We start from the raw sequence: 144,179 nt of genomic DNA on the forward strand, positions 1-144,179 counted from the left end.
TGTTCACCACAAATTTTCCTCAGGAGTCATGTAAGACAGACAAACCCTTCTAAGTCCCAAAGCCTGCTTCTCAAGAACCATGTTGAATTTATCATCCTGAGTTTAGAAACTAAGATTTCCTGTGCAAAGCAGAGATGACAATTCTAAATTCATCCTTGAAATCACTGAAAGACAGTTTCACTGGTAGGTGTCATGGGTACATTGAGCTGAGCATTGAGCATTTTGGCTTTGCTTGCATTTAAAACTGAAACAAAATAAAACAAAATATCAGAAGTTTCATTAGGCATTGTAGCTGAGTGGAAGCTTCTCCAACCCTGCCTAAAGCCCTGCGTTCTGTTCCCAGCGCCACATAACAAAAACAAAAAATGTTTTGAGGAGAAAATCAGAAAAGCTATTCAATTATTCCTCAGAAAATCGAATTCCATGGTGATTGGGAATGTAGCTTAGTGGTAGAATCTATGCTTCAGGTTGAATGCTCCAGAACTAGAGAAAAAGTAGATCTACTCTAACATACTAACCTCAAAAATGGGATTGAAGACGTTCAGAATTTCCCGTTTTCTCTCCTATCATAATTCACTTAGTGAGCAACACCAGCACTGAACTTCACGATGATACACAATCTCTCCCTCAGGTTTTCCTTGCTGATAATATGCTTAGACAGCAATTACAGGCCTGAATTATCTCCCTACGATAGAACTGGCGAACCAGTATTAAAAAGACATGTCAAATTGGCTAATGGGTTGTTTGGTTCTTCCATTAGCAGCACCTGGAGAATGGGAATTCTGCTTTTACAACCCATTTCCAGTATATAATCGCTCTGAAAGTGCGTGTTGCTGTGTGGTGAGACCCGAGGACCCTGCTTTGATGAAATCCGACGGGTCTGAGGCTGCTGGGCACACGGCCCCTGACTCCACGCCTCCCGGCTCGGGCGTCGGACTCGGCAGGCTAACGAAAGCAACTGATCTGCACCCCGAGTGTGGTCCACTCGGCTCGGGACACCGGGTCCGACCCCGATCCGGTCTCCAGAGGGCCCGCTCCCCACCCCCCACCCCCGGCCACGCCGCGCACCCCACGGCGCCCGGTGCGGCTGCAGCCACCTACAGCATTAGCGCCCAGCACCCGGCTTCCCGCCGCCAAACCCACCGCCTCTCCCCGAACCCAGCCACTCTCGTGTCTCGAGGCTCAACCTTGCCTTCGATCTCTGGATAGAAGAAAACACTGCACTAAGGACGAATCCTGTTCACAATCTCTAGACACCAATCCCCCACGGCAGGGGAGTGTGAGGGGCTGGAGGGGGGCTTAATTACTGATGGCAAGAGTTTAGTGGTCATGCATAGATACAGACCCCAGAACTTGAAGGCTGGGAAACAGGTGGAAAGTGGCTGGGCGCTCCTTCCACGGAGCTGCTCCTTCCACGGAGCTGCTCCTTCCACGGAGCTGCTCCTTCCACGGAGCTGCTCCTTCCACGGAGCTGCTCCTTCCACGGAGCTGCTCCTTCCACGGAGCTGCTCCTTCCACGGAGCTGCTCCTCCAGCCTCCTGTTTCTAACTTGCATCCTCTGTAATAAACCTATAATCTTGTAAGTAAACTGTTTTCTGATTACTCCAAGCTATTTTAGTAAACCATAGAACCTGAGGGGTAGTCATGGAAACCTCTGATTTATAACCCGGTCACATGCACAGGTAACCACTGTGGCTGGCGTCTGAGGAGGGGGGTTGGGAATGTTGCAGTCTTGAGGGACGAAGCCCAGAATCTGTAGAGATCTGTACTTCCCAGGTCGGCAGGGCAAGAATTCAGTTAATTTTTGTACGACAACCAATGTCTAAAGAGAACTGGAAAACTCTTGGTTATAGAAAAAAAAAATCCCTAATCTGGTGTAAGGAGTGAAACAGAATATTCTGAATATAAAGAGAAAAGTGGCTTTTCCTATAGTAACTAAATCCCTATAATGAAGTTAGCAATGTTTTCTCCTGTAGAGGCTAGAGCCATTCTCTTTTCCAAATTGAAATTTAAAAATCAAAGAGCACGTCCTTTCTTTTGAAATTCAGCAGCGAAAACCTGAATGGACCCCTGCTAGCCTTACAGAGAGAAAGAGGGGAAAAAAGGCCTCTGATGCTTGGTCACCTTGGCAACGATTGTTTTAAGCTTTTTTTTTTTTTTGGAATTTTGAGGAAGAAGCCTTGTCTGGCTCAAACCGGTTGAAACCGCACAGCCCCCTCCCCTTACCCAGGAGCAGCAGAAAATGTCTAATGGGCAGGAGCGTCCTTTTGACGTCAGAGGACCCAAAACCCACCCTCAGGTCATGCTAATGCAGCCATTTTCTGAACAGGCGACCTATGAAGAGCCCTGAAGTTTGACTACGCACACACAGACCACCGCGGGCACAGACCGCCAATTACTTCAGCTTTCCTTCCCTCCAATCGCCTTTCCCCACACCTCAGACCACCGATTAGACCCTATCTCCAGGAGGCGGGTTTAGTCCTGAGGCTCCCCTCCCCTGCCTGCCCACTCTTGAATTAAACCCTTTTACAGAAACTGTCCCCTCAGACATGGGCTTTCTCTAAACAGACAGCAAAGACTAGCCTAGTTCCCATCATACTGGCAGGGTCTGACAAAGCAATCAATCTATCACTATAGTTTTTAATCTATTTCCACTTCCCTCCAAATTCCTAATTTCTTCCATTTGCAGTGTTCTTGTATTTGGTTTTCTTATTTGGAGATATAACTACACCCTTTCCCCCCATAAAACCAGTATAGATATCAAATCAAATACAGTGGTTATCGGTATTCTGCACACTTCATGAACTGGAGATAAAGCATATGAATATAGCATTCTGTATTTGTTGTAAAAAGTATACAAGTGCCTAGTGCAGGCCCTGGCTGACAGCAAGACCAGAGAAGGTTTGACATTATTCTTATGGCCATAATCAGTTCTTTCATTAGTGTGTATTATGGAATAATTCAGTTGACTAGCACATGACTTGTTAAAATGTCCAATTCCAGCTAATTTAATGATCAATGGCTCTGATCAAATTAGTTGTGGCTAATTTGTCCACATGGCTTTTTGTCTTTCTGCTGTACTCAGGTGTATACCAGAGCTATACCACTGAGCCACATCCCTGACCAATTTGTGGTTTGAGTTGGTTTTGTAGGTACTGAGCCCAGGGACTTTCATGTGTTAGTTATAAAATTCACCAGGCAACACCCCCCAACCCATTGTGGTTATTATTGATAGCATTTTGTACTGACTCTTAATCCTAAAAGAAAATGTACATCATCTGAAATACAGTGCAGTGAGCAAGGTAAGGGTGTTTCAGTGTTACAGGAAAGCTACACTATGATGCTTCTTTCTCATCGAAGTAGGATAATGTCCTGACAAAAGGGTCTGTTTTGCACCATGTGATTGCATATGGGAGTTCACTTGATATCAGTACAACATAGCTGAGCTTCTCATCCACCCTTTGTAAACCAGCTGCCTTTCAGAACTGATCAATTATCTGCTGCTACAAGAAAGAGATTCTGTCTAGGCAATCTCTTAGGTTTGATGAATATATTATGTACTGATTGCTTGAAAAAAATTTGAAAAGCAAGAAATGGTCATTTTGTAAGAAATTGCTAACAAGCACACAATCAGTGTGAGCAGATTTCACTTAGGATACCCAGAGAATAGTCTCCAGTCCTTTTTTAAATAAAGCTTTTAAGTTGAAAAAAAAATATGTATTATATAATTTTATTGAAAAAGAAGAAGGGTGTTTGGACGACAGAGTCTCTGTATCTCAAACTGGCCTTCCAGTCACTACACAACGGAGGATGATCCTGAATTCCAGCTCCCCTGCCACTGCCTTCTGAGGACTGGGATTACAGGTGTGCTGAGGACTGAACCTCTCTGCATGTACTACACAATCACGCTATCAGTAAACTCCATCCTCAGTCTCCAGGTGAACATTCTAGGATTTCTAATAAAAAGTTAAAATGGTACATATTCCCTACAATTATTATTTTCTTCCTGGATGTTGGAAAATACAATTGTGAAAAAATCTGAAAGTTGTATATAGCATTTGGTATATTACATTTTTTCCCTTCAAGACAAGCAGTTTTAAATTCATGCAAAATTGACTCTTTGATAGTTAAATTCCCCAAAGCAAAAGGCAAGAGAAGTAACCCCATATCAATAGGTGAAATGATATTTCGAAAGTGAGCTTAGTAAAGTAAACAAAAAATTTAGACCTGGGTTGTTTTTAATGTATTCTAAAACTGACCAAACTCCTTTGTTAGCGAATATAAGGAATTATAATTAATCAGTCATCTGGTATGTGGGGGAGGGGGGCTAATAATGAAAAATCACTTCAAAGGCAAACGATTTTTTTTTCTTTTCTGTTTTTCAAGACAAAGTTTCTCTGTCCTGAAACTCTCTTTGTAGACCAGGCTGGCCGAAGAGATCCACCTGCCTCTGCCTCCCAAGTGCTGGGATTAAGGACATGCACCACCACCACTGGCTGGAGTTTGTTTTATTAATTGTATTTAAAATTGCTGGGCGGCAGTGACATATGTCTTTAATCCCAGCACTCCGGAAGCAGAGGTAGGTGGATCTCTGTGAGTTCAAGGCCAGCCTGGTCTATAGGTTCTTCCTGATTTGCACCACCCAGGCCTCAGTCTACACCAGGGCAGCTCTGCACTCTCCACTCAGAGACTGGTGCTCACACACTGAATGCCCATTTGATAAGTGTCTGTCTCTCTCACACTGTACTTCTGCTTCCCTTTATTCTCCCTGAGCCTAGCACAGTGCCTGACCTAGGACAGCTCAATGATCCCTACTGAACCATCAAAAGACTACTGGGTGGGTTTTGAGAAAAGGCATTCATGCCATGGGCATCTGGGCATAGCTGAGAAGATGAGAACAGGTTGAGGAGGGAACTGGGGTGTGTAGTTCTCAGCAAATCCATTTGTTTCTGCATTCAGTTCCTCCTTTTAAAGGGGTTAAAAGGATGTTGGGTACTTGGCAAAGCTAGCCTCCCTCCTGAGAAGTTTTCATCTGTTCAACCACTCCATTCGACTTTTGACTGGCAATAGCTCCCATTTACAGGGAAAGAGGTAACACACACACACACACACACACACACACACACACACACACACACACTCACACAACACACATACACACAAACTAATATCAAGAGTTATCAAGCCGGGTGGTGGTGGTGCACGCCTTTAATCCCAGCACTTGGGAGGCAGAGCCAGGCGGATCTCTGTGAGTTTGAGGCCAGCCTGGTCTATAGAGTGAGTTCCAGGAGAGGCTCCAAAGCTACACAGAGAAACCCTGTCTCAAAAAACCAAAAAAAAAAAAAAAAAAAAAAAAAAAAATAGAGTTATCAGCTTCCCTGCAAACCAGTATGGTTATCCAAACCAGTTCCCCTAACCCCATGCCAAAGGAGGCAGCTTGCAAGCACCAAGCAAGCCTAATTCCATCCCTAACTACACGTAAGGAAGGAAGTACCAACCTTGCCTAATTGCCACAGCAGCATTTAACACATTGGGTAATACCTAGTGTTTCCTAAGTACTTGTTAAGTATGATACAGTGCTAAGCAACTTAACTGCACTTTCACAGTTAATTCTCACAACAATCATCAGAGGTATCTCTAATCAGTTAAGAGAGGAAGGGCAACTGGCATCTTTTAATTTGGTCTGATTATGTAAATTATTTGTAATGGAGGGGCTATACTCAACTCATTTAGTTATTATATCAAATGATTGATTGGCTCAATCATTAGTGATTTTTTGTTTTTGCATTGAAGCATGCGACAGTAGCACTCAGGAGTGTAATTCTGGAAGGCATTTCAAGTGCGCATGAGAGCAGCATTGCTTTTGCGTGGTATCTACTTGCTGTATCTGTTGTGAGCTAAACTTCATGAAATAAATTAGCTGTTTCATCCTGCTTGGAATTCGGTCACCTAGGAATTTCCTTTTTCTGTTTTCGGAGTATTAACCTAAACTAACCCACTTGTGAGCCCAAGAAGAAAGTTAGTACACAGAGCAAAGGATCTTTAGTTTGGTTACATTAGCTTAGCTTTGGGTCCCGCTGTATCTCTGGCGGGGTTAAATTCTGAAATGCTTAGCAAACCAGATAGCTCAGCGGTCAAAAGAACTTATATCCAGAGGGCCCAAGTTTGGTTCCCAGCACCCCCATCAAGTGGCTTATAACTGCCTATAACTCTAACTTCCAGGAGACCCAATGCCTCTGACCTCTAGCCACCACGGGCACCTACAAATGCATGCACACACATATACATAATGAAGAAGAAGAGGAAGAGGAAGAAGAAGAAGAAGAAGAAGAAGAAGAAGAAGAAGAAGAAGAAGAAGAAGAAGAAGAAGAAGAAGAAGAAGAAGGGAAGGGGAAGGGGAAGGGGAAGGGGAAAGGGAAGAGGAAGAGGAAGAAGAAGAAGAAGTATATCTTTAAATTCTGAAAACTCTGAAATGCAGGGGCTGGATTGATGGCTCAGTAGTTAAGAGTGCTAAGAGAACCCAGATTTTGTTTCCAGCACCCACCTGGCAGCTCACAACCAGATCCAACGCCTTCTTCTGGCTCCACAGGCTTGGGGCATGCACACGAAGTCATGTAAACACACACATACACATAAAATAAAAAGTAATAGTAAAAAATTATGGAATGATCTGCAGAAGAGACATACTGAAAGCACAAGCTTGGAGAATTTGTTAGAAAATCTTGCTGCTGGCCTGCTGTAGAGGCTAGAAGAGGGCATGAGATCTGCTGGAACTGGGGTTACTGACAGTTGTGAACCACCATGTGGATGCTGGCAATGGAACTTAGGTCCTTTAGAAGAACAACCTGTGTTCTTAACATCTGATCCATCTCCCCACCCCTACAAAATCCACATTTAACTTAAATCCAGAGGACGCAAGTTTGGTTCCCAGCACCCCCATCAGGTGGCTCATAACTGCCTATAACTCTAACTCCCATTGCCTGCATGTGGTACATAGACATACACAGTGGTAAAAACGCCCATATTCATTTTAAAAAATAAGTAATCTTTTAATGTAGATTTTGTAGGCAAAAGCTAACGGGAGTGTTGCTGAGAACAGCACTGTGAGAAATGTAAACTTTTGTTGCACCCTAAAAACTAACCTGCCTCATGTCTGGAGTTTCAACTCGGGATTCATAGTGGTGTCCTCGATTGTTTGGAACTGCCCACTTGGTGCAGCTAATAAACGCATCACACCTTCTTATTTGGGAACCGAGATTACAGATGCCTTCTACTGACACTGTATTGTGATTCTATAACAGCCTCTCCAAAACATCCTGTTGAGAGCTCCAGGGCTTAAAAGGACAGTACTTAGATTGCATTCACTAACCACGGTGGAGTTACTGCGTCTTAGAAATCAGTGAGCCTTGAGCTGGGCGGTGGTGGCGCACGCCTTTAATCCCAGCACTCGGGAGGCAGAGGCAGGTGGATCTCTGTGAGTTCAAGGCCAGCTTGATCTACAGAATGAGATCCAGGACAGCCAGGACTACACACAGAGAAACCCTGTCTCAAAAAACAAAACAAAACAAAACAAAACAAACAAACAAAAAAAAAAAAATCAGTGAGCCTGAAAACCTCTTGCTTACTACTAATTTACTCCAGCACCATTATGTCTGATTTCAGGTAAGTGTGTGAATATATATGAATACACAGGCCTATATTAAAAAACTAAAAGCAAGCCGGGTGGTGGTGGCACACGCCTTTAATCCCAGCACTCAGGAGGCAGAGCCATGCAGATCTCTGAGTTTGAGGCCAGCCTGGTCTACATAGCAAGATCCAGGACAGGCACCAAAACTACACAGAGAAACTCTGTCTCAGGGGAGGGGCACAAAAAACTAAAAACAGCCTGGTGACTCCCAGGGGTGGTGGATCACACTTTAGTCCTAGGACTGAGAGGCAGAGGCAGGTGAACCTCTGAGTTCAAGGCCATGAAAGGCTTCATAGTGAGACTTTGTTTCAAAACATTGAAACATCAATATCATCAATACATTGTTTTGTCTGGAATGAAATAACAAATATCTAACATGGATAAGAAACTTCTGCAAAAATCCAAGTAACTATTTTAGGCTCTACAGATTACATACAGTTTTTATGACATGTTCTGGTTTTCACAAACTATACACACTGTGGTAGTATGAATGTAATTGGCCCTCATTAGCTCATAGGGAATGGCACTATTAGGAAGTGTGGCTTTGTTGGAGGAAGTGTGTCACTGTGGGGGCGGGCTCTGAGGTTTCCTATGCTCAGGATACCACCGAGTATGACAGTCAACTTCCTGTTGCCTGCAAAGTGTAGGACTCTCAGCTCCTTCTCCAGCACCATGTCTGCCTGCACTCCACCATGTCCCACCATGATAATAATAGACTGAACCTCTGAAACTGCAAGCCAACCCCAATTAAATATTTCCCTTATAAGAGTTGCTGTGGTCTTGGTGTCTCTTATGGTGTCTCTTCACAGCAATGAAAACCCTAAGACAGACAGACAGACACACACACACACACACACACACACACACACACACACACCTGGCCAATCTAAGGGTTGAACACATACAAGCACCCAGAAAACCGCTGGCTTTCACTGCCTTCAATTTTACTCTACACATTTCTTTTTTGTGGTATGTTTGTAAAGGTAGGGATTGCTTAAAAAAAAGAAAGAAAGAAAGAAAGAAAGAAAGAAAGAAAGAAAGAAAGAAAGAAAGAAAGAAAGAAAGAAAGAAAGAAAAGAAAAGGAAAAAAAAGAATAAGAGAGGTTTATATAGCCCTGGCTAGCCTAGTATTCACTCTGTAGTCCAGGCTGGTCTTAAACTTTTGGACATGCAGTAATCCTCCTGTCTGTGTCTTCTGGGTGTTGGGACTTGCCACCTCTCACTCTTGACGTCATGCATTACTTTTGTAATTTGAAAATAGTAAAAGTTAGTAATGATGTTTTGACAAAAGTTACTCTAAGACCTACAGCAAACACTAACCATCCCAATCTCTTCTTGGTCTACCCTCTTTATTAGAGAGGAAGAAAGAGGACAAGTTTAGAACCTTACAGGTTACAGCTCCCTTACACTCAGAACATGATGGTTCCTCAGAGCAGATGACGAGGTAGAAGCCCTCTTTCCCTTCTCATTCCCTTCTTCCATGTTTCAGCTTTTAAAATGGGCACAGAATTGCCAGGGGGGGTGGTGGCGCACACCTTTAATCCCAGCACTCAGGAGGCAGAGCCAGGCGGATCTCTGTGAGTTCAAGGCCAGCCTGGGCTACAGAGCGAGCTCCAAGACAGGCACCAAAACTACACAGAGAAACCCTGTCTCATAAAACCAAAAAAAAAAGGGGGGGGGCGCAGAAACCAGGCATGGTGGCTCACACCTGTAACCCTAACATGCAGGAGCCAAACAGGAGGACCACCACGAGTTCAAGGCCAGTCTGGACTACAGTGTGAAACTCTATTTAAAAAAAAATAAACAAACAAACAAACAAACAAACAAATAAATAAATAAATAAGAAAGATGATGACAGTTACAGGAGTTCTATGTAGAGGCACCAGCAACGCTCAGGCACTTGCTCTTCAGCCAGGAGGTAAGGCAGGCTGCGACAGCTGTGCATGGTTTGGGAGCTGACGGCAGTGGAGGCCAGCTTCTCCTCCCGATGGCTCCCTGACAGAAGCGGTGGTGGGGTGACCAAAGCTAACAACTGTTGTGGCAGCTTCCCAAGTCAGCAAATGGCCTCTCCTGAAAATAGAACGTGCCACAGCTTCCTCGGGGTCCTGATCCTACAGCACAGCTCTCGGGTTCACTTTTGGGCACTCAGCCTAGTATCTGTTCCTTCAGTCCCCAAGTGACCACAGCTTCTCTCCGCAAGCCAGCTTAAGTCAACTCATTCTCTCTAGGTGGATAGATCACTGTGAAGTTAAAGACAGAATTCCAAGTCACAAACAGTCTTTCTAGTCCTGCCAGCAACAGGTGAACTAAGAGCCACATTTCTAGGGGGAGAAATAGGCTAACGAGATGGAGTCCTCCTAGGTCAGGGTCCGAGGCTTCTTTTCAGTCGGCCTAGAATTTGAACCCAGCCCAAGTGAATACAAATCTGGTAAACTATATATGCCAGCCTGGTCACTCAGACCTGCGGGATGCCTCTGGAGGTAGTGTCGCACTTCTTCAAATACATAATGGATTTTAATCCTTAGGTGGAAGTCATAGACCCCACTGAGAACCTGATAAGACTACAAATCTTTTTTTTTTTTTCAGAAAAAGTTCACACCCTACCCAGGCTCAGTGGTGCATACCTATAAACCCCACACTTGGGAGGCTGGGCAGGAGGGCAGTGAATTCCAGGCCAGCCTGGGGTACATAGTGAGCGTGGAATAGTCTAAGCTAGACCATAAAGTAAAGCTCTGTATCTGAAAGTCAACCAAATAGAAAAGAAAAATCCCACATGCTGTTATAGGGGACTGATATAATCAAGTTAAGAGCATACTCTGTAAAACACGGGTGGAGATCAGTGGTACTGCACTTGTGTGTCCAAGACCCCCAGTTCAGTCCCAGGGAGTTAGGGAACATATTTAATAAGCATTATTATTCTTCGTGTCACTGAATCTTAAGGCTCTGGGGTCTAATGATCATAAAGCATCTATCAAGTTTTGTGTTTCCAAAGAACTGAGTCCCATGATTACCCTAATGGGCTTTCCTCTCAAAGTCACTTCTTCCCCAGTCCTCAGCCTTCAAGGTGTCAAGAAACACATTTTCACTGTGCTGGTCCCCTTTTGTGTAACAGAACCCTCAGCCTCACACAGGGTCTGCCTGCATGCTTTTGTTTTTAGGGGGAAATGCCCTTCCTGCCATACAGTAGTGAATGTGGGTAGTAATTACAGACATAGCAAAATGCATGGTATCATTAAGACCACATAGCCTAGAGGCTAAAGATCGTCAAGGCAGATGTCACCTAAAAGGGTGACCTGGGTTTCATTCTCATTCCTGGTGTGGGGAATACAACCTCCCTCAGTTCTTCTCAAATGCTGTTGATTATCTCTGCTCAGAGCCTCCATCATATCCGTGAAGCAAATTTCTTTTTGCTTAACAGCAGTTATACCTAGTGCCAGAGCCTCAGAAGGGAGCGCATGGTGGCTTTCTGGTTTTTCTCTGTAAGTCACTCTGTCCAGCCCACACTCCAACTACATCCAAGGGGGAAATATGCCTCTGGAGACAGACATACTGAAAAACAAGGACAGTCCAGTCACTTCTGCATTCCAAGAGCTCCTAAGCACCATAGGGGCACAATTCACATCAAAGGACGGGGAATTTCTTCACCACTGCCACCAGCAAAAAGGTACTGGTGAGGGGACAGGAAAAGAAAGATACAGAATTTCAACAGAATTTCAACACCGCTTCTTTGTTTTGCTACACGGTGCTGCAGAGTAAACAGCCCATTGTTTTTCATAGATGTTAATGAGACCTCAACTGTGTAGGGAAAGCCCTGTTTGCTGCACTGTTAAGGCACGGACTGTTGAAATTAGCTGCCACACAGGAGAAGCAGAGATTAGGTGTCGTGGTTTAGGTGTATTTGAAAAGCAGCCCCTGGGGAACAGTGCGTGCAGGCAGGTAGTATGAGAGGCAAAGGCGTTGCCAGGAAACCAAAGCAGGGGGTGGGTGAAGTAAGAGAGAGGGAGAGAAGTTCCTAAACGACGACGTGCTGGTGAGGGGATTGCTGCTGGGAGGACGGACAGCTTGGTCCTGCTGGGGACCATCTGACAAGCGGCTAGAACCTGCTACGGAATATCCCACTGGGAGACTGGGAAGCTAGGACGTTTAGCTGCCTATCTGTGATCATAGTTTGATAAATGGCGCCCGCCGGGACATTAAGCCCTTATGAAAGCACTAGGCCGGGGGCAAGGATGGTCACTGTCCCTGGTCACTAGCCACCCGAGTGGCAGGTGACCTAAGAATGGGAGTCTGTTTTGTGTGAGACAGACAGAAAGACTCTTTGGGGGAGGTTAAGCAATACTGGTGGTAGGAGACCACTTCTGGGCTCTAAACATTCGTTCAAATCTGCCACATATCAGCTCCTTACATCTTTGGAAGATGGCGGCAAAATAATGCTAGAGAAGTGCCTTCATCCCAGATCCCGGTCACTGAAAAACCGAGGCGCCAGGAGCTGAGGAGGAGCAGGAGTCAAGAGGTGACATGACAGGGATGCAGCATCCACGATTCCGAGCCCCCTGCTTATCTCACAGAGGGGAATGATGGAACAACTCCATTTTAACTTGTTTACCGCAGCCCTCCTCCTCCTCCTCAGTGCGGCAGGAAGAGCGAGCTGAATAACACGGACCATCATTGTGTCCCCTGCATCTCGTCCACTCTTGTCCGATAACTGCCATCTCACGGCCTTCAGCCTGTGAGCTACAACTCTTACGAATCGCTTTAAAATGGTTCCTTCCCACCACACAGATATTTGTGTATCTTTATATATTGCTGCTCTGTTTACAACAGTAAGGACTCAGCCCAGACATCCATCAACAGACAAATAGATAATAAAAGCGTAGTACATATACACAGGGCAATTTTATTCAGCCATAAAGAAAAATGAAACTATGAAATATACAGGAAAATGTATGGAGTTGGAAAATGTTAATTAAGTGAGGTAACACTGGCTCAGAAAGATAAATGCCACACATCTTTTCTCATATGAGAATCTTAGCTTCTAATTATTATATATGTGTATTTATGTGGGAGTGAGTGTGGGTAAAGGTCAGAAAGCTAGAAAGGGCCCCATGAGAGGGGGAAAGGCTTTAATTGAGCGGGGGAGGGAGGATGATAGCATAAAGGTGATATGAAAGTAGAAAGGAAAATATGGGGGCAGAAAGGAACAAGTAGAAGGACAGGGAGATGGGAAAGGCAAAGAAACAGACTCAAACTAAACATTATGAAAATGTCAAAAGGAGGAGGCTGGAGCGATGGCTCACCAGCTAAGCATCTGCTGCTTTTGCAAAGACCTGGATTCAGTTCCCAGGTCCTACATGATGGCTCACCGCCATTGCTAACTCCAGTTCCTGGGCAGCTGATGGTTTCTTCTGACCCCTGTGAACACTAGGCAAGCATATGTCGCACCTATTTACAGGCAAACAAAACACCCATACACAGAAAATAAAATAACAAAAGGAAACTTACTGCTCTGCATGTCAGTTTTAAAAGTGAATAGCAAACATATTTTTAAAGCTAAAATAATAGAGCTAGGCAGTGGTGGTGCATGCTGTTAGTCCCAATACTCAGGAGGCAGAGGCAGACAGATCTCTGTGAGTTTGAGACCAGCTGGGCTACAGAGTGAGTTCCAGGACAGCCAGGGCTACACAGAGAAACCCTGTCTTGAAAAACCGATAGATAGATAGATAGATAGATAGATAGATAGATAGATAGATGGATGGATGGATGGATGGATGGATGGATGGATGGATGGATGGATGGATGGATGGACGGACGGACAGACAGATAAAATGCGGACGGACAGACAGATAAAATGACTGGGGATGTAGCTCAATTGGTAGAATGCCCTGAGTTCACTCCTACACTGAATTCCCTGCACTGAATAAACCAGGCATAGAGGTATACTCCTATAATCTCTGCCGGTGCAGAAAGTAGATATAGGAAGATCAGAAGTTCAGGGCCATCCCTGGCCACATAGTGAGCTTGAGGCCAGCCAAGGTGATATGAGACCCTGTCTAAAATATATGTATATAAAATAATAAAAATAGTGAAGTTCGGGAGAAAAAACAAAGACGATTTCTTTCCCACAGGCTCCTATTGGAAAAGTCCAGCCCCCTGCACACACCAGCCTTCCAGATCATATTCAAGCAATCTCGAATCCCAGGTTGGACCAAACTGAGACCATTAGGCAAGGATCTTTACTAGAACCTGCTAGAAGGGTGGGCAGCCAATTTCTGCCTCGGTGAGATAGACCACAACCTCTGCGGTAGCGGCGGCGGCGCAGGGTCCAGAAAGCTTTGTTTCTCCATCCATAGGAATGCAACTATAAGACAAAGCTGGTTCTAAGAAGCATTAGCCAGTTTAGGCACTGGACAAATTAATTACATTCCTGCACAGTAGGGCTCCTCAGAGAGAGCAGGGAGAGCAGCTAAGGGAAGCTGAGGGGCCAAACACTCCCAAGTTTCAGACAGAGAAAAAAAGTTCCAGATCCTGCCTGAAGATGGGGAAGGAGTTCTTAAATTTTATCAAGCTGGCGACTGGAGCTTCCAGGCATGACTTGGGTCAAAGTCGCCAGCCAGTCACTCTCCTCCACTGCATCCTGAGTGTTTAAAAGTTCCACATGCCTCATCCTGCACGCACTGGCACCTCGGCTCCTCTCCTGCTCTGATTTTAGGGCTTGTTGACCAGGCTTCCTACCTGAGGGATAAATCACTGTGACTGGAAGGGAAGAGGTGGGTATCACGATGATGCCAAAAGGGATCTGCTTTTAACTTTCGTTCCTGTGACAACGTGAGTGAAAATCCCAGAAACCAAAATGGAGAACTCGTCCTGGCTCCTGACTCACAAATCTGTGGGACACAGGGGGCGTCACTCCAGGCCATGAGCTTCCCTCTGGGCCCGGAGGAAAAGGTGCTGCCACTAATAGCCTGCTGACTGAAAGCTACTTTAAGAATCCACTATTTTCTTCCTGTATTAAAGTGATTCCTAAATCACACAGGCTAAACTCCGCCTGCAGTAACAAACTATCCCTACATGTCAATGGCCAAAAGCAGCCATAATTCACCCTCCCGCACTGAATAGCCACCTTACCCTGACTAGACGCTCCAGTTCATTTTACTCATTCCGGGGCCCGGAAGGAGGAGGCAGATAGTCTCAGAAATGCTGTCTGTCTTCCCAGGCAGAAGGAAAGACTATGGTGCATTTGAATGAATTCTGAATTTTCTTTTTTAAAGGCAGGTGGAGTAGAGGTATCTCTTTCCCCTCTCTATAGGATCACTTTTCATTAAAAAAGAAAGGAAAGGGAAAAAAAGGCCAGCAAGCTAAGTTTTCTCAACCCTTCCACTTACTTCTAATTTTTTATTTATTTACTTAACTATTTGGGGGGTATATGGGTTTGCGTATGGCTACGTGTATATGGCCACAGGTATAGAGGGCAGAGGACAGTTTGTGGGAGTGGTTCTCTCCTTCTATGATGTGGGTTCTGGGGACTGAACTCAGGTTGTCAGGCTTGGCAGCACAGCATCTTTATTCACGGAGCCATCTTGCCTGGAGTGCCCTCCAGTTACTGTGAGGACTATCCTCCAGCCTTTCAAAGTTCGTACTGTTTTCCTGGTGTCCTCCATTCCCTCTGGCTAAGCAAGGTGCAGATGAGCTCACAGAGACTGAAGCAGCAAGCACAGGGCCCACACGGGTCTGCACCAGGTCCTCTGAGTGTATATTACAGCTGTTAGCTTAGTGTTTTCATGGGACTCCTGATTGTGAGAATGAGTGGGTCTCTGACTCTTGTGCCTGCTCGTGTGTGTGTGTGTGTGTGTGTGTGTGTGTGTGTGTGTGTGTGTGTTTCCTTCCTGTTGGGTTGCCTTGTTCATCTTCTATATGAAAGTTTTTGCTTCATCTTATTATATTTTGTCATCTTTGGTTGTTATTTCTTAGAAGCCTGTTCTTTCTAATGAGAGACAGAAAGGGAGTGGGTCTGGAAAGGAGGGAAAGAGAGGAGAAACATGGAGGAACAGAGGGAGGGAAAACTATAATCAGGATACATTGTATGAGAAAAGAATTTTTTTTTTTTTGTTTTTTTGTTTTTTTGTTTTTGTTTTACGAGATAGGTTTCTCTGTGTAACAATCTTGGCTGTCCTGGAACTCTCTGTAGACCCGCCTGCCTCTGCCTCCAAGGTGCTGGGATTGAAGGCGTGCACCACCACGCCCAGCTCTTTTGTTTTTTAATAGTCTCCTGCTCATACCACAGATGTGTTAAGGGAATCATTATTCCTGTGGAAGGTTCCACATTTTAGACATGGCTAATCGCTTTCTCACAATATGGTGTAGCTTCTCCTTCATCCCCTGCATCCCATGGAAAATGTCAGACACATGATCAGACTTGCTTCAACTTATTTAGGGAAAAATGCTTCGAAACTGATGCTGTCCACTTCTGAGTCTATGACATCCAGAAGCACAGGACATGATAATAAGATTGGTGAGTGGGTAACAACCTGACTACGAATTCCCCCTAAACCTTTAATGTAGATGACCAACATCCATAAGACACACTGCCCACCTGGCTCCATTATGTCCTCAGGGTTGCACACACTCACTATCTAACTGTATCATCTTATTAGGCAGATTTTTTATGTAAAGCAATTATTTGGCCATCTTGTAACATCGAGTGTACATAAACTCCAAGAAAAAAAATTACTTAGTTCTTTCCTTATTTTCAGGGTAATCAGAGTAAATGAATAACGACGCCCTAATAGCTTCTAAATGGTGACAATGAGTTTGTCCTTAACTACTACCATGAACTCACAGATTTTTAATATACTTATAAGTGCAGTCATTGTTTGTCTTGACTCCTGACCAGAATGCCTCTTCCAAGACTAGAGAGTGGCTCTTCAGGACACAGGATGGTGTCTCTCATTTCCCCCTTTTCCCTTCTCACTTTTGTTGTTACTATGTTTTAGGTTTGTTTTTTTTTTTTAATTTTTATTTGTTGTGTGTTTGTTTTTGAGACAGAGTCACATAATATCTAGTCCTGGCTGGCCAGGAACTCAATACACAATCAGGCTGAGCTGGAACTCCCAACAATCCTCCTGCATCGGCTTCCTAAAAGCAGGGATACAGTCACAAGCCTCCACCGCTGGCAAGCTCTGGGGGTCTGGGCATTACGGACGCTCACCACTACTGGCTCTCGCTGCTTCCCAGTGCCTTGCACAGCTAAACTGGAAGATACATTTTTAAGAGAGAAAAGTAATTCTGAGTTCATTTTGTTTTTCCAATTTAAATTTAAGATTACAATGTGTTGGCTTAACTTCCTTGATTTTTATACATTATCTTTTTGCTCTTACATGGAATGTAATATCTTCATTCACATTCATACTGATGTGAACTTAGATTTCATTTTAGTTTTCAATAGAGTTATAATAAGTTTCCAAACAAGAATGCTGATAGTCCTGCTAACAGTAACTACTGGCTGCAGTTCTAAATTTCTTCACAATTCTTTTGTCCCATGGGATATGTAGGCAAAATACTGTATTTTAAAGTCTCTGAAAGTAATTGTTTTTTCTCTGTATGGGAAGGCTACCAACATGGTATATTGTTAGGCTCATCAGCTTCAATTTGTTTTCAGTTTTTAAAGGTTGCTCTTTCATTTGATTCATTCTGTTCTTTTAGTAACGTAAAACAACTATGGTAACAAAAACAAAAGTTATATACTAAGGTACATACAGAAAAGTCTGCCTCTCACCTCTCTTTTTCTTTTCTAGCCTGTATCCTTTTGTTACCTATGGACAGAATTTTTTTGAAACAGGGCCACATATCTCCCGGGATATCCTTCAACTCCCTATATAGCTGAAGATGGCCTTGAACCCCTCCCACATCCAGCTGTTCTAATTCCTTGCTCAGTATGTATATGTTGCCTGCACATGCATGCGTGTGTGTATAGAGGTCAGAGGATAACCTTGGGTGTCATCCTCAGAAACATTAACCACATCCTTTGAGACAAGGTCTCTCATTAACCTGGAGCTCACCAGTCCGGTTAGATTGGTGGCCAGTAAGCCCCCAGGGAGTCCTGTCTCCACATTCTTTCTCTGAGATCATAAGTGCACACCACCATATCCAGCTTTTTTCCCCCAAATACTGGGTTCTGGGGGTCAAACTGAGGCAAGTACTTTACCAATTAAGCCACCCCTCTTAATTCATTCTTATGTAAGTATCCACACACACAGAGAGAATCATCTTTGTTTTGAGACAGGATTTCACTGTGTATTTCTGGCTGACATGGAACTCACTTTGTAGCCGATACTGGCCTTAAACTCATGGAACTTGCCTGTTTCTGTCTCCAGAGTTCTGGTATTAAAGAGGTATGCCACCACAATTCTTTTTTGTTGTTGTTTGTTTGTTTGTTTTTTTGTTTTGTTTTTTTTTTGTTTTTGTTTTTGCTTTGAGAGTCTATAATCTAGTCTGGCTTTGAATTTAAGGAAATCCTCCTGCCTTAACCTCCCAATTATTGGCGTTGTGTGACAACAAGTATACATAGTTTTTTGTTGTTGTTTTTGTTTGTTTGTTTTCAAGTGTCTAAACTCCCTCACACAGAGGAGCCTCATGGGTTTTTTTTCCAGGGCTTCTGGCATGTTGGGAAAGCATCAAATAAGAAAGCTAGATGCGCCGGGCAGTGGTGGTACGTGTCTTTAATCCCAACACTCGAGAGGTAGAGGCAGGAGGATCTCTGTGAGTTTGAGGCCAGCCTGGTCTACAGAGTGAGATCCAGGACAGGCACCAAAACTACACAGAGAAACCCTGTCTCAAAATACCAAAAAAAAAAAAAAAAAGAAAGAAAAGAAAAAAAAGAAAGCTAGATTCCCAGCCTGTATGTTCATTCTGATTAAAAAACTAACATAACACAGTTCTGAATCCTCTTTTTTTTTTTCTAAAATATATCTCGGTGAGTCCTATACATCAGTGCATAGAGATATTCTTTATTCCTTTGTTGTCTGCAAAGACTCCACTGTATAGGTACATCAGAACCTCCTGATGTACATGCGTCTCTTACAGAATAGAATCCAATTACCATGGTTTTTCTTTTACACAGAAATTATACTTTTAGAATATAGTCACCAATAACACATGACAATGACATGATATACCCAGTACTGGCTGTCATTCCAGTTAAATTGGAGCAAGGATTGGATAAGCAGGGCAGACTTGGGGAAAGAAGTAATCACTCTGCTGCGTGTGTTTTCCACATCAATGAGATCACTGAGGCTACACATCAAGACACAGTAACAGCAGCACTCTCAGGCTGTGCCAGTGATATTCAGAGGCTCATCTCCTCAGTCAAAAGAAAACTAACTTAAAATGAGACAAGTACACACTGCTGGAGAACCACCTCTTCCCTTGTAATGTTCTTTAAGGACTTAACTAAAAATAATACGATGATAAAACCGTTTAGCTTTAGCTGCTGGGTGACCCCAGGTTCACTGTGGTCCTGTGTCCATCTAAAAACTTCAGTTATCCATCATTTCCTGGTTAAGGGGATAGTCCTTGCAGATGTTTCCACCATCCAAAACACTTCACACAGAGCTACTGAGTTCACGCCTACTCTTGTGATGCACTGGCTGTACTCCCCCCGTCCCCAACACCTCCTGGGAGATGGGGAACCAAGCTCTGAACAGCAGGCATGGGTGCACTTTACTGATTGGACATCATGCCTCAGCGAGCACTGGATGAGGCAGAAAGTAGTTCCGAGCTTGGGTACAGAGCACACGTATATGATTGCCTTCAGTTCCAGAAATAGAATCAAGAGATTGCAAATTATTACCTGTCACTCTACTTAAGTAGAAGGCCACTTGTGAGCTTCTAGCTTTGTGACATCCACCGGCTTTCCTTTAGGCCTGGGCTTCTCCATCACTCTCCAGCTGACATCCTCCTGAGTAACAGATTCATCAAACAAGCTCATTTTGATGACTATAAAAGTGATTGTCCCTGCTTTCTAGCCCAAGAACAAACAATAGTTTCTCTACCTTGCTTCCCTTTGGAATTGCCCTGTAATGTCAGAGTATGAACTAAGTCATCGTGATGTGCCAGGGCCTAGATTAGGCAAACCAACTTAGGTGCTTTCTTTTCACTCCATCCTTATAACGACTCTATAAGGTAGAATTTTTGGTTTTTCGTTCTTTCAAAAACAAGCCCAAGTTACCTCACCCAATGAGACTCTGTTGCCATGACATCCTGAATGATGAAGTGTTAGCTATTTTCAAGGAACTTAAAGAAGTGCAGTGTATCGAGTTTCCCTTTGGTCGGAAAACACAGAACAACAAACTCAAAATAAGAATGACCTAAGCACATGGGAGCTATATCTCTCAACAGACAAGGAGTTCCCAGCAGGAAAGTTGCTGGCGCTGCACTCCGCTGCCTCAAGAATTTCAGGGCTGAGCTTAGGTATGATGATATATGCCTATAAATCTCAGCACATGGGAGGTTGAGGAGGGCAGTAGTGAGTTCAAGGTCAGCCTATGCTATATAGTGAGAGACTTTGTCTCAACCACAAAGAATTTCAAGGTTGGGTACTTAGGATTCTGTATATTTTAAAACAATTTATCACCAACCTCACTTGTCCTTCTCATACAGCTTTCTTATCCATCTTTTTTTTTTTTTTGGTTTTTCGAGACAGGGTTTCTCTGTATAGCTTTGGAGCCTGTCCTGGAACTCACTCTGTAGCCCAGGCTGGCCTCGAACTCACAGAGATCCTCCTGCCTCTACCTCCCGAGTGCTGGGATTAAAGGCGTGCGCCACCAACGCCCGGCAACTTTGTGGCCATTTTGAGCTTCCACGGAAGCTATGAAATGTGGTCTTCTCTAGGTACATTTTAGCACTAAATAAAATCGTGAGACTTAATGGTAAGAAGGTGAAATAGATTTCTGTAGCAGAAAATGTAGTCCCTGGCACAAGATGAATAGGTGTAACAGCACCTTATCAATAGGAGGAATAACGAGGTGCAGAGGGGGTGACATGGGAAAGCAGTAACTGCAGCGTGGACACTGACGGGCCCTTACTCTTGGCATGCTTTATAGGCACGGAGAAAATCTCACAGCACGACTGTTGTCTCGCTAATATCATTACCACCATTCTGAGACAAAACAAACACAACCAAACGAAACAAGGCTTAAAATCAGGCAGAAGATTCGTGCCTGTCATCCTTGCTACAGGAGTACAAGGTAATCCTCAGTTCCACAGAGAGCTCAGGTCTGGGGTACATGTACCCTGCAACAACAACAACAAGCAGAATCGGAACCGGAGTTGAAGACTTTCAGAAATATGCTTCAAGTCACTCAACCACTGCACAAAGAAGAAGCCTAGATTAGAACCTGGGTCACTGAAAGCCCAGGTGTGCAGGCCCTCCACGAGGCTTCCTCTGGGCTCTGATCACTATCACAAAGGGGAAAGTTGAGCGCCTATTCTGGAGAGGAGAGGCCTCGCCTGGAATGTGGCTGGCGCCTTCTCCAGGGCTGTGCCCTTTATCACAGAGCAGCATGACAAGAAATCTGACTCTGCCTTCTCTCCCAGGGAGCAGTTTTTTACATTTCTGGCCAAGTGTACCCTACTCTTTGCATCTGTCATCTTTACATGCACCATGCCATAATTAGAGTACCCTCCCAGGTAAATTTCCAATAGTGGTTTACAATTCAATTTCTAACTTTTAAAACTTAAAAATTTGAATTGTGTTTACTTATTATTTGGGAGGAGAAACTCTAAAAGCCCATAAGCAATTAACTTTACCCTCTTCCAAATCCTATCTATGTGAATAATCACTAGCGATCTTCTCTTTTTAAAAGCTTTTAAACTAAGATACAAAAATGCACATATTTATAAGACACTGTATGCCATTTCAATACATATATACACTGGGTGATGTTTAAATTGAGTTATAAACATGTCTATATCCTCAAACATTTATCATTTCCTTATGGCAAAAAATATTCCAAATCCTTTCTTCTGGCTTTTTCCAAGTTATATACCTATCAACATTTTGTATAGTCCTGTTCTTTGACAAGAGCCTGCCAGAACCTATTTACTCCTACGTAACCCTAACTTAGCGCCAACTTTGTCTTTCCCCATGCCTCCCTGCCTGAAGCTCTCCCAAACTCCTGTAGCCGCCATTGTATGCTCAGTTTCTACAAGGCACTTTTTGAGACTCCACACACACCTGAGATGACTCAGTGCTTGAACGTCTGTGTCTGGCTTATCTCACTTAACACATCCACCTCTGGCTCCATCAGGACTGTCACAAAAGATGAGATTTCATCTTCCCGTATGGCTGAAGGGGATCAATTATGTGCACGTAGCACAGTTCCTTTATCTATTTATCAGTGGGTGGACACATCAGTTGTTTGCATTGCTTGTCTAGGGAATGCTGCTCCAACAGAAAAATGCACATGTCTCTTTGGCAGATGTCCCTTTCTCCTTGGATGTGTAGCCAGTGTAGGATTGTTGGATTGTATGGCAATTCCATTTTTAATCTTTAAAAGAACCTCCACATAGTTTTCAATGACTGTACTAACTTTACATTCCCACCAATGGTATATACGAAGTTCCTCCCTTTTCTTCATGTTCTACTAGCATCTGTCTTTTTGGAAGTTGTGTGTTCGTGGTGTGTGTGTGTGTGTGTGTGTGTGTGTGTGTGTGTGTGTGTTGAGACAGGGACTTAATGTGTACACTAAAGCACTCCTCCTACTAAGTAACTCTACTGGGTAATTCATGCTGAAGCAAGGTAGTATCTCATTGTGGCTCTGATTAGTATTTCCTGATGAGTATTACTGCAACTTTCTGATAGATAGAATGGCAGGAAAGGAAATCAAACATCAAGTCTGCTTTTTTTTTTTATTACCCTCTAAATGCTATAAATTTGCCTGCATCATTGAGGGCTCTCGGCCTCCAGCTGAAGCTATCAACTTGAAATTCTGCTGCTAACCTCTAGAGAATTCAAAGGAAGTTTTTGTCTCTCCATTTCCATGCACTGTATAAGTCAACAAAATTTCTTCTCACTGTGCTCTCTGGATCTCATAAAACTTAAATGGAGAGCATTAAATAGCTCAATGGCAGGGTAACACCAAATCACATTTTAAAAAAATATAGTCTTATTGTACTCAATGTCTTGTTACTGTAATTACAGTACTGCAGATACACTGGATAACACATCCTATCATTATTTCATTTTATGGAAAAGCTTTCTAAAGTTGTTTGTTGACAGATGATACCAGATTCTGTTTCCATTTTGCCTAAATTGTAGCCTGTGCTAGGATTTTGTATTTTACTGTAATATTTCTTAAAATGTGCTTATCTTTCACGATCCAGCTTGATAGTGCTTTATTTCTGTAGAAGATGGACCAGTAATTGCTTAGAAAGTGGTTTGACAGCATGAAACTTCTGTGTTATAGGGTGGCAATGAATTTGCCACTTTTAAAAACGTCTTGAACAGCATCAGTAGAGCATAGTATTATGTAGTCATTAAAAAGCCTATTCTTTTTTTTCGCTAAAACACAACTCCCATTGAAAAGCATATTTTTGAATAATATGTAATGACACTGAAAAATGTTCATGGTGTAAGTGCAATTGGTAGATGTACTCCACAGTCACCTTAATCTCACACAGGCATTTTAAAAAATAACAATATACAAGAATGGCAAGACTGAGTTTTCTAAGATGGAGTTAGAGTTAAGGATGATTTTATCTTTATTTTATGGGTTTTTTTAATCTAAGTATTCTATGATAAGCATGCAACTTTTCTGTAGATTTTTTTAATTATGTGTATGTGAGTGGTGGGGGAGGGCATATCCATATGAGTGCAGGTGTCCATAGACAGCAGAGGTGACAAACGGCCCTGAAGCTGGAGTTACAGGTGGTTGTGAGCTGCTCAGTGTCGGCGGTGCTGGGAACTGGACTTTGGGCCTCTGCAAGAGCAGGACATGCTCTTAACCACTATGCCATCTCTCTGGCCTTAGCATACAACTTTTAAAACTGAGTCAGGAAATTAAGGCAGGAAATGCTAATTTTGAGAAGCCATCCTGGCCTACCAGAAAGCTGGCTCTCACTGCACAGAACTGATGATAGGGATTTGATCCCCAGAACCTATAGGGAAGGAGGGAACCAACTCTCAATTCTTATAAGTTGTCCTGTGACCTCAACACACCGCTGTGGCATGATATGTGCTCTGTCTCCCTCTACCTCCCCTTCTCCCCCTACCCACTAATAAAGATAATAAAGTTTGTTGTTTTTTTTTTTTTTTAAATCACAAAAGCTCTTCTTACTGTTTTCAGGTCTGCAAAGTGAAAGAGTTCCACATAGCTATTTCCCAACAACCTGACTACTGAATTGCTGAACTATACATTAAAAAGGCCTGAAGACAGCTGGGCATGAGGGTTGGCACACGCAGCTCCAGCACTCTGGAGGTAGGAGGGGGGCCTGAGTTCAGCTGCAAAGCAAGTTCCAGTCTAGCCTGAACTACAAAGTTAGACCCCATCCCCACAAAAAGAAAGAAAAAGTTTGGCGCTGTTTTGTTTAGCACAATGTTCTGTTAGATTTTGGAGTGCAAGGATCAAACCTGGGACCACATTTGTGCCAGGGAAGCATTCTATAATTCATACAGATTCCCAGCCTTCCACAATGTTGAGAGAGAGAGATTGAGAGAGAGAACACACACACATAATAGTGAAATAATCTTTCTGTATACTGTGAAGACGTGTCTTTGCCAAGGTGCCTTCTAATTGGTTTAATAAACAGCTAAATGTCCAATAGCTAGGTAGGAGGTATAGGCAGGGTGTCTGGGGAGAAAGGAAGAGGAGGATCTAGGCGCAGAGGAGAAGAAGCAGGATGGGCAGTACAAAGATAAGGTAAGAAGCCATGAGGCCAAACATAGTTTAATAGAAATGGGTTAATTTAAGTTATAAGAGCTAGTGGGACAAGCCAATGCTAAGGCTGAGCTTTCATAATTAATAATAAGCCTCCGTGTGGTTATTTAGGAGCTGGCTGGTGTGGCAGAGAAAGACCTGTGTGTGTGTATACACACACACACACACACACACACACACACACACACACACACACACACATATATATGTAACAGGGTTGCTCTGTGTATCCCTGGCTGTCCTGAAACTCACTCTGTAGACCATGCTGGCCTCAAACTCATGGAGACCCACCTACTTCTACTTCCTAAGTGCTGAGATTAAAGGCGTACACCATCACCACCCATCGAGAGAACACATTTAATCAAAATCATTACAGAGAGCTCCAGCACAATAAAATAAGGCCAACAGACCTGAGCATATCTTGCTGAGATCATAAAGGATATCAGAATATACCATTCAAATGCTACTTGTGCAGAGATTATTATTATATATAAACAAACACAGGGCAAAAAGTTTCCCTTTGTAAAGGTATTTCATGCTGCTCCCTTTTGCAGACAGGGTGAGGCAGAGCCTCTATGTAGTTCTGGGTGTCCTGGAGCTAGGCTGGCCTTGAACTCAGAGAGTTCTGATTGCCTCTGCCTCCTGGGTGCTGGATGAACCACTCTTTTTTTTTTTTGGGGGGGGGGTGTTTTTTCAAGACAGGGTTTCTCTGAGTAGCCCTGGCTGTCTTGGAATTTGCTCTGTAGACCAGGCTGGCCTCGAAACCAAGTGCTAGGATTAAAGACAGGTGTGTGCTATCATGCCTGGTTAACTTATTTTTATGAGACAGTGTCTCACAATGCAGTACTGGCTGGCCTCAACCTTTTGATCCTCCAGCTCTTCACGATGCTTATATGATGCATGGCAATGGTGGCTCACACCTTTAATCCCAACACTCAGGAGGTAGAGGCAGGAGAATCTCTGAGTTCGAGGCCAGCGTGGTCTGCAAAGCAAGTTCCAGGACAGCTGGGGCTACATAGAGAAATCTTGTCTCAAAAAAAAAAAAGTTTATATGTATCAATTTTTTCCCTTTCTTAATACTGCTGCAGGTTGAATCCATACCCTTGGCCATGATAGGTAGTCTCCTCTATCATTGAATTCATTCACCCTACTTTCCAATTAATGATTTGCCCACAAATACCTTGGTTACAGAATCGCAGTAATATTTTATGCAAATAATTTCCTGGAAATCAATAACTGGATTTTAAGAAAACTGAAATATCTGCAGAAGGTACAATTTAGGCAACTACTGAATCATAGAATTGCTATTATTACTGCATTATTTTGTTTTGTTTTAATTCAGTGCTGGCACTTGGCCACTAGGGTTGTTGTTTTTTTTTTTTAATTTTAAAAATTACATTTATTTATGTATTGTGTATGAGTGTGCCACAGCACTGGTACAGAGATTGGAGGACGATTCTCGGGCTGCTGCTCTCCTTCGTGGGTCCCAGGGACTGGAATCTGGTTTGGCAGCAGGCACCTTAACCACAGAGCCTGCTGCTGGTCATATTTACGTCTTGATTCAGGCTTTAATTTTCACACTTAGAAATTGAGAGAAAACCCTCTGGAGGCAGAGGCAGGTGGATCTCTGTGAGTTCGAGGCCAGCCTGGTCTACAAAGCAAGTTCCAGGTCAGCCGAGGCTACACAGAGAAACCCTGACTCGAAAAAAACAAACAAACAAACAAACCCCCACCCCAAAAAAATTTAGAAAAAATAAAATGTTCATCTATGGATCAAAATTTACAATTACCAAAGAAAAATTAGTAGACCCTGCACCCCTGGCCCTTCTTACTATTTTAAGTTTTAAAACAACAAAAAAAACCAGGGCTAGAGAGACGACTTAGTCGGGAAAGCACTTACTGCCCAGGTACAAACAAGGACCTCAGTTTGGAACCCTGTCACCCAGTAAACAGCCAGAAACAGCAGCAAGTATCTATAATCCCAGTGACAAGGGGAACTGATTAAAACCGGTCAGGCAGCACAGGGACCCCCAAATTCCAATTCTGAAAAAGTCTTTCCAGAAGGCCAAGAGGCCGAAGGAAAGTTCTGGTCCCTTTGTTCTCTACGTGAGGCTCTGCTTTGAGGCTGTGAGGGAGAATGGGGAGGCACTGGACATATAGGGGAGGGCCAGCTGGACAGAACAGCCCATCCCTTCCTGACACCTCACTCACCCATTACTGCCTTAAATCCTTTAGAAAGCAGGATGGTTTCCCATTCCCAGGGACCTGCTCCTGCTACAGTGAGCTCTGCTTCCTCTTAATCTTCCCCCATGAACCTATAATGAAACACTCTGACTCCTGAGCTAAAGCCCACCCGAGGTGAGAGAAAGGCCTCCTCCATCAAACTTGAAGACACCTCACATTTCCACACCAGCACAGGAAAGACAGAAATAATCCCTGAAGCCAGCTGAATCTGTGAGCCCCAGCTTCAGGGAGAGACCTGATTTTAAAATAAAATGGAGGCTGGACATGGTGGTACACGCCTTTCAGCCCAGTGGTTGGTAGACAGAGGTCAGCGAATCTCTGTGAGTTCAAGGTCAGCCTGGACTACAGAGTGAACTCAAAAAAAAAAAAAAAAAAAAAAAAAAACCAAAAAAAACAAACCAAAATTAATAAATAAATGGAAGCTGAGAAGATAGCTCAGTTGACCAAGCATTTGCTGTGCAAGGAGTTTTTTATCCACATAAAAGCCAGGTAAGATGGGGCCCATCTGTGCTCTCCATGTACCAGAGGCAGAGAATGCTAATTTCTGGAAAAAAGGCAAACTCTGGATCGAGCTGGAGACGTTGCCTCTGAATATAAAGCGGAAAGCAAACAAGGAAACATCTGGCATCAGCCCTGGGCCTCCACATGCACTCACACACGCACCCCTACGTGCAAACACGCAAAACACACAGGCACACACACCACACACATTCGCAGAATACATCAGATGAACTCCATGGCGGCTGGGAAGAGCGGCACGCACTCGTGAGCACTTAGGGGGGGCTGAAGGAGAAGGATCACTGCAGACTCAAAGCCAGCCTGAGCTAGACAGACTCTGCCGGCAAAACCCTGTCTCAAAATAAATACATAAATATAATTAAGGCTCCTAGTAATCACATCAATTGTGTAGAATTTAAACAATAAAAGAACTGTTGACATGTGATGGAGAACAGAAGGACTGCCGTGGGTCCAGTCGCTGCTTGGAGTACAGTGAATCCCTTGCATCTGGGTGGACTGCTGCCGATTTACCTCTTTGACTGTTCTACAGTTAAGCTCCTTAGAGCCGACTTGTTAATTTCATCCTCCTTTTCGATGCGTTCAAGTTTTACGAGGGTAACAAGGGGATGTGCTTTTCTAATGTTTTCTCCGCCAAGGTGGGCCTCCGACTCCCCGTCATCTTGCCTCAAAAGCTGAAATAACAAGGCTTGTTTGCGTTACACTCAGCTCAATTTTGTCACGCTGAAGAAATTCAACAGGAAGAGATTTCTGGAAGGATGTAGGGTGGGGACTGCAAATTGCTGCTGTGTGAGACCCATAGGAGTGAAGCATGCGGACCCCGAGGCAGTGTTTTGCCTAGAGTGAGAGCAGCCACAATTTAGCCACCTCTTACTGCATCCTCACAGGGACGCTGTCCCAGTGTACCCAGACAAGCTAATTCATTTCATGAGGAATCAATAATCTAAGTGGCTGTTTAAGCTGTCTTGATTTTTTTAATGTTGGAAGTAAATTCCAATTGTAAAAACCGTACAGTGTAAACAAAATGCACCCACAGCTGTGGTGTGTCCCCAGGCTGCCAATTTTCCCAATGAGAAATGTTAAACCAGCTAAAGCAGTTAAAGCAGAGACTGAGAAAATGTGCTTCATTCGCGTCCTTTTCCTCTCCTAAAATGTGCTGTTTTGGAAAAACCCAAATACGCTGACATCATATTTATAATTACGAGAGTTTAATGAGAAAAGTAGCATCATTCAAGTAGGTAGTTGGGAGGGGACTGACCTTTTGAATCAAGGCCAAGGATACGGTCACCTAACCGGAGTACAACAGATTTATTTAGCCACAGGCAGAGCACATTTTCTTTCCCGGGGTAGTTAAGTCAGAAGGTTTGCCTCCCTTGCTTACAAAGGGAGGAAATACTTCCTCTACTCAGGACAGCTGCAATCAGTTCTCCCAGACAAATCATTAAACCTGAAGGATCCTGAGCCCAGAGCCCAGGAGAGAAGGCTACCCGCTTCCAGTCTCCCAGCCTCCCCACCACTTCAGCACCCACACCTTTCAAGGTAAGTGTTTGTTTGCGCGCCCCCTCCACCCCCGCACGCCCGAACCCCAGCTTCACCCTCCCTCCCTCCCTACCACTCCTAGGCAAGTGAGTCAGACAGACAGTAGGTAAGAAAAATCAATTTAAATCCTTTTATCTAGATCTCATTTGAATTGGCATTTGGCTTATTGTGAAGGCTTATTCAAATTAGAGGCAGAATAGAAGCTGCTCCCCACATTTCCGCAGGGAATTAAAGCCTTGTGTATCTTAGAGAAAAAGATGTAGCTGTCTTCTACCACCCCCCCCCCCCCCCCCGCTCTGCCCCCATCCTCCAGGCTCAGTTCCTCTAGGGAATAATAAAAATTAAAAGCAAGACTTTAGACAAGGCTTTGTCCTAGGTGGCCTTTAAGAATTCTTGGTTTAAGCGGAATAAAAATGCCCCTCTGAGGCAGGGCTGCTAGACTTCTGGATGAAGACCCCGAAGGCTGCTGCCTCTGTGCCTGTGAATCCATTTCCAACCGTGGAAAGTTCTGCAAGCTTCCAGGCTCACTGTGCAATCAGATAAAGATCCCAGACCTCATCCTGTCCCTGCCTGCTGAGAAGCAGCAGGCCCAAGGAGGGTCCTTACTCAGGAGGTAGTTAGCACCCGAGATAACAGGTGTTTAATTTAAATGTGAGTCCCTCGTTCACTATCAACCTCTTTGTGAGGAATTGTCCCTTTGTATCTCTTTCCAGCCCTTATGTTCTGGACTGTTTTTCTTTTTTCTTTTTTTTTTTCCTCGAGCAACAACAGCAAGATTAGGTTTAAGCATTAACAAAAATTAACATGACCACCACTTACATTCTACCAAAAGTCTATTCCTGAAACTATTATCAGAATACTTAGGTGTTTAGAACAAGTTTGCCATTTTAACACCAGGCAAGAAAAGGAAAGAGTAATTACATCCTTGATCATATAAAAAGGGTGGGAAACCAAGTTGCTAACCCCAATGAGGGGACGGACGGGATAGCCACTTCAGATCACTGAATTCGATTACTACAAATACATATTTTAAAAAGTAAGCCGGGCGGTGGTGGCGCACGCCTTTAATCCCAGCACTCGGGAGGCAGAGCCAGGCGGATCTCTGTGAGTTCGAGGCCAGCCTGGGCTACCAAGTGAGTTCCAGGAAAGGCGCAAAGCTACACAGAGAAACCCTGTCTCGAAAAACCAAAAAAAAAAAAAAGTATAATATATTCTAATTATAAAAAAGTTATTTTTATGATGTGAGAGGGCCTCATGACCAAAAAACAATGAGAGAGAAGCGCTATGATGTCCCTGGGCCAAGCTGTCCCTAAAGGAATTCAGGAGTACACAAACTCCCCCAAGAAGTTCCTTTACTATCGCGCTAAACACGTTGGGAAAGAAGTCAAACTGTCCCCGAGACCCTTCTGTCTGGTAGAAGTCACCACCACCCCTTCCTCCTACTCTATCAGTTCTCCAAACATCTCTTCCCGTAAGGAGATACAGATCCTGACCGGAAGTCTTTTCAAGAGTGCTCTGGAGTCAGGGGGTTTGGGAACAAAGGGCAAGCCCTGGCACTGTGGAAAGCAGCTCTCTTTCTCTTCGCGAACATTTAGTTATTGGTTTGGTGTGTGTGTGTGTGTGTGTGTGTGTGTGTGTGTGTGTGCGCGCGCGCGCGCGCGCGTGTGTCTATGGAGGTGTACATGTGGAAGTCACAGGACAGCTCTGCTGAGTCCGTTCCGTCCTTCCACCCCTTGGTTCAGGGGCTCAAACTCAGGTCCTCAGCTTGGAGACAAGTGTCCTTAGCCACTTGCTGAGCCGTCTCAATGGGCCCAAAGAGGTTCTCTTAACAGATCTCCACTCCAACCAGGGTCCCAGTCTGGAGGATGTCCTCTGCATGATCACTACTCAAGGGTGAAAGGTCTCTAGCACCTTTAAGCAGGTCCAGAGGCGGATATTTTTACAGAACTCATCAACTGCAAGTCATGCCTTCTTAGACTATCAAGGGGGAAGAGGGTCTTCAAAGCAGAACATACCGGCACACACTTGTAGTCCCATCTACTTGAGAGACCAACAAGACAAGGCCAGCCCAGGTAGTGTACTGCAACACAACGTGAGCGGCTCTCTCCAAACACACAAAAAACTATAGCGCTCACTAAAGATGGATTTTGTTTTGTTTTGTTCTGTTATTTTTTTTTTAAACCATGGCAATTTAAATCACTGTATCTTGGACTAATTTAAAAGCTAAACAAGCGTATCTCAACACTTTTGTTTCAGGTGGTAGCTAATATACAAAGACAAGATGTACATCCCCGGGTTTCAGAGTATGCTGCGTTTAAATTATGCTGGACACGTAGCACAATCCTTAGCCAGTGTCTTTTCTCTGGTTGCATTTTCCAGTCTTTGCTACGGACGCTTCCTGCTCTGTCACAAAACAGAGCTATGTTAAGTAACTGAAACTTCTGGAAATTCTCCTCGAGAGTGCCTTTTATGGATGAAACTGAGCTTTGGTGTGGTTACAGAACACAGACACGGGAAGACACACGGAGTAGCCCAGAGCACTAACAATTATCCCCTCAGCAAGCACATGAATGCTTTAAGACTGAAGAGAAATATGCCAGGATCGTTGTGCATGCTCATCGCTGTACAGTCAGGGGACTCCCTGAGGGCAGGTCAAAAAAACGCACGTCCTCCAGGTCCTAGAGGGCTCCAGGATCTAGGGCAAAGGGAGAGGCTACCAAGTAACTTTACTCATCACCTAACTCCCCTCATGACACTGACATCTTGTGGTTTTTCTAGGGTTGGTTTTAAACAACAAATACAAAATCATGTGATTCTGTCCTTTTGTTTGTTTGTTTGGTTGGTTTTGAGATAGGGTCTCACTATGTAGCTGTGGCTGGCCTGGAACTTGGTATGTGGACCAAGCTGCCCTTGAACGCATATATATCCACCTGTCTCTGCCTGACTGCCATGCCCTGCTGTGACCATGTTTTAGTTTTTCAAGACACAGTTTCTCTACGCAGCCCTAGTTGTCCTGGAACTCGATCCTAGACCAGGCTGGCCTCGAACTCACAGAGATCCGCCTGCCTCTTGTCTCCTGAGTGCTGGGATTAAAGCCGTGCGCCACCACCGCCAGGCTCTCTGTGACCATCTTTAAAGTTGATTTTTTTTTTTTTTTTTTTTTTTTTTTGGTTTTTCAAGACAGGGTTTCTCTGTGTAGCTTTGTGCCTTTTCTAGAACTCACTTGGTAGCCCAGGCTGGCCTCGAACTCACAGAGATCCGCCTGCCTCTGCCTCCCGAGTGCTGGGATTAAAGGTGTGCGCCACCACTGCCCGGCTAAAGTTGATTTTTTATCACCTAATTATAGTCAGTTTCAAATATCATACAGTCAGGCTCATGGAGCATACAAAAGTCAAGGTAGTTCTTCACAGGGAAGCTAACAGCAGCCAAGCTTGCTTACTTTCAATCTCCACACCACTCATCCCTTGAACTTCCAAACTGAGGCCCGCCTCACACAAACATACATCCGACCAGAACACAGACAGTGTGTGTGACAAGGGAGCAAAATCAACTTTTTAATTTCCTTGGAGAGAATGAAGTTCTCTCACTCCACCTGTCAAAGAAAGTTTAAACTACACCAATAGGATTTCATCTCTTCACTAACAGGACAAACTGACACCCAGTTTAAAAAAAAAAAAAAAATCCTCAGTCTGGTGAGACTGGTGGGTAAAGAAAGGCATTTGACAACCTGAGTTCAGTCCCCAGTACCCATATGGCAGAAGGAGAGAACTGACTCCTGCAAATTGTCCTCTGGCCTCCACACACACACCAAGAAGTCAATGTAAGTTAAAAAAAAAAATCTCTCCTCATCAACCTGTAGGTTCTTGGTGCATTGAACAACACTCCTTTCACATTTTCTGGCTTTCATTCCATGGCTGCCGCTGTAACGTGACTTTTCTTAAGCAAAACTGCAGCATCCCCAGATAAGGGAGAGGGAGCTTCATGTCACCTTGTCTCCTGTCAGCGGCAGGGCAGCAAGGAACAGTGATTCCCAATTAAACAACCAAGGGAAGCCAGGCAGTGCTACCAAAGCCAGCTGGGGTTAGGACCAAAGCCACCCCTGGGTTCACCGTCACCGCTTACTTTCTCATGGCAAGGAGGTCTTTTTCCCCATTGTACTAGGTTTCTAGCTTCTCCCAGAGATGCCCTCCACGCATCCCCCACCCCCAGTTGTCTCTCTGTACCCTCTCATGGATCTTTCTTTCTTTCCTTTTTTTTTTTTTTTTTTTTTTTGGTTTTTTGAGACAGGGTTTCTCTGTGTAGCTTTGTGCCTTTCCTGGAACTCACTTGGTAGCTCAGGCTGGCCTCAAACTCACAGAGATCCGCCTGCCTCTGCCTCCTGAGTGCTGGGATTAAAGGCATGTGCCACCACCGCCCGGCGGATCTTTCTTTTAGAAGAAGAAAAAAAAAAAAAAAACTCACTTGGGGCTGGAAAAATGGAAGGTGGTTAAGAGCACCCACTGGATGTTCTTCCAGAGGACCAGGGTTTGATTCCCAGCATCCACATGGGGGCTCACAACTACCTGGAACAAGGTTCTAGGGAATCCCGTCCCCTCTTCTAGCATCTGCAGGGCACTGTATGCATGTGGTGCACAGATATACATGCAGACAAATGGCAATGCTCATAAAATAAAAATAAATCTTAAAAAAAGAAAGAAAAGAAAAAAAAAACCTCACTCAAAACCCAGTATTCTTTGCATAGTGTCATTTCAAAAGTCAAAGAGGTATGAGGCGGCTAGAGGCTAGAAAGAACAGGCAGCAGAAGCTGGGAAAACCTCGTCCATTTCAGTCTGGACCTGGAGGTTACATTCAGACACCACAGCCTCCGGACCCCTCATAGAACATTAACAGATAATCTCTCTCGATGTTTGCTTTCCTCAAACAGACAGGAATGCAACCAGCCTGCAGAAAATTTATTCACAAGGCAGCTTTTACACCAGCTGGCTGGTGAGGGACACTCCTCAGAGTTCAGAGTTCCAGTCTTTTTAGTGTTTGGGGATAATTTTCTCAGCTTTCTTGTAGTTAATGACAGCTCAATTGTGGATTTTTAAGTTGTGGTAAACCCAGAATGCCATGCACTGTTGTGAAAAGTTCACTGCGGAGAAAGTAGAAGTGGAACTCTGAACTGAAAACAAGTTGTTTTGTTTTGTTTTGTTTTGTTTTGTTTTTTAAGATTAAAGGGAGGAAAAAACTTTCCTGCATTGATTTGATGTATCTGTCACACACTACTGCTCATCCCTTCTGAAGATAAACAGTTCAGTTTATAAACAAACAAACAAACAAAAAACAAAAAAGCTTTTTAGATAAATAAAAACATCTCACACCAGCCTAACAGTAGTGGCGCAGGCTTTTAATGCCAGCACTGGGAGGCAGAGGCAGGGGGATCTCTGCGTGTGAGGCCAGCGTGGTCTACAGAGTGAATTTCAGGACAGCCTCCAAAGCTACACAGAGAAACCCTGTCTCAAAACAAAAACAAAACAAAAAAATCCTCACTCTAAATTTAGCCAGACTCAAAGTCTATATGACTCAGTGATGTTCTACACAGTGAAAACAGGCACTCAGAACAGAAGCTGTGAGTCTTCGCATGGATTTTACACATTTATCTATCTATTTATTTGTTTATTTATTTATTTACTAGTTTTTTCAGGGTTTCTCTGTGTAGACCAGAGTGGCTAGAACTTGTTTTTGTAGACCAGACTGGCCTTGAACTAAGAGATCTACCTACCTCTACCTCCTGAGTGCTGGGTTTAAAGGCATATATCCACCACTGCCCAGCTAAGGGCTTACTTTACACTTAAAAAAAAAAAAAAAAAAAAAAAAAAAGATTTATTTATATATGTATACAGCATGTATCACTGCAGGCCAGAAGAGGGCACCAGCTCTCACTATAGATGGTTGTGAGCCACCATGTGGTTTCTGGGAATTGAACTCAGAACCTCTGAAAGAGCAGCCAGTGCTCTTAACCTCTGAGCCATCTCTCCAGCCCCCTACTTTACATTTTTATAATGAAATATATTTTATGTACTTATAGACCACTAAAGCCAAAACATTCCATGGCAGAGTTAGAACTAGAAATAAATTGGCTTTACATCCCCTTTCATGACTCAGGTCCGTTACCTGGATTTAGCCCTTCCTCCTCCCCAAATATTTAGCTCTTTCTTGTTCACTTTTGGTCCTTTGGTTCTCTAAGAACACAGCTCGGAAGTCTGGAGAACAGTTTGTCCCGTCTGGTTCTGCTTGCCCGGGTCTTCTCTTGGAATGCTAGGTACTATATACCATTATTTACCGCTTATGCCCTGCCACGCTGCACGCGGCCCGGATGCAGGTTTTTGCACGCGGCACAGCCCGCGGCAGTCGAGCGGCGCGTGCAAAGGTCATGTTCCACCCCAGCAAGGCAAGCGAGGCAAGCAAGGCAAGCGATCCCACCTCGGCAGTGACCAAATCCCGGGCCCATACTAAATGGTGAACAGCTGGATTAACATGGCAGTCCGACCCCAACCACCCCACTCTCCACAGTTACCAGAGGCAGGCCGCGGCTGCTGTCATCGTCTCCTGGACACGGGAGGCTGAGCCTCGCTCGGGGTGCAGTAGGGAGCGATCCGAAGGCCTCCACTGTGGTTCCGGGTCTAGAGAAACCAAACAAGGTAGAATGCAAGTTAACGAAATTAGGATTAGACTCCATCTCTTTTTTTGCCCTCATTCTTCCACCAAGACTTTTAAAAAATTGTAGTTAAAAGTCAATGAATGCCAAGCCTGACCAGTGTTTGATCCCTGAAGAACAGGGCCGAAGAGTACTGGAAAGATGTCTGACTTCCACCCAGCTTGCCAAGCATGCACGCGCATGCGCGAAGACGCGCGAACAAATTTTTGCTCTTTCTGTCCTTCCCAAGGACAGAGAGTTCTTCACTTAGACCAACCTCTATACTTGATTTCGTGATGATTACGGGTGATGGTTACAAGCCCTTGGTTCTCATGACAAATACCTATTTGTCAACTCCATTAATTATTTTTCTGTTGATGTTATTTTTTGTTTGTTTGTTTTTCGAGACAGGGTTTCTCTGTGTAGCTTTGCGCCTTTCCTGGAACTCACTCTGTATCCCAGGCTGGCCTCGAACTCACAGAGATCCCCCTGGCTCTGCCTCCCGAGTGCTGGGATTAAGAGTGTCTCCTTAAGTAGTCCTCGTCGTCATCGTCGTCCTGAAATTCCAGCTTGGTTTCAAACAGAGATCAGCCTACCTTTGCCTCCTCAGTGTTGGGATTAAAAGTCTGCACCACCACACCTGACCAAAGGCCACAATTCTTCACATTTTTGGCTTTGTTTTGTTTGTTTTGTTTTTTTTTTTTGTTTTTTTTTTTGTTTTTTGTGGTTTTTGTGGTTTTTTTGTTTTTGTCTTCTTTTGTTTTTTCGAGACAGGGTTTTTCTGTATAGCCCTGGCTGTCCCAGAACCTGGTCTGTAGACCAGGCTGGCCTCGAACTCATGGATTTACCTGCACCACCCCCACCCAGCCACAATCCTTAACATACTGCATTGAACATTTTTATTCAATTAATTTAATCTTTAAAAATTTTTCATTTGTTTATTAACTTATCTTGAGGGAGGTCTCACTGTGTGTGTAGTACTGAGTGTGGGGATTAAAGGCACCATTCTTGGTTTGTGCCCTGAAAAGGTAAACCATGTAGCTATGATTCTTCTTCAAACAACAGTAACTTTCCAAAGTAAAAGTTGAAGAAAGATATTTTTTTTAGGAAGATATCAAGCATTAGTACCTTCAAATGTCAGTAAAGCTGTTGACTTACAATTTAATGCCATCAACATGACATGCTAGACTTTCGTTTGTTCACAGTACATTACCATAAGCCTATTAGGAAAATTGGACGCCCACAACCTAAGATGTGACAGAGCACAAGAACTGTGACAGCAGGAGCCAAGAGCAAGGAAGCAACCCTCCTAAAAAACAGTATGGAAGTACAATTTTAAATGTTCAAAACATTTTAATTGCAGGACTCTGAGTACAAATTGCCATTTAAGAATGTCATTCTTTTGTAAATATAAATTCTTTCCAATTTGATTTTGAAGTCACCTGACACACACACACACCCACACCCACCCACCCACCCACCCACACACACACACACACACACACACACACTTTATAAGCTTTAATTTAGATTTAGATTTTGAATCCACTTGAAGCCACAGTTCTTAGATTCGGTCTCTAGCTTCTAGCAAGAAATGGGGAATGGCAAAAGAGCTAATACACTCGCCAGACACACACACCTTGCTTGGCTCTGTTGGTGTTCAAACCCAGAGCTGTGTGCCTACTAGGATCTTCTGAGGGCTGTGACATCTCAGTCCCACCCTTTTATTTTATTTTATTTTATTTTGGTCTCTGAATAAAATCTTGAGAATGGCTTGTCTTTCTAGGTGGTTGACATTTCTTGCCCTCTCTTTGAATAGTTACCTGCTATACTTAAAGTGAGAGCAAAAAATTTCTGCTGTCTACAACAGCCTCCGTTTTGAGTTCCTATTGTCCCGTTCTCAGCCAGCTGCCTCTCTCTGTAAAGTGCCTTCATTAGTGTCCGGGATGCAGAGAGCTGCAGAAGCTGAGAAGGCAGCTTCAGCCCTCTTTCTGTGGTGATTGCTTGGTTTTCTGCTGTGGGGTTATTCTCATGCTGGTTAAGGGGATAGTCTTGGGCTAAGCGGTAGGTAGCCTGACTAGTAAGTACACATGAGGCCTGGGTTTAATCCCCATTGTTGAAAAGAAAGTGGGGGAAATGAGTATTCATTTGATGAGCAGAGTGGATCAAACCTATACTCCAGACACTCAGGAGGCAGAGGAAAGAGGGATGGCGAGAGTCTGAGACTAGCCCGGGGAACATAGCAAGACCTCGACTAGTCCCAATATGCCTGCCTGCTCTGTGGTCACAGAGGACAAGGTTTCCTTGTGTCCCTGCTATGAGAATGCATTTCCTGCAAACCCTCAACCCTCAGCTTCACTGTGGACAGGATTAAAACTTGGAAATCAAATGTAGGTTCGCTGGCTTTCCTGGCGTGAGCTGTAAAGCCTCTGTTGCTTTCTTTTGTAAGTCGAGGGCCCCTCTGGGGTCCAGTGGAAGGTTCTTGTGCATCCTTTGGGAGGATTTACTTTGATAATGGCAAGAGTGACACTTGGGGGTGGACAGGGCAGGCAACACGCAGCTGAGGCACTGGGAAGATATAAAGGCAGTGACAGAACTTCAGCCTAAGAGCTGCCTCCCCCACTGTGGGGCACCGGGGAGGTCAAGGGTGGGGGAGGGCTGCTCCCTCACCGGCACATCCTGCTGGCTGCATATCTTTCTCTGATTCGGTTATTCAGGGAGAGGCCCCAGCTCTGCCCTGGCAGGCCTCCTAGGGAGGTGGTCATGGATGTTTCAGTGTGCCTTTCTCTGGACACTGCTGTAGCTTGGCCTAAATGGTAAAGTGTCCATCCAACCTGTGACTGTGTGTCCTTCACGGGAGGAACTTGTTTATGCAGATAATCCTTGATTTATGATGGGATTACACCTCAATAAACACATTGTAAACTGAAAATATCTTAATTGAAAACAAATTGAATACACCTCACTTACCGAACACGGTTGCTTAGCAACGCTGTGTGCGCAGAGTACCGCTTTTTTCCCCTCATGATTGCATGGCTGACAGAGCTGCGGGCTTGTGCTGGCCGGGATCTGAAGTGTTTGTGTCATATGGCTGGCTTAGAAAAACAGCAGGATTTAAAATACAAGGTACAGTTTCTACTAAATGCATACGGCTTCCTCCCCCACAAGCTAAGGCCAAAACTCTCAAGCTGACCACCTACATTTGTTATGTTTGTCTTTTGTCCCGTTGATTTCTAAGGAGAAAGGAGAGAGCGAGGTCCAAGTGAGGGTCAGGTGAGGAAGGAGGCAGCAGCAGAGGGAGAACAAAGCCCAGGGGCCAACACAATCACTGTGATAATTAAAAATCCCAGAGAACAGGGGGCCTCCAGAGCCAGTGGGAGGAGAAGCTGCCCAGAGCAGAGGATCAGACAGTGCGGGGGGAGCCAGAAGGAGAGAAGGAGGACAGGGTCGGGATGCTGGGGTGCTACCCCAGCAGGATTCCCGTGGGGAGTCCTAGTTGGGGGCTTAGAGCAGGCAGCCTGAGTTCCATTGAGGCTCTGTGACAGCAGTGGCCAGAGTGGGGTGTCTGAACTCTCTCTAAGGGACTTGGGGGTCAGTTGGGTAAATCAAGTAGATTGTCTCTAGCTGTGCCCTGGGGAGGTGGCACCGGGAGGAGGTTGTGTAAGGCAGGGCTGTTTCTGTCAACCTTGAGGGGCTGTGATAACTGGCAACTGTGTAAAGGTCCAGCTGAGACTGAGAGTGGATGCTGAGGCAGGGGAACAGTCCGTACAGCTTTGCTGTATGGGATAGAAAATCCACCACCAGCTCCGCTCACCCAGCACAGGGAATGGTAGAGAACACCCCCCACACACACACGCACACACAGTCAAAGCCCCCTGTCATTTGGTATGCCAGTATTCTCTGGTTGCACAAAAGGATAAAATCAAATCGAGGTGAGTCAGTAGGGTAAAGGTGGCTCCCATCAAGCCTGGCAACCTCTGTTTGATTCCTCAGTTTCCAAATGACGGAAGGGAAGAACCACAGCATGCACCATACGACCCCCCAGCCCCCCATAATAAATAAATAAATAAATAAATAAATAAATAAATAAATAAATAAATAAATAGGTAAAACATAATTTAAAAAAATCAAAACCCCTAAAAAGCAAACGGTAAAACCAAGAAATTATTTTGCCTTTACAATAAAAGCTTTTAGTAAAGCATGGTGGTGCACACTTTTAATTCCAGCACTCAAGAGGCAGGGGCAGGCATAGCTCTGTGATTTGGAGGATAGCCTGGTCTACATGGCTCCAGGCCAGCCAGGGCTACAGGGTGAGAGCCTGTCTCAAACATTGCCCAAAACACACACACACACACACACACACACACACACACACACACACACACAGAGATAGATAGATAAATGAATAAAACAAAAGCTTTTACATTTCAAAAATGATATGAGGCAAGATTCCCTCCATGTCAAACATATTTCCAAAGTAGTTGTACCCTTACACAACCATGGATAAAATATCTTTTTAGTTCCATCAGAAGGGAGATGGGGACCTTGGATGAGGACCTCGGGGTATCTGGTATCAAACAGACATTGTGTCCTTTTCTCCTGCCTCATGAGAAGCAGCTCCTCATTTTCAGTTTCTCCCTGGGCTGCACACAACCCTCCGCTGCTCAGTGGGCAACCCCTCTCCTGCTTCTCCCCTCGGCCTGACAAGTCAGCCTTTCCTGCAGACTGCTTTGCTTCCCTGCCCTGCTTGGTGGGAGCACTTTGAGCTGAAACCCTCACTCACCAGCTAAACTGCCCTTCCTCTTGGGCTACTGGTGGCAGGACCGGGTGGACCGAGGGCCTGCGGGCACCACTGGCTTTAAGGGACAGACGTGGGCATCCAGACTTTAATATCCACAGGGGTCAGAGACCAACTCCTTGGAAAGATAGGGATATGTTTTCCTTATTATTTTTTTAGAACATTCTTCGAAGATAGGATAAATTGATTGGGCTAGCACACAGGCCGATGTGGGCACCTAACAGCCAATCCAGGGGTAGTCAGGAACAACAAATCAGGTTCACAAATATACACATACATAGGACTTAGATTCTCACTGTGCTACTTCCCTCCTTTCTTCCTTGCTGTTTTTTTTTTTTTTTCTTTAATTTTTGTTCATTTATTTATCTGGCATTATAGGCATGTGCCCTACACCTGGTCACGGTGCTATTTTATTTGTTTGTTTGTTTGTTTGTTTTGTTTTTTTGATAAAGAGTTTCTCTGTGTAACAGTCCTGGCTGTCCTGGAACTCACCCTGTAGACCAGGCTGGCCTCAAACTCGCTGAGATCCTCCTGCCTCTGCCTCCCGAGTGCTGGGATTAAAGGCGTGCGCCACCACCGTCTAGCCACAATGCTATTTTTTTTTTTAAAGACTTATTTTTATTTTTAATTAGGTGCATTGGGGGAGCGTGTGCACCAGCATGTGGTGCCATTGGGGGCCAGAAGAGAGCATCAGAGCCCCGTGAGCTGGAGTTAAGAGGCAACTGTGATGTCAGCTGCCCAGCATGGGTGCTGGGAACCACATTCAGGTCCTCTGCAAGAACAGGACAGGCTTTTTAACTGCTGAGCCACCTCTCTGGCCCCACAATGTTAATCTTAATAACCCTGCAGAACACTACCCTCAAAGAAATCCAATTCCTACACAAACCTCGATAAAGGATCTCACTCAAACCCTCAAAACCTGTTGACTCGGTGTCGCTGCCAGCAACTACATTTCAGAAGTCGATAAATCCAGGTCAGCTTAAGCAGGACTAGGAACTACCAAGTGGACTTTGCTTTGAAAAGGATTGCAGGCCTCCGGAAGCTTCCTGGAGCTCCACAACCTGAAGGCTTTCTGTCACCGGCAGAGACAACTGCAGGTGAAAAGGGAAGTCGATTCATGTCGTTAAGTCTGTCTAGCACATGAGAACTGAAGGAGAGGCCAAGGTGCTCACTCAGGGACCACACCGAAACAAACAGTGCTCAGCCTTCAAGATGACTCCACAGAAGGGCATTTGGGCCTAACACCGATGACCCGAGTTTGATCCCTAAATCTCACATGATGGAGAGAAAGAACTGACTCCTGCAAGTTGTCCTTTGACCTCCACATGTGCCACGGCACGTGTCCCCACACACATACACACATATACAAATAAATAAATACAAGAAGAATGACAGCCGGGCGGTGGTGGCGCACACCTTTAATCTCAGCACTTGGGAGGCAGAGGCAGGAGGATCTGAGTTCGAGCCCAGCCTGGTCTACAGAGTGAGTTCCAGGACAGCCAAGGCTACACAGAGAAACCCACCCCCACACACACAAAAAAAAGACAGATAATGACAGATTTCATATGGACTTAAATGACATCCAGGGTTAATCCCTGAAGTGCTAAATTTTTATTCTTTTTATGTAAAAATAAAGCAGTAATTAATTGTCCATAGCCAACCATTCACCAGTTTAATAAGTTATATATGGTTACATATAATTCCTCCTTTAAAAATATATAACCAGATCTAATAAAAGCCATATTTAACAAAAAGTGGCCACTCCAAACATACATGCTCTAACCATTCCACAAGGCAGAAATGGTGGTTTAGGCCTTTAACCCCAGCACTTGGGAGGCAGAGGCAGGTAAATCTTTTATGAGTTCCAAGCCAGACAGATCTACATAAGAGAGCCTGGCTCAAAACACAGAGAGTTGACATGGTTTACATTTACTAGGTGTCAGAAGAGTGGTGCTAAAAACAACCTAAAACATAAAACATGGATTAATTATTTCAAGAATTATAGGCTATATTTACATGAAATCATTTGTTTTAAACATTTGCTTTGCCGGGAGGTGGTGGCAAACGCCTTTAATCCCAGCACTGGGGAGGCAGAGGCAGATGGATCTCTGTGAGTTCGAGGCCAGCCTGGGATACAGAGTGAGTTCCAGGACAGTCGGAGCAGTTACACAGAGAAACCCTGTCTCGAAAAAACAACAACAAAAAACCAACCAAACAAACCAAAACCAACAAAAAACAAACAAAAAACCATTTGCTTTATTTCTGCATAGGTTATAGTTAGATATATTTAACAGCATAACCGTGGTCTGATATGGTACCTCACTCCCATAATCCCAGCATTTGAGAGACTAAGGAGTCTGTGAATTCAAGGCAAACTGAACCAATCCGAGGACATCTAGGGCCGACTAGTAAGACCTGTTGGTACATTCCTACCATCTCACTGCTTACAAGGTAGAGGCATGAAGATCAGGAGTTCAAGACCATCTTCAGCTACTTAACAAGGTGGAGACCATCATGGGCTATATTTGTCCCTGTCTTAAAGGCAACAAAAAGCAAATAATAATAAAATATCCTAAACACGCTGGGCAGTGGTGGTGCACGCCTTTAATCCCAGCACTTGGGAGGCAGAGCCAGGTAGATCTCTGTGAGTTTGAGGCCAGCCTGGGCTACCAAGTGAGTTCCAGGAGAGGCGCAAAGCTACACAGAGAAACCCTGTCTCGAAAAACAAAACAAAACAAAAAACAAAACAAAAAACAAAAAAAAATCCTAAATATAAGAGAATTCGAGAGGTTTTTGTTTTATTTTATTGTTATTGTTTCTTTAACTTGAGGCGGGGTCTTCCTATGTTGACTAGGCTAACCTAAACTTGTCATTCTCCTGCCTAAGACCCATGAATATGTAGACCACCATCGCACATAGTTCATGACATAGTTTTGAAAGATGAGAAACTGCTTATCTCTGCACTCACTCAATATTGACTGAGCACCTATCAGCCTCTTGTACAGTACCGTGGCTAGACAGACAAGGATTGGTAAAGGCGGTCCTTTCCTGTGAAGCTCTCACAATCCACTAATGGAGATAAACACCTAGTAGATGATGGTTACACCGAGGCTATGTGGGTCGGGTGAAGAAGGCAGGTCCCGAAGTCCAACACACTCAGAAGCTCAGTCTGGACATACTAAGTTTGCCAACTGCCCACCCTCCCTTGGCCTGCTGAAATAATAGTTCTCCCATGATTGTTGTGAGAATTAACTGTGAAAGTGCAGTGAAGTTGCTTAGCACTGTATCATACTTAACAAGTACTTAGGAAACACTAGGTATTACCCGATGTGTTAAATGCTGCTGTGGCAATTAGGCAAGGTTGGTACTTCCTTCCTTACGTGTAGTTAGGGATGGAATTAGGCTTGCTTGGTGCTTGCAAGCTGCCTCCTTTGGCATGGGGTTAGGGAAACTGGTTTGGATAACCATACTGGTTTGCAGGGAAGCTGATAACTCTTGATGTTAGTTTGTGTGTATGTGTATTATGTGTGTGTGGGGGGGTGGGTGTTACCTCTTTCCCTGTAAATGGGAGCTATTGCCAGTCAAAAGTCGAATGGAGTGGTTGAACAGATGAAAACTTCTCAGGAGGGAGGCTAGCTTTGCCAAGTACCCAACATCCTTTTAACCCCTTTAAAAGGAGGAACTGAATGCAGAAACAAATGGATTTGCTGAGAACTACACACCCCAGTTCCCTCCTCAACCTGTTCTCATCTTCTCAGCTATGCCCAGATGCCCATGGCATGAATGCCTTTTCTCAAAACCCACCCAGTAGTCTTTTGATGGTTCAGTAGGGATCATTGAGCCGTCCTAGGTCAGGCACTGTGCTAGGCTCAGGGAGAATAAAGGGAAGCAGAAGTACAGTGTGAGAGAGACAGACACTCATCAAATGGGCATTCAGTGTGTGAGCACCAGTCTCTGAGTGGAGAGTGCAGAGCTGCCCTGGTGTAGACTGAGGCCTGGGTGGTGCAAATCAGGAAGAGTCTCTGCAGACAAGTACCATGTAAAGACACAACTGGCTCTTTAGAAGAGCTGGTGGTTTGCTCCTTGATTTCAGCACCACCAGAATGTTCCAGAAAGGAAAGCCTAGGCAAATAGATTGTGTCATATTTTATAGATGCTGTGTTTATAGAAATTATTTATTTTTTATTTATTTATTTATTTATTATTTTTTTTTTGTTTTTTTTTGGTTTTTTTTTTTTTTGAGACAGGGTTTCTCTGTGTAGCTTTGCGCCTTTCCTGGGACTCACTTGGTAGTCCAGGCTGGCCTCAAACTCACAGAGATCCGCCTGGCTCTGCCTCCCGAGTGCTGGGATTAAAGGCGTGCGCCACCACCGCCCGGCTAGAAATTATTTATTTTTATCTAATTGTATTTCAGCATTTCTGATTGTCATTGTGTTCCATAAGGTTTTGTGTTTGTTTCCAGGCCTGAGGATTGAATCTAGGGACTTATCTTTGTAAGACAACTGCTAGCCTTGAACTCAGTGTGAAGTTCAAACTGGCCTTGAACTTGCGATCTTCCTGACTCAGTTAGGACTGCAGGCCCCCTTAACCAGTCTGGCCCCACAATGGCTTTCATTAGTTGTACTGAAAATGGAAAGAATTCCTCTCTGGAGTGATACTTCTTTACTGCCACAGCTCTCATACACAAATGCCCACGTGCAGTCCTTTATTTTCAACTAACCAAGATTTGGGGACAATGTTAGATCATGAAAAAACCTTATGTAGATCTTGGGGCTAGTGAAATGGTCCTTCCTATGCAGGCCTGGCAACCTGAGTTTGATCCAGGGAACCCACCTAAAGTTGCCAAGTCGTCCTCTGACTTCTTTATATGTGCAAAGGCACACATGCAAACACACACACACACACACACACACACACACACACACACACACACACAATTTAAATTAAAAAAAAAAATTAAGACCTTTTTGGGAGGGACACGATGCTCCAGTACAGCGGTTTTCAACTGGCAGGTCACTACCTCTTTGACCACTGGAAAACACATTTTTCTGAGGGTCTTAGGAACCGAGACACACTGCTCTATCCATCTCCATGGCTGGGGTCAGCACAGCATGAGAAAGTGTGTGAAACAGTCACAGTATCAGTAACCTTGAGAACCACCACTGCTCTAATAGTATCTTTTTCTCACAAATATGCCTTTCTTCCTCCTCTGCCTTTGTTTTGCGGAGCTAACGAGAGGAGAGTGAATTTCAAGGAACACTTAAAGTTGTTCGATTTTTTTTTTGCTATGTAAAGGTTGTTTTCAGCCAAAGATGGAGGTGCATACCTGTAAAACCAGTACTTGGAAGGTAGACGATGGAAGATTGGGATTTTAAAGCTAGTCTTGGTTAAAGAATGAGTTCCAGGCCAGTCTGGATTTGAACAACAACAACAAAGTAAAATACAAGAAAAATAGTATTTTTTAGATTTTTCTCATTAATTAATATATTTCAAAACAGGACAGAAGAAAATGACCATGTAGGTAGGACATTTCAAGCTTTTGTTAGAATATATACAAGAATATTCATTTGCTTCACACTTTGAAAAAAGCTTAATTTAAAAAAAATTTCTACCTATTAACAGTAAAATTTGCTCAAATGGGCAGTAATTTTCTACAGAATGGCCCTATTTTCCCTTTTACATTTTTTTTCCTCACACAATCAGTATATAATATATTCATCAAACTTAAGAGAGTACCTGGACATCATTTCTCTCTCTGAGGCAGATAATTTTCAGTTCTCAAGCCAGGAGGTTTATATCTCATCAGCGGGGCCAAACAAAGAAATCAGATCTGTTGTACTGAAATTCATCACAAGAAATGAGCGCTCTATTGAGTGATTTGACGCAAAACAGAGAACATTATCTATCAGAGGATCAGAATGTCCTAGTTTTTAAAAAAAAAAATAAAAAAGAATGAGCACAATGTAACCATACTGAAATAGCAGGGACCCTATTATGTTGCTCTTTACAATGGTTTCTTTCAGATAATGTTCTCTCGGTATAAACATACACTAAAGATAACACATAATATCCCCAAATAAGCTCTCTGATCTAAGCTATTTATCATTAAATTAGCTACAAATTCAAAAACATGTTCCCCTTTCTGCAGTCATATCTAAGTTGTAAGAATTATTATAAACTATATATATGATATATTCTAAGTATGGCGGCAACATATGCATGACCCCAGGATTTAAGAGATAGAGGCCAAGATCGGGGGCGTTCAGGGTGATATTAAAGAGATGGAGGCCGGCCGGGCGGTGGTGGCACACGCCTTTAATCCCAGCACTCAGGAGGCAGAGGCAGATGGAGCTCTGTGAGTTCAAGGCCAGCCTGGGCCACAGAGTGAGTTCCAGGAAAAGCGCAAAGCTACAAAGAGAAACTCTGCCTGGGGGGGGGGGGGGGGATGGAGGCCGAAGGGGTGAGACCATGGTAGACACAGTGAGACCTTTTGGCAAGAAACCGAGAGCTGGGTCTGGAGAGATGGCTCAGCTGTTTCCAAAGGACCTGGGTCCGATTCACAGTACCTACAAGTCAGCTCACACAAGTCTCACAGTTTCAGGGGATCGGACACCTCCAGAAAGCACTAAACACGAGTGTGGTGAGTTCCGTTTTGTACCACATAACAACAAAAAACAAACAAAAACAAAAAAAACACATACACACACACATAAATAAGCAAACAAACAAAAAACCAAGCGGCAGAGACAGAAGACACTTGAAGGGAGGTTAGTAAGTAAGAGGAGAGTAAAAATAAAAAGGAAAATCGCGGTAATCCACAGCTGTATGGAGCTTCTGGCACCAGACCTGGTAGTCATGTGTGTTCTGAGTTCGCTTACGCGGAGCCAGTTTCGGGCTCAGACCCCGAAAGCAAAGCGGAGGCGAGCAGAACTGGAACGGGAACGGTTGTTACCCGTGGGAGCCGAACAGTTACTACCTTTGCAACCGCGTGGTGAGTCCGACCGACGTTAGAGTGCGCTAACTAACGAGGCAGAGTGATCAGGACAAGTTTACTTACAGGATTACCGGCTTATCCCGAAGGCCACGCCGCACACAGCTTTAAGCCACGGTCCAAGATGCTGTCTGAACGCTAGCGCCTCCAATTTCCGCACCCAGCGGCCATTTTCGGAGAGGGAGACCGGGAGCACTGATAGTTTTCAGGCTGGTCCACCGAATTACTGGTCTTCCTTTAGTGGTTAGATTCTTAGGATCAGCGCTCCCCCTGCTGTGCGACCCACAGGCTTTGCATTCCAAGTGTTCATTTTGTGTAGGTGGCAGGAGAGACAGAGACGTGGCCCGAGGGGGCCCACGAAGTCGGCTGCTGCGGCAACGTGTGGTGCCTTTGCGGCACAGGAGCATGGGCCGAGGGTGGTGTAAGCGTTCAGCTCTGATGTTAAAAGTCTCTGAGCGAAGGAATACCACCCAGTCATACCGCTCAACAAACCTCACATAGGAGATATATTGGGAAGGAAAAAAAAAAAAAAGAAAAACCTCTGAAAAACCGCACATTCAGAGCATAGTTTGATGAGATTTCAAGTCCAGATGTCCCGGCCAGCGGGATCTTCCGAAGTGACCCTAGAAGGGGGAATGGCGTGAAGGGACAAGAGACACAAAGAATTGACAGCAAGACAGTATTCTGATCAAGCTGCAAAATTTTATTTTTCTCAGGTGGGTTTTATAGTAATCAGACCAGGAAACTTTCTTTGGGAAAGGATCAGAGGACTGTTGAGTTGCCAAGCAACCCAACCAAGCAACCTAACCACAAAACATTGTTACTAATGGTCACTGTAGCAGAAAGATAAGGAAATGTTAAGTTATTTTCTAGTAACTCAGGACTTGTCCAGGCATGTCAAAAGTTTCTGCTTAACTCTTGGGCATATACCCAAGGAATGCTCAACCACACCACAAGAGCACTTGTTCAGCTATGTTCATATCAGCATTGTTTGTAATAGCCAGAACATGGAAACAACCTAGATGCCCTTCAACTGAAAAATGGATGAACAAAATGTGGTACATATACACAATGGAATACTACTCAGCAGAGAAAAACAATGACATCATGAGGTTTGCAGACAAATGGATGGATCTAGAAAAAAATCATCCTGAGTGAGGTATCCCAGACTCAGAAAGACAAACATGGTATGTACTCACTCATAACAGGATACTAGATGTGGAACAAGGATGACTGGACTGCTACTCACATCACCAGGGAGGCTACCTGGAAAACAGGACCCCAAGAAAGACACGGGGATCGCCCAATGACAGAGAAATGGAATGAGATCTACATGAACAGCCTGGACATGAGTGGGGGTAGTGAAGGGCGAGGGTCGAGGGAAAGAGAGCTTGGGGGAGCGGGAGATCCCAGCTGGATCAACAACAGAGAGGGAGAACAAGGAATAGGAGACCACGGTAAATGAAGACCACATGAGAATAAGAAGAAGCAAAGTGCTAGAGAGGCCCACAGAAATCCACAAAGATACCCCCACAACAGACTGCTGGCAATGGTCGAGAGACAGTCCGAACTGACCTACTCTGGTGATGGGATGGCCAAACACCCTAATTGTCGTGCTAGAAACCTCATCCAACTACTGAGGGAATCTGGATGCAGAGATCCATGACTAGGCCCCGGGTGGATCTCTGGGAGTCCAATTAGCGAGAATGAGGAGGGTTTATATGAGCAAGAATTGTTGAGACCAAGGTTGGATAAAGCACAGAGACAAATAGCCAAACGAACGGAAACACATGAAATATGAACCAATGGCTGAGGGGTCACCAACTGGATCAGGCCCTCTGAATGGGTGAGACAGTTGATTGGCCTGATCTGTTTGGGAGGCATCCAGGCAGTGGCACCGGGTCCTGTGCTCATTGCATGAGTCGGCTGTTTGAAACCTGGGGCCTATGCAGGGTCCCTTGGCTCGGCCTGGGAGAAGGGGACTGGACCTACCTGGACTGAGTCCACCAGGTTGATCTCAGTCTGTGGGGAAGGCTTTGCCCTGGAGGAGATGGGAATGGGGGGCGGGCTGGGGGGAAGGTGAAGGGGGCGGGAGGGGGGAGAACAAGGGAATCTGTGGCTGATATGTAGAACTGAATTGTATTGCAAAATAAAAATTAAAAAAAAAAAAAAGTTTCTGGTTAGTGGCTCAATACCAGGCAAGAGAAACTTAGGCAGGCAATATGGCATGGCTCTTGAAATTGTCCTCGGCATCTCCACCCTTTATTTTATTTTATGAGGGAGTGTGCCCACCTGAACGGTGGTGGACCTTAACCGGCTGGGGAAGACATTGACCTGATTCCTCCTAGAGCCGCTGCAGGCTTGAGAAGAAGGGTACCTTTTGGGGAGGAGAGGGTTTAGGCATTTTTGGTGCTTCTAGATACCAACCTCTATGCAAGTCAGGTTTGTCTCTCAGGGAATCCGAACCAAGGGCTATTAAATCAGCCTTCCCCTGCAGTGCTTGGCCTTGCACCCAGCGGTGTCCATACAGGCTGATGCCAATAAGCATAGGTTCGGACTTTATGATGCTCCTAAAGGAGAAGAGGATTGAGAAATATCATAGGGATCACATCCTCGATCCAACATTTCGAGCCGATGGTAATGAACCTGTATAGGTTTTGATGCCAGGGAGTCTATTTGTTTTTTGATGAATCGGATTAGCCTGCCGATTATAAAGGGACCCAAAGTTACAAATAACAGGATGCTGACTGACGGTCCTGCAAGAGGCATCAAAAGGGAGAACATGGATGATTTCCACCAATCATCTGCTGCGGCAGAGAATTGCTGCTTATGCAGCTCTAGGCTAAGTTTATGGAGCTTATGTATCTGGGTTTCTACCATTCCAGACTCATTAATATAATAACAACATTCTTCCCTCAGAAAAAGGCATGTCCCCCCCTTTTCTGCTGTCAGCAGGTCCAAGGCCCGTCGGTTTTGTAGGGCAACCTGTACAAGAGAGGTTAGCTGCCACTGGAGGGAGGATAAGGATGCTGCAGAAGCCTCAATTGCTACCTGAAGTTGCTTGGATAGGTGAGCTGTTGTTATGAGGGAATGACCCAGAACTCCTCCCGTCAAGCCTGCAGAGACCAGCGAGGTGGCGAGGGAAATTCCGGCCACAGGGGGCAAGAAGACAGCTCTTTTTTGCTTGGGCTGGGGGGAGTCCCATCCCAAGAACTCCGCAGGGGTCCTGAGCATAAGTTGTGGGACCAGAGTAACAGGTAGACAGAGCATGTCCTGTGGGATAGGGACGGTCAAATTTTTTGATAGAGTGCCATTGCACCAAAAGAAAAATTCGGAGGGGAAGGGCAAAAGGATGATTGGGGAATACGGTCTGGTTGCAAAAGGGAAGGGAAACACTAGAAGAGCAAAGATCAAACTTGGAGCGGCCTGGGTCAAGAAACAAGGGTACTTCAGGGATGGGGCGGAAGCCATGGGAATTATCAGTGGTAGTACAATTAAGGACCTGAGGCAGGGGTACTGCTATCAGGGGAGGACGTCCCAAAGCTGCACTTAGGAAGCACTGTGAGAGATTCCCAATGCCAGTAACACTGGCAAACATAAGGCCTTCTCAGAGGAGGGAAAGCCAAGAAAATGGAGAGGAGGGGGATGATATTTGTGTCATTACATTTTTTTCTTCTATAAGGATATTATGATGGACCGTAAATTGTACTTGTACATAAGAGCGCCAAATGTAAAGTCTGGAGCTAGGCCATGTGGCTGTTCGGGCTGTGTACATGGCTCCTTCTACTGGACTAGTCGTACTAAGGGTTAAGTTATTATTGCAGTCTGTGGAATCCAGTGTGCAGGAACAAAGCATGTTCCTGAGGAGTTAAAGAAGTCTGTGATACCGAAGAGAGATGTGGGAAAGATAAGAGGTGGTAGTGATATTTGACTTAGAGCAATTAAGAGAGGTGAGAAATCCTAATAAGACAATGGGTGAGGCCACAAATGGTGATTGTGAGTTTGACCCAGGAGGGACACACAGCCAGTCAGTCCTGCCACCTAATGCCCAGTCTCGATTGCTCTCAATGAACCATTCATGTCTTTTTAAAACTAATACCACCTAGGTGACTCTTACATTACAAAGTTTGGCTACTAATATAAGGTACATTCTTGTACAAGTACATGGAGGTACAACTCTAATACCTTATTAAACAAGCATTGTTTGTTTGTTTGTTTGTTTTAATCTTATCATAAACCCTGTTTTTATGATTTTTATTTTCAACACAGGAATTATACAAAAATAGAGAAAAGAGGCATGAGGGTAAGCCCCAGTGAAGGAGAGATGGATAAGGGAGTTATAGGGAACTGAATTGGCCTTTGCCAGCCTGATACAGAGCATTTTCCCTATTCTGTTAGTACAGACTATATTGGTTAGGGGGGGGACAGTCTTCATATGTAAGAGCTACCCTGGACAGATGTAGTTAGGAAGAAATAGAAGAGGAGAGAGAGCACATTTAGCTACAAAAGATTTTCAGATCATTTGTTTGTATCGTGGCAGGCAGAAGTTGCCACCATTGAAAAATCAAGCATGCCATTTAGGACATTGAGCTGTCTGAGGCCAAGCTGTTTGTAGCAACAGAGTGAGGCTTTAATAAAATCTGAGTCGATGGAGGAAGAGAGGAAGGGTCGCAAAACGAACTCCATTGGAGGGAATTTCTATAAGCTCCAAGTGGGAGCTGAGAGGCAAGAGAGCAGCTCAGGAGGGCATAGAAAAGCTGTGAGACTTCCAAACGATGGAGCTGAGAGACAGGAGGGACAAGGTCACAGAGGCCCAGAAGGGCCTAAGGAAGCTGCAGGACTTAGCAGGCAGCTCCTTTGGGGAGGCAAGGAAAATCACAGCATGGAGGCCCAGGACGGCACTAGGAAAGATAGAACAGGTAGCTCCAAAGGAAAGGGGGCAAGGTAAGGTCGCAGAACCTGGAGCATGGAGGTAGCTCTTAGCGGGAGGTGAGGAAGTTCCAGAAGGAGCTGAGAGGAGCCCTGAGAGAGCAGAGGGGGTTAGGGTCAAGGGAACAAGAATTTCATTCCAGTGCATTCCCAAGTGGACCGAGAGAATTGTCAGAGAGAAATGCCCCAAATCACAGGCGTCCCTTTCCATGTGATGGGGGGTGGGGAGCCTCCAGGCACACCAGTGTGGCTTTTGTAGTAAAAGTAAACAAAGCAGGGAGCTTTTACCCAGGAGAAGGGGAGAGAGAGCAGTGGTTAGAGCAGGCAGAGGCGAAAACAGCTGGAGAAGTGCATGTGTCTTAGTCAGTAGAATTGCCCATGTGGTGAGGCCCTGAAGGGTACGGCGGGAAGCATGCCAACCTGGTGGGTAGTCCAAAGGGTGTAACTAGGAGAGAGGACACTTACTGAGTAGGCGAGGAGAGATGGATGGTTAGTTAAGGTGGAGAGAAGTGGCTGAAGAGGCAGATTCTAAAATCAAATTTAGTGGGTGGCAAAACCCAGCAGAAGCAAGTGATCCACATATATACCTTATGAGGGTAGGATCAGCAGCTTGAGTCAGTTTGAAATGTTGAGACATGGGCATGGCTTGAAAGGTAAGTGTAGCATCCTCTACCAATGCTACCTGAAGAGAGAGAACGTTTTAGAAGGGGGTAGTGTTGGAGATGCTTGTGGGTTAGGGAATGAGACAGACAGTGAGAAGAGAAGACAGTACTGGGTGGCCTGAAGGTTAACTCTTTCTATTCGTGTATGAGAACCTTCAGCTGCAGCCAGAGCACATTGTCAAGGTGCCCATCCTTGGACAGTATGCTCTACTATTTGATAAGTATGCAACGGGTACACAGGAAAGTTCCAGCTGGTGATTCAGGACCCCGAGGGCATATCCCTCCTTTTCTGTAACCTGGAGAGAGAAGGGGTAAGCTAAGTCCAGAAGATGTAGAGCCGGGGCCTGGAGGAGGGCCTGTTGAAGCTTATGAAATGGCTTAGTAATGGGTGGCAGAGATTCATGTGAGGGAACAAGGGCCGTCTCATATGGGGGCGGGTGAGAAGAGAGAAGGAAGGAATCCAAGAGTGTAAGAAGCTGGCCATCCCTAGGAAGGATAGGATTTCATCCTTGCTGGTGGGGACTGTGAGTGACTGAATTAAGTGTTTTCTATCTAGGGTAATGGCCTTGTGAGTTGGAATGATAGCTAATCCCAGATAAGTAACCTGAGGAGTGGACAGCTGCAACTTAGAGAGTGAGACCTTATATCCCTAGTTGGACAAAACGTTTAGTAAGGTGAAGGTGTCAGCCTGGCTAATATGCAGGGGTGGACTGCAAAGAAAAGACTGGCTATGTGTTGTATAAGCTTGGATTTAGGAAGAGACAGAACAAGTCAGAGGCCAGAGCCTGGGTGATATATCTGGTGGGATTTCATGAGGCTGGTAAAGCTGTTACCTTACCCTGACAATAGGGGAACAAGAAGACGAGGGTCCCTAAAAACTCAATCAGAACTAAATAGGTGGCCCCAGTGTCCAGAAGGAGAGAGATACTCCACCCTGATACTGTGATGTCTACCTGGGGCTCCCAGTGAGAGATGGCAGTGGTTGGGCCAAGGGAGCCTGGGCAGTTGCTATGGCCAGAGAAAAGGCCTTTGCTAGTATCAGGTATTTTTGTTTTCGGGCTTTTTGATCTCTCCTCCCACAGAACACCTTAAAAGGCCGTTGCTAAGACTTCTGCCTGTGGACTCAGGGGTCCTCTCTCTGGATGTTTGTTTGTTTTTTTTTGTTGTTTTGTTTTGTTTTGTTTTATTTTTCGACACAGGGTTTCTCTGTGTAGCTTTGCGCCTTTCCTGGAACTCACTGTGTAGCCCAGGCTGGCCTCGAACTCACAGAGATCCACCTGGCTCTGCCTCCCGAGTGCTGGGATTAAAGGCGTGCGCCACCACCGCCCGGCCTCTCTCTGGATGTTTAAGTTTAACCTTAATATCAGAGAAACTCTGGGAGAAGAAGTAGGTCATGGAGAGTTGTTTTCCACCTGGGGGCTTGGGATCGAGATTGGTATATTTTACAAGGGCCTTTGTGAGGCGGTCTAGGAATTGAATTGGGTTTTCATGTTTGTCTTGGATGACCTCTTAGATTTTTTTTCATAATTTACTGCTGTAAGGGTGGCCTTGTGAAGACCAGCCAGGAGGCAAGTTGCAAACTGATTCCTAGCAAGGATGCCCCCCTGGGGTACTGTAATTCGATTCAGGGTCCTGATTGGGGACTGCCTCATCCCGACTGGATGGGCAGCCTGTCGACTGGGTGGGCAGCCTGTCGCTGAGAAGTGAGAAAGAGAAACCGTGGAGGCTGGCTGGAGAGGAAGAGAAGGGACTGTGGGTTGAGGCCAATGTTAGTGAGATTGAAAATAATGGAAGAATCATCTGGTTTGGGCCTCAGAGCTAGGAGGAGTTGTTTTTCCTTGGTTGGCTTACGTCATATGGTCACTTTTATCAAGATGGGAGTGAGGTCACATGGCAAAGTCCATCCTTTCCAACTCTAGCAAAGACGGCTGTCGGTCACATGGCTGCCTCCACTCTAATAGGGGGACAGCAGCTGAGGTGGCAGCAAGCTGCATGTCTCCATTAAGATTACCTATGTGTAGATTTTAACTATCAACCCCCTTGCTACAAATTTTACAGGAGTTTAATCATACCCAATATGTTTACAAATCTTGGGGTACAGAAAGTTTACACAATAGAAATAAGATTTATACCATGGCAAAAGTTTTAGAGAGTTAAACCAAAACCAAAAGAGTATGAGATGAGTACAGTAGTCCCTACTGGGAATGGTCTGTCCCTTCATTTTGTTTTGCTCTCGTTTCTCTGTCACACAGCAGGTGGCTCACCTGATATGGACCAGAAATTTTGGAAGAAACATTTAAACAAGCCTGCTTTGGTCTAGAGAAGGGGGAGCCACACCCTAACTCCAGAGCTAGATTTTAGCTCAAGTGCGACAGCATAAACAGTCTAATGCCACTCATTCCTAAAAGACACCTGTAAAACTGACTCTAGTAAGCTGAGGACAAAGAAGGCTGGGAGATAGGAAAGTTTTGAGTCCTGGCTACAGACAAAGGATGCTGTGGGAAGGAGCTGAGAGATGCACCAGCCAGTGAAGAGTGTGTGCAGGGTGTGTGTGTGCACAGTGTGTGCAGGGTGTGTGTGCACAGTGTGTGCAGGGTGTGTGTGTGCACAGTGTGTGCAGGGTGTGTGTGCACAGTGTGTGCAGGGTGTGTGTGCACAGTGTGTGCAGGGTGTGTGTGCACAGTGCAGCTGGCCTACTCCTTTGTTTTCTCCCCCTCCTCCTGCTAGGTCTCGCTCCTGGCTCTGATTTTGCAGCAAACATACAGATCCATCTATAGTAACTTAAAAGACAGGATATTTACACTGTGGTGTGTGGGAGAGACCAGACAAAAACAAACAGGGCTTGGAGTGGAGAAAAAAGAAACAGGGAATAGGGAATCCCTTTCCATTTTCCCGATCACTCACAATATTTGTAAAGGTCCCAAATAATATTAGGATCTAAGATGCCATTAGGTTGTCCTTTGGATTGATTTTCTAAGGGGTTTTGAAACCAAATTTGATTGCAAAAGCGAATAAATTGAGGGCCTTTCAGGTTGGGTGTCCGGTGGAGAGGCTGGAGGTTTTCTAAGAGGTGTAATGAGAGGGTATGGAAGACACATTCCCACGGACGAGAGAAAAGCAAAATGTCAATGCAGCCTGTAGTGAGTGTCCTCAGGATTCAGGGAGGAACAAATAAGGACCAGGCCATTCAGTGGGTCACCACAACACTCAAAGGGGGTCAAAGGGCTTAGCCTGGCTAAACCAGAAGAAAGACTCAGGCGAGAACAAAAAAAAAAAAAAAAACCAAAACGAGCTCTGGGAGGAGGGTCTCATCCACAGGAAAGAGCTGGATAATGGAGACACAAAAGCCACGGGAGCCTAGAGGAGCTGCGGGATTACAGGTAGCTCTGAAGGGAAGGCTTTCCCAGCAAAAGTGTTACAGCTCTGTTTCCCAGCAGAGTGTTACAGCTCCGCTCTGGGCAAAGTTTCCCTAATGCAAGTGTATGAACTCTGCTATCACAGAGCAGGGTTTCCCCAGTGAAAGGAAAGAAAGTTACAGTTCTGCTCTACTCTGCTCCAGTATGGGCAGCTCTGAACGGAAGCCTGGTTGGGCCTAAGGAAACTGCAGGATCGCAGCTCCAAGGGTGGGGAGATGAGGTCAGGTGAAGAGGGCCAGCCATATCCTTAAAGACCCTAGCTGGGGGTCCCTCCACCTCCAAGGGTACCAGAGAGGTGCTGGACACTCAAGGGTCGTTTCCCTGGCCTCCGGGAAATGTTTACACTGACCAAAGAACAAACATAGCTAATCGCTGCTACTGAGCCATCTGTGAGCCAGAAGGTGAGTCTGATGCAGGTGGACTGGACATGAGGGATGGGGTCCCAGTGCAGTTTAGGCCCAGAGGGGAAAAGCAGGCACTAGGAAAGCCTACCCTAGGCTTTGCACCAAATGGAAGCATTACAGCTCCAAGGTATCCTGGCAGTCGGGAGCCAAGGAATACCGCAAAGTCACACCGCACAACAAACTTCCCAGGAGATTTATTGGGAGGGAATAAACCAGGAGTGTGGCTGCCTCTGCTCAGGTGAGAAACAGCAAAGCAATGAACAGGATACAGGGCTTTTATAGAGTTTCTTGGGGAGGGGGATGGAACTTTTCAGGGTAAAGCTTCCCAGGATGGAGATTGGTGGAATTTCAAGTCCAGAGATGGGGCTTTTTACTCTGTAGGGTGGGGGGCAGGGTCCAGCAGTTAGGTCAGTTAGAGTATTCTGTGGGTGGAACCCAGAAGTTGGAGGTCCTTGGGGGAGGGGTCTGGAGGGGCTTACACATGGCCGAGAAGGGAACAGGGTGGGATTCTGCCAGGCTGAGTGCCTTCAAACCTCAGTGATTTTTCTAAGCAGGCCAGGTTGGGGTCCTAACACCCAAATGAGCAGATGCCAGACATGAGAGAGGGGAAGCCGTCATGCAGCACTCATCTCTGAGATCCTGGCCGGCAAATTAAAGCATCCTCCTCCAGGACTGTGTGCAAGCTACAGGAGCGTTCTACCAACTGAGCTCTATCACTGGCCCTCCCTTCTCGGATAAAAAAAGAGATAGAAAATGTATATGGGCTGTACGCACAAGTGCGTGCTCATCTTCTGCAAACCGTACCATGAAGAACTGGCTGTAAGTGGAGATTCTGTTTCTTCCAAAGTTCCACAGCTGTTTGGGGCACTGTCATGTTTATAACACTCTCTCACAGATGTTACATTTTATGAAACGTGACTCATTCGGGTGGTACTGCATATCTTCAACTGGGAAGAAATCCCAGCGGGTGAAATGGTTACACAAGTCAGCTTCACTCACAACCTGAAATATTTGAACAAAATATTTTTTGGAGGAAAAAAAAAGGCAACTTGATTTTTCTATGCTTCAACAAAGCAGAAAGACCAATGGTTTCCTATTCTTTTTTTTTTTTTAAACTTGTTACTTTTTAGCGTGCACACCCATTGATTGTGTGACATGATACTTGTGTGGAGCTTGGAGGACACTTGCAGTGGTCGCTTGTCTCCCTCCACCATTGAGGTCCCAGGGATCCGTCTTCTTGGCATGATCCTTTACGTACTGAGCCATCTTGCTGGCCTGATTTCAGATTTTTTGTTATAGTTGAGATAAGGGTTTGAGGGTATTTTTATTTAGCAAGATCTTGTTTGACCCACATGAACCTGTTGTTTTGTGTGTTGGATCTATCCTTTGTTATACTTCTGCAATTGAAAAAATTTTTGCAGAGCATTGGTTACTCATGCCTCTAATCCCAGCACTCTGGAGGCAGAGGCAGAGGGCAAATCTCTGAGTTCGAGGCCAGCCTGGTCTACAGAGTGAGTTCCAGGACAGCCAGGGAAGGCTACCAAGAGAAATTCTGTCTCAAAAAATAAAAACAAAAAACAAAAAAATTTAGTTGAAGACATTTTTTCAGAGTTTTTTTTTACATGTTCATTATCAGTAATTCAATATGAAAGCAAAGTTAAACAAAGAAAGCAAAACAAAAAAGCCAAGTGCTAATATTTTCTAGCAAATAAGAATTTACTCCTGACAAAATGACTAAGTAGAATTCAATTTTAGGAGATAATGACACCATCAGCATAATTTCATTAAAATAAAAAGCAAATACTAATTATGCACACTTAAAAGTATGCACATCATTTTACCATTAGTGGGTAAAACTTTTCAAACTCCAGATACTTTCCCTGTTTAAAAAGACAACTTCAAAACTTCATAATAACATTAAACTACACAATTTGGTTCAGAAAAACAGGGAATTGTTATTCAAATTTTGGCATTAAGAGTGTTTTAATCTGTTAAAAAATGCAATGAGTGTATTGAGACAGGTGGGGGAAGAAGGAGCTGACAACTGATGGGTTCAACATGTTGAGAATACTGTTATGCAAAGGCAAAAAAAAAAAAAAAAAAAACTGTCAAGAGAAAGAATGTACTGTAAATCAGAGCCTTCCTGGATCTGGATGTGGTGTTCTAATCCCAGCACTAGGGAGGCTAAACAGGGGGAAAGAGTTGGAGGCCAGTCTGGGCTGTACAGAGCGCTCCCCTCTACAAACAAACAACCATACAAGATTCTTCCTGCAGGATAGACAGACATGCAGCTCTTACATTATTTATCACACGAAAGAGGTCTTTTTGAAGATTCCTTGTTTATGGAAACTTCTGTAAAATAGAATTACTAACTCCTCGTGATTCATCTTTTACTAAAACAATATCAGAAGAGTCAATGTATTGTTCTCAAAGCTCATCCATCATTTTGCTTCTCAGCTAGCTAGGGAAGAAAGCCCACGAGCAGAATCATAAACGTTTAGAATTAGAGTGCTAGGGAAATAACGCAGTTGGTAGCCTGAGGTTGGAGCCTCAGTGATTTGGATGCCAATTTTGGCCATGGCAACTTACCAGCTCTATGTCTCTTGGAAATGGTTTAATTTTTCTAGTCTTTACTTTCCTACTGTGTAAACAGAGAGGAAAGGCTCATAATCGATATTTCTTATCACAGATCCTTGCCTTGAAAAAAGAAATAGAGTCCATTTAGTGCATATATTAGTGCCTTGTAGAATGTGCCAGTTCAGTAGCACGGAGCTGTCTTAACTTTTGGAGAGTGCCGCCAATGTAGTGCCGCCTTTTTGGTTTGTTGGTTAGTAGGCTCTTAACAGTTTCAATTGTGAACAGACTTCTTGCCCCTAAAAACCCAAATTATTTCTAGTTTTCTGATTAAAAAAATTGTATTGTTTATTGATTCATGTAGGCAGGTAGGGGTGTGTGTGTGTGTGTGTGTGTGTGTGTGTGTGTGTGTACACTCATGCTATAGCTTACTTACAGAAGTTAGTTCTCCTACCATGTGGGTCCTGGGGATTGAACTCACGTTGTCAGATATGATGGCGAGGGCCTTTACTTACTGAGTCATCTCTCACCATCCCCCAAGATTCTTTAAAACCCTTTTGAAGCCCATCAGTGGTGGCACAGGCCTTTAATCCTAGTACTTTGAGAGCCAGAGCAAGTGGATCTCTGTGAGTTCGAGGCCAGCCTGGTCTACAGAATAAGTTCTAGGACAGCCAGAGAAACTCTGTCTCGAAAACACACAACAAGCCAACAATCAAAAATAATAATAAAACAAAAAATTTGAAAAAATATTTATGTGTGTATGAGAGAAAAAGAGAGACAGAGCTAGTGCATGTGTTTGGGGAACTATTCACTCATGCGTGAGTATAGAGGTCAGAGGGCAACTTGCAAGAGTCAGTATTTCCCTTCTACCGTGTGGGTACCAGGGATCAAACTCAGACTGCCAGCGTTGGCAGCAAGCACCTTTACCCAGGGAGCCATCTTGCCAACTCTATACTAAGAATTTTGTTCTAATTTCAAGACCAGAATAATTTAAAAGAAACATCTGTTTCCTCCTCTTCAGGCTTTGGAAAATCACCAACAAATTCCCTGATCTTCCCTTCTGCTTCAGCCATTCCAATAATGTCATCGTTTCAGCACACTCTCAGTCCTTCCTTTGCCCTGCTTCAGTTTCCCAACGACACTTTCAAAGTCTGGAGATTCCAACTAAGTTCTCTTAATACAGATTGGGCATAACAGGAATGCCCCTGCTGGGTATGGTGCCAACCGTTGGAAAGCTAAGACAAGAGGATTGTGGGGAGTTTTAAAACAGTCTGGGCTACATAATGATTACTAAGACTATATAGCACCATGGTTCTCAACCTTCCTATGCTGCAACCCTTTAATACAGTTCTTAATGTTGTGGTGTGTTGTTTGAATCTTAGATGGTCTTTTAATTAAAAACAAAACAAAACAAAACAAAACAAAAAAACCCCAGAGCCAGATAGCAGGGTGACCAGGGTGAAAGCTGAAAGATCCGAGTAGCAGAGCAGTCATCTAGTTCTTACCTCTACAAAATTCTCAGTCTAAAGAGAGTGAGTTCCTGTCTCTTCATGCCTTATATACCTTTCTTTGCCCAGACACCACTTCCTGGGATTAAAGGTGTGTGTGCTTCCCAGTACTGGGATTAAAGGTGTGTGCCACCACTGCCTGGCTGTTTCCAGTGTGGCCTTGAACTCACAGAGATCCAGAATCTCTGCCTGTGAGTAATAGGATTAAGGGTGTGGGTCACCACCGTTATTTATTAAGTGGGCGCTATTTACCATGCGATAGAAGCCACACATGGAAACCCACTATAAGAGTTTATTAAGGGAAGGGAATAGAAGGGGTGTGCATAGGCTTATAGAATGATTATGCAGGAAGAGAGGAGAGGAAATAGGTGGAACCCACTTTTAAAGGTGTCCCCCCCCACACACACACACACATATGGGCTTAGTTACACCATGCATGTGCATAGATAATGTGATCACAAAGTGCACGGATTACTTAGGACGTAAGGCCCTAGGATGACTATGCCTGGCTACTTGACAGGGCATGCATGGTCATGTAGCTGGGGGAGTGGCTAGGAATTCTAACAACCACTGCCTGACCTCTATGTCTAATCTAGTGGCTGGCTCTGTCCTCTGATCCTCAGGCAAGTTTATTAGGGTGCACCATATATCACCACAGTGGTGATCCCCAACTATAAAATTATTTTTTGTGGCTACTTCGTAATTCTAATTTTGCTGCTGTTATGAATCGTAATGTAAATATCTGCTATGCAGGATATCTGATGTGCAACCCCTGTGAAAGGGTCCTTCCACCCCCTCCCCCCAAGGGGGGTCACAACCCACAGTTTCGTTTTGTTTTTTTCCACAGCTGAGGACCAAATCCAGTGCAAGTGCTCTACCACTGAACCAAATTCCTACCCCCAAGCCCTGTCTTTAAAAAAGGAATCCCAGGGGCTAGCTTTCCTTTCCTCACCATGGAATATTAAATATTTATTAAACATGTTGAATGGCGGTGCGTCTCCACACCACCACAGGATGATTATGAATGACAGACAGGTTTCTTCAGCTGGTGCTTTATCCTGTACGCCCTCCTATTTAGTAGGAGAAAAAAAGCAAATCTGTCCAGATGTAATCTTGTGTGAATAAGAGGAAGAGTCCAAATTGCTGCCCTTCCCCCCCTCCCCCCCCCCCCCCCCCCGAATTGCCATCACTACCGAAGCAGGGCTTTCTTTACACAGGCTTCATCCAGTTCACTTAAACCACCCTGCATGATGAACGGTATTGTTCTGTTAAGTGACTTCAGTCTCAATCTATCCCGCAGATTCTCTCACTATTGTTCCTTCTCCTGGAAGAGAACAGCCTCCCTCATCTTCCCTTAAGACAGGAAATGTCTTGATGTCAATTAAAATACGAATATAGAGGCTGCCAACTCGGTTTCCACCCGAAATCTGGCATTTCCCCTGGACTGCTATAGATATCACTGACAGTGTGTGACTGATGATCAAAACATGCCAAGTACTGGTGAAATAAAAAGCGGGTCTATGGTAGCACACACAGACACACTGCCATTGTGTGCCCCCCGGCTTCCTGGGAGACTGTCTTGATCTCTGCAGATTGGAAGTCACGGTTTAAGACTCTAGAGCAAGACAAATTAGTTCTGTTTAGCATGCTTCTTTTAAGTTTTATTTTACTTTTTTCCTCCTCCTCCTCCACCTTCTTCTTTGGGTTGGGACCAAACCCAGGGCCTTGTACACTCCATTCATACACATAAAACAAAATAAATAAATCTAAAAAAAAATTTTTTTTAAAAAGGAAGAAGATACTATCTAGTAGTCTATTTTCTTACCATTCTTTGTCGAATTTAGCCTCAAATTTCACAAATGTAAGAAAGATAATACCTGTGAACTCCATACCAAGTCAATATTTTCTTTTTTCTTTCTTTTTTAAATTTTTTTTGAGACAAGGCTTCTCTGTGTAGCCCTGGCTATCCTGGAACTCACTACGTAGACCAGGCTGGCCTCGAACCTGGAGATCCGCCTGCCTCTGCCTCCTACTGCTGGGATTAAAGGCGTGCGCCAGCACTGCTCGGCCCAAGTCAATGTTTTCAAACCATGAAACCAGAAGAAATGCTGCAAGTTCAAGACCCACCTGGACCTCAGAGCAAGTTCCAGGCCAGCCACGGCTTGCGTCTCTGCCTTCTTCCTACCCCATGAAGAGAGTAAATTGCAGAGAAAAATATGGAACATGTAAAACATTTTTAGATCAAATAAATTCCCACTGTAGCTGGGTGCGGTGGTACACATCTTTAATTCCAGCACTGAGAAGGCAGAGACAGGTGGGTGGATTTCTTTGAGGAAGAGGCTAGCCTGGTCTACATAAGGTGTTTTAGGCCAGGCACAGCTATGTAGTGAGACCCTGTCTAAAAAAACTATCACCAACAAAAGAAACCCCCATACTTCATACCTTTCTCTATCTCGTACTGCTTTGTTCTAATCATGTAAGGACCAGTATTTGCAATTACCCAGCATGCTTTGAGTCAGGCACTGAGCTAACCACTTGTTGAGGATTTCTTCACATGATCAACACATCTTTTATCAGAGTCCATGTTACTTTATTTCTGTTTGCACATACACACATGTGAGGAGGGTGATTGTTGCCCATAAAGGCCAGCAGAGGAATGTTGGGTCCCTTAAAGGTGGAGTTGTAGGCATTTGAGAACGGCCTGGTGTGGGTGCTGGAACTGGAACACACAGGTCCTCTGGTTACTACAGTAAGTGCTTCTAACCCACTCAGCCGTGTCCCCTAGCCCCAGCACAGCAACTTTATGCTTCAGGATAAGAAGGGTAAGAAAACCTGCTTCAAAGGAGCAGGCGGTTGTCCAACATCGCAAGAAGTGCAACCGGGGTTTGAAAGTGAGTAGTCAGTCCCAGGGCCTACTCTATTGCCTGGTGTTTAACGTATACCTGTGTGCTGATTATTTTAACACTTGCAAAAGAAGTTAAGCCTGAAAAACACTGCCAAACCCAACCCTGCACAAAGCCATAAGACCGTGCCAGTGAGGGGACTAATTTCTGGGTGGGGCCATGAAACAACTGGTCCATAAGTAGGTGGTGACATTCCTGAATCTGTGCTGCCCCATCTCTTTCCCAAGCTGTCCAAGTAAGGCATGCAAGGGAGACGGACAGTGCGATCAGTTTGCAAGTCCTTTTATGAGCAGAACTTGATCTGAGCGCATGGGGCCAGAGAGCATTTCGCTGCCACATGATTTAGCTTGTTTTTTTTTGTTTGTTCATTTGTTGTTTTATTTTAAAGGTAAAAGACAACCTTTTTCTTTCTTTCCTTTTTTTTCCTCTCCCAACCTCACAGCCTTGAAAGTCGAGTAACACATTTAAGTGTCTCTGATTAGCTAGCACTTCTGTCCAAGATAGATTTTTCAGTGCCAGCTCAATATGGATGTTATGGTGAAGGTTATACTCAGCTCAGCAAAGCTTTCTCATTCTACTCACTTACTGAATTAACAAGCATGTCTCCCTCATCTCCGTTCTAGTTCTCGCTGGGTCCCCTTCTACTTTCAGATTTCAAGTGTGGGAACTGTCTCCCTATTTTCATTCAAATAATTTTTTTTTCCTAACTCATCTCCCAAACTGCTACCAGATGATTTTGACAAAAACAAAGATTTGGTATGCTACTGGCAGTGGAATAAAATCCAAACCGGTGAGCGTGGACATTCAAAGACCTTCCTCAGAGTACTCCGTTGTGTTTTGTGTTATTTCCAGCCAGACCAAAACAAGTCCACTCCTTGTGAGGCAGCAAAGAAGATTTTCATTTATCTTATGTGCATGGCATTAAGCAATAAATAACATGGTGACCTCAAAAAAAGCAAGACACTTCTCTATTAAAGGAAAGGAATAGTTGAGAAGGTACAGTCTGGTCATTTCTGGTCTGCTACCTACTGACTAACAGGTTGCCAATATAATACCCAACTTCCGTCTTCCATTCCTTTTTTTAATCTTCCTTTCTCTCATCGCTCTCCTTCCCTCCCTTCCTTTCTTCCTTCCTTTCTTCCTTTGGCAAGATCTAACAGTGTACTAACCCTACCAGGTCTGGAACTTGCCATGTATCCAGGCTTGCCTAGAACTCTCAGTGGTCCCCCTCTGCCTCTGGAGTGTCAGGATTATAGTATACACAACCTTCAGCTTCAGTGTAAGATCCTGTTGCTTGCCAGGGGCCCTAGATTCTATCCTAAGCCCTGGTAACAACAAAAAAATGTCCTTTGCTCCCCTTGGGTAAATAAACAGGGTATTTCATAAAACTTTGCTGTGCCTTGATATCTTCCAAGGGACTGCTCATCCAAAGGGCAGCAGAATGCTCTGCTGGTGCCAGACATCTTGAGTACATTCTGGGGTGTGGTATATAGCTCGCGTCCGATGATTAGTGGAGAACATTGAGCAATGATCTAAGTCATCCCCCACCCCGCCCCGTGCATACACATGCAGGCCCACGAGCACTATCCCGCACATAATACACATGCCCACTTTCCCAAAAATCGTTCTTCAACTAAGAAGAAATTCGTTTTACTCTCTGAGTGTGGTAGCTCATGCCAGTAATTCCAGACTCAGTGGGTAGAGGAGAAGGAGGAGGATCAGGAATTCAGGAGTTCGAGGCCAGCCATGATTATGTGAAATCCTGCCTTATCTCAACAGCAATGCAAGTTTGTTTTCCATTAACTAGGTATGACTCCTGGGTCATGGATCTGTGGCTTCAATTAAAGTTTCTCTCATGTTAATAGATTCTTTCTTTCTTTCTTTCTTCTTTTTTTTTTTTTTGGATGTTGTTTGTTTGTTTTTCTCTGTGTAATAATCCTGGCTGTCCTGGAACTAGCTTTGTGGACCAGGTTAGCCTCGAACTCACAGAGATCCGCTTGCCTCTGCCTCCCAAGTAAGCCACCACAGCCCAGCAATAGATTATTTCTTATTTCTTTTTCCATTTGTTCCTGTTATCCAATCATAGGCAATAAACACGTTCTTTCAAAGGCCCGTGGTTTTAATTGCCTTAAAAAAAAAAAAAAAAAAAAAAAGACAGAATCTCATTATGTCACCTAGGGTGGGCTAGAACTCTCTATCTACATAGACCAGGCTGGCCTTCATCTAACTCACAAAGATCCACTTCTCCCTGCCGCCTGAGTGCTGGGATTAAGTGCATACCTTTCCAAGGCCGCCCAAGGCTCATGGTTTTACCAGGCTAAACAGCCCACTCTTGGGCTTCTTTTCTGCCAGTCTGCACAGACAAAAGTCAACAGCATCGACTCTTCCCCTGTGAAAGTAGATTAAAGGCCAAGCCCCCTTCAGACCCTGCTAAGTCCACATCTCCTCAGTGGGTCAGGAAAACCAGCCACCTCACTGTTACAGAACTAAGTCCAACTTCTCCACCTTCACCGAGCGTTCTGTCAGAAGGAATCGTGGTTGTTGAGCTAACACAAGGTCTCATGTAGTCCAGGCTCTCCTCAAACTCCAGAAGTCCTGGTCCTCTGGCCTCCACTTCCTGAGCGCCGAAGTGGTGGCAATTAAAACCAGCGTTTCCCTCTGTTAGCCACACTTTTGTCTAATATGCCACATTCAAAAGCTTAATGGCACACATTCTTACCAGATGTCCTCTCCCCCAAAGTCATCTGCTTTGTAGAGTATTTGTCACTAATACTTTCTGACAAAAGTCTTATAGTAAAATTGATTTGCTCAGAAAGGGGTGTCAAGCTTCACCGTCTATTAAATCCTGAGTAGATCAGAAGCCAGCTTGTTTAATTCTGTAAATTCCTGTCGACTCCAGAACTGGACAGATGCTTAAGTGTGTGAATAAATGTAACCCAGGAATGTGATAGCTTGGGCCCCCACAGCAACTGAATCCCTGAATATGCCCCTTCACATTCTCAGGAAACCAGACCATGGACGTCAAGGACAGTTTCTTCAGCTTGGCTCTGCCCCAAGCATTTTCCACACGTTTGGAACAGATTCCGGTGGCTCTCACCACGTCTACGCTGCAGCGTGGCAGTTATTTTAGTGGCCACTCAAATGTTTTATGATTATAAATATCTTTATTAGCCTTTATTGCAGTCAAAATTATTTACTGCGCCTCCAGCAGCATAAATGGCTTTAGACTAAAACAGTAGCCATTTCCTACTTTGAGGCAGGTCTAAAAGCCTCACCCTGGCATGATTATGCTCTTCCAAATTGAGAAAACCTACATCTCAGCGCAAAATCACTGTGAGCTACGACCTGCCTGCTTAAGAAATGACAACATTTCCTTTAAATTCGAGTTTGAAGACCTAACATCTACCTCGTAGCCATCATCCTTTCTTGTTTCTGCCCAACGTAACTCCTTCCAATGCCAAGATCACCTCTGAGACTCAGCCATACCTCCAGTCGCCTCTCAAAAAAATACATGCATGCATGTGGGTTTGTTTGTCTTGATATAGCTCTACTTAGACTAAGGGGACATTTTCTTTTTTCTTTTACTCACCAAAAATGAGTAGATAAATATAACACAGTATGATGGACTATACAACAGAAATTTTTGTGTTTTGTTTCTGGACATGGAGTCTTGCTAAGTTGCCCAGGCTGGCTTTGAACTCACTTTGAACTGCCTCTGCCTCCTGAGTGCTGGGATTAAAGGCGTGCGCCACCACTGACTGGCTAGCGCCCCCCCCCCCTTTAAGATTCTTAAGAAATGATGTGGGGCTGAGCTGGATAGATGATCACTGTTTAAGAGCACTTGTGGCGCTTGTAGAAAACCTGGGTTCTGTTCCGCACCCACATGCATCTGTAACTCCAGTCTCAGGAGATCCAACACCCTCTTCTGACCTCCAGGGGCATCAGGCACACACATGGTACATACATGTACACGCAGGTAAAACGCCCACATACATAAAATACAATAAATACATCTTTAAAAAATGTTTAAAAATCATATATATTCTGGGCAAGGTAGCACACGCCTTTAATCCCAGCACTCAGGAGGCAGAGGCAGGAGGATCTTTTTGAGTTCAAGGCAGCCTGGACTACAGAGTGAGTTCTAAGCCAGGACTACACAGTGAGACCTTGTCTCAAAATAAAATAAATATATTTGACATGAAAGTGGACATGGGACTGTCTAAGGGAACAGAGGACTAGAAGGAGGGGTGACAGGTATATTAAGGTGCTTTAGAGAAACAGAACCAATAGAATGAATATATATTAAAGTGGGTTATTAGGTTGGCTTACCTGATGCAGAGTAGTCTAGCAACGGTTGTCTCCTACTGAAAAGGGTAAAAAACCAGAAGTTGCTCGGACCCTAAGGCTGACTGCCTCAGCAGGCCCAATCTGGAACCAAAGGAGGATTCCTGGAGCCCTCTGGTCCTCAGGCATGTTGGAAGCTTGAGAATGTTGGTTCTAATATCAGCAAAGGTTGGCAGTGCCCCGCAGTAACAGGGCAGATGAACTTGCCAGGGAGACCAGGTAAGCAGGCAACAGCCAAGTTTCCTCCTTCTGCCATATCATCTCTTTCTAGCTGGCCTGCCACGGGAAGGTGCCACCCACGTTTAGGTGGGTCCTTCCCACTTCATATAATCTATTAAAAAAATGACAGGTGATGGCGCACACCTTTAATCCCAGCACTTGGGAGGCAGAGGCAGGCAGAGCTCTGTGAGTTCAAGGACAATCTGGTCTACAAAGCAAGTTCCAGGTCAGCCAAGGCTATACAAAGAGACTTTGTCTCAAAAACAAAACAAAACAACAAAACAAAAACAAAAAACAAAACAAACAAAAAATCAGGCAGAGTGGTGCACACTTTTAATCCCATCACCTTATGAGTTTGAGGCCAGCCTGGCCTACGGTCTACATAATGAGTTCTAGGACAGCTAGAAATACATAGTGAAACCCTGTCTGGAAAAAAGAAAGAAAGAAAGAAAGAAAGAAAGTCCCTTTCGGTAGTGCCCAGCCCCTGGCTGTTAGTTGATTCCAGATTCAGTCAGGTTGGCAACCATGATTCACCATCACAACCCTTGTCAACTTCATGTTCAATCAGATTGCCTTATGCCACACTTAACTTCCAAATGAAAACCATAGCAAGGTCACAATTCCACCTAATATGCTGTAACCTACACACACAACCGAAATCGCAGGTTGGCCTTTGGCTCTAGCCAGGATCATTATAATAATTCTCTAATTCGCTTCCTTGTTTCTACCAGTCAGCTTTTGCCATCGCAGGAACAGGGATTTTTCTGTAATACAAATCAGGAAACTTTGCTCAAAATCCTTCAACAACGGGGCTGCAGAGGTGGCTCAGCAGTTAAGAACACTGGCTTCCCTTCCAGAGGACCTGGGTTCGATTCCTAGCTCCCCACATGGTGGCTCACAGCTGTATGTAAGTCCAGTCCCAGGGGATCCAATGCTCCCTTTTGCCCTCTGCAGGCTCCTTACATGGTGCACATGCAGGCAAAATATCCATACCTAAGATTTTTTTTATTTAAAAATAATCCTTTTGCCTACATAATCTGATGGCATGCTCACAACCTCATTGAGCTTCATTCTTTATTTTCTCTTAAAAAATGTTTCTATTTTTTTTTAACCTGGGAGCTGAGGACCGAACCCAGGGCCTTGCACTTGCTAGGCAAGCATTCTACCACTGAGCTAAATCCCCAACCCCTCTATTTTTATTTACATGTTTACTGTGGGTGGCGTACAACACGGCATGCATGCAAAGTCAGAGAACAACTTTCAGAAATCGGTTCTCTTTTCTCCTTTGCAGGGATTGAACTCAGGTCTTCAGGCTTGGCACCAAACACTTTCACCTACTGATTCATTTTTTTTTAACGTATTTATTTCTGTATATGAGTGTTCTATTTGCATGTGTGCCTAGGTGACAGAAGAGGGCATCCGTCCCCATTGTAAGTGGTGGTGAGCCACCATGTGGATGCTGGGAATTGAACTCTGGACCTCCAGGAGAGCAGCCAGTGCTCTAAACTGCTGATCCATCTCTCCGGCCTCATCAATCCATCCTTTAAAACATTTTTTAAAAAAATATATTTTGTGTATTGTTTTGCTTGCATGTATGTCTTGAGTACTTGCATGCAATGCCGGCAGAGGCCAGAAGAGGGCAGCAGATACCCCGAGGCTGGAGTTAGACAAGGGGGTTGTGAGCCACCATATAGGTGCTAGGAATGGAACTGGGATCCTCTGGAAAAGCAGCCAGGGCTCTTAACCAATGAACCATCTTCCATCTTCCCACTGATGCATCTTGCTAGCTCCCTTCCCTCTGTTCTTATTGCCCAGTTTTTCATCACAGCCTTTATTTTAAATTACCTCTCTCTCTCTCTCTCTCTCTCTCTCTCTCTCTCTCTCTCTCTCTCTCTCTCTCCTCTCTCTCTCCCTTCCTCCCTCCATCATCCATCTGTCCATCCTGTGCTTGTGTAAGAGAGCATGTACCACGGAACACTGGTGGATCAAAGGACCACTTTTAGAAGACATTCTCTCTTTCCACCAGGGGGGCCTGAAGTTCAAACTCAGGTCATCAGGCTTGGCAGCAAGCACCTTAACCTGCTGAGCCATCTTGCCAGCCCACTTCAGCTCATTTTTTTTTTTTTTTTGTTTTGTTTTTTTAGACAGGCTTTCTCTATGTAGCCCTGGCTGTCCCGGAACTTTCTCTGTAGACCAAGCTGGCCTTGAACTCACAGAGAGCCGCCTGCCTCTGCCTCTCAAGTGCTGGGATTAAAGGCATGTACCACCACCGCCTGGCTAATTTTTTTTGTCATAATTATAGAAAAAAATCCAAGTTAATTCAAAGCAAAGGAATTTCAATGAAATAAAAATTTAATTGCATTATATAAGAAATTGATGTGAAAATTATATGACCATAATGAAGTTTACTCCAAATATGGGGATGGTGGCTTATTCCTATCTCCTACCATTTGGAAGGCTGAGGTAGGAGTTTGCTGTGAGGTCTAAGCCAGCCTAGACTATACAGTGAAATGCAAGCCATCTACAAGGCCTACAGAGTGCTAGAGTGCTAGCCTATCTCACAAAGCAGAACAAAGAAAAAAAAACAAAAGAAAACAAAAACAAACAAACAAAACACCCAAAGCCAAAATACAACAGAAGATATCTTCTAGCTGAAAAGCCATCTATATTGATATAACTGATTTATTGCACTTGTATCATATTTAGGGTTGGGGTCTTGACTTGCTGGTAGAGTGTCTGCTTGACATGCTCAAGGCCCCTCATTTAATTCCTAACACCACTTAGAAATAAAATTCCGGGCCTAAAATATTTGGTCAAAATCTTCAGTGCTTACTAGTGTCACGGAACAGAAAGCTCCAGAAAGCCGTTGTTCTCGGGCTAGAGCTTTACACGTCAGGGCTACAATTATTAACCTGGAACTTAGCACTGTGTAAGTAGCAATCTGGTTTCCTTCGCATCGGATGTAAAATAATGCATGCTGGGAGCCCAATAGCTGCTTGCTGAATGTCAAGATTCTTGTAACGCACTGTAAGTATTAAGGACGAAGGACTTGACCTGTCGAGTGGGTCATTTTAAACTTAACAATTACTGAATCACAAAGAGCTCTCTAAAGCTCTGGGAGCAGAATCAGTGAAACTGGGGACATTGCCATCTTTGGTAGAAACACAAGCCCTTCTGAAAAATAAACCACGTCTTAGTCATAAAATGAAGTACTTTCGGGTTTATGTTCTTTATTCACCAAACTTAATTCTCCTTTAAGCTTTTTTTTTTTTTTCCTTTAAAATTTGCTTTTACAGATTTCCCTACTCTCCACCTACAAGGCCATCATGGAAATCTCAAAGGAAGCATTATTTGAAGAATTTGAGAACTATTCCTATACCGTAGAATATTACTCCCAGGAGTCTGATTCAGAGGAGACGCCGCACCTGGGAATCATTCACTGGATCTCCCTGCTGTTATATGTCCTAGCGTTTGTTCTGGGAATTCCAGGAAACGCCATTGTCATTTGGTTCATGGGATTCAAGTGGAAGAAGACAGTCACTACTCTCTGGTTCCTCAATCTGGCCATTGCAGATTTCGTTTTTGTGCTCTTCCTGCCCCTCTATGTCTCCTACATGGCCTTGAGTTTCCACTGGCCCTTCGGCCTGTGGCTTTGCAAGGCTAACTCCTTCATTGCCCAGCTGAACATGTTTGCTAGTGTTTTCTTCTTGACAGTGATCAGCCTGGATCACTGTTTCCGCTTGATCCATCCTGTCGTGTCTCATCGGCACCGAACCCTGAAGAACTCATTGGGCGTTGTTGTATTTGTCTGGCTTTCGGCTTCTCTGCTTGGAGGTCCTATCCTGTACTTCCGGGACACTGTGGAGGTCAATAGCCACATTATTTGTTATAACAATTTCCAGGAGCATGACCCTGCCCTCGCCTTGGTAAGACACCATGTTCTGACCTGGGTCAAGTTCCTTTTTGGCTACCTCTTCCCTCTGCTGACAATGAGTCTGTGCTACTTGTGTCTCATCTTCAAGGCAAAGAAGCAAAACCTCCCCATGTCCAGCAAGCAGTTTTGGACAATCCTCTCTGTGGTCATTGCCTTCATGGTCTGCTGGACTCCTTATCACCTGTTTAGCATTTGGGAACTCAGCGTTTACCACAACAGCTCTTCCCATCGCATCCTGCAGAGCGGGGTCCCTCTCTCTACTGGCTTGGCATTCCTCAACAGCTGCTTGAACCCCATCCTTTACGTTCTAATTAGCAAGAAGTTCCAAGCTCACTTCCGGGCCTCTGTTGCCGAAGTACTCAAACATTCTCTGTGGGAAGTCAGCTGTCCTGGCACAGTGAGTGAACAGCTCAGGAGCGCTGAAACCAAGAGCTTGGCTCCCCCAGAAACAGCCCAATGAGTCCTGCGTTCCCGGAAATCAGCATGGTGTCTTCACGGGATCCCAGTGACAAATCCTGTCAGATGAAGCTTCGTTCTGATCGAAACTGGCCATATTTCTGTTGTTTTCGTTCAGTGTATTGGCCTTATATTTTTGTGTGGGCATAAAATGTAGGATTTCTTCCCCGCAATTTAAATGATGCATCTTTCTGGCTGCCCTCTGGTGGCGATCGTGATACTGACAACCTAAAACTCCTCCCACTGTGTTAGCCTGCGTCTACAGATGTACTGCAATATATGTATCAGATTAAATCAATCGTTTTTGTAATGCATACCACATTATATTAATCATCTTGAGTATCAGGCTCATTTTTGTTTGTTTTTGGGTCATTTTGTGCGTGCATTCATGTTCATGTGTGTGCAGGTACACATGTATGAACTGTGGTAAGCAAGCCTTGAGATTGTTGCTCCTCAGGAGCCTCCCACTTAATTTTTTTGAGACAGTCTTTCACTTGCCTAGAGCTCACCAAGCAGGCTAAGATGGCGAGCCTGCAAGTCCCAGAGATCTCCCTATCTCCACCTCCCCAACACTGAGATAGCATGCATGCCACCATGCCAGGCTTTTTCTAATGTGTGCTGAACTCGGGTCTTCCTTGAATGCACTTTACCAACTAGGCATCTCCCCAGTTCCCTGATCACCTTTGCAGTTACCAAAGGTGAAATTATCAAAAGACTTTGGCATAGAGTTTCACTATGTAGCCTAGACTGGCCTCAAGCTCCAATAAACAAATTGAATATACATACATTTTAAAAGCATAATATACAAATATTCAACTTTTTAATAATTTATGAATTAAACTACTAGTTATATTGGTTTAAAACTTCAATTCCTGTTAACTGTTTATTTAATAAGTTGCCCCAACATCTAATTGCTTAAAACAACAATCTATTGTTCATACAGTTCAGTTCTGAGGTTCTGGAATACAAGCAAGATAGGGTGATCTGGCTCTGCTTCCTTTGTCTGGAGCCTCAGGTGGATAATGATGCAAACGGCCTCGCTTGGACTAGTTGGGACTAGTTAACCGTCCTCCCTCTCACATCTGTCCAGACCCTGTTCAGGGTGGCCACTTTTCAGTTCCAAAAGCTGCAAGTGACGGGTGCTCCACCACTGAACCACATCCTCAGGCCTATTAAAGGTTATGAATGTCACTCATACAGCATTGTTTCCCTAACACACAATTGGTCAACGCAAGACTAGGCTAGCTCACAACCAAAGGGAAGAGACAGACCTCTTGATGAAACGTGTCTACAATTTTGTGTTCTTTGGAACATCACAGTTATGGAAAATTCTGGCTGTGTACAAGTGTGTAGATTACTATAAACAATAGAAACATATTCCTAGGTGATATAGAGGTTGGCTCGAACTCAGAACTATTTCAAAGAGCATACATCGCTGGCACAGTGCTATCTTTTGTTCTTTTGTTTACGTGGACGCCAGTAGAAGCTGAATAAAATATACCTTTACGTCAGTGTTCTCCACAATTCTCAAGCACTGTGGATCCCCAGAATAGCAAGTGCTGCCCTCTGCCGGCTTTCATGGTTCTGACAGTCCTCTGCTGGCTCTCATGGTCTTGACACTGCCCTCTGCTGGCCCTTACGATCCTAACAACCATGAAAAAATTTCCCTATTTCTGGCTGCTTGTCTATTTAAGTGCATTTTCCTCAGTGCTAATTTTAATAAATCTTTACAATGTGAAGCTTTCCTCACTAGACTAAGAGCAAGAGTACTGTCCAGTTCAGTGAAATAACCCTGGATTACTTAGTTTTCTGAATCTCCGTCTACAAAATAGGCAAAGCTTTTAAAGACACAACGTCCAAACAAAAAACTATAGTAACTGCATCTGGTATTTAACATCAAGTCCCACAGCTGTACTTCCAAGGCGGTACAACCCATGGTAGTAGCTTTTAGCATACTGCCTACCCCAGCCAGCACTCAACCAATTTAGGAATCTACCTAAGAACCTCAAGTGTGGGAGGCTGGGGAACCAGTTACCTACACAATGCCCTCTAGGACATAATACTAACACCACTTTAATTTTTTCAGATTGTTTCCCTGTGTAGCCCTGGCTGTCCTGGAACTCACTCTGTAGACCAAGCTGGCCTCAAACTGGGATCCACCTGTCTCGGAGATTACAGGAATGGACCACCACCACCACACAGATTACACTTCTAAAAGGTTCAACCTCTATAAATTCCTAACATCTGTAAATGGCAATTTACTTGTATAACTTACCTCCTCTGGTACAGTGGCATCTAAAACTTTTTGGGGGTGGAGGATTAACAATTAGGAACACTTGGGCACCAACACCTACATAGCAGCTAATATCCACCTAGAACTCCAGTTCTAGGGGAGCTAACACCCTCTTCTGAACTCCTCAGGCCCCAGGCATTCATGTGGTGCACATACATATCACTGATGAAGAAAACATTTTTTTGTGTGTATGGGTGGTGTCCATGTGAAGGTCAGAGGACCATTTCCCAAAATTGGCACTCTACTCCCCACCTAGGCTCTAGGGACTGAAACAAGGTGGTAAGTGTTAGAGGTGAGCACCCTTAGTGCCGAATCATCTTACTGGCCCAAGATTCAAATTTTTTTTTCTTTTTAAAAGCTTTATTATGTATACAGTGTTCTGCCAGCACGTACACGTATACGCCAGAAGAGGGCACCAGATCTCATTACACATGGTTGTGAGCCACCATGTGAGAACAGCCAGTGCTCTTAACCTCTGAGCCATCTCTCCAGCCCTCAATTTTTCAAAAAACTAATCTTGAAGATGTCTGGTCACAATAGACCATATCCATGAGTACCATGTATTGCTGACAGCCACAGAATTGTATCACCAATGGCTACAAAATTATACTAAAATTGCTAAACGTTTAATAACACTACATCAGTTTTTTGTTTAATGCTGTGTGTGGTCATGTAATGCATGAAACACACATGTTGGTTAAAAGACAACTTCTGGGAGTCAGTACTCGCCTTCCACCATATGGGTTAAACTCAGACTGGCCATCAAGCTTGGCCCAAGTGACTTGCCTGCTGAGTTCTTTCCAGCCCCCAAGTTTTCATTACTTATGAATTACATAGCCACTGAATCCTTTCCCTCGAAATGAAGACATATACCATTGTAGAATCAAGAGCCAAGGGTTATTTTCAAGCTTTTATTCAAGTGCACTGACTTGAGGATGACTTTAGATTTTGTTAAAAGCAGCCACATCCATGGACTGCACGTAGTCCTCAAAAGCAGTGATCTGCTCCTCCAGCATGTCTGTGCCAACCTTATCATCTTCAACTACACACTGTATTTGAAGCTTTTTGATTCCATATCCCACGGGGACCAATTTGGCTAAAAAACAACATCAAGAGAAAAAGTTAGGAGACTGTTAATGTTGTAAAAATTGAATATGTACATCAATCCCAACTTCAAACCATGCTCATTACACTTACAAGAACCCCACACCAAGCCATCTGCTTGAATGCTTCTGACACACTCCTCCAATTTCGTCATGTCTGTCTCATCGTCCCAAGGCTTCACATCTAGTAAGATGGAAGACTTGGCAACAACCACAGGCTCTAAAAAAGATTAGACATGCATTACACTCAAACACCCAACTGAACACCTCACCCTCGGCCAAATCTGTTTGTGATGAAGCAGACCATCTTCTTGCCGAAAAACATACAGAATGTACTTTGTGTGTGTCACGCACATTCCTCTTTCTGTTTGGCTAAGAAAGAGGCATTAAATGGTGTACCAGTTTCTTTCCCACAGAGGAATGCTACAACTGCTACCATAAGAACAGCTGTAGACCAGTAGCTGTGGATGTTTATGAGGCAAGCTGGTTATTGAAGACTATATTGACCCATTCAGTGAAATTGGAAAATAATAAAATCACTTTGGGGGAGCTTTGGAAAAGACCACTCTCGTCATTTGACAGTGAAGGTGAACTGTCAAGTCACCTACTTTTAGCTTTCTTTGATTCATACTGCGCAAGGCGCTCTTCTCGGAGCCTCTTTGCTTCTTCACTTTCCTGTACAGGACAAAAAAATTTCACAGAATTGGTTATCTTCTGTAAAAATGTAGTGACAGGGTCATTACAAAAATGACCAGGTTTATCAGAAAAAAGCAAATCCATCAGGAGCTCAGCCGAAAGATGGTGATTTGGTTTCATTCATCATGTACCCAGTGCTAACTTTCCAAGGCAGATGACCAAGCAAGGGCAGTGACTACAGCATCTACACTCAGGCTTGAAGCCACACTGCCTCATCAACATGCTCAGAGAAACAGCCGGCCATACCTCCTCATCATCAGACCCGAAGAGATCAATGTCGTCATCGTCCTTAGCATCCGCAGCTCCACTTCCTGTGGTGTCTTCCACACTGGCAGGGCCATACTTGCCCAAAGATTTCTTCACTCCTGGCAGGCTTTAAAACAAACAGTCTGTCACGATTAGGTCGGTGTCACATACTTTTCTGGACAAAACACAAAATCCTTCTTTCCCAGTAACAATCCCTCCTGTTTTGGCTATTTATCCTTTAGCATAATCCCAGGTAAATATTCTATGTGTGTCCAACTCTTCAGCCAGCAAACGTTAGTACCATGGGAGACATCACACTCAGTACTCACTATGGTTTAACTCTTTCAGAATGAACATCTCTGTGAGATTTCATTAAGTATGCTCACTTCCACTCTTAGTTAACTGGCGTCCACTTCCCCAAACTCTCCACCCTTGCTGGTAGTTACAGAAGAATGGCCAGGGGCTCAGTGAATGAGCTAACCCTCTCACCCCAGCGATGGCCCCCCCAGGCCGGAGCACACTGGCAGGGAGGTGTGGAGTAAAGCTGAACTGCTGTTGTCCACGTTCTACCTGTTCCACGAGAAAATGGGGGACTTCAGTCTCTCGGCCTTTTAAGGTCACAAGAAATTCAGCTAGCCCAACAAAGCTAAAGTAACCTTTAACCTGGGTCCCATTTTGCCATGTGAAAATCCAGGCAGCAAAGACATTTGTTTTTTACCTGGCTTTCTCTTTCTCGTAAGACTTGATGTGATTATACCAGCGCAGGGCATGGCACAGGTCGGCGGGCGGGGGGCCAGAGACTGCTTCAAACACTGCCACATCGGCTTGGGATGGCACGTACCTGCCGGCGACAAAAACAAGTGCACACACCTTTAAAAGAAAAGACACGAACACCAGCGAGTCTGTGACAACCCCTGCATCCGTCAAACTAACTCGTGGGGGCTACCATGGGGCTAGCAAGTTGCTTTGGTTGCTCTTAACTCAGTGCACCGACCATCTGTTTCGAACCTGTGCAAGCCGAGACTCTCTGCCACGTAGGAAAGATCTCAAGGGCTACCACCTTCCAATCAGCCTAGCCCCGGGTTTGAATGTATGAACTCCCCAAAGACGCGGAAGAAGTTCGATCGCAGCCCCTACGGACACCCACCCAGCACGCTTCAATCACCCCGCCTGCGGCCCCTCCCGGGAGCTCCTGCTCCGGCGGCATCCGGGCCCCGTGAGACCCGGGCTCGGCTTCCCCTCGTGCCAGGCGACCCCCGCTTCCCTCCCGCCGAGCCCGTCCGCCCGCCCGCCCGCCCGCCCGCCCGGGCCACGTGGCCCCGGCCTCCCGGCTCACCCCTCGATGTAGCTCTTGTCCGCCAGGTAATCGTTGAGCACCTGGAGGCCGGCGGGGGTTTTCAGGTCTCCGAAACCCATGGCGTCGGCTGGAGCTCGGACGCCCGGCAGCCGCGGAGGGAAAAGAGCGCCAGAGGCCCGCGGCCGGCGCTGAGGGGGGAAAAAAAAAGGGCCCGGGCCGGCCGGAAAAGTCCTTATATAGAGACGGAGGCGTTTCCCTCCGCTGCACCGGCTAGGGGTTAAAGGTCAAAGGACGTTCCGAGTCTCGTTCCTCCGCGTCCGCCCGGGACTCGCGAATTACACGGCCCGCAGGTGGTCCGCGGGCCTCCCGTGGCGCTTGGCGAGAAGTTAATAAAAGAGGCATTTTAAAACGCCTACCTCCAAGGGTTCCGGAACTCAGGGAAACGCCCCGCGAAGGGCCGGAGTTGAACGAAAAGGCTCGGCCTCTAAGGCCTCGTCTACTTCCGGCGGAACTGCGGGTCCCCTTTCGTCTCCTCCGCTTCCTCCCGGCTCGCGCTCAGCCTGACGGAAATTGCCGAACGGGGCCCAAAGGGGGGGGCGGGGGGGGAAAATTGTCGTACGTGGGTTTTTCGTCCCTCCTGGCTTTCCGTCCTCCGGGTCCTGCTGACGTTCTTAGCCGCGGCCGCCATATTGACTTAGCGGCCCGGTCTTGAGGGGTCAGGAAGATCCGGACGAGTCCGCGGAGCAGCCTGGTGGGCGCCGGAGCGGAGGTGAGGACGTGTTTAGGTCGGGGGGAGGCTGACGTGCTTCCAGCAGGGTTTTTTTTATTCCTTGGCAGGCTTGTGTCCGTTAGGTCAGACAAGTCATCCTCCGCTTGTCCTTGACTGGGTACCGCCTCCCGCCCCGCCGCCGCGGGGACCCGGGAGTACCGGCAGGTGAGGCTTGACCAGCCTTCTTGGTTTCGGGTCTGATGGAGCTGAAGGGAGAGAGATCAGAAGGCCTTTGGGAGCTCGGGCTTGCGAGCTTCTTTCCCTCTGCAGGGGAAAGCAGGGAGTAGCCTTGACGGGAGGAGACCGGCTCGCTTCCCGGTGTCCCGAGTGACTTAAACGTTAGGTAGGCATCCTTGTTTGGTTGCTGCTGTCCGCACTACTGTTTGTTTTGTCTGGTTCATTGATCATGTTGGGTGGTGTTTTATTCATTCTCCTGACGGGGAAAACTGACAAAAACTGTAAAAAAAAAAAAAAAAAAAAAAAAAGTTAGCCGGGGCTGGTTAGCTAAGCAGTTAGAGAGTACCTTGGCGGAGAGGATCCGAGTTCGGTTCTCACTTGTCCAGGTCAGGAGACTCACAACTGCCTGTCACTGTGCTCCAGGGGGTTCTCCACCCTCTTCTGGACTGTGAGCACCGGCACTCACATGACCCCCGTACAGACATGCACATGCACACATGCATAAAAACGGAATCCTAAAAAGTTAGCTCGGAGCCCAGCTGCAAATCAGGAAGCTGCAGTGTCTTCAGGTTCTTGAGAGTCAGTGTTTGTAAGATCACACTGAATTGTAAACATTAGGTTTCTTTTTTCCTGGGAATGTTTTCTTTTCTTTTTTTTTTCCTCACTGAGTTTTGCATCCTTAAATGGAGTGTTCTAAGCCAGAGCATCAGCAACTTTTAGAAAGTTGTTTTATAGTTATCACAGCCAAGATAATAGAGATGTGCCAGGTTGTGGTGGTGCTTGTCTATAATCCCAGCGATGGGGAGGCTGAGACAGGAGGATTGAACCCAGCACTTTGTGCATGCTGGGCAAGGACTCTACTAACTGAGCTACACCTAGTCTTGAGTAGTTAGTTATTTTTGTTCCTATTTGATAGCTAATATGTCTGAAACACATATCAGGGCTGGCGGGATAGCTTAGTTGGTAATGATGCTTGCAGCCAAGTCTGACAACCTGAGTTTGATTCCCAGAACCCCATGATGGAAGGCGGGAACTGACTCCCAATAGTTGTCCTTTGGCTTCCACATACACAGACAGGCCCCACTGCCGTGCATGTATGCTAGCACACACAAAGTAAATAAATGATTGTAAAAAACAAAAACAACAACAGCAAACATACACCAATCTAGACGTGGTGGCGCATGTTTACAATCCTGGCGCTTGCTTGGGAAGTGAGGCCTGAGGTTTAGGAGTCCCAAGTTGATCCTTGCCTTCATAGCAAGGTTGAGGTCAGTCTGAGGTACGTGAGATTTATCTCAAAAATAAAATACCACCAAAGTAAAAAACCACAACAAAACAAACTGTATACTGTGTAAGCCAGTATATCCTTGAACTCTCTATTTAGTGCAGGTTTTATATCATGTAGCTCAGGCTGGCCTCAAATACATGACTCTCAAGCTTCATTCCCAGTGTTGGGATTATGGGTTTGGGCTACCATGCTCATCAATACTTTTTTCTAATGGAGTATGTACTGCCCATTCTGGAATTTGTAAGGGCACTGTGCTAGTCATCAGAAAAGGGCAATAGTCAGATTTCTTGTCAAGGACTTTATAGTCTAGTAGGTACCAAAATTGATAATTCACCTGCAGCTTAGTGTTGGGGGCTTGTTTCTTTGTTATCTGTGCTAGGGATACAGCCCAGTGCAGACTATGAAAGTGGTCCTCCACTAAAGCTACATGCTTAGCCCAAGTTTAGTAAGTAGAATAGTAAAATCAATACATGGTATATGCTGGTAGTAAAGAAAAGGGCCACAAACGAAGAGCACTTTACAACTGCCTGTCAGTGGCCATTACTGATTAAATTGAAGTCTGTTTTTATTGAAAATTTTTTCTTTGTTTTTAAACTGTTGGTAATCATTGACCTAGTAGTAACACCCTAGAAAGTATTGTAAATCTGCTCTGTAGATAAAGAAGCAATAATTGATTTACCAGAAATTACTAGTAGACTTGATGTCTGCAAATTCAGTATTGAAAATTGTAGATTACTGTTATTAAGGAATTAATTAAATAAAATTAATTATGAATTAATGAAACTTTTTTGTTTGTTTGTTTTTTTCGAGACAGGGTTTCTCTGTGTAGTTTTGGTATCTGTCCTGGATCTCGCTCTGTAGACCAGGCTGGCATCGAACTCACAAGAGATCTGCCTGGCTCTGCCTCATGAGTGCTGGGATTAAAGGCGTGCGCCACCACCGCCCGGCTGAAACTTTTAATTATAGGTCATTTGTGATAACTACAGACTTTACAGTGCTTAAGATTCTATTTTATCTGGAATGGTAGTGCCTTTAATCTCAGCACTTGAGATTAGAGGCCTGTGGATGGATCTCTGAGTTTCAGGCCAGTCTCATCTCTATGTAGCTAAAAGCCGCTTGTAGTAGTACATGCCATAGGATCTGTTGAAGAGGTAGAGGCCGGCAGGTCATGAATTCAAGACCAGCGTGGGCTGTACTTTTGGGACTGGAGAGATGGCTCAGTGGTTAAGACCCCTCCCTGGCTATTCTTCCAGAGGACCCAGGTTTGATTCTCAAAACTTAGATGACAACTCAGCAGCTGTTGTAACTCTAGTCCCAGGGAGTCTGATAGCCTCTCCTGGCCTCCCGGGCATCAAGCATGCTCATGGTGAGCAGATATATATATATATATATATATTATAATATATATATATATATGCAGGCAGAACACTTATACTTATTTTTTTTTAATTAAAAAGGAAAAGAAACAAAATCTGGTTTTACATTATTTTCTATTAGTACTGCTACTGCTATTGAAACTTTTTTTTTTTTACTAATTCTTTAATATTGATATGTTCTAATCACATAATTTTTTTCTTACTATCTTTAATAGGTAAAAACAAACACATAGAAAACTATTCATCTTGCATATCCCTGAAATCCCAGCAGTCTGACAATAAAGGCAGGAGAATCAGGAGTTTAAGGCTAGCCTGAGCTACATGAGATCCTGTCACCAAAACCAAACAAACCAACCGACTACACAAAACTTCTGAAAATTCCAAAAGAAAAATTATGGTTTTAGAGACTGTGCTACATAGTTTTATGTCAACTTGACACAAGCTAAAGTCATCCGAGAGAGGAGGGGACCTCAATTAAGAAAATGCTTCCAGGACAGGCAGTGGTAGTACACACCTTTAGTCCCAGCACTCAGGAGGCAGAGGCAGGTGGATCTCTGAGTTCAAGGCCAGCCTGGTCTACAGAGCGAGATCCAAGACAGCCAGGGCTACACAGAGAAACCCTGCTATTTTAATAACAACAACAAAAAATTACTTTCTTTTCTGTATATGATGTTTTGCCTGCATGTATACGTGTGCACTGTGTGTGCTGGGGCCTGCAGAGAACAGAGGAAGACTAACTGCAGTTATGGTTGGTTGTGAGAGCAACAAATGCTTTAAACTGCTCAGTTTCTCCAGTCACCTTTCTGTTTTTGAGACAGCATCTCACCAGGTTATCCAGGCTGACATTGAACTCATTCAAGGTCTAGGCGGGCCTGGAACATGTGATCCTGCTGCCGTGGTGGCCCAAGTTACTGAGATTACAGTCCTGTAACACCAGGTCCAACGGAGGACCATTGTTTTAAAGCTTATTTTTATGAGCTCTTGGGAATTGGTACTCAAGTAGGAAGATTCCATGAGTTCATGATCACTCAGGATAGAAGCATAATACAAGCAAATTGCAGGTCTGTGAGATAAACATACTCCTCAGCACAGAATGATGGTCCTTAAGATGCATCAAAGGCTTTTGACTTCTGAGCTACCTCAGAATATCTTAGGATCACATATAATTCATATATCATGAAAGTGCATACTCAAGCCAGTTGTGGTGGCACCCGGAAGCAGAGGCAGGAGGATTGCTTCAAGACTGACCAAGATAAATAGCAAGACCATGTTTTAAACAAAAACCCCAACATACTGGTAGGAGATGAGGGCAAAAGGGTGCTTTATTTATTTTAAATAGCTATTAACGATAGTTATTTTTGCAATTTATTTTACTTTATTCTTTTTCTTTTGAGACAGTGTTTCCTGTATCTCTGCCTGAGTTCAAACTTGCTATGTAGCAGAAGATGACCTTGAACTTCTGATCCTCCTGCCTCCACTCCCCCACCCCCCAGCTTCTGGGATTACAGGCGTGTAATCCAGTTTATGCTGTGCTGGGGTTATAATTTAGGACTTCCTGAATGCTAGGCAGACACTCTTGTGTATTGTATCCCAACTGAGCTGTGTTCCAGGCCCTTACCACTTCCCTCTGGTTATGACAAAACTGCCCTTTGCATTACAAAGCCCAGATTTTTGGCTGGAGACGTAGCTCAGTTGTAAAGCTGTGCAAGGACCCAAAGATTATTGTATACTGACTACTTCTTAGTTATGTGACATTATACAAGCTAATGTTTCTGGGACTGAATGTTGTATGTACAACTTGATAGAAAACATCAGGACTTCTGAATATTCTTTTAGAATAAGAATATGAAACCATAAAACAATGCCAGATACTTTATAATTAGGTGGCTCTTTTCCCTCTATAATAATTCATCTTTGTTTTGTTTTTTAGCCATCATGTTAAGGATACCTGTAAAAAGGGCCTTAATAGGCCTTTCTAAGTCTTCTAAAGGATGTGGTAAGTTTTGTTTTGTTTTATATTAATGAGTATTAGACTTACCTTTGTCAGTTCCATGGTCTATTAGGTATTTCTTCAAAAATTTTTGAGCCCATAATTTACATTAAATAAGAGTACCAACAATTGATCCAAGTTGACAGAAGAATTTTCAAAATAAAATTTTCTCTTCTTTAGTTTACAAGAAACACTTAATAGAAAATATTAGAAACTACATTCTGTATCAAAACAAAAAAACAGTGGTCATTTGGTTTTTGAAAAGCAATATTAGGCCGGGCGGTGGTGGTGCATGCCTTTAATCCCAGCACTCGGGAGGCAGAGCCAGGCGGATCTCTGTGAGTTCGAGGCCAGCCTGGGCTACCAAGTGAGTCCCAGGAAAGGCGCAAAGCTACACAGAGAAACCCTGTCTCGAAAAACCAAAAAAAAAAAAAAAGAAAAGAAAAGCAATATTAAAGTCTCAGCTTTATTTAAAGTAGACAACTAAGGGCTGGAGAGATGGCTCAGAGGTTAAGAGCACTGGCTGCTCTTCCAGAGGTCCTGAGTTCAATTCCCAGCAACCACATGGTGGCTCACAACCACCTGTAATGAGATCTGGTGCCCTCTTCTGGCCTGCAGTCATGCATGCTGTATACATAATAAATAAATAAATCTTTAAAAAAAAAAAAAAAGTAGACAACTAAGACCGGGCAGTGGTGGCACATACCTTTAGTCCCAGCACTCGGGAGGCAGAGGCAGGCACATCTCTGTGAGTTCGAGGCCAGCTTGGTCTACAGAGTGAGATCCAGGACAGGCTCCAAAACTACACAGAGAAACCTTGTCTTTTGTGCTGATTTAGTACTTGAAGAAATTTGCATCTAGAGACAGCACTAGTAAAAATGAAAATGTGTATATGTGATTAGTCCATCAGCTCTGCTGTAATGAGTTCAACTCTGGTCATTTGTTTTTCACCTATTGTTTTGATGATCAGTTCGAACAACTGGCACAGCAGCAAGTAACTTGATTGAAGTATTTGTTGACGGTCAGTCTGTCATGGTGGAACCAGGAACCACTGTCTTGCAGGTATGCATATGCTGTAATTATTTTTGTTACTGTCTGTGTTCTCTGATTTTTGTTTAAAAAATTACTACTTCGTACTGTTTAGTTTAGAAACAAAACAAAACATTAGACATCGGGCAGTGGTGGCATGTGCCTTTAATCCCAGCACTAGAGAGGCAGAAGGAGGAGAATTTCTAAGAGTTGGAGGCCAGCCTGGTCTACAGAGTGAGTTCCAGGACAGCCAGGACTACACAGAGAAACCTTGTTTCAACAAACAAACAAACAAACAAACAAACAAACAAAAAAAGGAAGTCCAGGTATGAAGCCACTGGAAAAATTTGACAGAGAAACTTGTGGACAGAGGTTCAAAGCAGATAATGGGAAAAAACTTCACCACAGACTGTATACTTTATCTAATTTCTTACATATAAAATGAGGGGACTTTGAGGATTCTTATGTCCTGAGACAGCTTCAGAGCTAATGGGTTTGGGATCAAAGCAAAGAGTGAAATCTCTTCAGGAACATACATAAGAATGGGTGAAGACAGAGAGAAGTACTTGGGGATGTTAGTAATAAAGGATTCCCCCTGCCTTCTGCTTCAGTGAGGACAGAACGAAGTGAAGGTCTTCTGACACTAGGCTTTGTCTTCTAGGCTTGTGAGAAGGTTGGCATGCAGATCCCTCGGTTCTGTTACCATGAAAGGCTGTCTGTGGCTGGTAACTGCAGGATGTGCCTGGTGGAAATTGAGAAGGCTCCAAAGGTATGTGATGCCTGGAATTCAATAGCATGCTGTGGAGGGAGAAGATTTAAATCTTGCAGCAGACTTTCTTTAAAATCAGTACTACTATAAATTCAATATTTTTTTATGTAGGTGATTCATTTCAAAGTGAAATACATTGATAAAAGTGTTACATAAACATAAATGCGGTATAACAAGTCTAGGAATTCAAGGTGGTGTTGCTATAGTTTTCCTGCCTGGCCCACAATCAGGACAAATCTCTCTCACCTGCCAGTCACACAGCCGCCCAGACCCAACCAAGTAAACACAGAGACTTATATTGGTTACAAACTATATGGCCATGGCAGGCTTTTTGCTAACTGTTCTTACACCTTAAATTAATCCATTTCTGGGCTGGAGAGATGGCTCAGAGGTTGGGAGCGCTGACTGCTTTTCCAGAGGTCCTGAGTTCGGTTCCCGGCAGCCACATGGTGGCTCACAGCCATCTGTAGTGAGATCTGGTGCCCTCTTCTGGCCTGCACTCGTGCATGCTGTATATATAATAAATAGATTAAAAAAAAAATTAATCCATTTCTATAAATCTATACCGTGCCACGTGGCTCGTGGCTTACTGGCATCTTCACATGCTGTTTGTCATCGTGGCGGCTGGCAGTGTCTCTCTGACTCAGCCTTCCACTTCCCAGCTTTATTCTCCTCCTTGTCCTGCCTACACTTCCTGCCTGGCCACTGGCCAATCAGTGATTTATTTATTGACCAATCAGCAACACACTTGACATACAGACCATTCCACAGCACTTCCCCTTTTCTTTTTTTTTTTTTTTTAAAAGGAAGGTTTTAACCTTAACAAAGTAAAATTACATATAATTTGGGAATTTGGGCGTAGCTTCTCTTACTACTTCCTGCTGGAGGGGGGCGCTGTATCTTATGGGGACACAAAAAAATTTTAGGATTATGGAATAGTCCATGAGGCTGTATCGTCTGAGCCAGTTGCCTTGAAACCATTCTGGATGTTGGATCATCTGGGCCATGGTGTCATCGGAGACCTTTCAGGGGGTCTTGGCTGGTCAAACCTGATGTATCTTAATCTGGAACAAATCCATAGCCTCTGGCTTTCTGTGGGAACAAAAGCAGAGTCTCCTTTCCAAAGCAACATATCCTTACATCCAAATTTTGAAGTCAAGGTACCTTTAAAATATACATTTTGGCATAACTCAACAGCTTTTACAATCAAATGTTTTTCTGCAGTTAAAAATCCCAAAGACACGGCAGAGATGGCTCAGAGGTTAAGAGCACTGACTGCTCTTCCAGAGGTCCTGAGTTCAAGTCACAGCAACCACATGGTGGCTCATACCCATCTGTAATGAGATCTGGTGCCCTCTTCTGGCACATGCAGATAGAGCATTCATCTACATTAAATAAATAAATCTTTAAAAAAAAAATCCCAAAGACAACACAATCCAGATTCTCTGTGTAATATTCATCTTCACGTGGCTTATTTTTTATATTAATTTTACTGTCTCTTTAAAGACTTTATTTTTTAAAACTATGTATTTGTTTATATAACTGTATATATCACCTTTTGTCTCTTTCAAGCCTACGTATATTTTACACACATTGTAAACTATTACATCTGAATCTGTCTTATTGTGAATCTATTGCTTTAAACTGCAGCAGCTGTGGCTGCTGGCTCCGCCCACCTCAGCTTCCCAACATGGCGGTGTTACGTTTTCCGCCAGCTCTGGGAGCTATCGTGGGTCTATGCTTTTATCCAAGCAGCATGTAGCCCAGAAACCTCTTTTTTTGTTTTGTACTAGCAAAAGCTAAATCCACCACACAGCTTAATGTGCCACTTGTAGAGGCCTCATTCCTGCCATACTGCAGATTGAGCACGCACGCTAGGAACCCACCAGTAGCTCAAACCAGCAGCTGCCGCTCATTTGAGAGAGACAATTAGGAACTGTTTTTAGCTCCGTTTTAGAATCTTTTTTCTCAGTTTTTAGGTGGAAACTCTTGCCCCACATTGGGCGCCATTTGTTGCTATAGTTTTCCTGCCTGGCCCACAGTCAGGACAAATCTCTCTCACCTGCCAGTCCCACAGCCGCCCAGACCCGACCAAGTAAACACAGAGACTTATATTGGTTACAAACTGTATGGCCGTGGCAGGCTTCTTGCTAACTGTTCTTACAGCTTAAATTAATCCATTTCCATTCATCTATACCTTGTCACATGGCTCATGGCTTACATGCTTCACATGCTGTTTGTCATCGTGGCAGCTGGCAGTGTCTCTCTGACTCAGCCTTCCACTTCCCAGCTTTATTCTCCTTGTCCTGCCTATACTTCCTGCCTAGCCACTGGCCAATCAGTGATTTATTTATTGACCAATCAGCAACACACCTGACATACAGACCATCCCACAGCAAGGTGGTTTCTTCTTTTTGCTTTTTTTGAGACAGGGTTCTCTGTGTAGCCCTGGCTGTCTTGGAACTCACTCTGTAGACTAGGCTGGCCTTGAACTCACAGAGATCTGTCTGCTTCTGCCTCCCAAGTGCTGGGATTAAAGGTGTGTGCTACCGCTGCCGCCAGGTCTCAAGTTATCGGTATCTTAATTATGGCGAGTGTGTAGCTTATAGAAGTGTTTATGCTATGCCATTTCACTTGACAAAGAATTGAAGAGAAGTTCACTTTAGGTTATGTAATTGCATTTTGTACATAAAGCTGTGACTCAGCAGTGCCTACAAATGAAAACAAGGCTGGTGGCGTGTGAACTCCAAGTATCATTCCTCATGATTCTCCGTCTTGTTTTTTAGAGACAGTCCCTCTTGTTAGGCTAAGCTGGGTGAGCTCCAGGGATGCACTTGCCTTGCCTCCCCAGTGCTGAGATTACAGGCATGCTCCACTGTGCCCAGCTTTTTTTTTTTTTTTTTTTTTTTTTTAAAGATTTATTTGTTTATTATGTATACAGTGTTCTGCAGGCCAGAAGAGGGCACCAGATCTCATTATAGATGGTTGTGAGCCACCATGTGGTTGCTGGGAATTGAACTCAGGACCTCTGGAAGAGCAGTCAGTGAGCCATCTCTCCAGCCCCCCAGCTTTTTTAATATTCTCGTTTTAGGGGTGAAACTTAAGTTCGAGTGCTTCTCAGGCTTACAGAGCAAGCACTCTCCCAACTAAGCTATCTCCTTAAACCCTTGGGGCTCTTTGCCTGTTCTGTTTTGTTTTTATTTTAATTTAAAAGATATGTGCCCATTTATTTAGTAGGAAATGAGATCTGGGGTATTTGCCATGATGTACATGTGGAGGTCAGAGGACAATTTACAGGGTCTGGACCTTTCTGTCCACCGTATGGGGTCCTGCGGATTGCACTCTGAGGTCCCTGGGTTTGACAAGCGCCTTTACTCACTGGGCCATCCCACTGGCCCTTGGTTTCATTTTTGTGAGACAAAGTCTCTCTACCTAGTCCAGGCTGACCTCAGATTTACTCTATAGCACAGGCTAGTGTTAAATCCTTTTAAAAAAATTTATTATGTTTAGTGTATGTATTTGTGTGCACATGTGCATGCGTGTACATACCACTGCGTGTGTGGAGGTCAGGAGTGAGTTTTCTTTTTCTACCAAGTTGATCCTACAGCTGAAACTCGGGTCTGTCAAGCTTGGCAGCAAGTGCCTTTACCCACTAGCCTCCTGAATGCTAATATAGGCATTATTAACCACCGTGCTTTTTTTTTTTTCAATTTTACTTTATCATGTATGTGTGCATGATGTGTATGCATGTGCTAAGGAACAGGTGGAGATCAGAGGATAACTTCGTGAGGTCACTCTTCTCCTCCTCTATGTAGGTGCGAGGGTTGACTTAGGAAGTACCTTTACATACTGAACCATCTTGTCTGCCTGTTCCTGGTTTTTAAAGCACAGAAATGGTGATCAGGTTGAGTGTGGTGGTACACACCTTAATCCCAGCACTCAGGGCAGAGGCAGGCAGATGTCTGTAAGTTGGAGACAGCCTTGTCTACATAGTGAGTTCCAGGTCAGCACTACTACGTAGTGAGACCTGGTCTTAAACATTTTTAAAGTAAGAATAAATTAAAGAAAGAAAGACAGGCCAGAAAAAGTTTAAAAAATAAAAGCCAGGCATAGTGGTGTACACCTTTAATCCCAGCACTCAGAGGGCAGAGGCAGGGGCGTCTCTGAGTTTGAGGCCAGCCTCGTCTACATAGATCTAGAACAGCCAGGTACAGAAACCCTGACTCAAAAATTAGTTTCTTTGGAGTTGCTATAACAAAATACCCAAGACTGGATACTTTATGAAGTGAAGAGGTTTATTTAGCTCATAGTTTTGGAGTCTGAGAGCCCAAAATCAAGCAACAACATTTGGTAGACAAATGATTGTTTTATAATATGACAGGAGGAAAAGCAAGAGACTGGGTAGCAGCCCCCCTCTTTTTTGTCAATAACCCACTTCTCATGGGAACTAATCTGCTCCAAGACCTGATCATCGAGAAACCAGTGTTACTCTCACTTGTCCCGTTTTGCCTCCTACTTGGCACTGCTTCTCACAAGTTCTATAGAATGGGGACAACCTTCCAGTACATGGCCTTTTGGGGACAAACCACAGCAATATTTAGTTTGTAAGATTAACATGAAGGGTCAGATTATCCTATGGTTATAAAAAAAAAGTGGAAAAAATTTTATTGTTACTTGTCTTTTAGAAAAGGTCTCACTATCAATAAAACTCTGGCTAGGCAGGCTGGCCTCAGACTTGCAGCCTCTACCTCCTCCCTATTGCTGAGGTTACAGGTATGTGTCACTCTACCTAGCTGAAAACGGAAATCTATTTTGAAAAATAATCTGTGCTTTTTTTTTTTTTTTTTTTTTTTATCTTGAGGCAGATCTCAGTTTGTCATGCAGCTCATTGTGCATCCCAGGGTTTTGTTTATTTTTTAATGTTTTATTAATATTTTGTGTGTAGTGTTGCTTATAAATACAAATGGATTTCTTCATTGAACTTCTAGGTCGTTGCTGCTTGTGCTATGCCCGTGATGAAGGGCTGGAATATCCTGACAAACTCGGAGAAGTCTAAGAAAGCCAGGTACTTGGTTCTTGCTGCTGTAGGTTCTTCAGGAGGTAGTCATGCCTCCCGTAGATGAGGGATTTAGTGCCGACCTTTGGAGACCAGCACAGATGAGTGCACAGTAGAGGGTCAGCGCAGGTAGTCGAGGGATTGTGGGGAATAGTGTGAGCCTTGAAAAGGCACCTTGCAATGAGTAGCACCCAGGACTTACTGAGCTGAGTCCATGACACATTAGTATTTGCTCTGGTGCTCAGTGTATGTGTGTGTGAGGCTTGTGGATTAAACCTATAAAACTAATACAGACGACTGCTTTACCATATTGCTATAATTCCAGCCCTGTCTTCATCTTAATGTAGATATTTTCTGAGAACCTTTCAGCAATTTAAAAAAAACTTTATTTTGGAGATGATCTCATGTAGCCCAGGCTGGTCTCACACTCATTGATCTGAAGATGACCTTGAGAGTCTGGTCCCCCCTTCCGTAGTACCAGGACTACAGGCATAAGGCCACCATGCCTGAGTAATGCAGTAGTGGAGATTGAACCCAAGGTTTCATGATTGCTGGGTGATCATTCTGCCAGTTAAGCTGCACCTACCCCAGCAGTGTTTGAGAATTGTATATTGTTAAAGGTTAAATTTTTTTTAAATGACTTATTTATTTTTATTTTATTTGCACTGATATCTTGCTTGTATGTGTCTTTGAGAGGGTGCCAGATACCCTGGAACTGGAGTTACAGATAGTTATAAGATGCTACATAGGTGCTGGGAATTGAACCCAGTCCTCTGAAAGAGTAGCCTGTGCTCTTAACCAATGAGCCATCTCTCCAGCCCTAAAGTCATAATTGTAAAAAGAGGAGCATGATGGCACGTGCCTATAATTTCAGCAATTGGGAGGCTGAAGTTACATGGACTACATAGCATGACTCTGTCTTTAAAAAAATAAAAAACAAGCCAGGCAGTGGTGGCACATGCCTTCAATCCCAGCATTTGGGAGGCAGAGGCAGGTGGATCTCTGTGAGTTTAAGGACAGCTAGGACTGTTACACAGAGAAACCTTGTCATGAAAAAAATCAAAAAAGAAAAAAAGCTGGCAGTGGTGGCATATGCCTCTGTTTCCATCATTTGGAAGGTGTAGCTAGAAAAATCAGAATACAAGGACATCCTTGGCTACATTGTGAGTTGGAGGCCAGCTGGGCTTCATGAGACCCTGTCTCAAAATAAATGAGTAAACAAAGCCTTGAAAGTCAACATCCTAGGATGAGTATTTTAGTTGAAATTCTTATGAACATGTTCACACTGTATTTAATACTAGCTGAATACTAGTATGATGGCATGTCTGGAAGTCAGTTAAAATGCATGCTAACTAAGTCAGGTAGTGGTGGCGCAGGCCTTTAATCCCAGCACTTGGGAGGCAGAGGCAGCTGGATCTCTGTGAGTTCAAGGGCATCTTGGTCTATAGAATGAGTCTCGAAAGATGAAAAAAATGTATGCTAATTATAAAAATTTCTCTTAAGGTTATTGAGCTAGCATATAGGTGTAGGTATAACCGTCTTGTTAAATAAGAAACACAGAGCCAATTGCAAAGTTAAAAGCCCAAGAGGTCAGAGCAAAAGCTAAGAGCTAAAATCCTTACCCTGCCACTGCTGTCCTCCTCTGCAAGAGACCTACTTTCTGTGTTTGTCCTTTTTATTGACTTTCTATTCTGCCTTCTCATTGGTTGTAAACCCAACCACATGACCTCGTCACTGCCCATCTATACAGACCTCCAGGTCTTCTATGGTTGGTATTGAGATTAAAGGCGTGTGTGTGTCTCCATGCTGGCTGTATCCTTGAACACACAGAGATCTGCCTAGCTCTGCCTCCCAAGTGCTGGGATTAAAGGTGTGCACCACCACCACCCAGCTTCTGCTATGGCTTACTATAGCTCTGACCCTCAGGCAACTTTATTTATTAACATACAAATAAAATCACATTTCAGTACAAATAAAATATCACCACATATAGGTCACCATTTTTTTAGTGGTAGCTGCTCATGTCACTTTATATATTTGATTTTTCATACAGAGAAGGTGTGATGGAGTTCTTATTAGCGAATCACCCACTGGACTGTCCTATCTGTGACCAGGGAGGTGAATGTGATCTACAGGTATCTAGAATAATTCTGTCAGTCTTTTTGATTGACTCGTTTTAATTTCATTAGTCGCAGTAGATTGACTCTCTCGTCATCTCCTTAAGGACCAGTCCATGATGTTTGGAAGCGACAGGAGTCGGTTTCTAGAGGGGAAGCGTGCTGTGGAGGACAAGAACATTGGACCGTTGGTGAAGACCATCATGACTAGATGTATACAGTGTACCCGATGCATCAGGTAATGTTTTTCTTCAGGAATATCACTGGGTGCTAACTTAATTTCATTGAATAACAGCACTTGAAATGATAGCCATTATTTAGTGGGGAAAAGTTAGATTTTGTTTGCTTGTTTTTGGTGCTTTTTTTTTTCCTTCATGTATTCTGGTAAAAAGACTATGCTATTTGCTTTCAAATTAATGCCAATTTCAGTTGAATTTAAAACTTTAAATCTGGTATTAATTGTGTGATAACTTACTGAACTGCATACACATGATTTGTATAGGTTTCTGTTTGTGTGTTACACTTCGGTTACAGAAAAACATTAATTTTTATTTGCTGACTATCCTTATCATTGAAAATATACTAATGCCTTTTTAATGTTTTGAAAGTCATTGTCTTTGTGATCATGAACAGGAAAGGAAATACTGTTTGCTGAACTCCACCATTTAATGAATTTTCATTTTTCAGGTTTGCAAGTGAGATTGCCGGGGTAGATGATTTGGGCACAACGGGCAGAGGAAATGACATGCAAGTTGGCACATACGTTGAGAAAATGTTCATGTCTGAGTTGTCTGGGAATATCATTGATATCTGCCCTGTAGGTGCCCTGACCTCGAAGCCTTATGCCTTTACTGCCCGGCCTTGGGAAACAAGGTATTTATCTCTGCACATTTTTTTCTTTTTAAATTTATTTTTATTTTATGTGCATTGGTGTTTTGCCATGGGTATTAGGTCCCCTGGAACTGGAATTACAGACAGTTGTGAGCTGCTGTGTGGGTGCTGGGAATTGAACCCAGGTCCTCTGGAAGAGCAGTCAGTACTCTTAACCCCTGAGCCATCTCTCCAGCTCCTTATCTCTCCATTTTTGACCGACTTGTTTTTACAAGATTTTATTTTATGTGTGTGTATGTGACAGATGCGGTGCAGGTGCCTATGAATGTGTGTGCAGGTGTGTTTACAGGCCAGAAGACAGGTTTGGTGTCATCCTAAGAAACATTGTCCACCTTCTTTGAGACAGGGTATCTTGTTGGCCTATAACTCACCGATTAGGCTAGACTGGCTGCCTAGAGATCATCTGTCTCGGCTTCTCCAGCACTGGGATTCCAAGCATGTCTATCATACCCAGCATTTTTACATGCATTATGAGGATAGAACTCAGCACATTGTACTTACTTAGGCCATGGCTTTGCAGATTGAGCCATATTCCTAGCCGTGATTATTTGTGTTAATTTTTATTTAGTGTGTGTGTAAGCTTGTGTTCATGCACAGGTGGGTGCATGCCAGTGTGCACGAGAGAAGGACAACTTTCAGAACTTAGTTTTATCTCTTACCTTGTAGAATGTAAGAAGGTCTCATTTCTTCCATTATGCTGCATATGTGAGGCCTGCCAGCCTACAGACTCTTGACCAGTTCCCATGTTTCTCCTGCCGTCTCACTGTAGGAGTGCTGGGATTAGAAATGTGCACCCCTTCATCTGGCTCTTGGTGTGGGTTCTAGGGATCAGACTCAGGTCATCAGGCTTGCGCAGCAAGTGCGTTTACTCTTTGAGACACCTTCCTCACCCCGTTTTTAAATTCTAGTTCCCTACTTTTCATAAAATGTTCTGTGTCATTTTCTTCTTAAATTTTAATGAATTTTGGGCTACACTTTTTTTGTTTGCTTTACGTAAAAAAACAAAACAAAACAAAACTGTGTTGCCAGGAGATGGTGGCGCACGCCTTTAATTCCAGCACTCAGGAGGCAGAGGCAGATGGATCTCTGAGTTCAAGGCCAGCCTGGACTACAGAGTGAGTTCCAGGACAGCCAGGGCTGTTACACAGAGAAACCCTGTCTGGAAAAACAAAACAAAACAAACAAAAACACCACCAAAAAAAATTTATATGTGTGTGTACATGTTTGTATGTGGGAGGGAGGGTGTGTAGGTGGATGCCAGATGTGGATGTCAAGTGGTCTCTTTAATTTCTCACTACTTTATCTCTTACGGAACCTGGAACTCACTGATTTGGGTAGCCAGTGAGCCCTGGTGACCCTCCCACCCCTGCCTCCATAGTGCTGAGATTACAGGCATCACTGTCACTCACCTTTTGATGTGGGTTTTGGACATTAGAACTCGGGCCTTCACGCTCATGCAGCCTGTGCTTACTGATTAAAGAGCCTGACCCGGCCCCATAAAAATGGTTTATTGGAAGGTAGCTAGTTAAATGGAAGGTAGGACAAACCTCTGCAAAATTATAGTTTCTTTCTTTCTAATACTGAAAAAATATTGCATGAGTATATGCCATGGTACTAGCCTTCAGTGAGGAGGGAGGCAGGAGCAGCATCCAGCCAGACCATTACAGATTTGTTTGTTTGTTTGTTGAGGCAGGGACTGTCTATGTAGCCCTGGCTGTCCTGGAATTGGTTATATAAAACAGGGTGGCCTTGAACTCACAGAAATCCACCTGCCCCTGCATTTCAAGTGCTGGGATTACATTGTGTGTCACTCAACACCCAGCCATTGCAGATTTTTAGGCTGATCAGGTGTGCTTGTGCATATGCACGTGTGGAGGAGACCAGATGTTAACATCAGGTGTCTTCCTGACTCCCTTCACTCAATTTACTGAGGCAGCCTTTATTGCTGAGCCTGAATTGACAGCCTACCAATTGCTGTCCTCACTCTGACTAGCCAGTTTTTCTGGTCCGCCCACTCAACTCTGTATCCTCCCGAGTGCTATGATGCCATGCCCTCCTGGCATTTTTGTGGGTGCTAGGAATCTGAATTCTGGTCTTTATGCTTGCATAGCTCCTACTTTATCTACTAAACCGTATTTCTAGCTCCACAATACAGCTGTTTTTAGGTTTATATTGTATTTGATGTGTATGTGTGTGGGTCTGAGTTATGTATGAACCCTGTGTGCATGCAGGTGCCTGAAGAAGCCAGAAGAGGGCATTGAGTCCTTTGAAATTGGAGTTGGGCAGTGGTGAGCTGCCATGTGGGTGCTGGGAACCAACTCAGATTCTCTGCAAGAGCAACAAGTGCTCGTAACCACTAAACCATCTCTCCAGCCCCCCACAGAGTAGTTTTTATGTCTTACATTTGGGTATGTAAGTGATGAAATGGTATTGGGGGGTATTTTATTTATTTGTTTATTTGTTTTTGTCGAGCTCTGTTTCTGCTTTCTGGAATGGTTGATTTGTAGTTGTCTTTGACTACCAGCAGCCCAGAATTAATTAGTTGTTTTCCCTTCCAGTTGGCCTGTCAGTGTATTTAAAATATGGAGGTGCTTATATTTATAGCTGTTCTTCCGAGTTCCACTATTTTTAGATTTAGAAAGGAGGTGGGTCTGGTGGTGTATGTCTGTAATCCCAGCACTTGGGATGCAGAGGCTGCACCATCAGTTCAGAGTCACTTGTTACCCAGAGGGTTTGAGGACAGCCTGAGTGTATGAGACCTGTCTCAATACCAAAAGGAAAAGCTGACAGGGACATAACTAACAGAAGCTCTTGTTGCTCTTAGCATCTGCATATGAACTGTATGTTTCTTTTCTCAGAAAGACCGAGTCCATTGACGTCATGGACGCAGTGGGGAGTAACATCGTGGTTAGCACAAGGACTGGAGAGGTGATGAGGATTTTACCACGAATGCATGAAGATATCAACGAAGAGTGGATCTCCGATAAAACCAGGTACAGTTGATAGAAAAATGGATGGTCTTCTTGTAGATTTACTTTACATGTATGAGTGGTTTGCTCCTGTGGATGTCTGTGTGCTAGTGTTATGGACAGTGTGAGCCGCCATGTGGGTGGTGGGTGTGTACCACAGTGTTGTGGATGGTTGTGAGCCACCATGTGGGTGGTGGGTGTGTACCACAGTGTTGTGGATGGTTGTGAGCCACCATGTGGGTGGTGGGTGTGTACCACAGTGTTGTGGATGGTTGTGAGCCGCCTTGTGAGTGCTGGGTGTGTACCACAGTGTCGTGGACAGTGTGAGCCACCATGTGGGTGCTGGGTGTGTACCACAGTGTCGTGGACAGTGTGAGCCACCATGTGGGTGCTGGGTGTGTACCACAGTGTTGTGGACAGTGTGAGCCACCATGTGGGTGCTGGGTGTGTACCAGTGTTGTGGACAGTGTGAGCCACCATGTGGGTGCTGGGTGTGTACCAGTGTTGTAGACAGTGTGAGCCACCATGTGGGTGGTGGGTGTGTACCACAGTGTTGTGGATGGTTGTGAGCCGCCTTGTGAGTGCTGGGTGTGTACCACAGTGTTGTGGACAGTGTGAGCCACCATGTGAGTGCTGGGTGTGTACCAGTGTTGTGGACAGTGTGAGCCACCATGTGGGTGGTGGGTGTGTACCACAGTGTTGTGGATGGTTGTGAGCCACCATGTGAGTGCTGGGTGTGTACCACAGTGTTGTGGATGGTTGTGAGCCACCATGTGAGTGCTGGGTGTGTACCACAGTGTTGTGGATGGTTGTGAGCTGCCATGTGGGTGGTGGGTGTGTACCACAGTGTTGTGGATGGTTATGAGCCACCATGTGGGTGCTGGGTGTGTACCACAGTGTTGTGGATGGTTGTGAGCCACCATGTGAGTGCTGGGTGTGTACCAGTGTTGTGGACAGTGTGAGCCACCATGTGGGTGCTGGGTGTGTACTACAGTGTTGTGGATGGTTGTGAGCCACCATGTGGGTGCTGGGTATGTACTACAGTGTTGTGGATGGTTGTGAGCTGCCATGTGAGTGCTGGGTGTGTACCACAGTGTTGTGGACAGTGTGAGCCACCATGTGGGTGCTGGGTGTGTACCACAGTGTTGTGGACAGTGTGAGCCACCATGTGAGTGCTGGGTGTGTACCACAGTGTTGTGGACAGTGTGAGCCACCATGTGGGTGGTGGGTGTGTACCACAGTGTTGTGGACAGTGTGAGCCACCATGTGAGTGCTGGGTGTGTACCACAGTGTTGTGGACAGTGTGAGCCACCATGTGGGTGCTGGGTGTGTACTACAGTGTTGTGGATGGTTGTGAGCCACCATGTGGGTGCTGGGTGTGTACTACAGTGTTGTGGATGGTTGTGAGCCACCATGTGGGTGCTGGGTATGTACTACAGTGTTGTGGATGGTTGTGAGCTGCCATGTGAGTGCTGGGAACTGAACTCAGTTTCTTTGCAAGAACAAGTGCTCCTGACCACATAGCCATCTCTCCAGCCCTTATTGTCATTTTAATGGAATTTTTTATGTTGCAAAATGATATAAACTACTGAAAAATCTGGATTTTTATAAAGAGAATGAAGAAAAAATCAACATTAATAGTTACAAATGCTGGGCATAGTGGCATAAGCTTGTGGTCTAAGGTACTTGGAGGCTGCAACAGGAGGATCTGAAGTTCATGCCAACCTGGGAGACTTAGACCTTGTCTCAGAATAAGCATACAAAGGGGCTGTAGCTGTAGCTTAGTTGCAGAACACTTGCTGACTGTAGTCAAGGCCGTGCTTTGCACCTCTGGTGCTTGGGAATAAAGGAATTAGAGAGAGCCTTTCCCCAGACAACACCTCTCTGTGTAGCCGGACTGTCCTGGAACTCTTTCTGTTGACTCGGCTGACCTGAACTCACAGAGTTCTGCCTCTACCTCCTGAGTGCTGGGATTAAAGTCACTGTGCCCAGCTAGGGTAGATCTATCTATTGCCACCATACCTGCCTTGGGTATTTATTATTCTGTTTGACACTTCAGGTAATCTTCTATTTGTTCATTTAGTTATTTGTTTGTTTGTTTTTTGGTTCAGGATTTCTCTGTGTAGTTTTTGGTGCCTGTCCTGGATCTCACTCTGTAAACCAGGCTGGCCTTGAACTCACAGAGATCTGCCTGCCTCTGCCTCTGCCTCCCAGTGCTGGGATTGAATGGGTGCGCCACCACCGATTGGTTGTTAATCTTCTATTTAACAGTTTTAAACTTGAAAATTAAAAAAAAAGAAAAGAAAATTATAGTTGTTCCTTATCAATGTTCTATATGTTGTGTGATTTCTTTTGCCTAGATTTGCCTATGATGGACTGAAACGTCAAAGACTTACTGAGCCCATGGTCAGAAATGAAAAGGGACTTTTAACTTATACCTCCTGGGAAGATGCACTCTCTCGTGTAGCTGGAATGGTAAAACATTGAAATATAGGATAAATAGTGTGTAGTTTCCAAGAAACAACTTTGTCATGAAGACAGGACATATCTTCTTCTTTCATCTTTCTTCCTTCCTTTCTTTCTTTTTATTTTTTTAGACAGGGGTTTCATTGTGTGGCTCCCTCTGATCAGGCTGGCCTTAAACACTCAGAGATCCTTCTGCCTCTGGCTTCTGAGTGCTGGGACTAAAGGCATGTGCCACCACACCCATTCTATTCTCCTTTCTTGCCAAGATTATAATTTGTCTCTCTTTGACATTTTTGAGAGCTGTGTCTCAGATATTATACTAGCTACATTCTAGACTGTGGCCCATAGACCACTGACACATGCTCTCTACCTTCCACCTTGTTAGGCTAGAGAAAGGGCCGTAATTACTGTTCTACTAGGACGGATATCAGAGGAAACACGAAAAAGGTGCAGGGTACCTAACCAAAACACCAAAACCATGGCTTCAAGATCCCTTCCTACAGAGAGGGATTCTGGAACAGAGCCTCAGAGGAATGTGAGCTTGCCAGAGCCAAGCTGGAGGTCAGGGGGTAGCTCACTTGTACTGAGTGTGCTTAGCATGTGTAAAGCCCTAGGTTTAGTTCCCAGCAGTCAGTAAAAGGGAAAAGAATAGACCAGATGAAAGACATTGTAGACAAAGAGCAAAGCCTAGAGGGAATGGCAGAAACTTTAGAATAGCTTGTGTTTCATTAAGGTAACTATAACTCCATGATTTTCATCCTCCAGAGCTCATAGTGAAGCTCCTTTGTTCGTAAGGTAACATACACAGCCCTGCCAAGCTAGGGTTACTCGCCTTGGTCCCACACACATCACTACTGCTTCTCATTTTTAGACTGAATGAGCAGTGGAAAGCTTTTTAGTCACATGTGGATTAGTGTTTTTCTGCTTTGCATGTTGTTCAATATATTTTACTGATGCATTTGGCAAAGATAATGTGTGATTAGTTTTGTTTTGTTTTTTTGAGACAGGGTTTCTCTGTGTAACAGTCCTGGCTGTCGTGGAACCCACTTTATAGACCAGGCTGGCCTTGAACTCACAGACATCTGTATGCCTCTGCCTCTCTAGTGCTGGGATTAAAGGCGTGTGCCACCACTGCCCAGCTGAAAAATGTATAATTCTTAAAATATAGGAAAATTAGAATATGTATAGTTTGCCTTTAATACTATGTCCAAAAATATGTATATAAAGCTTATAATCTGGGGGCTGGAGAGATGGCTCAGATGGATATTCTTCTAGAGGTCCTGAGTTCAATTCCCAGCAACCACATAGTGGCTTACAACCATCTATAATGAGATCTGGTGCTCTCTTCTGGCATGCAGGCAGAACACTGTATACATAATAAATAAATAAACCTTCTTTAAAAAAAAATGCTTATAATCTGCTTCGGTGACAAGAACTGTTAGGAATAAATTTATTAGGAGCATATATAATTAAGTGGTTCATTGCATTTAAACCCAAAATATATTAAATTGAGAACTCATAAGTTATTTCAACAATCATATGCTAATTAATTTGATCCACCAGCAAAAGAAAAGGTTAAAATTCTATTATTTGCTAATATTTTTGACAGCAATGCCCTTTTAAATTCATGTTTTATATTTGCTCCCCTTTTTTCATTTTTTAAAATGTTTTTAATTGAAATGGAATTGCATCACTTCCCTGTTTCCTCCCTCCAGGTCCTCCCTGTCACCCTTCTTTGAATCCTTCACAGTCCCCTCCCACTCTCCAGTTGATAGCCTTTTTCTTTTTTTGTTGAAAAAAATGTTCATACAATATATTTTAGTCATAAACTGGGCGTAGTGGTGAGCGCCTTCAATCCCAGCACTTGGGAGGCAAAGGCAAGTCAACCTCTGAGTTCAAAACCAGCCTGGTCTGCAGAACATGTTCCAGGACAGCCAGGGCTACACAGATGAACCTTGTCTTAAAAAACAAGCAAACGAACAGAACCTTTCTGCCCTTCCCATGGTGTTCCCTGAGCTGTAGATGCATCTGTTGTGGCTGGGTCCTCTTGATCTGCTGCATTTTGTCCAGTCTCGGTTCTTCTTTCTGTTTGCTGTAAAGAGAAGCGCCTTGGATGGGGTGGTAGCTATACCTATCCAGGAAAGGTGGCTGATGCGTCCCCACGTTTAGTTCTCTTTTGATACTTGAAAATGACTTTTTATTTTCTGAACAGTTATGGTCTTTGATGACTAGGTTTCTTAGTGATGCTCTTTTTGTCTGTTTCTAGTTACAGAGCTTTCAAGGCAAGGATGTGGCAGCAATTGCAGGTGGCTTGGTGGATGCTGAAGCCTTAGTAGCTCTGAAAGATTTGCTTAATAAAGTAGACTCTGACAACTTGTGCACTGAAGAGATCTTCCCCACCGAAGGAGCTGGGTGAGAAGCAAGACGCTGTGCTCCAGGCTGCTGCTTTTGGTTTTATTTTGGTTTTGGGTCTCGTGTATCCCAGGCTGGCCTTGAACTCTGTGTCACAGAGGAACTGTCTGTCTTTATCTCCCAGGTGCTTGGATTAAAGATGGGTGCTTTTGTACTCTATCATCAGTTAGTTACAGAAAACAGCCACATCTGTAACATCAGTGTTCAATTTCTGACACACTGTGGTTCTCTATCGTACCACTGTACTTTCACATATAAGTCAAAATCAGACAGCGTGGAAGTGGAGATAGAATAGCAGGAGTGGGAGAGCAGCTGGAGAGGGTAGTGAGTGCTGAGTGTGCCCAGATGACACTTTTCACGTGGGTGAAAATGGGATTCCACACTCATATGTGTAATTAACACATGCTAATAAGAAGGTAAAGTTGTAGGAGAATATAGCCATTAATAAATATGTAAGTTTGATTTCAGGTAGACACACCTGCCTGGGATGGTGGCTCGTGTGGTGATCGCAAGCACTTGGAGGGCTGAGAGAAGGACTGCTCAAGTTCAAGGCCAGCTTGGGCTGTAAAGTGAGACCTTGTCTCGTAAACAAAAGAAAAGTTAGGCATGCTTTGTGAAAATGTTTGTGTGAGAGTGCCCTGGGATTTACGAGAAGAGAGTAGTCCCTGGGTTCTTAGCATGTATTAACTTTGTATATGTATTTTAGCGTGTATTAAGTTTACTGCAGGGTTTTGTGTTGTTATTGTTTCTTACCTTCTTAAACTTGAGTCATATGTTATCCTTTAGCACGGATTTACGTTCCAATTACCTTCTCAATACTACGATTGCTGGGGTGGAAGAGGCAGATGTTGTTCTTCTAATTGGCACAAATCCACGTTTTGAGGCCCCGCTATTTAATGCTAGAATTCGAAAGAGGTGAGTAATGTAATGCTCATATGGTAAGAGTTTTAAAAATATGTGATTGTTTTTGTTTATGTATGTAACTATGTTTTAGGTAATTCCTCCTAAGTGTTAGTTGTAGTGATTCTGGAGGAAAACTCCTGACAGATTCATTCTACCCTACCAATTTATTTTGTTAGGACTTTTTTTTTTTTTTTTTTTTTTTTTTTTTTTTTGAGTTGGACTCTCCTGGAACTCACTGTATAGGCCAGGCTGGCCTAGAACTCACAGAGATCAGCTTGCTTCTGCCTCTTGAATGCTGGGATTAAAGACATGTACTACCCCACCTGGCTTCCTGTTTGTAGAGTCAGAGTCTCTTGTGGCCCAGGCTAGCCTCAAGCTCACCATAAGTCAGAGTGAACCTTGAACCTCCTAATCTTCCTGCCTTTACCTCAAGTGCTGGGGTTATAGGCAGGTGCTACCACACCTGGTCCTGTACTTTTTATCTTTTTATTTTAATTAATTAATTTATTTTTGTTTTGTTTTTCGAGACAGGGTTTTTTGTTTGTTTGTTTGTTTATGTGTGTGTGTGTGTGTGTGTGTGTGTGTGTGTGTGTGTGTGTGTGTATGTAGCCCTGGCTGTTCTGGAACTCACTCTGTAGACCAGATTGACCTGCCTCTGCCTCCAGAGTGCTGGGATTAAAGGTGTGTGCCACCACTGCCTGGCTCCTTTTTTTTTAAAATGTACAAGTACTTCATTTGCATGTATGCCTGCATTATAGAAGAGGGCACCAGATCCCATTATAGATGGTTGTGAGCCACCATCTGGGAATTGAACCTTTGGAAAAACAGCTAGTGCTCTTAACCACTGAGCCATCTCTCTAGCCCCCCCCCCTTTTTTTTAATAAAATGATCTTTTAATTTATTTATTAATTACATATACAGTGTTCTGCCTGCATATGTTCCTGAATGCCAGAAGAGGGCACCAGATCTCAGTATAGATGGTTGTGAGCCACTATGTGGTTGCTGGGAATTGAACTCTGGAATAGAAGCCAGTGCAATTATTAACCTATGAGCCATCTCTCCAGCCTCCACCTTAAAAAAACAAAACAAAACAAAACAAAAAACAAAGGTTTCATGATGTAGTCAAGACTGACATTGAACTTTGAATGAAATTAAGGTTGAGCTTGAACTGACCCTTCAGCTTCCTCCTCTCTTCATGAGTTACAGGCATGTTTGTTTGTTTGAACTTTATGTGTGTATATGTATGTGGGCATGGATGTGCTACGGTGCGGTGCACATGTGATCATTCCCTCCTTCCACTGTGTGAGGCCCAAGAACTGGATTGATTGGCAGGTGCCCTACCCTGCAGAGCGTCTAGCCAGCCCCACCCTCTGTGTGGGGTTTGTCTTCTGGTGGTAGGGCTTACTTACACTCAGGGCTCTTCCGTGGATACTGTGTGCCTTGCTCCGTGTTAGAGCGGTTTCCCTCTTGTCCAGGGTCCTTCTAGAGTCACACCTTGTAGTTAATGTCATGGCATGTCACCCCCTTGCTTCCTTTGTGTGGCACAGGCTGGTGGTTTCGGAGAACCCCTCCCCCACTGTCTGTCTCTCTTGTGTTGTGGACACGTTCAGTAGGGCGGACGTACAGTTTATTATCTAATCTGGAAAATGCAGAGAGTGAAAGAGGGAGTTACTACTCGAGGGTAACAGGTGACTGAGCATTGTTTTACACAAGCGTTAGAGTTACCACGCGCCATAGGACTCTGCGGCAAAGAGCAAATGAATGAGTTTGTTTTCATGAGTGTTTGAGAAGTAACTAACTGCCATACAAGTGCTGTGAAATGTAACCCACATTGTTTACATTGGACTTGTACTCAGGATTCTACACAGCAAGTCTGCTTTCTGAATTATTTGTACATTTTTATAACACTCTTACTTTGAAAGGTACACATGAAATTATATCTGTTAAAATTAAATAGTCTGTGAGTTCTTTTGTGCTTTTGACATTTTGTAACTATAAATAGAGGTAGTACTTAGAATTGTTGAGACCAAGGGCTATGCTTATTTGGCTCCAAAAATTGTTTTTGTTTCAGCTGGCTTCATAATGACCTAAAAGTGGCTCTCATAGGTAGTCCGGTGGACCTCACTTACAGATACGACCATCTAGGAGACTCTCCTAAAGTTCTGCGAGACATCGCTTCAGGGAGCCATTCATTCAGCCAGGTGCTTTTGAGTTACACATATCTACTGTTGCTGGGTTTTGATTATTAGTTTCTTAAAGTTTATTTATTTTTATGTGCATTGGTGTTTTGCCTGCATGTATGTCTATGTGAGAGTTCCAGATCCTCTAAAACTGGAGTTACAGACAGGTATGAGCTGCCATGTGAGTTCTGGGAATTGAACCCAGGTCCTCTGGAAGAGCAGCCCTGCTCTTAACTGCTGAGCCATCTCTCCAGCCCTGCTTTTTAATTATTATTATTCTTTCTTTTAGATTTATTTATTTTTGTTTTATATGTATGAGTATTTTGCCTGCCTACATGTATATCTACTACTTGCTAGCCTGGTGCCTAGAGAGATCAGAAGAGGGCACTGAATCCCCTGGAACTAGAGTTACAGATGGTTGTGAGCTGCCGTGTGGGTGCTGGGTTCTTGCTCCTCTCCAAGTCCTGAGCCATCTCTCTAGCTCCTTTGATTTATTGTGTTTTGTTTGTTTGTTGTTTTTTGAGACCGGGTTTCTCAGTGTCACAGCTCTGACTGTCCTGGAACTCACTGTGTAGCCCAGGCTGGCCTCGATCTCACAGAGATCCGCCTGGCTCTGCCTCCCGAGTGCTGGGATTAAAGGTGTACGCCCCCACCGCCCGGCTGTTTTGTTGTTTTTTCTATTGTGTGAACTGTTTGTTCTTCAGTTTCCCTTCTTTCCATCTCCAGCAAGCCTGTGGTTTCCTGTGCTCTGGAGACTCACTCCCGCACTGTGTGCAGCAGTCTTGGCTGCTTTAGGGGTGCTCTGCTGCTCTCCTGCCTTCTCCTATGTCTGGGTCTCTGTGACACTTGAGCATCATTTCTTTTTGTGTCTTGACATTTGCAGTCTGTTTGTTTGTTTGTAGCCCTGGCCGGCTTGGAATCCATTATGTAGATCAGGCTGGCCTCAAACCTAATGATCCTTTTACATCTGCTTCCCAAGTGCTGAGATTACAGGCAGGTGTTGTCACACCTGGGTCACACCTGGGTCGTCAGTACCATTTGGGTATCTGGAGGGACACTCTCCAGGTTGTAGGGACCTACCATAGTCTTTCCAGCCAAAGGATACTTGGCTAGGATGGTCATCCCAAGGCTTACTGTGTAAACTCTGTATTATGTGATATTGAGCTTTTTCACAGTAACATTGGCAAGATGTTTTTATTAACTCAGATGTTGTTAAGTAAATTAATGATTCCTCATGTTAGGTTCCCAAACTTGGAAGAACACGTAGATGCAAATATGGTTAAATTGTTGAGCTTAGACTTGCAATGTTTGAAGGTCACAGCTCTTTTTTTTTTTTTTTTTTTTTTTTTTTTAGGTCTTAAAGGATGCTAAAAAACCAATGGTGGTTCTAGGCAGTTCTGCACTCCAGAGAAGTGATGGAGCAGCAATTCTCGCAGCCGTGTCCAGCATTGCACAAACGCTTCGGGTGACGAGCGGTGTTCCTGGAGACTGGAAAGTTATGAATATTCTGCACAGGTTTGTCCACTGTGTTACATACTAGAAAATCCAAGTGAGTGTCTGTGTGTGATGTTTATGTGGACAAGCAGCCTTTAGAAACATTATTTCCATTGCAGATATGAGATGTAAAATGTTTTGTTGAAAAAGAATGCAAGTTAGTAAGTAACAGTAACAATTTATGGAGTAGGGAACGATGAGGGCAGAGGGGAGGGTGGATAAAAGGAAACTATTTGTGTGGTGACCAAAAAAGTAATTTAAAGTGTGAGGCTGCGTTGGTAGAGTTTGAGCTGGCATGCAGGAAGTCCGGATTTGTTCCCCAGTACCACATAAGAGGACATGTGATACACACCTGTAACTCCACCTGTTCAAGTCTTCTTCCACTGCACGGTGGAGACCAGCGTGGGATGAATGAGACCTTGTATTACAAACAAACAACAAAACCAAAAAAACTTCCCAGGCAGTGGTGACGCACGCCTTTAATCCCAGCACTCATGAAGCAGAGGCAGGCGGATCTCTGTGAGTTCAAGGCTAACCTGGTCTACAGAGTGAGATCCAGGACAGGCACCAAAACTACACAGAGAAACCATGTCTCAAAAAACAAACAAACAAAATTACAGTGAGTCCTCTGACTTTGATTAAATGATAAAAATATAATCTAATATGAGAATTTAGCTAAAGAGATTTTTTTATAAATATTCTGGTATGCTAATTATTTTAAGAAAGCTGAAAAGAAGACAAAGTGTGAAAATGAAATTATTTCATGATCTGAAAATAATTCCTATTGCTATTTTAGCTTCTTTCCTTCTAGTCTTTTTTCCCTGTATTGATTGTTTCTAGTTATATAGTTGAAATCATAATTTGACTATAAATTTTGTGTTCTGATTTAACTTATTTTTATTACCAAATAAGAATTTTCACCTATAATTGGAAATCTTTTATGAACTATTTTCTGCAAAAAAAATTTTTCAGCAGGGCATGGTGGCACACGCCTTTAATCCCAGCACCCAGGGTTAGAGTTAGGGTTAGGGTGAGGAGACAGATCTCTGTGACAGCCTGGTCTACAGAGCAAGTTCCAGGACAGCCAGGGCTATTACACAGAGAAACCCTGTCTCAAAAAACAAAACAAAAAACCCAAAACCAAAAAGAATTTCATACTATATATTTTGATCGTATTCTTCCCTCTCCCCCAACTCCTATCAGGTCCTCCCCACTTCGGTACTCACTCAACTTCATGTTCTTTCTCTCTCTCTCAAAAAAAAGAAAAAGGAAAAGAAAAATCAATAAGACAAGAAAAAAAAACAAAAACAAAATAAAACAAAGACGTTAATAGTTATTTACTATAATAATATATAGCACTCTTTCTTTTTTTAACATGTACGCTGATGGTAGTCTCTAACAACTATTAAATAATTCAGTGAGTGACGAGGGTGTGGCTTAGTGGTGTAAAGTGCTTACCTGTCCAGTTGCAAGGAGCTGGTTTCCATTGTTAGCTCCCTCCTTCGCTTATGAGAGCAGAAGCGCTGGACTGACCAGACCCGGTTTGCATGCTCCTACTGTTTCAGAGCCTCTTCTTCAGGAGATCTTTTCACGGAAACAATTCCATAAAGACATATCCAGTCTGTGTGTCTTTGTATTCTGTGTAGTAATGGCGTCACACCCCCACCTGTGTTTTTTTTGTGTGTGTGTTTTTCTTTTGTTGTTGAGAAAAGGTCTCACTATGTACCTCTGTCTGGCCTGGAACTTGCTGTGTAGATCAGGCTGATCTAGAACTCAGAGATCTAACAGCCTCTGCTTCCTAAATGCTGGGATTAAAGGCGTACACTACCATGCCCGAACTCCCCCCACCCTTTTCTTTTTTCTTTTCTTTTTTTTTTTTTTTTTTTTGCTTTTTCGAGACAGGGTTTTTCTCTGTGAAACAGTTCTGGCTGTCCTGGGACTCACTCTGTAGACCAGGCTGGCCTTGAACTCACAGAGATCGCCTGGCTCTGCCTCCCGAGTGCCTGGGATTAAAGGGGACGCCACCACTGCCCAGTGGCAGGTTCTTTTTGTATGTCCAGATAGCCCTGAGTTGGCTGTGGTGCCCCAGCAGGTTGACCTCAAGCTTGAAGCTCTCTTCATATCTCTGATCCTGGTGTAGCTGGCATTACCAACATCATCCCCACATGAATTATTGTTTTATCAATGGTTTTAAATTTCTCCCTTTTACCTTTTTTTTTCTTTCTTTGAGATAGGATCTTGCTATGCAATCCGGACTAACCTTGAACTCATTGCAGCTCAGACTGAACATCTTCCTCATGGTCCTCCTGCCTTAGCTGGGATTATGTGATATGCGACCACACCTAGCTCCCTTTTGATTTGCACAATCCTGTGGCTTTGTTCTAATGTTTGATTTATTGCTGTTTTCTGTCTCACTGTGTTGAACTTCAGCCATTTACAGTTGGCTTCAAATTTCTATAATTCGTCCATGCCATATTGTTTCATGAAAAGACTGTAGGGGAAGGAGGAGTAGCTCACGGTGACAGTACAAGACTCTAGGTTCAATCTCCTAAACCACAGGAAAAGGAAGAAAAGGCGGGGTGGTGGTGGTGGCGGCGGCGGCGGCGATTGCCGCCACACACCTTTGATCCCACTTAGGACTGTTACACAGAGAAACCCTGTCTTGGAAAAAAAATCACTGCATGTATTTGAAATTCCATAACTGTTTTATAGGATTGCAAGCCAGGTAGCTGCATTGGACCTTGGCTATAAACCTGGGGTAGACGCCATTAGGAAGAACCCTCCCAAACTGCTGTTTCTTCTGGGAGCAGATGGTGGCTGTATCACACGGCAGGACCTGCCAAAGGATTGTTTCATTATTTACCAAGGCAAGTAGCACCGTGGCACCAGAAACAAAAGACAGTCAGACATGGTATATATTAAGCTATTCGCTACACACAGTTTCCATTTGAGTGACTGTTGTAATTGTATAGAAGTTCATTGAAATGTATAGACTTTGGGTCTGATTAATCTGAGTATGTGACTTTTTTTATTTGCACGTGTTTTATAATAAACCTTATTTTAGAAGTCAAAATGAACAAAATCTGTTTGTTATGTAGAGAGGTGGCATATGCCTGTGTCCCAGCCCAGTGAGGATGAGACAAGATGGCGAGAGTTTGAAGCAGTCCTTAAAAACCCATCATAGGTGTTACTGTATTTGACATTGCTAACAAACACTGTACCTGCCATGCTGGAGATAGGGATCCGCAGTCACGGCCATTGGCTGCTCCTCAGGTAGCCTAGATTCCACTTCAGGCACCAGCATGGCAGCTCCTGAGTGTCTTGTAACTCCAATCCAGGGGCTCCAACACCTCTTCCGACCTCAGGGCACCAGGCATGTATGTCGTGCACAGATACACGCAGACAAAAGACCCATACACAAAATAATTTTTTAACAATTAAAAGATTTCTTGCCTGAAATGACTTAATAACATGTAGTAGTGATAGCCTGAATGCTCAGTAACAGGAATGGCTGAAGTGGGCTCACTCATAAAGAAGAATGTTAAACAGTAGTAGCTCCTGTCTCCAGGAAGCTGAGGTAGGAGCAATTTAAGTTTGAGGTCAGCCAGGACAACACGGGACTCTATCAGAATATTTAGCATTATTACTTAATAATAATAATAACAATAATAATAATAATAATAAATTACTATTATTATGTATTATTAAAGAAAAGAACTTTAATAGTGCAAAATATTTTTATAGTTTGTTTTGTTTTGAAACAAGGTCTCGAAAAACCAAAAAAAAAAAAAAAAAAGGAAACAAGGTCTCATGTAGCTCAGATTGGCCTCTATCTCTTTTTTTTTTTTTTCAGAGCTGAGGACCGAACCCAGGGCCTTGCACTTGCTAGGCAAGTGCTCTACCACTGAGCTAAATCCCCAACCCCAGCCTCTATCTCAATACAGAGCTGAGGATGACCTTGAACTTCTGATCCTCTGCTTCTGCCTCCTGAGTGATGAGATTATAGGCATGCACAACCACATCCAGCTAGTATAATATGTATTGTCTTAATAGGTTTTTGGGTTTGTTTGGTTTTTTGAGACAGGGTTTTTCTCTGTGTAGCCCTGGCAGTCCTGGAACTCACTTTGTACACCAGACTGGCCTCGAACTTGGAGATCTGCCTGCCTCTGCCTCCTGAGTGCTGGCACTGCCATCACTCAGCTTGAACTACACTCTTATTCTCATTTTAAACATATGAAAGTGGCCATTCATGGTAGCGTATGCCTTTAATACCAGCACTCAGGAGGCAGAGGCAGGAGGATCTCTGTGAGTTTGTGACCAGCGTGGCCTCTAGAGTGAGTTCCAGGACAGCCAGGGCTACACAGAGAAACCCTGTCTGAAAAACAAACAAACAAAAAACCCAGAGTGTAGTTCAGTGGTAAATAGTTTGCATGGGGTGGTTTGATGTTCAGAGCTGCAAAAATAAAAATGAGATTTAAAAAGGAGGATGCTGTCTGCACATACAGTGTAACCAGTGTGTGTTGGGGTAGTGATCTCAAGATTCTCCTGCCTTGGCCCCCAGATCCTGAGGTTACGGCTGTGTACCACTGCTTTTTAGTATTATTAATCTGTGTATTAATCTAGTTTTTACTAAAATGTGGTTCACCATTTTTCTCCTCACAGGACATCATGGTGATGTTGGTGCTCCCATAGCTGATGTTATTCTCCCAGGGGCTGCTTACACAGAAAAGTCTGCTACTTACGTCAATACTGAGGGTAGAGCCCAACAAACCAAAGTAGCAGTGACCCCTCCTGGCTTGGCAAGAGAAGACTGGAAAATCATAAGAGCTCTCTCGGAGGTATTATTCTTGAGGCGTTTCTTTGAAGTCTTTTTTTATTCATTAATATTCATTAAGTATCTGGGGATGTAGCTCAGTTGGTAGAGTGCTTGTTTAGCATGCATGAAGTCCTGAGTTCAATAAATTCCTGTCTATAATTTATAGTGCTGAAGATAGACCCAGGGCCTCAACAGATAAAGGCAGGAGCTTTGCCACGGAACCACATGTTCATTTATTAAGACATGGCTTAGTGATGCTGCTTAGGGGATGCTGGACGTGTTAGCTTGTTAAAATGATTTTCAAAGTCATGGAAAGTTTTTCTCTAAAATGAGGGAGGGTTTGCATAACCTGGTAGTGTAGGAGAAAAAGCCTTCAGAGAGGGAAGAATTAAAACCAGCATTGATGTGTAGCCTAGCATCGTCTCTGTAACCCTTTACTCAGAACCATACACTTGCTAAGTACTCTCTCTATGGAGCAACACTCTGCAGTAAACTATTAATATGGTGACATCTTATGAATTAGAATTTTTGACATCTGTATTCCACACCTGATGCTTCCTCAAAATCTGTCTGGATTGGAGAGATGGCTCAGCAGTTAAGAGCACTGGCTGCTCTTCCAGAGGACCTGGGTTTAATTATCAGCACCAACATGATGGCTCACAATGATCTGTAACTTGTTTTAGCAGATTTGATACACTTTTCTGGTCTCCTTAGGGATCAGGCATGCCCATTGTACACAGATAGGTACACAGGCAAAACGTAGACAAAAAAGTAGTAATTAAATAAATAAAGCTTTTAGAAGAAAAAAATTTGACTGCTAAAAGATACTAACAGAATTTTTTTCCATTTAGTAATATTTCACCATAGTTACAATTATAAATTATTTTGCCCCCTCTTTTGGTGCTGGAGATGGAGCCCAGTCTGATGTACATACTAAGCCCCAACCCTGACTTTTTTTTTCTCAAGACAGAGTTTCTCTATGTAGCCTTGGGAACTCCATTTGTAGACCAGGCTGGCCTCAAACTCGGAGATCCACCTGCCTCTGCCTCTCAAGTGCTGGGATTAAAGGTCTGTGCTGTAGCAGGATTTTTGGGGGGTTGCCAACCAGCTCCCAAATCATGACTTGGAGACTTATTCTTAGTTATGAATGCTTGGCTTTACCTTATGCTTGTCCCACTAGCTGTTATAACTTAATTTAACCTGCTTCTCTTCATCTATGTTTTGCCTCGGGGCTTTTTACCTTTCTTTCCTTCTGTATGTCCTGCTCCATGGCTGCCTGGCTGGCTGGCGTCTCCCCCTTCTCTCCTCTTTCCTCCCTTGAGTCTAGACTCCTCCTCTTACTTACTCTCTCTGCCCACCAGCCCTGCCTATCCCTCTGCTGCCCATTGGCCGTTCAGCTCTTTATTAGACCAATTAGGTGCCTTAGGCAGGCAAAGCAGCACATCTTTACACCGTTAAACAAATACAACATAAACAAATGTAACACATCTCTGTCTAGTTAAAGTAATATTCCACAACACTGCACCACCTTGCCAAGCTAAGTGACATGTATTTATTGTATTGGGTTGGGTCGTGCGCTGCAGCATGTATTTGGAGGTTTAAGGGCATCCTGAGGGAATCTGTTCTCTCCCTGCACTGAGTGGGTCCTAGGGATCAACTCAGATCTTCAGGCTTGACACCAGGTGTCTTCAGTCATCTTGGCCTGCCCCAACTCTGACATATTTAAGTACTAAAGTTGTATGTCATGATGGATTTGATCTCTTTAGATTGCAGGTTTCACTCTTCCATATGATACTCTGGATCAAGTGAGGAACCGACTAGAAGAGGTCTCTCCTAATCTTGTTCGATATGATGATGTTGAAGGAGCTAATTACTTTCAGCAAGCAAGTGAGCTCGCCAAGGTAAAAGCTTGCCTGTGTGCAGTTTCCTGATGGTGTGTATCTGGCACAATAGTACTGGTTTTCAGTCCAGTTATTGGTCTCTTCTTTTTTCAGCTAGTGAACCAGGAACTTCTTGCTGACCCACTTGTTCCTCCTCAGCTGACTATAAAAGACTTTTATATGACAGGTGAGTAACTCTCAGTCGACTACCGACTACTCAGAGAGTCAGAGGACCTCCTTATCTCTAGCTGTTTGTGTGTGGCACTGTTGGCTGTTGATCAGAAGAGCTTGTGTTTTGACATTTATGTGTATAGGGGAAAGCACACACTCACCGTGGAGAGTGTGGAGCTCAGAGGACAACTAGTGGGAATCAAACTCCAGTCACTAAGCGTGGTGGCAAACACCTTTCTTCACTGAGCTACCTCACTGGCCTCTAATCTGAAATTGTCAACCATTAAAACTAATGTCATTTAGGAGGCAGGGCTGGGCCGACAGCTCACTTTGTACATGGTAAGTCTGGGCACTGGACCCTAGTCTTCGAGCTTTTTGTGTTTGTGACATGTATGCAAAGTTTGAACACCCAAAAGGTTTAACAGATTTTAAGTGTAAAATTTTAATATTATAAGAAAAATTACTGAATGACATTCAGGGAGAATTTTTAAAAGTACTAAAAAAAAACTCTCAGGGCTGGAGAGAGGCTCAGTGGGTAAGAGTACTGATTGTTGTTCTTCCAGAGGACCAAGGTTCAATTCCCAGCACCCACATGACAGCTCACAACTGTCTGTAACTCCAAGTCCAGGGGACCTGATACATTCATACCAATGCACATAAAATAAAGTTAAATAAATTATTTTTTTAAAAAACCAAGTTAAAAAAAAAAACTCAAGGTTTGTCTGAAAATTATAGATGGAGTATTTAAATATGAAGTATACCAAACAGGGCTTCTGAGGTAAATCGTTGGAGGTTTTTTATGGAATATAGACTTGCAACAGGCTTTCTCTTGGCCCACCAACCAGCTCCCAGATCATAACACGGAGACTTTATTCTTAGTTACGAATGCTCCACCTTCTCTTAGGCTTGTCCCACTAGCTCTTACAATTTAATTTAACCTGTTTCCCGTCATCTATGTTTTGCCTCGGGGCTTTTTACTTTTTTTCATTCTGTGTGTCCTACTCCATGTCTGTCTGGTGGGCATCTCCCTCATCCTCTTCTCTCCTCTTTCCTCTCTTGAGCCTAGATTCCTCCTCCTACTTAGTCTCTCTGCCCGCCAGCCCTGCCTATCCCTCTGCTGCCTAGCTGTTGGCCATTCAGCTTTTGTGTTTGTTTGTTTGTTTTATTTTGTATTTTGGTTTTTCAAGACAGGGTTTCTCTGTGTAGCTTTGGAGCCTGTCCTGGAACTCACTTGGTAGCCTAGGCTGGCCTCGAACTCACAGAGATCCGCCTGGCTCTGCCTCCCGAGTGCTGGGATTAAAGACATGTGCCATCCCCACCCAGCTTTTAATTTATTAAAACCAGAGAGAGAGAGCGAGTAAGTGAGTGTGTGGGTGGGTGCGTGCAAGTCTGTACATGCCATGTCATACTTGTGGAGGTCAAAGGACAACTTTCCAAAGCGAGTGCCCTCTTTCCATCATGTTGAGGCTGAGATTCTCTTGCTTTTTCTGCCATGCTTTGTATTCCAGGCCAAACTACCAGGTGATTTTCTTAGTCTCCAGTGCCCATCTTGCCATAGGAGTTTGGGATTACTAATGAGTGCCTGTATGTCAAGCTTTTACATTGGGATACAGAGTTCAAGCTCAGCTCATCAGGCCTTTTCCAGCCCCTGGCTGTTTTTTGTTTTGTTTTTAATTCTGTGTAGCCCAGGTTGACCTTAGACTCATAGCAATCCTCCTGTATCAGCCTGTTGCTAGATGACTATGAGCATGAGCTACCATAGCTAGCTGATAAACGGTTGTATCTTTTTTTCTTAGATTTTTAAGAATTTCCTATCATTTAATTTTTTTTTTTTTTTTTGGTTTTTCGAGACAGGGTTTCTCTGTGCAGCTTTGCGCCTTTTCCTGGAACTCACTTGGTAGCCCAGGCTGGCCTCGAACTCACAGAGATCCGCCTGGCTCTGCCTCCCGAGTGCTGGGATTAAAGGCGTGCGCCACCACCGCCCGGCCATTTAATTTTTTTTATACTTGTATGTTATCTAGCTCTTATGTGATTATTTAATTATTGCTAGATATTAAAAGCAGTTAGCCAGAAAGCTATAGTGGTAAACAGGAAGTGGAGGCAGGAGGATCATACTTTAAGGAGGTCGTCCTTGGCTTCATAGACAGCCCAAGATACATAAAACCCTTGCTTAAAAAATCTCAGCCAGTAAAGAGCTTATGTGCAAAATGTATTGCTTACTTATAATTGCATTACAGCCTCACCATTTTTTGTTCTTGATTTTTTTTTTTTTTGATTTTTTTTTTTTTTTTTTTTTGATTTTTTTTTGAGACAGGGTTTCTCTGTGTAGCTTTGCGCCTTTCCTGGAACTCACTTGGTAGCCCAGGCTGGCCTCGAACTCACAGAGATCCGCCTGGCTCTGCCTCCCGAGTGCTGGGATTAAAGGCGTGCCATTTTTTGTTCTTGAATATGTGCAACATGAAATTTTTCGGTGTAATCTCAGCACTCGGGAATCTGAGCAAGGAGGCTCACCCTGAGTTTGAGGCTAACTTGGTATACTATTGAGTTCTTGTCTGGCCTGTAATCTGAGACACTGTTTCCAGAACAACAAAGAAAGTTGTATTAACAAACTGCATGTTCTTAATGTCTTTCAGACTCAATTAGCAGAGCTTCACAGACAATGGCCAAATGTGTCAAAGCTGTCACAGAGGGTGCTCAGGCGGTCGAGGAACCATCCATATGCTGAGACGTCCACCAGGGACCCAGGCTTGTGTAGATAGTACATGGACATTGGTGTAATCCCTTACAAGTTAATGTTTTCCAACGTGATTCTGATGATGTAATATTTAAATTATACTATGCTTATTTGAAAATGGTATTGCACTTACCAAAAGTCTTGGCAGTTTAAATTATGTATTATGTGCACGCATTAAGTAGTTTAATAAAACTGTCTTTTGTTCTTTTGTGTTAAAAACACTGATCCTTAACATGTGAATTTTGTTTATTTTCATAGATCTTTTTGTTTCAAATGGATGAAATGAGAGGCCTTTCAGGGCTAGGGACATAGCTCATTGGTAGAATGGTTGCCGAGCATGTATGAGGCTAAAGACTGAGCCCCTGAAGTGTAAGGAAACAACAGAGAGCTGGGTGTCAGTGGCGCACGCCTTTATCCCAGCCCTCGGGAGGCAGAGCCAGGCGGATTTCTGTGAGTTCGAGGCCAGTCTGGTCTACAGAGTGAGTTTCAGAACAGTCAGGGCTACACAGGGAAATCCTGTCTTGAAAAAAAAATCGCAAAAAAAATTTTTTAAGTTTTTTGTTAAAATGAATTAATAGAAATGTGGGACTGGAGAGATGGCTCAGCTATTAAGAGCATTAGCTGTTCTTCTAGAGGACCTGGGTTTGAGTCCCAGCACCCACAGAGTGGCTCACAACTGCCTGTTACTTCAGTAGTTCCAGGGGATTGATTTCCTCTTCTGGCTTCTGAGGGCAGGCACCAGGCATGCAAGTGGTGCATAACCCACATGTAGGCAGAATACCCATATGCATAAACTAAAACAAAAAGTAATTAGCCAGGCGGTGGTGGCACACACCTTTAATCCCAGCGCCCAGGAGGCAGACACAGGAGGATCTCTGTGAGTTCTAGGCCAGCCTGATCTCCAGAGTGCATTCCAGGACAGCCAGGACTGTTACAGAGAGAAACCTGTCTCAGAAAAAAATAAAATTAATTAATTAAAGAAGAAAGTAAGCATCTTATAATTAACTTAGGAGACGTGATTCAAAAGTCGGTAAAGGAATTTTCTGATGTTTGGTTTTATCTGTAGTTACGAGGATTGAACCCAGGCCTCAAGCAGGCTGAGCAAGTGTTCTCCCGTAGAATACAGCCTCAGTACTGGTTTTTTGTTTTATTTTTTTCAAAATTCTTTTCTTTTGTAATCCTCATTTCTTTCTCCCTTCACCAAAACCCCAAGTGTAGGATGCGATTTTCGTGGCCTAAGAAACAGTATGGTTCTAGAGTAGTGTGGTATGCCATCTGCTTACAGAGCTGCAAAGTGAGACCCTATGTCAAACAAACATTCATACATAACATAACAAAATAACAACAAAAACCCACCTCACGTGAAAAGGAAAAAAAAATTTTTTTTTTCATTTTTCAAGACAAGATTTCTCTATGTAACAGTCCTAGCTGTCCTGGAACTTACTTTGTAGACCAAGCTGGCCTCAAACTCAAGAGATTTGCTTGCCTCTGCCTCTCAAGTACCGAGATCAAAGGTGTGTGCCACTACCACCCAGCTATGTTTTTAATTCATACTTGTAGAAGTCTTTGAGTGCCCTCAGAGGAAGAAAGCCACACTAGGTACTGAAGGAGAGTTGAACTGCTGAGTGTGTGTGTATTTATTTGTGTCAGGGCCAGCATTCGATGATAAATCGTCAGCCTGTTACAGACAGGAGCACTTCACCACTGGTCAAGCTATCAGTGCAAAACTAGAGCAAGTTTAACGACCAAAGCACTAGTGTGTGTTTGTTTTTAATGTGAACATGGGAGTGGGAAGGGGAGGGGTGCGGACCTGGAGAAGTGGCTGGGTGATTAAGAGCATCTCTGCTCTTCCAGAGGACCTGGGTTTGGTTACTAGTACCCACATAGCAGCTCACAACTCGATGATTTCAGTGCTTGGTAGTTGGGGTGTATGTACATATGTATGCTAGTGCACACACCTAAGTGTTCAAAGAGGTCAGAGGAAGGCATCAGGTGTCTTCTAGTAATACTCTTCTTGTTCCTTTGAGGCAGGGTCTCTCCCCAGACCAGAAGCCCATGGTTTTCATCTAGGCGGCATCCAGCAAGCCTCATCAGTCCTTCCGGCTCCACCTCCACAGCACTGACTTCTGGGCATTCAGAGCCCCACGGTTGTGCAGCAAGCGCTGTTAACCACCGAGCCATCTCTCCAGCCTTAATCTTTTAAATAGACCAAAGAAACTTGGCTTAGGACCTATAATTGTGTTTGTTTTGATTTTCTTCAAGCAAAGGCTTGCTTCGTAGCCCAGGCTGAGCTCAAACTTCCAGTCTTTCTGATGTTGCCTCCCGATTGCTGGAATCACAGGCCCACACCACCACCACACCTGGCTCAAGTCAGAGGCATTTCAGGAGATGATTCTCTGGTAGGTCGCCAATGGGTTGTGTAGCCTGGGCTACTACAGGTAAGCATGAGTTTCAAATGAAGTATTAATCCTCGAAGAGAATTTTTAGCACTGTAGTTTGTATGCAAGATCAAACTCCAAACCCCAAACTATGATTATAGTCTCTTCTGTTCCATTACCATTTTATTGGGCTTAACTACATACAGAGAGAGGAAGCGAGGGAGAGAGAGAACCACCACCAGCTTGCAAGGCAAGCACTTTACCAGCTGAGATCTCCCTAGCCTCTCCTGTATTATTTAGCAAAATAAGTGAGCTTCCTGCCAGAAGATGGAATGTCACCTTAACACTGAGATGAGAATTCCTCTGTGAACAATAGAAAGGAAGCAGGATGTCTGGGGACAAATCAGGACCACTGAGCCTGTGGAAGCTTTTCTAAGACTTTAGAACTGCCCTGTGCTCTGACTGGTAGGGTGAACTTGCCTCACTGTTAACCAGCAGAAGCATCTGTTTGCTTCCTAAGTTCTGGGATAGTGTTGAAATACAGAAGGAAGCCGGGCAGTGGTGACACACGCCTTTAATCCCAGTTCTCTGGAGGCAGAGGCAGGCGGATCTCTGTGAATTCGAGGCCAGCCTGGTCTACAAAGTGAGATCCAGGACAGCTAGGGCTGTTACACAGAGAAACCTTGTCTTGAAAAAAAAGGAGAAAGAAATATAAAAGGAACAGGCATGGCTGGCTTTAATGAATCTACTTACCAAAGAGAAAAGCACACATACACACACACACCCCGTGTTCCTGTGCCTGTGCATGCGTGTGAGTGATTTTTTCACTCAGAACCAGAAGCATCACCAGTTCCAAGCTTGGCTGACATAGTTTTAAAAATAAGTTGTGAACTAGTGAGATGGCTCAGCAGGTGAAGGCACTGCCCACCAACCTGAGTTTGCACCCTCATGGGACTCCTCATGGTGGAAGGAGAGAACTGCCTCCTGAAAGTTGTCCTGACCTCCACCTGCAGACCATGCCACCTGCACACACGTACACAAAGAAGTGCATTTTATTTTGTTTTGGATTGGGGTTTTTGAAACAGACCACTCATAGCCCTGGCTATTCTGGAACTCATTATGTAGATCAGGCTGGCCTTTGAAATAATAGATCTGCCTGTCTCTGTCACCCAGTGCTGGGATTAAAGGTGTGCACCACCGTGCCCAGCTTGTAATAGATTTTTTTTTTTTTTTAAAGCCTTTTCTTTCCTTCTTTCAATGCTTGGAGAAAGTTACTGTGTATCTAAGGTGTGTCACTGCATAGATAAAGCTAAATAATAATAAAGTAACTCTCTTCCTGTAGCTTCCCAAGCTACCTTGCCCTTAAAGCAGAAAGTGGACATTTTTTGTTTGCTTAGCTAGAACTACACAGCCACACCTCTTCATGGGGTGTGTCTTGTTTTGCAAGTGCAGACCTGAGGGAATGGTCAGTCGGGGATAAGTATCCCTGGATAGCACTATTCCCTTGGGAATTGGGTTTATTTCTCAGTCACTAGTGTGCATCCTCTATGATCTACACCCTTCATTATCAGCCACGTATGTGTACTTAGTATATTTGGTCCATCCCCTTTCAAACCTTTGTTCCCTGAGGATGGGGGAGGCGTTTTACTGCTCCCACCAGCTGTGTCTGCTGGCTTCCCTCTAATGTGCTTACCTCAGGTTTTCCACTCATGGTACCATCTCGTGCATTATGTAAGTGACTAAGGCCAGGAGGGATGGCACACACCTGTAATCACACTCGAGAGATGGAGGCAGGAGGAACAGGTCGTCAGGTTATCCTCAGCTACATAGAGTTTAAAGTCAGTTGGAGCTACATGAGCCCCTGCCTCAAAAAGAAAAAAAAAAGGTGAAACATCTATCCAAAATTTCTGCATTATGTGCTCTATACTTGGCTTACAAAATATATTACTCTTTGGTAAAAATGGGATAATTCCTGTTAAAAAATGGGATAGTAGGACAAACAGTATGATTTTAGAAAAATCTGATATCCTGTGTAAAATCCATTGAGTGCCAAAAGAGATGTTTATTTTTTTTATTCTAGATTTTATTATGTCTGTGTTTTCCTGTGTGTATGTGTGTGCGCCATGTGCATGCAGTGCCCAAGGAGGCCAGAAGAGGGCCTCAGATCCCCTGGGACTAGAGTACAGGTGCTTGTGAACCACCATGTGGATGTTGAGAATTGAACCTCAGTTCTCTGGAAGAGCAGCCAGTGCTCCTAAGCACTGAGCCATCTCTAGAGCCCTCTAATTCCTAATATATTTGGTGCCAGGTGTAGGGGTACACTCCAGTAATGCCAACACTCAGGAGGCTAGGACAGGAAGTTGGAGTGTAGGAGTTGGAGCCGCTCAGGAACTGCATAATGAGTTCAAGACTAGCCTGGGATGTCGAGTGAAACTGTCTCAAGAACAGGTCACCGTAAACTTTCTTGTAGCACGAATAGTTAGAAGGTCTTATTAATAAAAACAAACCCAGGGCCTGGTATTGGGGTGGCCGCTGGAAGATCAGAGAAGCAGAACAAGCCACAGCCACCTCACCTTGCCAATTCCTCAGCTGATCCTGTTTCTTCAGACTGGAAGCCTCTGTGTCCTCATCCGAATGGATCTCAGCTGAACTGTTGCTCAAAAGCCTGAAAGCTGAACTAGCTCTAGTTCCTGGTTTTCACGCCTTTTATACCTTTCTGCTTTCTGCCATCATTTCCTGGGATTAAATGGGTGAGTCACCATGTCTGGCTGTTTCCAATATGACATTGAACTCACAGAGATCCGAATGGATCTCTGCCTTTGGAATGTTAGAATTAAAGGCATGTATGCCACTATTTTCTGGCCTCTATATCTAGTGGCTGTCCTGTTCTCTGACCCCCAGATAAGTTTATTAGGGGGCACAATATATTGGAGAACACAATATCACCACACTTTCTGACTGGAGTTGGTTTCTCCAGTTACATTTCTGGTTTAACCCTCTAAGTACATGTGTAAAAGAAGCAGTTCTATGAGAAAATGAAATACAACCTGCAATGAGGTAGAAAGAGATCCCTAGGAGCTTTTACTGCTTCTAATACAACAGCTGTTACCGCTAAGTAAGGACTGTGCCTACTCAGTGTTACGTTCTGGGCAGTATCCAGTGTGTTCTTATGTGAACACTGATGTTAACTCTATTCTTCATGCCTGGTGCCGGTGCTGAATAGAACAAGCCAAATGCTTACCCCTGAAATAAAGTAATTTTGCTTAGGCATTCAAACGCAGGGTTAGAAAGTTTATTAAATAGGCTCGTCTGTCCAGGAAGAGGCCATGCCTCTCTCCTTGAAAGCACTTCCTTCATGCTTTCTGATTCAGCATGTATACACAATTAAGTTGTTTCTGTTCGTCTCTAATGCAGGGTAGTTTATGTACACATTGTAGGCCAAAAGGATGCCACACATCTCTTCCTGCCGTTGTCTCAGGCCCACAGTCCTTTGTACTAACACAGGCGTGAAAGAGGACATCCAACATTCTCCTCAAGCCTTAAGTGTGCATGGATGAATATACCCTCCATATACCACACCCATTTCTGATTGTATTTTTAGCTTATGTATATATTATTTGATTTTTTTTGTTTGTTTTGTTTTGTTTTTCGAGAAAGAGTTTCTCTGTTGTAGTTTTGGTGCCTGTCCTGGATCTCTGTAGACCAGGCTGGCCTCGAGAGATCCGTCTGCCTTTGCCTCCCAAGTGCTGGGATTAAAGGCCTGCACCACCACTGCCCGGCTTTTTGTTTAACTTCTAAGTCATATTTCTTTTCTTTTTTTCTTTTTTTTTTTTTTTGGAGCTGAGGACCGAACCCAGGGCCTTGCGCTTACTAGGCAAGCGCTCTACCACTGAGCTAAATCCGCAACCCACTAAATCATATTTCTTGCAGTCATATTTTTATAAAACTTTCAATTACCTTGAATAATATTCATTTTTACTGACAATATCCAAATTTTGAAGACTTTTACAAGTATGAATTAAAAACATAGCCGGGTGGTGGTGGTGGTGGTGGCGCACACCTTTGATCTCGGTACTTGGGAGGCAGAGGCAAGCAAATCTCTTGAGTTTGAGGTCAGCCTGGTCTACAAAGTAAGTTCCAGGACAGCTAGGACTGTTACATAGAGAAATCTTGTCTTGAAAAATGAAAAAAAAAATTTTTTTTTCCTTTTCACATGAGGTGGGTTTTTGTTGTTATTTTGTTATGTTATATATGTATGTATGTATGTTTGACATAGGGTCTCACTTTGTAGCTCAGGCTGGCCTGGAACTCACTATGTAGACCAGGCTGGCCTTAAACTCATAAGAGACTTGCTTGCCTTTGCCTCAAGTGCTGGGATTAAAGACATGCAATATCTCACGTGGCCTATCTTTCTGAGAAAGGGTCTCATGTAGCCCAGACTGGCCTTGAATTTGCTATGTAGTCAAAGACAACTTTGAAGTCCTGATTCGATTGCCTCCATCTTGCACGTACTGGGGTTACAGGCATGTCACACCACACCTCGCTTAGGTCTCTCTCTCTCTCTTTCCTTCTTTCTGCTTTTTTCACTTGTAATATTTTTGAAGAAGGGTCACGTTATATAGCTCTGTCATAAAACTCAGCTCTATCAAGCTGGCCTTGAGTTCTTAGCAATTCTCCTGCCTCAGCCCCTGCATACTCAGATTACAGACAATTACCTCCACACCACTTAATACAGTTTTTTTTTGAAAATGAAGGTGTGGACCAGGGAGAGATGGCTAATTGATTCAAAGACCTCCACAAAAAGATGAGGACCTGAGTTCAGATCCCCAGAATCCACACAGATGCTGGGTGTGGATGGGTGTGGTAGCCACCTGGAATAGAAGCCTTGGAAGGTTAGAGACAGGTTCCCCAGGGCAAACTGAAGTAAGACTAGCCCACCAGCTCTGGTTTCATTGAGGAACCCTGCTTTACTGAATAAGGTGAAGGGGTGAAAAGCCTTGACGTCAACTGCAGGCCTCCACATGCATGCTTAAACATACACGAACACCCTCACACCTGGAAACATGCTTACACACACATACACGCACACCCTCACGCCTGCAGACATGGGGACACGCACATGTGCACCAAACACAAACACATGAAAAGAAAAAAACTACATGATGTAGGACTGGGAAACTTGCTTCAAGAACATGAAAAGAGCCGGGTGTGGTGGTGCACACCTTCAGTCTCAGCACTTTGGGGGTAGAAGGGTCTCCCGAGTCTCAGGCCACAAAGCAAGTTCCAGGATATCCAGGGCTACACATAGAAACCCTATCTCAAAGGACAAAAAAAAAGAAGGAAAGAAATGAAAACATACTCTGGAGGTCTTAAGTAGGAAAACACATTCCCATGAATGAAATACTTAGGCTGTCACATGTGAGAACTGTTCTAGGGTTAGCAAGGTAGACTGCTTGGCTAGCATGTACAAAGAGCCCTGGGCTCAAATCCTAGCACTGCACAAAAGTGGGCATGCTGGCACTTATCTGTAGTCCCGACTCTCAGGAGGTGGAGTCGGGATCAGAGCTAATATCTTCCTCGACTACACAGCAAGCTTGGGGCCTACCTAGGACACAAGGCCCTGTCTCAAAAAAAAACCTTCATTTTGATGTAAATCTAAGCAGGATTTTGATGTAAATCTAAGTCTGTAAAGCAGACTTAGTTTACTTCTGAGATTTTCACCTTGTATATTTTCTGTCTGTTGAAATTACAGTTTTTCAACTGTGACAAAGTTGGGAGACATCGTTAAGCTGTGAACAGAATTCGAAGCAACCATGACATCTAGCACTACTTACTGGTGGCAGCACTGTGAGAGATCCATCATCCATTTATTGAGAGAGGAAGCTGTAGGATCAGTTCTCAAGTATGACTCTAGCTCCGTCATTGATAAGCTACTACCACCATTTTAGACGTTTTTCATTATTGTAACCATAACTGAGAAACAACTCAAGAGGAAAGTTTTGTTTTGGTTTTGTTTGCAGTCCATTGGATCTGGGAAGATGTGGGCACTGCTCCTTCAGGATCACCAGGAAACAGATGGAGAAATGGAGGGCTTCTTCACTCCTTCCCTTTATTTATTCCTCTGGCCCACAGACATTGAGTGGTGTCGTTCACATTCAAGGAAGGCTCCCCCTCCACACATACCTTAGCCAGTGCTCTGGACGTGTCCTCACAAAGTGTGCTTTACAAATCTAAGCACTTCTCAATCTAACCCAGTTGAGGATACTAACAGTCGTAGGGGATGGAGAAGTAGCTCAGTTGGTAGAGTGTTTAATGAGCATGTACAAGGCTCTGGGTTCCATCTGTAGCACCTCATAAGCATCAACCGGGCATGGTAGCATAGCGCCTGTGTCTTAGTTTGGGTTCTGTTGCTATGAAGAGACACCATGACAACAGTAACACTTTGTTTTTATTTTTTTTAAATTAATTTATTATGTATACAATGTTCTGTCTACATGTATGCCTGCATGCCAGAAGAGGGCACCAGATCTCAGATAGTTGTGAGCCACCATGTGGTTGCTGGGAATTGAACTCAGGACCTCTGGAAGAGCACTCAGTGCTCTTAACCTCTGAGCCATCTCTCCAGCTCAGACCACAGCAACTCTTATAAAGAAAACATTTAATTGGGGTGGCTTACTTACAGGTTCAGTGATTCAGTCCATTATCATGGTGGGAAGCATGGTAGTATGCAGGCAGATGTGGTGCTAGCTACAACTTGGTTTGCAGGGACTGAAACATTGGGTGGTTGTATCCTGAGCATAGGAAACCTCAAAGCCTGCCCCCACAGTGACACATTTCCTCCATCATGGCCACATCCACTCCACCAAAGCCACACCTCCTAATAGTGCCACTCCCTATGAGATTATGGGGACCAATTACATTCAAGCTGCCTGTAATCTCAGCTCTTCAGAGGTGGCCACAGGAGGATCAGAAGTTCATGGTCCAGCTAGAGAGATGGCCCAGCAGTTAAGAGCACTGGCTGCTCTTCCAGAGAACCCAGGTTTGATTCCCAGCACCCTATGGCAGCTCACAATCATCTGTAACCCCAATCCCAGGAATTCAGTGCCCTTTTCTGACCTCCATGGGCACTAGGCATGCACATGGTCTACACACATTGTGGTGTTTTGAATAAGATTGGTCCGCATAGGCTCATAGATTTGAATGCTTGGTCATTATGAAGTGGCACTATTAGGAGGTGTGGCCTTGTTGGAGGAAGTGTATTACTGGGGTGGGCTTTGAGGTTTCAAATGTTCAAGCCAGGCCCAGTGTGTGTCTCTCTTCCTGCTGCCTTCAGATTCACGTGTAGAACTCTTGGATCCTTCTCCAGCACCATGTCTACCTGCATGCCACCATGCTTCCTGCCATGATGATAATGGACTAAACCTCTAAACCTGTAATATAGTTTTTTGTTTGTTTGGTTTTTTTTTTTTTGTTTTTATTACTCTTTGCTCTTTGAGGGCCCAATACCCAGCTCCCAGTAAATACACTGAGGCTTATTCTTACTTCTAAATGCCCAGCCTTAGCTTGGCTTGTTTCTTTCTTTCTTTTTTTTTTTTTTTTTTTTTTTTGTATTTTGTTTTTGTTTTTTCAAAACAGAGTTTCTCTGTGTAACAGCCCTGGCTATCCTGGAACTCACTTTGTAGACCAGGCTAGCCTCAAACCCACAGAGATCTGCCTGCCTCTGCCTTGCAAGTGCTGGGATTAAATGCAATACATCTTTGTATCATTAAACAAATATTTCACAGCATAAACAAATATAACACATCTTCAACTAATATTCCACAACACTGTAAGCCAGACCCAGTCAAATGTTTTCCTTTATAAGAGTTGCCATGCAAAAGACACGGTCAATAAGACCAAAAGACAGCCTACAGAATGGGAAAAGACCTTCACCAACCCCACATCTGACAGAGGACTGATCTCCAAAGTATATAAAGAACTCAAGAAACTAGACATCAAAATACTAAACAATCCAATTAAAAAATGGGCTAAAGAGCTAAACAGAGAATTCATAAAAGAAGAATCACAAATAGCTGAAAGACATTTAAAGAAATGCTCAACATCCTTAACCATCAGAGAAATGCAAATCAAAACAACTCTGAGATACCACCTTACACCTGCCAGAATGGCAATGATCAAAAACACTAATGACAGTAAATGTTGGAGAGGATGTGGAGCAAAGAGAACACTCCTCCACTGTTGGTGGGAATGCAAACTTGTACAACCACTGTGGAAATCAGTATGGTGGTTTCTCAGAAAATTGGGAATCAATCTATCAAGATCCAGCCATACCACTCTTGGGCATATACCCAAGGAACGTTCAGTCATACCACAAAGATACATGCTCAACTATGTTCATAGCAGCACTATTTGTAATAGCCAGAACCTGGAAACAACCTAGATGCCCATCAACTGAAGAATGGATTAAGAAAATGTAAGCCGGGCGGTGGTGGGACACGCCTTTAGTCCCAGCACTCAGGAGGCAGAGGCAGGCCTGGTCTCCAAAGCGAGTTCCAGGAAAGGCACAAAGCTACACAGAGAAACCCTGTCTTGAACCCCCCCCCCCCAAAAAAAAGAGTTACCATGATCATGGTGTCTCTTCACAGCAATAGAAACCCAAACTAAGACAGACATACATGCAGGCAAAACACACAAATAAAATAAAATAAATAAAACTTTTTTTTAAGTTCATGGTCATCTTTGGCTTCATAGCAAGTTCAAGTCCAGTCTGGGATACATGAGAGCCTGTCTTAAAAAGAAAGTTAACTGTCATGGTAATCCATTACTATTATCTGTGAGATGCTGGTAATAACACTTACACATTTATTAGTTATTGCTCCTTTTTTTATTTTTGAGACACTATCCCAGGCTGGCCTGAAACTCACTGTGTATCCAAGAGAACGCCAAGCAATCCTGCTGCCTCAGCCTATAAAATATCGGGATTATAGGCGTGCTATAGCAAGCTTTCTTTTGGGCCACCAACCAGCTCCCCAATCATGACATGGAAACTTAATATTAGTTATGAATGCTTGGCCTAGCTTAACTCGTTTCTTTTTTTTTTTTTTTTTCAGAGCTAAGGACCGAACCCAGGGCCTTGCACTTGCTAGGCAAGCGCTCTACCACTGAGCTAAATCCCCAACCCCTTGCTTAACTCGTTTCTTGCTAGCTCTTATAACTTAACCTGTTTCTCTTCATCTACATCTTGCCTCAGGCTTTTTACCTGTCTTTCCTTCTGTATGTCCTACTCTACCCAGCTGCCTGGCTGGCCCTGGGGGCTCCCTCTCTTTCTTCCTCGTTCTCTCCTCTCATTCTTCTCTCCAGAGCCTAGATTTCTCCTCCTACTTGTTCTCTCTGCCTGCCAGCCTCACCTATCCCTCTGCTGCCTAGCTATTGGCCATTCAGCTTTTCATTAGGCCAATCAGGTGCCGTCGGCAGACAAGGTGAAGCAAATGCAACACATCTTTACATCGTTAAACAAATACAGCACAAACAAAAGTAACACATCTTTCCATGTTAACAAAGGCAGCAGAACAAATGTAACACACCTTCACATAGTTAGAGTCCACAACAGCACACCCCACCAAGTGTGGCTGCGAGTGTCCTGTTAAGCATTAAGCTGTTCGAGGAGTTCCACATTTATGGAATTGCTGACTTTGAGATGGCCTCTCCATGGAATCCAGGCTTTCCTTGAACTTGCGATGCTTCTTCCCCAGCCTCCGGAGGGCACCAGGGATGGCTGTAGGAATTTGGGTTTCTCTTTAGTTCCCTTCTTCTTTGGTACTCTTGGGGTACTTCTGGGCCCTACCCAGACTAGGCAATGTGTTCTACCACCTCGCTTTATCTCCAGCTCTCTGAAAATATTCTCCTCTAACAGGATCTCACTGAGCCACGTCTGGCATTTAGCACTCTCTTGCCTCATTTCCTGAGGACCTCAGATTACAGAACTGAACCGCAGACTCACCCCCAAGAGTTTGGTCTTTAAAAAGGAATGAAAGTGGGGCTGGAAGCTGCTCAGTAGTTAAGAGCACTTGCTGCTCTCGCAGGACTCAGGTTCAGTTGCCAGTACCCACGTCAGGGGGCTCCCAATGGTCTGTAACTTCAGTTCTGGGGGATTTGACACCTTTTTCTGAGCCTCCAAGGACACCTGCAAGGATATTCAGGCAAAATACCTAGACACATATGATTTAAAAAAAGTTTCAAAGAATGGAAGTGGACACTGAGAATCCTGTGGACTTTAAAAAAAAAAAAGGTTTATTTTATTTTATGTGTAGGAGTGTTTTGCCTGCATGTAGGTATGTGCACTGCATTCATGCCTAGTGCCCTCAGAGGCCAGAAGAGGGTGCCGGTTCCTAGAACTGGAGTAATGGAACTGTTGTGAGCTGCCATGTGGTGCTGAGAATTGAACCTGGGTCCTCTGCAGCAACAGCAAGTGCTGAGCCACCTTTCTAGTCCCAGCATGATTTGTTTTGCTTTTCTCTGTCTCTGTCTCTCCCTTTTCCCCTTTCTTTTAAGGCAGGGTTTCTCTGTAGCCCTGGCTGTCCTAGAACTCATTCTAGACCAGGCTGGCCTCGAACTCAAGATCCACCTGATGCTGCCTCTCGAGTGCTGGGTTTAAAGGTGTGCACCATCACTGCCCAACCCATGTACAGTTCAGTACTCAAACAGAAAGCATTAAATAACTTCTGTGTGTGTGTGTGTGTGTGTGGTGTGTGTGTGTTGGGGGAAGGGAGTTCCCACTACATAGTCCAGGCTATTCTTGAAGTCTTTCTTTTTTTAAAGATTTATTTATTTATTATATATACAGTGTTTTGATTGCATGTATGCCTGCAGGCCAGAAGAGGGCACCAGATCTCACCATAGACGGTTGTGAGCCACCATGTGGGTGCTGGGAATTGAACTCAGGACCTCTGGAAGAACAGCCAGTGCTCTTAACCTCTGAGCCATCTCTCCAGCCCTCTTGAACTCTTTCAAAAGATTTATTTTTCTCTCCTACATTTGTGAGCTTCTGCATATTGAGCTCAGGTATCCAGGCTTGAACAACAAGCCCCTTTACCTGCTCATACATCTCTTGAGACAGGGTCTCATGCACTCCAAACTGGCTTTGAGTCCTCCTGGTCCTCTTGCCTCTGTATCCACCACCACACTTGGCTGCACATAATGCTTTCCATCAAGAACCTTATTTGTAGTTAGTTGAAATAATAAGAGGGCCGGGCAGTGGTGGCACACGCCTTTAATCCCAGCACTCGGGAGGCAGAGGCAGGCGGATCTCTGTGAGTTCGAGGCCAGCCTGGGCTACCAAGTGAGTCCCAGGAAAGGCGCAAAGCTACACAGAGAAACCCTGTCTCGGGGGAAAAAAAAAAAAAAGAAATAATAAGAGGGAAAACTTCACTTTCAAATCTGCTCATTGAGTTGGGCAGTGGTGGCGCACACCTTTAATCCCAGCACTCAGGAGGCAGAGCCAGGAGGATCTCTCTGTGAGTTCGAGGCCAGCCTGGTCTACAGAGCGAGTTCCAGGACAGGCTCCAGGAGTTCCAGGACAGGCTCCAAGAGAGACCCTGCCTCAGAAAAACAAAACAAAACAAAACAAAAAACCTGCTCATACTTGACTTATTTGTGAGATTAAGCTACTAGAAGCAGCTTTTCTGTATTTTAAATTATGATTGATTACATGTTACTGTTTGTCATCAATATTTACTACAGTGCTTTTCAAAGTAATAAGTAAACCTTTACTTATTGAAGAAGTGAATAAAAAATAAAAATAAAACCACATTGTAGCCAAGAGTATGATGAGACCATGTATTTTAAAACAGTTTTCTTTTGAGATAGGTTCTTAATATGTTGCCTAGTCTGACTTCAAATTCTCCAGCTTAAGTCAATCTCCTGTGCTCACTTCCTGGGCACTGCAGCCACCTGCATGCATGACTATGCCTGGCTTAGAGTCTTTAACTTGTTCATTTGGCTCTGAGGATGTAATTCCCACCCAGGGATGTGTGTACGGGTTTATAAACCGCTCGCTTTATACAGCAGAGTAACACATCAGGGGGGATTAGAATCCTTGCTTTTACAGCTGGATGAAAATCTGTCCTCTTGGTACAAATATGAAGGAGAAGAGCAGACAGATGGACCGACAGTTTTTCACTGTTGCTGGAGAACAAAATTAAAACCAGTGTCCTGGCAGTGGGGAATTGATGACATTACTTTTATTAAAAATTTAGACTAATGTAAAAATACAATTTCTTCAAAGTGCCAGACATGGTCATGGCTAATGCCTGTAATCTCAGGACTTGGTTGCCTGAGGCAGGAGAGTTCCTGTGAATTTGAGGCCACCGTGAGTTCCAGGCTAGCCCGGACTAGAGTGAGAACTTGTCTCAAAACACAACAAACACGGTAGAGCTGCTCGGTAGAGTGTTTGCTGTGTATGCACGAAGCCCAGGTTCTGACACCACACCACATAAATGGGGTGTGGTGGCACATGCCTGGGATCCTAGCACTTGGGAAGTGGAAACTGGATCAGAAATTCAAGGTCATCCCTACACAAGGAACCTGAGATAGGCTAGAGACCCTATTTAAGAAGCAAACAAAAGAGCATGGAGTTGATTCTCAGTGGTAGAATACTCGCTTAGCATCTGCGAATCCCTGGTTCAGGCTACCATACCAACAAAATCATTTTCTAAGCAGGGCATGATGACACATTGCAAGCTTGGGATACACAGCAGGGATCCCATCTTAAAACAAAACCAGAGGGGAAGAGAGATGGCTCAGCAGTTAAAACAAAACCAAACAGTTTTATGTTGGAGTGGTCAATTATCTCACTAGTCCAAATATGTTCATGTGGGAAGCAGAGTAGTGGCTCCTAAGGGCGTCATGTCTTGATTCCTTGGACCTGTGAATAGGCTTGCACAAGAGATTCTGGCCGGGCGGTGGTGGTGCATGCCTTTAATCCCAGCACTCAGGAGGCAGAGGCAGGCGGATCTCTGTGAGTTCGAGGCCAGCCTGGTCTACAGATGAGATCTAGGAAAGGCACCAAAACTACACAGAGAAACCTGTCTTGAAAAAAAACAAAAAAAAAAAAAAAAGAAAAAAAAGATTCTGTACGGGGAGATGACCCTGTATCTCCAGGGGGGCCTACCAGAACCAAAGGGTCTTTATAAGAGCAAGCCATATGGGTCAGAGTCAGAGAGAGCCTGGAAGATCTCACACTGCTGGCTGTGAAGATGAAAACAGAAGGCCCATGAAGAAAGGCTGTAGATTACCCCTGCTGCCTCTGGGAACAGTGTGATCTTATTATCTTTGTTGTTGTTTGTTTTGAGATAGAGTGTAGCCAGGAACTAGCTGTTGTGTAGGCTGGGATAGCCTCCTTCCAAGTGCCAGGACTAACCACGTGTATAAGTGGAGCGTGTGTGCAGGTCGGAGGTCAACACAGCTGACCTTACTAACCATCTTAATTTTAACCAGGGAAATACTATTTTGGATTTTTGTTTCCAGAATGACAAGATAATAAATTTGTGTTGGATGCTGGGCATAGTGGCACACGCCTTCATTAATCCCAACACTTGGGAGGCAGAGGCAGGCGGATCTCTGTGAGTTCGAGGCCAGCGTGGCCTGCAAATCGAATTCCAGGCCAGGCAAACCCTGTCTTGGAAAACAAAACAGAAGAAAACACCTCTAGAGCAGACAACCATTTCTCCCTCCCTCCCTTCTTCCCTCACCCTTCTCCTCTCTTTGAAATAGGGTCTCACGTTGTGGTCTCACTTAGCCGTTCAGGCTGGACTCAGATTCGCAGCAATCCTTAACCTCAGGCTTCCTTCCAAACAGTGGGGTTCCAGGAATGTGCCACACGCCCAACTTCATGCAACATTTCCAATTTGAGTCTAGAAGTAGAGAAAGTGTGAGAAGGACTGTATGTGGGGGAAATCTGCTGCCTTTGGAGATGTGGAGCCATAGGACAACAGCCTGGAAGTGTCTTCTAGGAGCTGAGAGGGATTCTCAGCTGCCAGCCAACAAGACAGCTGTTCAGTATCTGATCGCAAGGGATCGACCGACAATCGGACTCAGAGGAGAAGGCAGTCCAACCCACAGGTGGACTTTGCTTTGGGATTCCCAGGTAGCTGCAGGAGGCCAGCCATACTCTTTTGACCCCCAGAAACAGATAATAAATGGGTGTTGCTTTCAAATGTTAAATCTGTGATTTGTTATGGCAGAAATAGTAAATGACATAGTTATTAATAATACATTGACATCATGTGCAGGTCATTACAACTGAGATTCTTGCAAAAAATATACCACCCCCATCTAATCATGAAGACAAACAAAAAACACTGGAAAAACCCCAAAGTAAGAGGCATTCTACCAAATAAAGGGCAGTACTCTTCCAGAGTGATGAGGTTAGGAAAGACAGGAAGGACTGAGCAACTGGAACACAGAAAGGATATGAGTGAGAAACTGATGAAATCTGAGAGCAGAGTGCTAGCCACGTTACAAAAACACACCAGTTACTTCTTCCTAGAATCAGAGGGGCCATCCATGTAACTTACAAATTCACCTGCTAGAATTTGTTTTCTTCCGATTGTTTTATTAGTTTTTAACCTGTGTGTGTGTGTGTCTGTCTGTCTGTCTCTGTGTGTGTGTGTGTGTACATTGTAGCACACAAGTAGAAATCAGAGGACAATTTTCAGGAATTGGTTCTGTTTCTGCCATTTGGTTTCTGGGGATTAAACTCTGGTCCTCAGGCTTGGTGGCAGGTGCCTTTACCTGCTGAGCCATCTTGCTGGTCCTTCCAACTGTTAAGATGAGAAAGTGTAGGGGGTGGAGAGATGGCTCAATGGTTAAGAGCACATCCTGCCCTTGCAGAGGGCTCAAGTTTGGTTCCTAGCACCCACACAGGGCAGCTCACAACCACCTGTAACTCCAGGTCCAGGAGATTCTGGTCCCTGAAGGCATCTGTACTCACATGCACACACCCATATCTGTAATTAAAAATAACGTTTGGTTTGGGTTTTCATGACAGGGTTTCTCTGTGTGGCCCAGGCTGGCTTGGAAGTCACTATGTAGGTGAACTTTCTCTGTCCTGCTAGACACCCCCAAATAACCATTCAGAGACTTATTATTCATTATAAATGCTCGGCTGATAGCTTAGACTTGTTACTAACTGCTCCCCTCCCCCTTTTGGTGTTTTTTGTTTTGTTTGTTTTTTTGAGACAAGGTTTCTCTGTGTAACAGAGTCCTGGCTGTCTTGGAACTTGCTTCGTAGATCAGGCTGGCCTTTAACTCACATAGATCCTCTTGCCTGTGCCTCCCAAATGCTGGGATTAAAGGCATGCACCATCATTGCCCGGCACATTTACTCTTCTGAATCTATAATATTTCATCACAATTGTTAACACTGCTGAACTATGCCGTCTTTTGCTTATTTTGTTTTTTGCAAAAAAGGGTTACTTGTAGTTCAGATTGGCTTCAAACTCACTGTACCGCCAAGGATGGATTTGAACTCCTGATCCTCCGGCTTCTGCCTCCCAAATGCCGAGACAACAGGCACTATCTCTATCTTTTGAAGCACACCATCTCTTCCAAAATCAAACTGCCTTGCTGGGCATAGTAGCTGTCTCCATAATCCCAGCGTTTTGCGAGTGGAGGCAGGAGGATGAGTTCGGGGTGATCTTCAGCAACATACAGAGTTTGAAGCCAGCCTGAGCAACATGAAACCAAACAAAACAAGCCTACAAAATAAGATTAAAAAAAATTAAGCTATGGTATGAAAACAACTATTAACACACACACACCAGGCAATATAAGTGTTTCAGCTAGGAATCTCTTTTCAAAACTTTGTTATGTCTGTGTGTGTGTGTGTGTGTGTGTGTGTGTGTGTGTGTGTGTGTTGACATGTGCTGTGGCATGAATGTGGAGGCCGGAGGACAGCTTTAAGGGCTCAGCTCTTTTCACCACATGGGTTCTGGGGGGTTCTGGGGTGGCCTTTACCCACTAATCCATCTCACCAGCTGTCAGAGAAGATCTTACAGCATGTAACAAACACTTGTTTTGAGGAAGAAATTCTTTTGCTGGGCCTAATGGGGCACACCTTTTTAAAGTGCAGCACTCAGGAGACAGAGGCAGGCAGATCTCCGTGAGTTCGAGGCCAGCCTGGTCTACATAGCTGCTGTGGAATAATCCTTCTGTACCCTGTGAAGATGTGCTGCTCTCATTGTTAATAAAAAGCTGATTGGCCAAGGGCTTCAAGAGAAACCGTCTTAAAAACAAAACAAAACAAAAAGTAAATATTAATGAGTATAATCCAAAAGTGAAAATTAGGGCAATCAATACATTTGTAAAGGGTTTCTAAAAAGAAGTACTTGTTTATTCTCATGTGTAAGAGTGTTTTTCCTGCAAGTATGCATGTGTACCACTAGTGTGAAATGCCTTCAGAGACCAGGAGGGGCCTCCAGAGCCTCTGGAACTGGAGTTGGACTCTGAACCACCACAGGGTGCTGGTGACTGAAAGTGGATCCTCCTAACCCCTCACTGAGCTGTCTCTCCAGCCCCGATGACTGCTTTCTGCTTCTACTTCAAAGTAAAAAGTTAGTGTGTATTGTAATAAGAAATGTATGCATGCTCTCTGTCCTTATTTGCTGACACAAAGCTTCTAAACGCCCCCTCCCCCGCCACACACACACACACACACACACACACACACACACACACACACAATTTTCCAGATGACAGATGTAGGTGCCTTCTGTTCCAGTATTTGACCATTATCCCTGGTCCCTCAGAGTTCTGAAAGCTCTTGGAATTCCTGGGTCAAAAGAGTATCTTTCCAATGAGTGACCCTTGACCTGCCCCCAATCACCTTAGGGATGAGTCGTGACCAGAGAGACCAGACCTTGGTCAGAGGCCTGAAACCTTCATTGCCGACCCCGTGGCCCCAGAGAAGGAAAAGGGGCAGGAGACGGAATTAATAATTAAGCATGTCTACGTGACTGACCCTCCATCAGTACGCCACACGCCCGGGTATGGAAGCTTCCAGGGTGGAGAAAACACCGGAGCTCAGAGGGTGGTACGCCCAGAGCGGCCCCGGAAACCCCAGGCCTCTCCAGCCCCTCCTGCTCGTCCATTCGGCTGACCCTGGGTGAGAGTCCTCGTGATAAACCAAGACTGTTCCTGTTTGTATAAGCAGGTCTAGCAAATCATCAAACTAGGAGTTGTGGTACTCCTGACTTTGTGGCTACGTGGGACACAAGTGTGGGTCGCCTGGGACCTGATGCTTGGGACTAGTGCCTGGAGTGAGAGTCGTCTTATGGAACTGAGCCACTAAACCTGTGGGATCGGATGACAACTTGTGCTAACTGCTGTCACAGTGTCACTGCTGAGCGAGTGTACGACACCCCAGTACATCCAAAGAGCTGGGAGAATTGGTTGAAGTGAGGAAACCTGTCCAGAACATGCTTACGTGTTGTTATGCTTGGTTTTTTTTGTGTTTTTTTTTTTTTTTTTTTTTTTTTTCCCGAGACAGGGTTTCTCTGTGCCTTTCCTGGAACTCGCTTTGTAGACCAGGCTGGTCTCGAACTCACAGAGATCCAACTGTTTCTGCCTCCCGAGTTTAAAGGGATTAAAGGCATGTGCCACCACCGCCCGGCTGTTATTCTTGGTTTGTTCTCTCCATCCCCACCCCCACCCCAACCACAAACTCTGGGTCTTCCTCTACTGTCCAGGAGAACTTCAAACTCTGGGGCTCTTGTGATTTGCTGCCTCTGTCTCCAGGAGTTGGGACTGCAGACAGACAGACACATGGGTCACTGTGAATAGCAGTGTCAGCAAATAGAACTATAAATGCACAAAACCCTCTCTCACTGCTAGGGAGAGGGAGAGAATGACAGACAGAGAGACAGAGAGAAAAAACCCAAGATGGGCTGGGTGGTGGTGGCGCATGCCTTTAATCCCAGCACTCAGGAGGCAGAAACAGTTGGATCTCTGTGAGTTTGAGGGCTGCTTGGTCTATAGAATGAATTCCAGGATAGCCAGGGCAGTTATACAGAGAAACCTGTCTTAAAAAAACCAAAAACCAGCTGGGCGATGGTGACGCACTCCTTTAATCCCCGAACTCGGGAGGCAGAGGCAGACGGATCTCTGTGAGTTCGAGGCTAGCCTGGGCTACAGTGTGAGTTCCAGGACAGGCTCCAAAGCTACACAGAGAAACCCTGTCTCAAAAAAACAAAAAACAAACCAAGACACACTTTCACCCCCACCCCCACATACACACACACACCCCAACCAACAAGCAAACAAACAAAAACAGAGAAGAATCTTTCACTTTTTCTTGTTGCTTTTGTTAGGAAGCCAGGCTTCTTTCCCAACACCCACATGTCGGCTTACAACTGCTAATAACTCCAGCCTCGGGACCCAGAGCCCTTCTCTGGCCTCTGAGGGTACCAGCATTTACATACAAAACACAAATTTATCTTTAAAGAATCTTACATTTTTCTCATCTCAGCTAAGATAGTTCTAGAAGCAAAAGATAATAACAGCATACTATTCCGGCAAAAAATGAAGATTCCATATTGAAATGCGCATGAACTTTATGTATTTATGTATACATACATATGCATTTGATCTGAGGGAAACAGAAACTCGCTTCTAACAGGAAAGAAAGAAAAGAAAAAGATGGCCTGGGAGAATAGTCACATGGTGTTTCTTAGAATGGCATGTTGTATTTTCCTCCAATTCTACTTCTCTCTCCCCACTCCCCAGCCCCACATGGTCAGGAACACAGGCCGGACTCAGACTCTGTGTTTACTTGAGGATGTCCTTGAACTTCTGATCTTCCTTGCCTTTAGCTACTGGGTTTGTAGGTGTATGCTGCTACGTCCTGTTTATCCAGTGCTGGGGACTGAACCCAGGGCTTCCTGCATGCTAGGCAAACATGTCACCAACAGAACTACATCCTCAGCCCTCCTCATTTTGACATGGAATTGCACTACGTTGGTTAAGGGTCCTGAATTCCTGAACTCACAGGAGCGTCCTGCCTCAGCCCCTGTGGTCTGGGATATATGTGTGCACTGCCATGCTTGGCTCTGAACCATTGTCTTAGTTTATCTCTTACTTATGACAACTTATCTTACCATTAGCAACTATTGTATAAAGCACTCAGACTCATTGCTCTTCAATTTATTTATTTTTATTTTATGAGTATGGATGTTTTGCCTAGATGTATGTCTGTGTACCACATGCATGCCTGGTACCCACAGAGGCCAGAAAAGGGTGTTGTGGATCCCTTGGAACTGGAGTTACAGAGAGTTGTGAGCTACTATGTCGGGGCTGGGAATTGAACCCAGGTCTTCTGGAAGAGCAGTCAGTGCTCTTCACTGCTGGGCCATCTTTCCAGTCCTGCTCTTAAATTTTAGGTAACGGTTGGGCATAGTGGCACATGTCTGTGATTCCAGTATTAGGTTCAATTGGGAGGATTATTGTGATTTTGAGTCCTGCCCGGGTTACATAGTAATTGAGGTCAGCCAGAAGCATATACAGAGACAGTCTTGTTTCAAAAACAGAAACAAGGCTGGGCGGTGTTGGCGTAAACCTTTAATCCCAGCATTCGGGAGGCAGAGGCAGGTGGGTCTCTGTGAGTTCAAGGCCAGCCTGGTCTTCAGAGTGAGTTCCAGGACAGGCTCCAAAGGCACACAGAGAAACTCTGTCTCGGGGAAAAAAAAAAACAAAAAACAAAACAAAAAACCAAGAAACAAATCAATAAAATGTAAGTAATAGTTCTTCCTCCCTCCTCAATACAGACACATTTGGCTTAAGGCTGGCCTAACGGCCTTCCCTGAGGTTGATGTTAACATCATCCTAGACAGGGCGACAGGATGCATCTGTACATCCTCCCACAAACGGAGGTGAGCCATTGTTGCAACATTTGAAGGACAAATTCTGTCTGTAGTAGATTACATAATTGCTCTTAATGTATTTAAAATAGGCACACGACTTCTGTGAGAATAGAAATGGTTTATGATTATGAGGATAGTTTTTTTTCCCAGTTGAAAGATTGGTGTCCCCCGCCCCCCCCCCAAAGATTTAAAGGAAAGTTGTATAATGAAACATTCTTACAAATCTTTTGTTAATGTATAGAACCATCTATATTGACAGCAAAACTCGGGGAAAAAAAGGGCAAAGTTAACGTTTAAATAAAATTCCATTTATGCCAAATTTTAAAATAAACTATGTATGGGGCCAGGTGTTGTGTCTTTAATCCCAGCACTTGGGAGGCAAAGGCAGGTGGATCTCTGTGTGTTGGAGGCCAGCCTGGTCTACAGAGTAAGTTCCAAGACAGCCAGAGCAGTTACACAGAGAAACCCTGTCTAGCACACACACACACACACACACACACACACACACACACACACACACTCGCGCTATGTATGATTAGTGCTTGCTGCATGAAAAAATGCTGTTTGGAATTGGGGCTATAGCTCAGTTGATAAGTTCTTGTCTAGCAGGCATGAAGCCCTGGGTTCTGTCATCGGTCCTGTATAAACCGGATATGTCAGTTCATGCCTGCAATGCCAGGATTCTAGAAGAAGAGGAAAAGGATCAAAAGTTCAAGGCTATCCTTGGCTACAGAGAGTTCTAGGCCATCTTGGGCTGGGGTATGTGAGCCCCTGGCTCAAAATCAAAGAAAACAAAAACCCCAACACCTTTTGTTTCTCTCCCCTCTCTCTCTCCACTCCCTTCTTTCTCTCTCTCTCTCTCTCTCTCTCTCTCTCTCTCTCTCTCTCTCTCTCTCTTTCTTTCTTTCTTACACCCTTCTCTTTTGAGCCAAGCATGCTCTTGGACACGTAGACAAACCTTGTTGAGGGAATCTACTTTCACTGACTAATCACAACCCAGCTGTGTTAGGACTTTTGTTAACTGCCAAATACCTGAAAGAAACAACTGGAAGGTTGGGCAGATTTACCCTGGCTCACGGTCTCAGAGGTTTCTAGGCCACAGTTTGGCAGAGCATCCTCATTAATGGGCAGTTGGGAGTAAAGCTGCTTACCTCCAGGCAACCAGGAAGCAGGAATGCCTAGAAGCGCTGCTGGGGATAAGACACCTCCCTCAAAGGCACACCCTCAGTGGCCCACTTCCTCCAACCAGGCCCCACCACTCAATAATGCCATCAGATTATGAATCATCAATGGATCAATCCATTCACAAAGTCAGAGGTCCCTCATGATCTAACCATTTCCCACACGCTCATCAGTTGGCAAATAAGCCCAGTGTACATGGTAGGGGGTGGCTTCCACCTTCAAACCACAGCACCCATTTTATTTCTTTTTCCATGAGAGAAGCCTGTGCATTGCCAGGTTTTGTTTTCTTTTTCAATGGCTACGCAATGATTCCATGTATCTTGTCTGGCTCCTTTGTGTCTGTGAAGCAGGTGACCTAAATTGCATGGACACACTACACTTTGATGAGATGCTCTAGCCTGGGTGACACGGCCTCATTAGTCAACAAACTTCCCATGGATGTGTTCAGCTCTGCCAGCGACTGTGGGAGCGAGTGAGTGGGGGAGGGCACTTTACAACTAGTAATCTCAAGTTTTTCCTCAGATTCCATCACTCCTGTGGATTTAAATCTAAGTCAAGAATAGGGGCTATCTATCTATCTATCATCTATCAATCATCTATCATCTATTCACCATCTATCTATCATCTATTTCATCTATCTATCAATCAATCATCTATCATCTTTTCATCTATCTATCTATCTATCATCTATCTATCTATCTATCTATCATCTATCTATCTATCTATCATCTATCTATCTATCTATCTATCTATCTATCTATCTGACTATCATCAATCTTGTTCACTGTTTAGGGACAGGAAGATGCTACACATTTCACCCTTAAAAACACAGCAGCCGTGTTTCACTTCACTTTTTTTGGGTCCCAATCTAGAGACACACCCTTACACGTGATATGTTAATACCTTTTATTTTTCCTCCAGTGCTAGGGATCAAACTCTAGGCCTTGGGTATGCCGGGTAATGGTCTGCCATGGAACCTCAAAACAGACATAAAGGCACCAGAACAAGGGGGCAAAAGAGTGCCAGGCAGACAGGAGGGCAAGGCTGAGTAAAGCTTGGGCAAATTTTACCTGCTTTTTGTCTTATTTCTTTATATTTTTTAAAATTATAATTTATTTACTTTTATTTCATGTATATTGGTCTTTTGCCTGCATGTATGTCTATATGAGGGTGTAAGGTCTTGGAATTACAGACCATGGTGAGCTGCCATGTGGGTGCTGGGAATTGAACTCGGGTCCTTCTGGAAGAGCAGTACTCTTAACTGCTGAGCCATCTCTCCAGGCCCATTTCATTTCTTTCTTATTCTGATTTGGAAGGAATTACCTGTTATTGTGTGGTGGTGGAGGAGGCATGGGAGTGTCACCGTGCAGGTGTGATGGCCTGGGGAGAGCTCTGTGGAGCCTGTTCACGGCAAGGGATCGAACCCAGGTTGCCACACTTGTGCAGTGAGTGTCCTGCTCTGCTGAGCCACCACACACACTGGCCCTCCTGGTTATAAGTCTAAAAAAGAGTCAGACACGGGCTAAAGCCTGTAACACTTGGGAGGCTGCGCTCAGGCCGCCAGTTTCCAGGCCAGTCTGGTTTACAGAGTAAATTCCAGGCGCGTTTGAGAGCCTGTCTCTGAATAGAGAAAAACAAAGAAGAAAACAAAATGCAAATATCTGTCAGATCACGTGACACAAGGAGCTGCAGTCCTTACGGGGTAAAGACAAACAGCCTAATTTGAGTCAGGGAAGTTTTTCCTGTCCTCCTGTAAGACAACCCTGTTTTGTCTCTCCTCCTCTCCATGGAGCTCCATTCACAGTTCCCTTCTCCCTTTCATCCCAACGAGCCAATTGGCTCCCACATTTCCCCCGCCTTCCTACTCAACTCTGGCCATCTATCAGAAGGACATGCTGAGGAGCGCACAAGTCTACACTTATTAGTGGCTGTGTTCTACAACATCTCTAAATTACTTGTCTGGAACCTGGAATCTATTTTCCCATGGAAATTGTGATTACCTTCCCAGCGGGCCTACAAAAGCTTGTTTGGCCGGGAATACCACAGAAATGAACACTGTCACCTTCCTGCTAACCCCTGCTTATTATCCTCAAGTCTCTAGGGATTTCTCTCCTTACTACAACATTTTAACTAACCATCACTTTGGGGACACTTTTTTTCCCCCTCCTTACAAATTACAGAAAAGGTTGACTATCATGGCTAATTCTACCTAGATCCAATCTTTAATCTTGCTTTGAAGCTTTTTTTTTTTTTTTTAATTAATGATGTGACTTGTGGTGGAGAATTAGTTTCCTGTCCTCCAATGTCTACAGCTGTGGCTACATTGTCACAGTCTCTGCCTCTGTATTGGAAAGGGCCACAAAGTCTTGGCCCGCTGTCAGCACGGCCTCTAATTATCTGGTTCTTGAAGGGTGTCTTCTGGGCTGTGAGGAGACAAGACCAACCACACAAACAGCCCCCTCCTCCGGAACTCTCAAACTCCTTTCTTGACTTTTTAGCATAAAATCAGGTAACAATTCTCAGGTCTGGGTGGTCCTGGATAAGGTGTCAGAATTTAGATTATCTAGTTAGTGCCTGTGTGTATTTTGACCATGAATGGGAAGTGTGTGTGTGTGTGTGTGTGTGTGTGTGTGTGTGTGTGTGTGTATGAGAGAGTGAGAGACTCACTAAGTAGTCCTGGCTGTCCTGGAACTATGCAGATTAGGCTGGCCTTGAATTTGAAGAGATCCTCTTGTCTGTCTGGCAAGTTGCTGGGATTAAAGGCATGTGCCACCATGCCTAGCTTAAACTTGTATATTATTTTTTCTACAGAAATTTCACACTGAAATAATCTAAAGCTATTGTGTCTGCTCTATACAATGTTTACCTGAGACAGTTTCTCAGTTTCTTTTTTCCCCTGTTTACTCCTCTTTGAATATATTGAGTTTTTTTTTTTTCTTCAAGAGACAGTTTCTTGCAAGACTCAGTAACCACAATAAAACCCAATCTTTGTTTTAGGTAGAAATACTATCAATGGCTGTTTCTAAAACGGGCTTAAAATGAAAAAAAAAAAAAAAGTTGTCTATGGTGGTGTGGTCACCTTAATGGAAAGCTTAGGCACACTGCTACCTGCCACTTATTCACATCAGGGGTTTTAGGATCTGCTGCCCAGGCTGGGGTGCAGTGGATACTGAGAGGCACAACCCCACAAGTGCAGTCATGGTGGGGCTGTTGCCACACCAGATCTGTGCAGTGATGCACGTCAGCCAGGGCTGGGCTCAGCACTGTACCGCCCAGCCTCTGTAGTAACTGGAACACTGTGCTCGTAACATACGCATCCATCCATTCAAGCAAGGTCTCTGGAACTGCCTTTGTTTGGCCTGGAGTCTGCCCTTAGAAGTGTTCAAATATGCTGGACACGTTGTATATGTCCATGATCCCAGCACTTCAAAGGCGGAGAGAGGAGAAACAGCTATAGACAATTTGAGGCTAGCCTAGGGTACATGAGACTCCCATCTCAAAAAAGAGAAAAACCCAAATAACCTACGAAACAAGCTCCCTCCAAAACAAACAAAAGTCTTAGTAAACTTGATTTACTTTAAATCTACAATCTCTAAATGAGATTTTTAAATTAATTTTTTAGTAAGCATACAAAATAATGGGGAAAATAAATAAAGAAAATGCAAAAAAATGGGTATTGTTACATTCCCATATATATATATATACATATATATATGTATATATATATATATTACTGTATAAAGGAGAACTTTTAAGGACAGGATATAGTTGTCATTTTCTTAATAACTGCATTATAGTATTCACAATGAAGTACTCAATTTTTACGAAACTAAAACCACTAGTACCAAAAGGTAGATCCAGCAAGATATCACAGTGCATATAATTGTAACACTTCAGAGGCTGAGGCAGAAGGATTATGAATTAAAGATTATTTTGGGCCAGACAGGGAGTTCAAGGCCAGCTTCGACTACAAGGAAAGACCCTTCCTCAAAAATAGGGAGATTAGGGGCTGGAGCGATGACTCAGAGGTTAAGAGCAATGGCTGCTCTTCCAGAGGTCCTGGGTTCAATTCCCAGCAACCACATGGTGGCTCACAACCATCTATAATGAGATCTGACACCCTCTTCTGGCATGCATGAATACATGCAGGCAGAACACTATACATAATAAATAAACAAATCTTTAAAGAAAAAAGAAAAAAATAGGGAGAATATAGTGGCATATTCCTTTAATTCCAGCACTCAGGAGGCAGAGGCAGGGAGGTCTCTGAATTCAAGGCCAGTCTGGTCTGCAGAGTAAGTTCTAGACCAGCCAGGGTAATAAAGTGGGGCAGTCTAAAACTAAACCAAACCAGAACAGTGAATAAAATAACACATACATAAAGTGTCTAGCCAGGTGGTGGTGCATGCAGATCCCAGCACTCTGGAGCCAGAGGCATGTGGATCTCTGAATTCAAGGCCAGTCTGGTCTGCAGAGTGAGTTCCAAGACATCCAGGGCTACATAGAGAAACTCTGTCTCCAAAAACCAATAAAATAAAATAAAATAAAATAAAACAGAAATGAAATGTCTAGAAAGGTTCCCAAGATCTATCAAGTACTCAGCAATATCAGCTAAATTTGAGTAGAGGATTTCACTGGGGGAAAACTAGGGTTCTTAAATTGTTATTAACTATATTAGCACTCAGTTCCAAAGAGTCAGACATGGCATGGGAATGATTTTAACTGTCAACCTAAACAAATCCTGGGCTGGTAAGATGGCTCACCGGGTAAAGTCTCCTGCTGATCATCAGACTTGATGATCTGAGTTTGATCCCTGAGACCCACATGGTGGAAAGAGAGAACCGACTCTC

At 44.1% G+C, this 144,179-nt stretch overlaps 3 protein-coding genes and 2 non-coding genes across 5 annotated transcripts; 2 read left to right on the plus strand and 3 right to left on the minus strand.

The window, feature by feature from the left end:
• The first annotated feature begins 28,661 nt into the window (after positions 1-28,661).
• Cmklr2 (chemerin chemokine-like receptor 2) lies at positions 28,662-73,058 on the plus strand. The gene is made up of 2 exons (XM_059278535.1): positions 28,662-28,917; positions 71,641-73,058. Exon 2 carries the CDS (start codon positions 71,671-71,673, stop codon positions 72,736-72,738), a length of 1,068 nt encoding a protein of 355 aa, XP_059134518.1. The 5' UTR covers positions 28,662-28,917; positions 71,641-71,670; the 3' UTR covers positions 72,739-73,058.
• A 2,866-nt stretch (positions 73,059-75,924) lies between these two features.
• On the minus strand, positions 75,925-78,866 carry Eef1b2 (eukaryotic translation elongation factor 1 beta 2). The gene is made up of 6 exons (XM_059278093.1): positions 78,409-78,866; positions 77,791-77,913; positions 77,073-77,199; positions 76,739-76,805; positions 76,225-76,350; positions 75,925-76,123 (listed from the first exon to the last, which is right to left on the minus strand). The coding sequence occupies exons 1-6, from the start codon at positions 78,486-78,488 to the stop codon at positions 75,969-75,971; spliced, it is 678 nt and encodes a 225-aa protein (XP_059134076.1). The 5' UTR covers positions 78,489-78,866; the 3' UTR covers positions 75,925-75,968.
• LOC131923775 (small nucleolar RNA SNORA41) lies at positions 76,468-76,599 on the minus strand. Its single transcript, XR_009382703.1, has one exon. It is a non-coding gene; the product is annotated as a small nucleolar RNA SNORA41 (small nucleolar RNA).
• LOC131923771 (small nucleolar RNA SNORD51) lies at positions 76,883-76,961 on the minus strand. The gene has a single exon (XR_009382701.1). It is a non-coding gene; the product is annotated as a small nucleolar RNA SNORD51 (small nucleolar RNA).
• Positions 78,867-79,013: 147 nt separating the features above from the next.
• On the plus strand, positions 79,014-116,088 carry Ndufs1 (NADH:ubiquinone oxidoreductase core subunit S1). Its single transcript, XM_059278314.1, has 19 exons — positions 79,014-79,138; positions 83,910-83,975; positions 84,940-85,031; positions 85,660-85,767; positions 90,756-90,832; positions 92,877-92,958; positions 93,048-93,178; positions 93,628-93,813; positions 96,690-96,824; positions 99,161-99,275; positions 101,533-101,678; positions 102,465-102,593; positions 104,653-104,782; positions 106,116-106,276; positions 108,968-109,122; positions 110,918-111,093; positions 112,838-112,972; positions 113,066-113,138; positions 115,756-116,088. Exons 2-19 carry the CDS (start codon positions 83,915-83,917, stop codon positions 115,845-115,847), a joined length of 2,184 nt encoding a protein of 727 aa, XP_059134297.1. The 5' UTR covers positions 79,014-79,138; positions 83,910-83,914; the 3' UTR covers positions 115,848-116,088.
• Positions 116,089-144,179: the final 28,091 nt, after the last annotated feature.

The sequence above is a fragment of the Peromyscus eremicus genome, chromosome 13 (genome assembly GCF_949786415.1).
Source record: "Peromyscus eremicus chromosome 13, PerEre_H2_v1, whole genome shotgun sequence".
In the NCBI taxonomy this organism is placed as follows: Eukaryota; Metazoa; Chordata; class Mammalia; order Rodentia; family Cricetidae; genus Peromyscus; species Peromyscus eremicus.

Excerpts from the sequence above, each read along its gene's own strand:
- Eef1b2 (XM_059278093.1), bottom strand. The coding sequence starts at position 78,488 with ATGGGTTTCGGAGACCTGAAAACCCCCGCCGGCCTCCAGGTGCTCAAC. Across the intron at positions 76,806-77,072 it reads TCGGGTCTGATGATGAGGAG|GAAAGTGAAGAAGCAAAGAG; the intron begins GTATGGCCGGCT and ends TGTCCTGTACAG. Across the intron at positions 76,124-76,224 it reads TGGCTTGGTGTGGGGTTCTT|CCAAATTGGTCCCCGTGGGA; the intron begins GTAAGTGTAATG and ends GTTGTTTTTTAG.
- Ndufs1 (XM_059278314.1), top strand. The coding sequence starts at position 83,915 with ATGTTAAGGATACCTGTAAAAAGGGCCTTAATAGGCCTTTCTAAGTCT. Across the intron at positions 99,276-101,532 it reads TCTCTCGTGTAGCTGGAATG|TTACAGAGCTTTCAAGGCAA; the intron begins GTAAAACATTGA and ends GTCTGTTTCTAG. Across the intron at positions 113,139-115,755 it reads AAAAGACTTTTATATGACAG|ACTCAATTAGCAGAGCTTCA; the intron begins GTGAGTAACTCT and ends AATGTCTTTCAG.
- Cmklr2 (XM_059278535.1), top strand. The coding sequence starts at position 71,671 with ATGGAAATCTCAAAGGAAGCATTATTTGAAGAATTTGAGAACTATTCC.